Below are 106,601 nucleotides of genomic sequence, written 5' to 3'. Positions count from 1 at the left end.
TTCTAAAAAAAATCACGGCTTTAGATATATTTTAGTTGTTATAGACACGTATTCAAAATATATTTGGGTTGAGTCACTGAAAAATAAGTCCGGTGAAAATTGTACAAAAGCCATGTCTAATATATTGAAAAAAGCTAATCCAAAATTGTTACAGACAGATAATGGCACAGAATTTTATAATATTCAATTTCAAAATTTAATGAAAAAATATAAAATTAAACATTTTAGTTCATACAGTGTTATCAAGTGTTCAATTTGTGAACGTGTTATACAAACCCTTAAAAATAATATATATAGACATTTCACTGCAACAGGTACATGGAATTGGTATGATAAAATATCAAAAATTATACAAAACTATAATAATACAAAACATAGAACAATCAAATGTACACCCAATGATGCTCGGTTGGACGCAAACAAAATTAAATTTAATACCCATATAAATGATAAAACATTATATAAACCGAAATTTAAAGTTAATGATAAAGTAAGAATATCTAAGTATAAACATGCATTTAGTAAAGGATACACCCCAAATTGGACAACGGAAATATTTACAATTTCAAAAGTCTTACAGACAAACCCAGTAACTTATCGACTAAAAGATGGAACAGGCAATAAAATCTTAGGTGGTTTTTACGAACAGGAAATTAAGTTAACGGATTATCCAGACACTTTCCTCGTTGAACGTATCATAAAAAAAGTTGGGAATAAAATGTTTGTCAAATGGTTAGGCTTTGATTCGAGCCAAAATTCATGGATAACATCATCAGATATTTTAAAATAAAGATATTTTATATGTTATACTTTTTAGTTTTTATAATAAAAAATATAAAAGTTTTTTATCAAGGCAAATTAATTATTTACATAGGTTATCTCCTGAAATAAAAAAAGATTGATTATTGTATACAAAAAAGTTTTATTTATAAAAAAACAATAATTTATTATACTAATAGGTCTTGTAATATCATATCAGACATTGTGTTAAAATGAAATTGCAATATTTCATGTAAAAATGATGTGTCATCGTTTTGTAGATGCGAATAATAACTAAAGTCATAGTTTTGAATATATTGGTTTGTAAATTCATTCCTCTGGCAAGTGATGGGAAGACCGCGGACATCGTTTTTAATCAGTTCGTAAGCTGTGTCAAATGTAACCTGATAACTTGACAAACGTTTCTGTTTTTCTACAATATACAAATCGATCAAATTTTGTATTTGCTTGAGACGGGCGAAGTCAATGTTCGTCAAACTAATGTAATTGTCGTTTATATGCAAGGTAATTAAACTATGTTTAACATTGGTTGAATATGAAAAGTTATCTGTTATTTTTACACGTCTACATCTGATATGTAAATTATTCATAATTGAATTGTAATTAGATTCAGACATAAGTGTAAACCATTCTTCCAAACTTAATGTAATAATTTTCTTTGAAAGTTTACACTCCAATAGCAAAATAATAGAAATCTGATTATTAATTAATAACCCCACTGTAATATTTTTCTTGCTAAAAGCACGGATGTCAAAAGTAGACTTACAGACAATTATTGGTGAATCCATTGTTAAATAATTTTGTTAATTTTTTTATAAGTTAAAAATATTTTGACCACTATAAGCATAAATATAAAGTGAAATATAACTGCTAGAAGTCCTACGTTGAACTGTGAGTTTTTATCGTTTGTAAACATATTATATACTAAAATCATGGATAAAAAATACAAAAAATGTAAAAAAAATATATATTATAAGCAAAAACACATGATTTAACAAATGGTGTCGTCCGGATCGGTTTCACAATTACAAATAACATCGGTTTTACAATAATTACTTAAGACTTTTTGTATATACTGATTTCCCTTCATTAATAATAGAAATACACATTTTGGTGAATAACGAGTATGTTCTATAAAACAATCGTCAAAAATTTCAAAATTATGTAGAATTATCCCACACCAGTGACATTGAACTGCATCCCCGATGTTTAGATACTGGAAACCACACTGGGCCAATTTATATTTGTTCTGGCCCGTATTTGATGGGTATGTTTGAAATGATCTTAGCCTTGATGAAAATGCGGTGAATTCTGGATAAGCCGGTGTTGAATTGAATCGTATTTGACTAACCAATGACCGGATATCATTTGTACATTTTTGGAAATTCATTTTTTTTTAAAAAATTAAAGAAACGACGAGGAAATTAGAAACTACAAAACACAACTTGGTAAAACAGCTAATCGCAAGCAACTGAATATATTTAAAAATTATTAATAATTTGTTTACCAAATTTTGATAAAAAATACAGTGCAACCAACAAAAGTAAAATTTAAGTTTCTCCGGAAAAACAGTCTGTGAATGAACAAATACATCAATGAAAATTTAATTCACATGTTCTCCTGGTACACCATAGTCTGCTTTAAGCAAAAAGCGATATCTAGCAGTGATGAAAAAATTAAACAGTATAAACTGGGATAGAAAGCAGCCAAAAATCTGTTCATCCAAGGGGGAAAGTCGTGGATAACCGTTTTTAAATCACCCTGGAACAGTAAAAAACTGGGGTAGTAAGCACCCACAAATCTGATCGTTCAAGGGGGAAAGTCGTGGATAACCGTTTTTAAATCTCCCTGTAATTGTAAAAACTGGGATAGAACCTACATATACTACCTACTCGAGTTAAATGAGCTCATTAGCCTGAGATTCTGTATTGTTGAGTTACAAATTGTAATATGTTGTTTACGCCGACTGACGAGTTTTGAAGGGCTATAAAAAACTAACAGTAAAACTTGGAGAAAAAATTTTTTTTATTAAAATTAGTATTTAATCCCATTTTTAAAAATTATTGTTTGAAAATTAAATCTCCAAGATGGTGGCCGTTAGCATCAATACATTGTTGTAGACGATCTCTGAAGCGATAACAGAATGATTATTTTCGTAATACGCACGCGCGACGAAACCACGATGTACACCTGTCCAGACCATGAATACGACTAAAAATGGCATTGCCTTACAGTTCAAAATATACCACTAATTAAGGCCTGCTCTTATCTTATCTCAGGCTACCCATTTTTTCTATTTTAAGAACTTATTTAGCCTTATTTAACTTATTTAAAGTTATAAAACATGCATCCCATGCACTTATAATGTTGGCCCACTGTACATTTATTTTATCAATCGTACTTCCATCTAACATAAATAATTCTGCTAAAGGAGTAAGCGGTTCTTTTATATACTGCAATGCATTTTTAATTGAAATTATATTTACTTTTTCTAATACATCAATGTTCTTTGGCACCCGTTGTTGCAACTGCATTAATAGGACTTGTAAAAACTTCAGGCACCTTTGTTTTAATTGTTGTTTACTATCTTCAGAGGATTTACTTGATAGTAATATCTGTTCAAACTCATAAACAAAATAAACATTGTTCATAGTATAACTATCCAAATTTGCTGTCAATGGATTGAGACGACATTGTGGGTTAATAAATCGTTTTGCTATTGACCGCACCATATTAGTTAAATATGTGAGTTATTTGCTTGGATCGGCTGTATTTGACTCGAAAGATTTATTGACTTTCTGAATTTCTTCCAGAATAGGATATAAAAATTTTAAATATGCAAAGTTGTTAGTATCACAGTACATTGCATGAAGAGTATCAGCCATATAACATTTTTCACTTTGCTTGGCAATTCCAAATAAAGTTTTAAGTTCAACCCATTGCTTTAGAATACGACTTACTGCTGTTTCTATTGATAACCATCTAGTAGCACATGCTTTGACTATCTTTAATGGATCATGGCCATCATTAATTGCTTTGAACAAATTTTTGTACTCAGCTTGTCTTAAAGTAGAATGCGAAAACCAATTATAGGTCTCTCTAATTAAATAATCTATATTTCTTGGTAAGGTTTCAGTTGCTGCAGCTGATACTGCTAATTGCAGCGAATGGCATATGCATGGGATATGTATTAATGATGGTATTTCTTCTTTCAATTTTACATAAACACCATTATTAATGCCTACCATAACTGAAGCATTGTCCGTACCAATCCCACACAAATTTTTAATATCCAAACCTTTACTTTGTAGTGTCGTTTTTACAGCATTAATCAAGGCTTCTGCATCGCAAGACTCCATTTCTACTAATGATAAATACGTTGAAGTCACCTGTCTTATATCTGTATCAAAATACATAATTGTTATTCCCAAAAACTTAAGCACACTTATATCAGTTGACTCGTCAATTAAAATACTAAATGGTCCATTGTTGATTTTATTTTTTAATTCATTTTGAAAATGGGGGGCTAATACATTGCAAATTATACCCGTGCATTTAGTTCTGTGTAATTTCATCGAATCAGCGGCTTCAGATGATTTAAAACAATTTTTGCACGATTCTCCTAAATGATCACATGATAATACTGAGCTATGTGCTGCTATGAATAAGCATATTGCACCTTCTGCCTGAGCCGTCTTGGTGGTAATTGGTTTAATGAATGTTGTTAATGCCCTCGATGCGGAAAAGTTTTTGGTAGTTTCTAAATGCTTTTTAGTTTTTAAATGCTGATTTAAATCATACTTTTTTGTTCGAATATCACACTTACAAAATCTACACCTTACCTTAGTATTGTCATTCTCCAGTTCAACTATCCATTCTTTAAAATTTTTATCTTTCATCCATTCTTCACGGAACTTTTGTGCATATTGTGGTGCCATATTTTCAAATATTTTTTAACAAAAATATATTAAGACGGTAAGTCGGTATTCAGTAGATGCGAAAACAAAGTGCATATTATAGGTACCTACGCTTACTGTCATAGATAGCAATAATTATTGTTGTTATTATTATAATTATATAGAATTATCAATACAATTGTACCTCCTCTAAACTCAACCTAACTTTTAGGTGCTTGGGGACGTCGAGATGGAAAAAAGGGAGGACGTGGAGGTCGTCGGCGTCCCAGTGGAGGGCGTGGAGTACGTGGAAGTCGTTGGCGTCCCAGTGGATATAGGGGATGATGTGGAAGGAGTGGAGGTGGTGGAGGACGTGGAATTTGTTGAGGTCCAGATGGACGGAGGGGATGACGTGGAAGTGGTAGAAGTCCAGATGGACGGAGGGGATGACGTGGAAGTGGTAGAAGTGCAGATGGCCGAAGTGCAAGCGGAACTGGAGTTTTTGGACATGCTCGACGAGTTGCAGCCAGACGTCGACGAAGAGGTCAGTAAATATATCTTACTTATAAAAAAACCATAAATAAAACTTATCATTTAAATTACCACTTGCCGTGGGTGAACAACCCCGAGGGCGTGCGCAAATAATTGACAGGCCGGCAGGCGTGACACACCCGCTACCAGAGCAGCACAACGCGGGCGCGTTAAACAGAATCTGCACACAGTGTAACGCCCGCCACTTCGAAGGCGAGGTTGTGGGCCGGGGTGCCAATATGCACTTCTCCACTTGCTGTAACAACGGTCAAGTGACCGCTGCAGGACAACACGCGTTGTTGTCCGCCCCTTTTTTACTAATGAGTTTGTTGATTGGAGATTCACAGGATGGTCGTAGATTCCGAGACGACATTCGCCGGTACAACAACGCCCTGGCATTCGCTGCGTTTAGCTGTGGCACAGACGACAGGCGTTTGCGAGGGCGTGGACCGCGAACGATGTGTATCCAAGGCCAAACTTATCAGAGGATAAATAATGACGTGGCCGTTGACCGAGTAGATGCCAACTACTGTCAGTTGTATTTCCTCGAGTCCGCAGAGGCCAACGCCCGCCGCGTTGGGATGGTTCTGCAGAGAAATCATCGTGAACTGTCCGTAGTTGTGATGGGACTATTGGACGGTTTTCTGCGGGACGTAAATCCGTACGCAATGGCTTTTAAGAAAGATATAAATGTATTGTATTTATTGACATTAGGAATATGAATTGCCCCTTAGAGTAAATTTCTTTTACGGATACCTTTCTCAAAGTAGACAGAAAAAACAAAAAAAATTACACACTGTAACCAATAAACTAACTATGTTAACTGTCAAACTAGATATTACGTTGATATTAGACAGTCTCACAGCTACCAATATACTGCAGTTATTACTTAATGTTCATTCAAAATAGTATACAAAGCAAAACATTTTCTTACCTTTATTATATGTATTTTATGTGTTTATTATAATTTTACTCTGCTACCAACAGAGTTTTATATGTACTTATGAATGATACAGGTAACATTTAAATATAACTTAGGGCTGGGACGTCGAGATATGCACGTCCATAAAGAGTGTCATGTATATCTACAAGTATATATACAAGGGACACGACCGTGTGACGATGGAAGTTCAGGACCAGGATGAGATTAATACCAACTCTATAAATTATAGATTAAATTGTATACTTATATAAATTAATTCATAACATTCACTAGACGTCCACTATGATTATATTTAGTTACTCGAGTTGACATTAACAATTTGATTTCACGACATTTATTTATCAAAACATCATAATATATCAGTCACATTTATTGTATGGCAAACGTTTACACACCGTTCAACGGTTGTAGGGATTCTTCGTCATATGCACATTGTAATGCAATGCTATGTGTCTACAGAACAAAAAATAAATTACATTTACTTGAATTATATAATAATAATAATACCAATCACAACACCAGACGGTATCATCTATAGAGCCATTGTTAGTTATCTTTTCAATATTAATTTTCAGTTACGTAAACTCAAGATATGTCAGCCCACCAGAAGGCATCTGGCGGTTGTTTTCGTACAAATTGCACGGCAAAAGTCACACGGTCGTCAGACTTCCTGTCCACCTGGAGGGTCGTCAGAACGTGTACTTTGCGCCGGGCCAAGCAGAAGAACGGCTACAGAACCAAGCTGTGCGTAGTACGAAACTCACGCAGTTCTTCGCGCTCAACACAACAGACGTGAATGCTCGAGAAAGGAAATCAAGAAAAAAGTTTATAATATAATAATAATAATACCGGTGTACATACATTAATTTCCTCATCATCTGAATTTTGATCGCTTGTGTTGACCATTATTAATTTCTGTTTTTTTGGTTTAGCTTTCATAGTGATTTTTGGTTTTTTATGCATTTGCACATTTTTTCGATATGAATAATGATCCTAAATTTAAATGATTATGTTTTAAACTTATTGTTAATAAATGGTGTTAAATTAAAGTATATTAATTATATATTATAATTATTATAATAATGTACTTACATTGATTTCTTCATCGGCTGAATTTTGTACACTCATGTCGGACATTATTACTATGCACTCGTATTGTTTAAAATTAACTGATGAAATTCACATTCGGTCTCTTTATTTTATATAAACTAATAACTATGATATATAGTAATAGTCATGTCAATGTCTGTCACACACGGTGTTGGTTATAAATAAAAACTGATATACGCATTGTTTTTAACGATCAACAAATTTATTAAAAGATATTTGACATTGACAACATACCAGTATAAAATTGTATATTTTATTTGCTTACCATATGCGGTATTGCCTAAAAATCGTTTGATGTATCCATCACTTATACGCACTGCCCTATTTTTATTTTTAGTATTTTGTACATCAATGATTATAATTGAAATTTGACCCGCATTTTTATTTTTACTATTTCGTAGTCAATGATTATAGTAAAAATAGTGCAGTGTGAATAAGTGATGGATATATCAAACGATTTTTGGCATACAGTTTATAATCTGCTTTTCCATGTTACTTATAAATAGGGGGGTTCATTAGATAAATAATAATAATACATTGGAGTGTCAGATACTCAGATATAATATAAGCCATAACGCCGTGTCCATAGTAAATCCGAAATGCGTCCGGCGCGTCCGTTTTCGCATCGCACTCAACGCACATTATTGCGGCAAACGCATGCATGTCCAACGTGAATTTGCGTCCGATGCGTCCGATGATTACGATATCAAGAGTATTCTCGATGTACTAGAACGTGGTTGAACGCGTAGGAGTGCACTTGTGTTTTTTTCATAATGTCTACACATAATATGCAAAAAAATATTATGCTCGCAGAGAGTATAGGTGTAAAATATTATTTATACAAAAAATACATAAAAAAAAAAAAAATATATATATTCTATTTTGAAAAATTGCAAAATGTTTGGTGAATTTCATCATTTGTATAGAGAATTACGTGACAATGAAAATTTGTTTTACGCATACACGAGAATGTCTACAACAACTTTTGATTATATTGTTGAAAGTATAAAACCTGAGTTAAATGTCAAATCGACCAATTTCCGAGATCCAATTAGTGTGGAAGAAAGACTACTTGTGACATTGCGGTAAGTAAAAACACAAATACATAATATTATAATTTTATAATAATAACAAACTTGTAAAATATTTATTGTAAAAATAAAACAGAATATAAATTATAGTCGGTACAATATGTAACTACTCCTGTTGAGACTCATGACTATAATTACCTACCTATATATTAAAATTTAAATTAAAATATAAACCTTTTTGAAACAAAATAATAAATGAAAAAGAAAATTACTTAAATAGAACAAACCTAAAATTAATTTTTAAAGTAACATTATTTATTATTTTATTATGTTGAATTAAATATAATTATTTGAATTATGAATGTTGTTCAAACCAAATGCACGAGGTGTTGAATTTTGTGGTGTTTCTCTTTGAGTATCATCGATATGTGTGGTATTGTAAGTTGGCATATTGTATGTTGGCGTATCGTATGTTGGTTGTCCTTGTGTTAGTGATAATTCATTTATTATTACACTTTGAATCTGATTCCTTAAACGTAGCTTTTGTATAGGAAGTATGGATGGCGAGATTTAAAAAATAACATATCTTCATCGTCAATATGAGTAGTCGTATTGGACTGTAGTAAAGCATTTAACTTTTCGGTTTCAATCTTTAGTAATTTATCTTCAAAAGCTTTACTATCATTTTTTTTCTTTTAATAGAACGAACATTTTCAGAATTACTTGTACTTTCTGAAATTTGATTAGTACAATTAGAATTTCCAGATTGAGATACAGATGACAAATTTTCAATACCAATGACGTCAATAGGACTTGAAGTGTATTCTTGACTATCGTTAAAATAATCATTTTTATTGTTTTCTAATGCCTCTAAATTTTCCTCTGTGTATTCATTTTCACTTTCATCATCAGAAATATTATTGTCTGTTTTCCGTGGTGTTGTCGTATCGTTTAGAAAGAGCATTAAATTGAAATATTCCACTTTCCCGTGTATACTCCAGCACCCTCCTGAGATTCCTGAACGACTTTTAGTTACTTTTTTTTTTCCTTTAAAAAAGTATCTCTCAAACTTCTCCATTTTTTTTTTACTTCTTCAACTGTAAAAAAATACAAATCTTAATCTACTAAATAATTTGTAAATTTTCAACTTGATAAATTTCGTCAAAATTCAAACTTTAAATGTTTATAAAAAAAATTGTGCTAATGTATTTTTAATATTTTTCAACTACTATTGCAACAGTATATCAGGAGCCTTGTATTAAATGTTCACGCTTTTTGGCCCAACAAATAAAATTTTATCAATATTTAGAAAAAATAGAAATTTGAAATTTTCCGTAAACAGCTCAAAACGAGTCAAAATAATTTAAAAATTCTAGCAAGTTTAGGAATTGATACATGATAAATCGAGTGAATTTTCCCGATCTCTCGGTGGGCTAGTCCGACCCTGAAAAGTGAAAACGACACATTTTGCATTACAATTACTAATTATTGTATTATTCTTAACAGGTACTTAGCAACAGGATTAGCTTTTAGGCAGCTAGAACTAACATTTAGAATATCTAAATCAGGAGTAGCAAAAATGGTCATTGAGATGTGCAAACTTGTGAGAATCTGGTAGTTTGTGAGACTACCAAAAACCACCCACGACCAAAGGGGAAAGGTCGTCGTGACCTATGAGCCGCACTGCGTGATGACCCGAGGGTCAAGTCGGTGGAGCTTATAGGCTTTGTTACAAGTTAAAAGCTGAATGCCGAGGATTTATTTGGGGAAACATAGTTAAGTTAAATAATAATATGGGAGTTTTTGGTAATCATGTGGATTTATTTTACATGGTTATGTTAAATAATAATAAGTTTTGACATTAGGTATAATGAAAATGTCGGCATTAAGGTATATTATTATAATACGGGTTGGCACATGGCAATTATAACAATTTTGACATATTTTGCTCGGCCCACTGGAGGCGGCACTCCATGTTGTTCATGGTGTGCTCTCACAGGGTTACCGGGAAAATGCTATAAAAAAAAGGGGGGACAGGGTGGAAAAATTATATTACGACGGTTGACTGCGCGGTGGTGACGTTGACTGGATCAGCCGGGCCCGTAGTCAGGACCCTCGTGGTGTACTTAGCCCATCATGCTGGTGATCATGTCGGACGGCGTAACGTGGACACGTGGTTGACGTAGACAAATGTGAATCAAGGGTCAGAACGACCGAGCGTGGCGGGATTGCTTGACGGAATCGGCGACGTTGGACACACCGCGGCAGCTGCGGTATCTGTTCGTCACTATACTGGTGTTCTGCGAGCCCTCAAACCCGCTGGCGTTGTACGAGGCGAACGAAGCAAACATGATGGAGGACTTCAACCGCCGTCTACAAGACGTCGACCGCGCGAGGGCCGCGTGTCTGGCGGCCATCGAGGATCTACTTCGTGTACACCGGAAATCGCCGGGCGACTACGGTCTGCCCCACGCCGATCCCCCGTCTACTGGAACCGCTGCAGGACGACGCGCTGTTCCGGGCAATAGACGCGGCGGCACGGTGGGCCCCACAAGTAGACGCCTTGAACGCCGAACAGCGAACGGTGTACGACCGCGTGATGGCGGCCGTCGACGACCAACGCGAGGTGGCGAAAACTTTCTTCGTCGACGGACCCGGGGGTACCGGAAAAACGACGCGGTACGGATGCCTGATATGGGCGCTTCGGCACCGACCTCCGCAGCAGGAGGTGTTGTGCGTGGCGTTCACCGGTATCGCCGCGTCGCTCATGGACGGCGGCATGACCGTACACTCGACGTTCGGACTGCCTTTCGGCACGCTGACCGAAGACTCGACGTCCAGCGTCACCATGCAGTCCGAGCGAGCGCAGAAGATACGCAACGCGGCGCTCATCGTCTGGGACGAAGCCCCAATGTCGCCGGGACTGCAACTGACGGTGGTGGACCGCCTGCTCAGGGACGTCATGGCATCGGAATTACCGTTCGGCGGTAAAACCACGCTGTTCGCCGGCGACTTCAGGCAGATATTGCCCGTGATCCGGAGAGGGACGAGAGCCGAGATCGTCATGTCGTCGATCAAGGAAAACGGTCTTTGGCGCGTCATGGAGCGCTTCAATCTGGTCCAGAACATGCGCGCGGACCACGACGCGGACTTTGCGACTTGGTTGCTTGAGCTCGGCAACGGCCGACTGCCCGCGGTCGACGGCGTTCCGAACACCGTGCAAATCCCGCGGCAAATGGTATGCGACGTTGATGATTTGATCGATTTCGTGTACCCGCAGCAAATGTCGTTTGCCAACGTCGACGAATTCGCTCGGAGAATCGTTGTGTGTCCCACCAACGAAGACTGTAGAGGTGTCAACAGGGACGTGCTGGAGCGGTGAGGACGACCTGCCTATCTTACTGCGGCGCCTTCAATTCCCGGTGAGATTGTCGTTCGCCATGACTATCAACAAGTCGCAGGGTCAGACGTTCGCCAGGGTAGGTTTGCTACTCACGTCGCCCCCGTTCACTCACGGGCAGCTGTACGTAGCGTTTTCGAGGGTGAGAAACGCACAGTCCGTGAGAGTTGGCATGTACGCCGATGATAGCGGGAGATTCTTCACCAAGAACATTGTGTACAGGGAAGTTCTGTAATGCATTGTGTTGACAATGGTAAGTGTAAGTCTAGCGGACGCTCGATAATCAAGGTTGGGTGACGCTCAATGATCAAGTCTAGGTGACGCTCAATGACAAAGTCTAGGTGACGCTCAATGATCAAGTCTAGGTGATGTGGAGAGAAAGTTTGACAACCTCCACGTGGTCTCTCTGGATGCGAATACTCAAAGGTGTATTCGTAACTAATGTCAAACGGTTTGATAGGATTTTATAATATTGTACAGTCACACATACATTTGTCAATAATTAATTTACGCTATATCAATAATTATTTATTTATACCTACTTCAAAATACATGGTCAATGTAATGAAATGTAAAAAAATTTATAGTGCATATTTGTAAGTGATGTCTGTTATGAAGTCCAAACAAATCATGAAATTAAGCACCGAAGTAATGTGACTATATTATGTTTGATTATTGATAAATTATATAGTACACTACATACAAATCATAACACGACTTCTTGTCATACTATCACTACAAGATGAATATAATTTATAATGAATATGGTTGTAAGGAATTTAATATTGTTAATTTAACTTTATCTAATATTTTATGTATACATAGGTCCCCTAGCTCGAATAGCAATACCTGATCTATTATGATTAAATTATGTCCTGAATAGAATTCCCGGCCTGTCTATCTAACATTCTAATCACTGATAAATCTTTGAACGACACTTATTATCGGAGATGCGAACAATAATATAATTATCCTTCATAGTCTTTCATCTGTTTATTTCGCAAAAAAAAAATAGGAGACTGCTGCAGGATTTGTCAAAATATCAGTAAAGCTTATTAAAATAATTTTACCTCAGATTGTTAAAGTAATAGAATTTAATAGATTCCTTCAAAAGAATGTCCGAAATGTAGTGTATACTTAATGTAAATTTAAAATCGCAGTGTCAGCTTTACTGTACAACAAAAACTATGATTCTATTTGATGGTGTTGATATGAATGTGCAATAAATATAGTGAATATAAGTGAACAATTTGAGACAGCTGTGTAAATTTAATTAATAAAACATTTTGTTTGTAGGAAATAATTATTAACTAACCCGCTGGTATGGTTTGCATCCTGTGTTGCGGGTTGATTGGATTCGTATCGTAGATGACCAGATTAATGTCTCTTGGCGGACGACCCCCTCCACCTACGAACACGGCCGCAACTTCGTTTGCGGTATAGTCCAGTCAATAGGGGGTTTTCCCTTGCAAAAAATACTAAAGTTTTGAAACTTTGCAAAAAGTTTCGTCTTGGGGCCCTGATTGACCAAAAAAAATGCGCCATCCCTCCGAGGTCCGCAACCGTCCGCCATCTTGGATTTTAGGTGAAATTTTTCACTTTTTTACGGTTTTCTTACAATATCTCTAAATTTTTGAATTCTATGATAAAAATAGCTTATACGTAAATTGAAGATCGTAAAATTTTTGACAAGAAAAGATTTATACACTTTTAGCGTAAGAGTAATAGATAAGCGACAAAGTCTATCCGTCCGTCATAGAATGAGGCGCCGCGCGCTATTATAATGACATGTACCTATTTAGTATACACGTATTTTGCAAATGGGTCGAATGTAGAATATATGTATATTATATATATATATATATATATATGTTTAGTTTCGTGTTATTATATTGTAAGTAGTATTGCTGAAATATATTATTATTAATAACTTTCCTCATTTGGTATTTTGTATAACATTGGTATAACCTTTTATACTTTTTATATTCATTCTTCTCTGTAGATATTGTCTGCAGTTCTTATATTAATCTTTTGTAAATACTGAATAGTATACATTTGTATCATAAACTACATTTTTTTTCGAAGACTATAGGATAAATAAAGTGACATGATTTTAAAATATTATTAAATGTATTATTTTGTTTTTTAAAACATTAGGTACCTACTGAACAATAGAGTAAAACAAAAAAAAACATAGCTACATGATAAATATTTACAGATTATAAAATTGTATTTCTTCTTTTTCCCCTGTTGTTTCCTCTTCATAATCATACATTTTCCACTGAAACTGAAAAAAATAAGTTATTATATACCTATATATGCAGTTTTCTAATTTTAATTATATTTACTTTTTTTTCGGTTTGTTGTTGTGACGTCTTCTTGATCTGAATAGGAATCGCTAAACTGGTCATCTGGTTGAATTTCGATGCGAGAATTTGAGCATGATTCACCGTAGCATGTTTTACATGCAACTGAGCACTTCATCCTTTGTTTCCGACAGCCACACGCCGATCCACAGTTTTTCAAACAACCACAAGAAATATTTTCCAAAATACTTTTTGGCGCTGGTTCATAATTTGTAAAAACTGGTTGTAATCCGTCACTTGTTGATTTCCATCCCCAATGTTCTGCATTAATCTCACGTCCGTACCATGTCTTCACCTGGTGAAATGTTCGGAATAAATGCTGTTTTAAGCTTTCCTGTGTAGGAGGAAGTCCAGCTAAATTAAATTTTGTTTTTGAAGCATTTCGGACAAAAGAAGTATAACGGTAGTTATTGATGGAATGTTCTTCATCGGGTGCTCCATAAAGTTTTAAAACATAATGTTCACCCGATTTTAAAATTTCGTCTTGTGATGAATATGGATTATTAAAAATGGATATGACTTGTTGAAGGTCCGGATATTTTTCTAATAATTTAAAAGTTTTAATTTTTCCAACATTAAAAAAACACGAAACAGTGTCGCAACCACTTATCGCGTGTAAAAATAAAATAGATTGTTTAATTCCATTTATTTTTTGAGCTTCTTGAGTGAAGTAAATATGTTTTTCATTATTTCCTTTCCCAGGTTTTAAAAATATAATATTTTTTTCTTCAGGAGTAAGAGCAATCAATAAAACTAGTAAGTCTATGTCTTCTCCAACTACAATGACATCAGGCTCATTTTTTGCTTTTAAAATCGCCTCATTTACTATCATTGTGTCGGCATCATCGGCTGCTTGTAAAACGGTGTAACCATTATTCTCCAAGTATTTAGATAACATTTTAATGAATCTACTTTTATTTTGTTGATTTGATAAAAATGAACTTTGAGCAATTGTCAAAACCATATTTTCGTCGAATAAAATATCTGCCGAAGTATTTCTTATACGTCGATGACGTTCTGCATTTTTTGTACTTCGTGAACTTTCATTGTACCCATCAAATACGATTGATACTTTTTTTCCAAAATGTTTTTCAATATAAAATACATATAATTGGCAAATTTTTTCAAAAGTTTGATTTATTTGCCAAATTACTCGATGTAAGAGAAAACCTCCATCTACAACATACGTTTTGAAGTTTAATTCAACATTTGTATTCTCCGTTGGTTCTATGTAATCGTATAACACAGATTTTTTAGTTTTTCGCATACCACCTTCAAAAAATAACGAAAGAGGGTATGGAGATAATTCATAATTAAAACACGTTTTAAGTTCTTCATCATTTTGTTTCATAATTGAAATTCTTTGGAACAATAACAGGGGGTCTATTGGTATTAATTCATCTCTTATTTTCACGGAAGATGTCATAATCCCTAGAGGCAATACTCTACTGCTCCTCTTAAGCGTCACGGATCCATATGTGCGTCCAATCATCTTTTTCATTTCGATTAAGCCTATTTCGTTGGCTTTATAACAATTTACTCGTTTGTCTCCTACAATACCAGTAGCTATTGAAATAATATTATTTACTGTCGGAAAAGGTGGATGAGACGAGAACCATTCAAGTAGCTTTTTCAAATCACTTTCATCTCTTGAAATACGTGAGGGCCGCGCGTCAACATGTTGTTCGGAATTGGCCATATACACACCACAATATTTCTCCAAGGTTTCACATACATCATGAGCCGATGGTAAGCCTTGAACCCATTTTGTCAAGGTGCTATCAGTTATTCCTCGGCCATGCGTCAAACCTCCAATTGTTTTCATTGATCGCATTAATGTTTGTTCAATAGTCATATCCGTACAATTTCCACACCAAAATTGATTTGTCCGCCTTATTGTAAAATTGCTTTGGTTTAAAAATGTTAGTATACCTTTTCGTTTTACTATAACGCCATTACCCTCGGTAAACCCTTTGTCACAAATAAAACACGTATTTAACGACATGACGAACAACACAAAAAACACGAATCATACACTGTTTAATTTTTAATAAATGCGTGGTTACGGTACTAATAACACAGACAACGTATCGGACGGTGTGACAGTCACTAACTAAATGTAAAAATGTCTAGACAGTAGACACTTAACAGTATAGTGACCATACACCGCCGTGTACGGTGTACCTACCCTCCGTAAAAACCGGTCATTATTGCCAAGGCTATACATTCCTCGCGCCAGATGGGGATAGCGTCCCTTGCAGCTGCTCACCGGAATAACACACGAGACTAAACATATATTCGTATATATACAGAGTGACCCACGGAGATCTGACATTATTTTATTTGTCAGAATGTCATATATCTGTGGGACACTCTGTAAATACGCATATATTCTACGTTTCTTGATCCATTTGCAAAATACGTGTATACTATATAGGTACACGTCATTATAATAGCGCGCGGCGCCTCATTCTATGACGGGCGGATAGACTTTGTCGCTTATCTATTACTCTTACGCTAAAAGTGTATAAATCTTTTCTTGTCAAAAATGTTACGATCTTCAATTTACGTATAAGCTATTTTTATCATAGAATTAATAAATTTAGAGATATTGTAAGAAAACCGTAAAAAAGTGAAAAATTTCACCTAAAATCCAAGATGGCGGACGGTTGCGGACCTCGGAGGGATGGCGCATTTTTTTTGGTCAATCAGGGCCCTAAGACGAAACTTTTTGCAAAGTTTCAAAACTTTAGTATTTTTTGCAAGGCAACGCGTTTTTTGGAGCCCTATTGACTGGACTAGTAGGCAGGTTGTTTCGCCCGTCGTCCCGGGCCGCATCTCGGACAAAATGCATCGTCACTGCCCTAGGTCGCACACCTGCAGGATCGGCGTCGGCTAGGTCTCTTTCTGCCAGCCACACCTCACGTATGTTCCTGGAACAAATATAGACATGTATATTTTTATACTTAGACAGACTCCATGTAGAAATCATAAAAAAATCATTCAGTGCATTTAACTCTATAATTGTACAATTAACATAATACATGATAATAAATATATATATTATAAATGTGTGTGAAGTGTAGTAAGCTTAGAAGACCACATAGGTTAGGTAATAACAATAGAACCTATACTTCATATAAAATATAAAAACGTCCCAGCCCTAAGTTATATTTAAATGTTACCTGTATCATTCATAAGTACATATAAAACTCTGTTGGTAGCAGAGTAAAATTATAATAAACACATAAAATACATATAATAAAGGTAAGAAAATGTTTTGCTTTGTATACTATTTTGAATGAACATTAAGTAATAACTGCAGTATATTGGTAGCTGTGAGACTGTCTAATATCAACGTAATATCTAGTTTGACAGTTAACATAGTTAGTTTATTGGTTACAGTGTGTAATTTTTTTTGTTTTTTCTGTCTTCTTTGAGAAAGGTATCCGTAAAAGAAATTTACTCTAAGGGGCAATTCATATTCCTAATGTCAATAAATACAATACATTTATATCTTACTTAAAAGCCATTGCGTACGGATTTACGTCCCGCAGAAAACCGTCCAATAGTCCCATCACAACTACGGACAGTTCACGATGATTTCTCTGCAGAACCATCCCAACGCGGCGGGCGTTGGCCTCTGCGGACTCGAGGAAATACAACTGACAGTAGTTGGCATCTACTCGGTCAACGGCCACGTCATTATTTATCCTCTGATAAGTTTGGCCTTGGATACACATCGTTCGCGGTCCACGCCCTCGCAAACGCCTGTCGTCTGTGCCACAGCTAAACGCAGCGAATGCCAGGGCGTTGTTGTACCGGCGAATGTCGTCTCGGAATCTACGACCATCCTGTGAATCTCCAATCAACAAACTCATTAGTAAAAAAGGGGCGGACAACAACGCGTGTTGTCCTGCAGCGGTCACTTGACCGTTGTTACAGCAAGTGGAAAAGTGCATATTGGCACCCCGGCCCACAACCTCGCCTTCGAAGTGGCGGGCGTTACACTGTGTGCAGATTCTGTTTAACGCGCCCGCGTTGTGCTGCTCTGGTAGCGGGTGTGTCACGCCTGCCGGCCTGTCAATTATTGGCGCACGCCCTCGGGGTTGTTCACCCACGGCAAGTGGTCGGAACTGGTAAATCTAATTGGGTTGCAACAAACCCCAGGGAAATGAAAATATTTTTGGGCATTCATTTACTCATGGGAGTGTATGATCTACCTCAAATACGCATGTATTGGGAACAGAAATCTAGAATAAATATTGTGGCTGATAATTTGTCAAGAAATAGATTTTTTGAATTGCGTACAAATTTTCATGTCATAGATAACAATACAGTTCCAACAAACAACAAGAATCGTTTCATAAATGTAAGGCCACTTTATAATGTTTTGAGAAAAAGATGTAATAAATTACCTGATGAAAAAAATGTATGTGTTGACGAGCAAATGGTGCCATTCAAAGGTTAACTTAGTGTCAAACAATATATGCGTAGAAAACCAAATACCTGGGGAATTAAATTGTATCTTCTATTCGGTGAGAGTGGTCTAGTGTATGATTTTTTACTACTACTGAACTAAGTGAAATGATTCAAAAAAAGTTTGTTTTAGTTGGTGCTGTAATTTTAAAACTCACTATGCTATTAAAAAAAATAACGTCACTTCTTATTCATGGATAACTTATTTTCATCATTCAACATACTTCATGCACTACAACATTTTTGCATCTATGCTGCAGGAACAATACGGGTTAATAGATTTGTGAAACCACCAGTGATAATGATTTGAAAACATGGGTCGACGAACAGCATTTGAAGTGAGCTCTGATATGCCTGACAGTAATATTGGATTATCCAAATGGTATGACATTAAAGCTGTTGTATTAGGTTCAAATTTTATCACATCTAGGATTCCTGATGAAGTGAAAAGGTATGACAAAAAAGAAAAAACTTATCATTACAATAAATAGACAAGAAATAGTAAAAATATACAATCAATCAATGGGAGGGGTTGATAAACATGACCAATTGGTAAGTTTTTTTAGAACATTTATCAAGACTAAGAAGTGGACGATGAGAATGGTCAATCATGCTTTTGACATGGCTACTGTTAATAGCTGGTGATTTGTGGGAAGGTTTACGCTTTTGAGTGCTGCAAGTCTCACATCAGTAACAATGCGGGAACAGCAATTATCGCACTCACGAACCGCTACCAATGTTTAAAGCTTGGCTCATTTACGTCTAACCATGCGTCAGCCGTCAAAGTTACCTATGGAAAAGACAGAAACGACTACATCGTACTAGTCTCAACATACTTTAAATACAGCACGCCTACCACGGCTCATATTGAACGACTGGAGCAGATCCTCGCGAAAGAGAGCTGTAGAACGGTGATCTGCGCTGACACCAATGGCCACTCGAAACGGTAGCACTCGTTAAAGCGTAACCTTCGTGGCAGAATAACTGAGCGTTTCATCGACAAGTACGATTTAAAAGTGCATAATAACCCAGGGCACCTAAGTACCTTCCACCGTCAGGATGGGCGGTCCTCTAACATCGATGTTACTCTGTCGTCGCCAGACATTGGCAATCTAAAAGCGAGTGGACAGTGGCTGATGAAACCGATAGTGACCACAGAGTCATCAGTTTCTGTATTACGGTAAAAAATCCGCCGAAAAGAGATCAAGCTAGTCCCCGTTATAACGTTCAGTCGGCTAACTGGGACCAGTTCAAAACCTCTCTGCTAGGAGAGGTTGGCCGCATATCGGAGGACTGCATTAACTCTACGGCCAAGGACATTAGTCGAGCGATTATTGCGGCGGCAGAAAAGTCAATGAATAAAAAGAAACCAGCTGGTCCCATGGGCAGATGCCCCTGGTGGTCTCTGGTCCTAACCACGCTCCGGCAAAATCTAATCCGTCAAAGGAGAAATGGCCTAAGAACGTCAAACAGGCCAGCATATAATTAGCTACGCAACGAGTTTCTTAGTGAAACGCGCAAACATAAGTCAGCGGCGTGGAAATGCTTTGCTGATAACCTGAACTCCAACCCATGGAGTAAAGCCTTCTCTTGGGCTAAGAGAGGGAATGTCAACCGTACTATGCCCAGCACGCTGAAAAAGTCGGACGGGTCCTCGACCCTTGACTGTCGCGAAACGGCTGATCTAATATTAGACACTTTCGTGCCCTCGGACCCCTACCAGGAAAACGTAATGATACAAGGTCCCATTGAGTTCCAGGATGAACTCCTCCCGGAACAGATCAAAAACGCAATATGGAAAATGAGAACGACCAGCGCCCCCGGTGCTGATGGTATCACCGCGGGTATGCTGAGGAAAGCCTGGCCAGTTATCAAAGATATAACTACTCAGCTTTTCCGACGCTGTTTGCAGGAGGGTACATTCCCTGAGTGCTGGAAGACAGCCAAACTGATTATTATTCCTAAGCCCGACAAAGAAGACCTTGGCGAGGTAAAGTCCTACCGCCCGATTAGCCTCCTTCCTGTATTAGGAAAGGCGCTTGAATCAGTCATAATAGTTAGACTGACAAACGAAACCAAACTGGATGATAACAGCCAGCAACACTGGTTCACTACTGGTAGATCTATAATCAGTGCACTAGAAAACCTCTATGACTGGGTCGATGCATCCAGAGCCAGACATATTTTCGGCGTATTCCTGGACATCTAAGGTGCATTCGACAATGTGAAATGGTCGCCGCTGATGGCACAATTAAGTCAACTCGGTGCTACAGTTGGCACATCAAGGATAGTTAATTCCTACCTTAGTTGCAGATATGCCGAGTTCGATCTGGAAGGAACTAGTTACAGAAGGATGCTTGAGCGTGGCTGTCCACAAGGGTCCCAACTTGGTTCTACCTTGTGGAAGGTAGCCATGAGACCCCTATATAAGGCCATTAGAAAATCGAAAACAACCAAACTAATTACTTATGCCGATGACGTTCTCCTCATGGTTGGCGCAGCTAGGCCGCAAACAGCTTTCCGCCGAATAGAGAAAGAACTCGATATTCTTAAAACTTGGGCCGCTGAATTCAAGTTGGAGTTCTCGGCAAGCAAAACCCAACTCCTGTCCATCAAAGGAGGACTAAAGCCCAATTATGATATTGGCTTCGGCACGGCGGCGGAAGTCCCTAGGATTCCATCAACCACTACGGCGAAATACCTAGGCGTGACATTGGATCCTAGACGGAGTTTTTGGGATCATGTCGTCTCCGTCAGTGAGAAATCGTCACAAATGTACAAACGTCTGAGGGCGTTATACTCGGCGAACTGGGGGATGGGACGCCCAGCCGCCAGAACAATTTACAGAGGCGTGTTTCTGCCTCGTGTAGCCTACGCGGCAGAAACCTGGTCAGAAGGGACCAAACTCGAAAAAAGTAAAAAGAAATTACTTTCTGCGCAAAGGGCGCCATTACTTGCCATGACGAGCGCGTACGAAACGGCATCGACCAACTGCCTCGCAGTAGTGGCTGGCACCCTGCCGCTGGACCTAGAGATCGGGTTCCAAGCACTGAAGCGTGACAGCGCTCGGCTGAAGATTACACAGGACGAATTCGCTATAAAATCTGAAGCTCTGATAGCCGAATGGCAGATAAGATACGAGACATCAGAAAAGGGAAGCTGGACCCAGAAAATAATACCATCGGTTAGGCATAGGTGCAGCCTGCCGATGGTGCTCGACCATTGGACCACGCAATTCCTTACCGGCCACGGGGATTTCAGGGCCAAGCTACATGGCTTCACGCTCGCTCCTGATCCCATATGCGAGTGCGACCGGATGCCGGAAACAGTGAACCACGTACTTCGATTCGGCCCGAAGACGAAACCGGCCCGAATAAAACTTAAGAGGGCACTCAGACAGGAAGGAATTGGATGGCCTCCAGCAGATGGAGCATTCCTACACTCAAAGAAAACCTACGAAGCGCTGGCCACCTTCGCAAAAGAAGCGCTGACGAATAGGACGGATCGTTGACGGTAGTCAAATGTAAGGACTTAGTGACCTTACGGGCCAGAGCGCAGCCCCGTCAGGAGACGGAAGGCACAGACTCGGGGTGTTCCCGATGAGCACGTATGGCGCAAGTGGCAGAAACGGGGGGACACGCTCGAGCGCGTTCTGGCTCGGGACGTGCTCATACGTCAGGGACGAGGAGTTCGGCCCTGCTGCGGGGGTCGTACAGAATTCCGCATCAGTACTCCCTGCTTGTCGTACGAGGCGACTAAAAGGGAAACAGGCGGAAGTGGGCCGGCGCCCGGGGCGCGGACGCACCGAAACCTTCGGGGATTAGGGCGTTGTGAAGTTCTGACCGCGACCTCATGAAGAGCGGGTCGGTCACTGGGCTTAGCCACCTGTTGACGCCTCTGGGAGGCGTAGCTGGGTCCACCGTGAGCCCGTGGTACACGGCCCTCATCTTGGGAGGATTATAAGCCGAGGCTAGCCACCGACGAAGCTTCGTCCGAGCATCCCACCAATGATGTGCCTTACCTAACGGGAGGCGAGAATGGTACTTCGGGATGTGAGGGAGCCCCTCGGTGCTGAGAGATTAACACCGAGCCCTCACACGTCGGTCGCGGCGGACACTGCCCCGACCGACGGCGGATTGGTTTCGGAGTGGCAGTTTGCAGGAGCATACTATGTGGTAATAGACCGCACGCTTGGTCAGGGGAAAGTTGCCGAGTGACGGAGCCAGGCGGACCCGTACGACGACAGTTGGCCGGGAAAGCACGGCCTCTCCTTAGCGCCCACCCAGCTTATCGTTGGAGCTATATGCAGCGAAGGTTGTCCGTGACCATAAACGGAAAGCAATGTGGATAAATTGCGGCCTCACCAAGGTGGCCTGGGCCTGCCGGAGAAGCCCTCCGTGCGGGTCCGGTGCTCGTGGTCCTTAGACGACGTGCTGCCGTCAGAATCCGGCGGTCCTCTGGCCATGCACCGTGTGGGGAGGGCCCGTCGGTTGGCGGTCGCATGCCTCTACGGCCCTTGACTAGCACCCCGTGCTAATATAAGGTCCGTAGTTGTAGTCGGATGACTGGCCGCAAGGCCCGTCGGATGACGACAAACCCGGGAGCTTCGTGTTAATAGCTGGTTAGAGTATAAAATGGATTATGAACATTTAAATTTGGATAAAAAAAAGAAAAATGGATTTACTGCACTTCAAGGAGCATTTAGCTGAAACCTTAATTTTAGTAGGAAAAACATGTGTAAAAAAAAGAGGGAGACCGAGCAATAGTTTATCTTCATCAACATCATCGGTTTCAATAAACCAAACTAAACCGTCTCAAAAGTTAACTAGGCTAATTGATCAGACCTTTTGAAGAAGTAAGATTTGATCACATTGATCATTTACCTACACATGATGTTTGTAAATATCCTATACGATGCAAATTTGAAGGATGCAAGCTCCGGAGTCCTGTGAAATGTACAAAATGCAACGTTCATCTATGTTTCAATAAAAGGAATGAATGTTTCAGATTATATCATACCAAAGCAATTTCCTAATTTCCTAAAAATTTGTTATAATATATAAACAGTTTTATTTTTATAAATTGTACTAGATAAAGGTTAATGTTTACTTTTTTTTTGTTATATGTATAAGACTACTGTTACTTATTAATTATTATTATTATTACTTGATTTTTGTTTTATTTTGTTAACTGTATAAGACTACTGTTGTTATTTTTTATTATTATTACAATATACTATTTTCTTAAATAATATACTAATATATTATAATAATGTATTATTAATATTGTTGTGTATTTTGATTTATGTCAGTAAAAAAATATTTTTATGAAGGTTACACAAAACAAATAAATTATTATATTTATTTATATCACAAAACTGTTCATAATAAGAGCTTTTAGAAATCAACTATCTGACTCCCTTAACACCCAGTGAATTTTCATAACAATTATAGTTGTCTGGTGTACCGGATAAGTATCCTTTAAACGAGTTTGTGATTCCAAGAGCACGTGTGCTATCTACTTCTATCCCATTGATTTCCAATCGTATTTGCTCAAAGAGGTAAGAGTAACCGTTATTAGATAGTTTCACCACAGAATAAGACAATCAGAATGGACACTGATTAAAAAAAAATACAAGGAATATAGGACAATAACTAAATCAATGCCGCCATGTTTTTGGAGGACTAATCAGTGTGACCTCTAATGAGGAAAAAAACTATGTTGCATCATTCCTTAATAAATTAATTGAAAATTGTCTTATTCTGTGATGCTAATTTTGCGCATGAAATAAATGGAATAGGTTTTACAAAATTTTATTGAAACACAATAATGTCATTAAATAGTATTTATTACACGTCATACAATTACAAATAAAAAAAAATAAAAGGTACCTATAAAATAAATAATTCAAGAGGATGTGATACCCGTAAAACTTTAATCTAAATTATAAGTGAGAAAGGATATCTAGTTTTCTATGCTTTCTAGGTGTGATAGTAAATCTTTATTAATTTTTTTGATTGCATGAAAAATTCTTAAACGGAGGTAAAGGTTGTTAAGAAAATCAAGATTAAAATTAGAACAAGGATGAGTAAATGGTACATTATTTATCAAATTGTTTAATTTCATTCCTACATTTTTTTCTATAGCCAGTGTACAACCGGTTATTTTAAATTATAATTTAGACTTCTTATCATAAAACATAAGACATGTTTTGCAGGTTCATATGTTTTTTGATCATATGAATTATTAAACCCAATAATACAATCTTTCGACAAATTATAAAAGAGATAAGTTTTTATGGCCATTTCATCAACACAAAGCATGAAGTCCTTTGCATCATCTTTAAGATTTTTCATCTTTAGTTCAATCGAATTGAATATAATGTCATTCAACCCAGGCATAATGTCAATTTTCTCTGTGACTCTTCGTAAAGTTCGTGGGCTAGGCAATTGCAAAATATTTTTTAAGAACCTATATGCCATGGGCCCAAAGAAATATATAGTAAGGGCTAATTGTTTTAGTTGATTGGAGTAACGAAATCCTTGAGGCTGTCTAGAAGCCATTCTACAATAACTTTTAACAATCATTGAAAGATTAGGCGGTAAATGTATATCACATACTTCGTAAAAATGATCTTTGGATGTCAATATTTGTGAAAATTTGTTGGACATTAGGCTGACATTTTCCTCCAATATTCTGCATTTTTTTTCAAGTTCATTCACCTTAGTTTTTAATTGACGTTTTCTTGGTGTGTTGACAGATAACAGCTGGGTGGTTTGGGTTCGAGTATTAGATGTTGATAAAGTAGTACTTACAGAAGTTGAACTAGACATTGATGATGCCATACCTATAAATAAATTTAATTATTTAATCTATGTGGTATCACCCGTATTAGACAATACGCGGTAAACCAACTATCGCCTTACCCTCGTATTCTCTAGTTAATGACACTCTCTAAAGTTAATTAGAATGGTACTGTTAACTCGTTGAGGTAAGATGGTAGGCGCTTGTCAATTCTTAGTTCGTTCCTATCTAGTTGAAATGACTCAAAGATTACATATACCTTGGCACTATTCAGTTTAATAAAACTTCATTGACACATAGTACGTATATCCCGGGGCTGTTCCTATAAAAGGTAAGAACGTAAGAATGACTAAAATAATGTTTAACTCGGGTTTTCAGGTCGGAAACACTTTTATTGTATTTAAAACAAACATAAATAAAACACTTAGCAAATTCAGATCGCCTAGCCCGTACTACGATCGGCGTTTCACACGCACGTCGTAGCCACGTCCTCGCCGAATCACTCAGCGACAACGGGGGCCGTGCCTGCGCGTACGGCGGTGTTATATAGAAATTATTATTGTCGCCTCGGCACATTATTGCTTCGCTGGCCTGACCTATGTCAATAATTTACAATTTGAAATATTCCCACCTATATTACATATATATAAAATAATATTATTTTGACGACTGTCTGCAATACACGACATCTATAACAATAATATATATTATTTAAAATAAATATATAACAATAATTTAATTTAACTTAATATCCAATACATAGGTACTAAAAGCTGGGTAAGTTTATGGTTATATGGTATCCCCTGAATGACAAATGTGTCCCAAGTTTTATGATGTGTTTTTAGTTTGAATTGTAGAAGTAACAAACATTGATCACCTTATATTTTTTATTTACTAGTATCATCATTATTTAAAGTACCTATAAAAGTGAAAATATTAATTCACAATTATGATTAATATACCCTAAATTAAATAATAACCTAACATTACATTTGCACATAAAGTATACTTTCTATCCAGATTAATATTCAAGTTAAATAATAGTAACTAAAAAGTAACAAAATATAATATAAAACCAACATACGGGTTGAATTGTCTGATATATTTGATTTTGATGGTGTGCTTGAATATCTTGGTTCATCAAGAGAAATATCATCTTCATTGGATACTTCAACGCTATCAACTAAGGGCTGGTCAATTTTTTCTTCAGTACTATCTAAATATATAATACAATTTAATAAATTTATGAATTATGATGAATGACAATCAAACATTTTAAATTAACTCACCAAACTCTGTAGGTGTTGCTGTTGGTAATAATCTTGTCTTTTCAGGATTACAGAATGAACTAGCAACAAAATGTTTACTACATACCCGATAACTTTTATAAATATAATCTTCCGACTGGCCGCAAAGATCATATAATTTACAATTTTTCAACCACTGGTTACAACTACAATAATTGTAAAATATAATTAACATTGACTTGAAAACTTTTACACTAAAAAAATATTAATTATACATACCGGGATATACCTTTTGGAAACCTATGTAATTGACAGTCGCTTTGTTTAGTCTTCCTTTTAGAGTTAACACAATTTTTAACAGCGCACACAAGCACCATTGTTTAAGGTAATTGAATATAACAAAATAATACAATCAAAACACTAAAATTGGGACTCGGAAAATCGAAACAGTCAGAAAAAAACGAATAACGAATCAATTTCGAATGTTATCATTGTTGTCTTATTCTGCGTGTTATCATGCAGAAAACACGTTGTTATCACAGAATAAAACAATGAACGTGATTTGATTATAGTGGTGATAACAATTTGTCCTCCAAAAAGATGGTGGCCGAGTGTCCAAGGGCTGGTTTCACTTTGTAGCATCAGCATTCAGCAATTACCCCTTTCAAAAAAATAAAACTTTCATGTAGATATGGATAGACGTCCGTTTGCTAGATTGATATACGTATTTCATCATTATTATTAAATGATGTTGTATACGGCGTGTATGAATGATATTCAATTTTCGTAATTTTAGAATCCGTCTCGTACTATGAAGTTATAACCAAAATATCACTTTCAGGCGTTCTGCTTTAATTGATAACCCAGAGCTTGCAACATTTTTTTATTCTTCACTGTCAATTATTTTATTTTATTTGATGTCACTGGTAGCACTTTAGTCTTATGACTAGTTGTAGTGATCCGAATGAGTGGGCTTATATTGAATTTTAATCCCATCTCAAGATCCGTAACGTTTAATATGTAACACAATTGTCAATGTCTCACCAAAATTATCAATCAGATTATGATCTTGATCAACTAACTGAACGGTTATCGTATCAATATTTGTTATATTCAATTTGTAATATATTAAATTTGGTGGTGACTGTACTACTTTCGATCCTGACGTTTCACTAGGGAAAAACTCATAAATCGAATGACTTTGAAGATGGTTGTTGAATGATCCTTGGGCTATATTGCACATTACTTTTATAGAATTAATTGTGTTTAAATTCACAGCTTTTTCCGATCTATGAGTAGATATGAGTCTTTCATACTATGGCTTGTATTCTCGTTTTTCAAAACCCAATACAGGTGCTATGCTATGTAAAATCTCAAAGTGTAGTATTCCATTACATTTTATATTTGATCTGAAATCGTTAGGATCAACCGAAATGTCAAATGTTAACTGAGTTTTGTATTTTTCATTATAAATATTTATTTATTCCTTAACGCGATTAATTTCATAACATCACTCTTCCAGTTTAAAAGATCACCACATACGATCATTATTATTATTATTATGGTCAACTACTTGTATAGCGAATGTATTATTATCATTGTTGATATTCGGGAATGAATTAAATGTCTGCAAACATAACAAAGCAATTTCTGAGTCTTCGTAAAGGTTTATAGACGGAAAATAATTTGCAGATAATATGGTTTTGTTCCCGGTTAAACTTAAAGTAACTGACTCGTACATCCTGATATCTAAGATATAAATTTAATAATGAGACTCGTAACGTTTAATATGCAGAACAACTGTCAATGTCTATGACTATTAACAGATGCTATACTGTTTGGAACCTAACTTTAGTCTTCCATTGCATTTAATGCATGTTCTAAAATCGACGTGATCAATAGATACGTTGAATGTTAGCTGTGTTCGCCATTCATTATTGAAGTGAAATAACTCTTTCTTAATTTTGTTGTTAATATCTTCAATTTTATAACATCCTTCTTCCAAAATAAATATGAACGTTTTTAGTTTATGTGCATGATTTAATGGCGGAATTACTTTAATTTCCAGTCGGCTATTAGTTGAATTTATGTTTGGAAAAAAAAACGTGTTTTCAAACATAATAAAGCTATTTCCGAATACTCGTAAGCGTTTAGAGTAGAAAAATAATTCGTGGGTAATAAAGTTGTATTTCCAGTCAAACTTAATGTAACAGATTCATACATTGTACAAATTCAAGGCATAAATGACCACAGTTAAACGTATTGAAATCTTGATAGTTAGAATATTTGTATACTATTTTGAACTGACTGAAATAATGTAATTCAATTGGTGGTAGTAAATCACCAAAGCTATCAAAATATACAACTTTGTCCTTATTTTTATAAAACGCTACCCAATGACTTCCGTCGCCTGAAGATATATCCAAGTTTAATATACCACATTCAATCGTATGCGGTTTTTTAGGTAAGTTATCACGTGAAAAGACTCCATGGAAATGATTGATTTTCAACTTTCCAACACATTTTATAATATCTTGAGACGAAAGCGGTCTGTCAGGTAGCGTGATCATCAGTTTTTTTACTTACTTACTTTTACTTTTTTTCTTTTTGAATTTTGAACCGCACTATACACACTAGCACCTCCAGACATCAAACTACCAAGTGCTGACAATCCCGCAAATATAGATATTGAGGGAATTACACCTCCTGGCTGTCTCGGTGCTAAAATCAGCCTTTTACCACCATTCTTTTTTTCTTCGCTGCTAGTATACCATTTGTTTGTATAGCACGTTTCCGTTTACAGCCCATATCTATTTTTCTTTTAGCTTTCATTGCCTTTGTTACTGCGTCCGCAACTAATTTCTCTTTTCTAGGTGTATCTTTTGCAATAAATATTTCCAATTATACATGTATAAATTCTGAAACATTGTACAAACCAAGATTTAAAGTTAACGATAAAGTACGAATATCTAAGTATAAACATATATTTAGTAAAGGATATACACCAAATTGGACAACGGAAATATTTACAGTTTCAAAAGTTTTACAGACTAATCCAGTAACTTATCAACTAAAGGATGATTCAGGCAGTATAATTTTAGGTGGTTTTTATGAACAGGAAATGTTGAAAAACTGATTTTTAAAACACCTTTATCATTGAACGTATTGTAAAAAAAGTTGGGAATAAAATGTTTGTTAAATGGTTAGGTTTTGATTCAAGTCAAAATTCATAGGTAACATCATCAGATATTTTAAAATAATGTTTTTTTTATGTATAATATTTTTTTTTTAATAAAAAATCAGTTTTTTTTTATTAAGTCGAATTAATTATTTCACATGTTCTTCTGATCCTAATTAGCTTGTTTTGAAAACTTAATGTTTCCACAATCAATAAAAACAAAAAGCGTCATCTAGTGGTAAATTTATCAATGAAAATAATAATACTGCTGTATTTTGTTCCGCTAATAACGCGGACCATTAAGTTTATAGTGACCATAAGCTAAAGTATTTATCCCGTCATCCATTATATAACGTTTATCATCGTTTGAACTTAGAACAAGTTTGTTCATTGTTTTCGAATGAACAACATGTTTATTTGATTGGATAAAATTCATTTTTCTACGAGTTTGTTCATCCTTAAGAGTTGTATGGTTTATAAAAGCGTTTAGTATATTCATATAATTGTTAAATTGCATGGTATTTTTAATTATATTATATTTGTTTACACCTTTTGCTTTTTTTCAGCGCCATATACAGTTTTATAAGCATATAATTTCGGTCTTAATGAAATTAATTCTTTAATTATAATTCCCATCATTTCATCCTTAAAAAACCATGGCTGATTTTTATGAATGTCACTAAAACAACTATGGTCCTTAGAATAATAAGATGTGTCAAAATATGGTAATAAACTATTTTTTAAATCGTCAAAAAAAAAATTTTTATTTGGATAGCATATATCAGGGAATCAGTATCCGAATATAAAGAACTAATTTTAGTACTATACCTTTTCTTCATCACATTATAATGGAAGTCATACATACATTTTTTCGAAACGTCTAAAATTGCCTTGTCGAATTTAATTGTTTCCTTATGCTGATGAATGGCCATGAGATTCTTAGAATATATAGTTCTGTCTTTAAAACTAGTTTTCACCATCAATTTCCTTGCTTTTTGTTCTGAAGAAACTAGTTTTATAGAAGGTCTTGCTCAAACATTCTCCATACATTTACCAAAAACGCTATTAATTAACAACTTCCAGAAATCCTTCTCAAACTCGTTTTTAGCTTGTACTCTCATAGATTTATATAATTTTATGTATGATGCAATCCATTTACTTTGATACAAATGGATAGCTCGATGAATTTTTACTACTTTAAGACCGTGAGAAATAGCTTGTTTTAAATTTTTGTAATGTACATGTTCACACACAGAGTCGCGGCGAAGATAACGCACACCACTGCCTTCCCGTCCACCTCACGCTTATCGTACCTTATTTTTATATTTGACTGTAATTAAAATTATCATTATTATTAGTACGCCCTTTTCTAATTGTATAATTATTATTTATCCGTCTATCGGCGATTGCACTTTTGCGGTTTCGGGTTTCTGTCACAGAACACGGCACCGGTAACTCTCCAGTCCGTCACAGAACACGAGACCGGCTGAAATAATCACCGATAGACAGCATTTAAAAGGCCGCACGACCAACGCCAATGCACCAGTCTTTTACCTGATCTGTAGCAAGACCCACCCGGGCAGACTTGCGCATTTCAGGTAGAAACCTCCACACCCGAATCTATCGGACGGTATTTATATCGGTCAATAGTACAATAGTCAGAGTATTCCGGCATTGCACTGATCATATATCTGCCGCAGTTCACGGGGCAATAGTCGGAGTATTCTGGCATTTCACCGACTGTCATACCGTTCGGTAGATTCCAAATCCCCCGTCGTGCGCACTTTTACTTCGTACCCCGATCGTCAGTAAAAACCAGTGTCTTTTTATTTTTGTTAATAAAGTATAGAATTCGTCAGAAGACAAATCTCGTAGTGTTCTTTCGTTCTATAACTAATTGCTACAAATCTTTCCAAAACTCTACATATTTACTGGTCCTTCGAGCCGGGTGAGAAAAGACAAACCGTGACCTTGTCATATTGTCCATCAACATCCACAACAGAAAAGTCACTCAAGTCACTATCATAGCGATATCATCAGCGATTCTTGACTACTGATGTCATTTTAACTATTGAAGTTAAACGCTACACAAACCATGACGCTTCCCGCCTCCGCTGGATACGTTGAATCAAAGGCCCGTGTAATCCGAGCTATAGACAGAATCACTGCAATGGTTACCGCGGCCGGTGAGCTTAAGGCTGATTCAAAAAATATTGCAAAACGGGCAAAAATTGAGCAGATGCTTCGAGAACTCAACAATATCCGTTGGAAGGTTGAAGAGGACATCCAGTACATGGAAAACGGGGTCAGTCTAGGGAAAGCTCCAACTTATGTCGTAGATACGTCCAGTAGCCGTCAACTCTCTGCCACTTTCGACAATCTGTACTACGATTTTGCTGCCTTTGCAGATGTGCAGAAAATCTCACTAACACCTATCCTGGATCAATCTCTCTCAGAAACCTTAAACCAAACCATCAATAATGTATCAACTAACATATCCCATTACCAACTGCCAAAACGATCGTTTCCGATCTTCTCTGGCATCATGACTGAGTGGCAAGGATACTATATAAAGTTTATATTATAAACCATCTCCCGTTAACGTCCGCAAATTACCACAGTGCGTGGGAAATATTTAGAGCTCGATACGGGAACAAGAGGGACTTGGCAAGAATCCACATTCATGCTCTTCTCGCCCCACACAAAGTTCTATCTACTGATGCCTGCTCAATCAAATCATTGATCAATGCGATCCTTGAACACACCGCAGCATTAGACAATCTGCGCCTCACGACTCGTCAGTAGAGCCCATTGTTTGAGCAATATCTTGACTATGAACTTAGGGCTCGTTGGGAACTGATCCTTGGTGACAGGCACCAACCGCAGTTGACTAAGTTCGTCGAATTTCTACGTTGTCACGTGCGGGCAGCCGAAGCACGAGCAGGACACTACACTACGGTCAGTCCAGGTTCAGCTGACTCATCAAGAGTCAAATCTAAACCATCGCCGTCAAGAGGAGCGCGTCCAACAGTGTCATCTAAAGTTCTCGTGGCAACCACCAAATCCACGTCGAGCCCAACCACTCGCTGCCCACTATGTAAGGAAGCCCATTCAGTTCGAAAGTGCGCAGTCTTCGAGAGCCATAACCCAAGCGAACGATTCCAAACGGCAAAGAAGCTTCAGTTATGCATCAATTGTTTGGGATCTGGACATACGTCGTCGGCATGTCCATCAAGGAATACCAAGCATGTAAGAAACAGCATCATACACTTCTGCACTTCCCGGATGATGTAACCACGGGTGAACATGTTATTTCAGCAGCTACGATGTTCACTGTCACTCAAAGAACTCAGCCAATCCTACTGTGAACATAACTCATCAGTGTCGCATCAGTCGACCATCAGAAACATACTCTACGAGCACTACTGGATACGGAATCTCAGGTCAGTTTTACTACGAAGCAGTGTGCAGATCACCTATCTTTGACCCGCCGACGTTGTACCACAAAAATCAGCGTGTTCTTAGGCACACCGGTTAACGTGGTGTCCGGCATGACCACAATCACAATGTCACCAGTAAACTAATCTGAACCATCCATTCCTCTCGATGTTCTTAGTGTACCGAAGATCACAGATGTCACACCTCAAGAAACTATTCAAGCAACCTCGTGGCCTCACATAAATCAACTGGATCTGGCAGATCCAACCTTCCACACTCCAGGACAAGTTGATATCCTGCTCGGCGCAGACGTCGCACCAGGTATATTCACCGGTGACCGCATTGCTGGTCATCGACATCATCCAACAGCCTTTGGCACTGTATTTGATGGGGTTTGATGGGACCAGCTGCTGTAATGACACCCAAGTCAGTCACGTCAATGTTAGTCACCTCTGAGTCGACACTTGAACAGTCCCTGTCAAAATTCTGGGAGTTGGAGGAGCCACCCCATATACACAATTTGAGCCCAGATGAAATCCACGCAGAAAGAATATTCACATGCTCGGTGAAACGTCTGGCCTCTGGTCGATTTAGCATTGCACTACCATTGAAACATCCTCGCCCAATCCTCGGAGATTCTCGGAGCATGGCTCAAACGCGATTTCGGTACTTGGAACGCCGATTGTCGCAAAATGAAGAGCTTTCCCAACAATATAAGGAGTTCATGAGAGACAACCTTGTGAGTCAACATATGGAGGTAGTCCCGACGAATCAAATAATGACTCCATATTGCTACTACATCCCACACCACTGCATCATGCGTCCCGAGAGTAAGACAACTAAACTCCGAGTCGTCTTTGATGTATCTGCTGTGACCACCACGGGACAATCACTCAATACCAACTTGTACACAGGTCGCAAGCTTCAACAGGACTTACCACGTATTCTGATCCGTGCCCGAGTACACCAGGTTCTGTTTACAGCTGACATCAAGCAAATGTATAGACAAATTGAAATTCATTCTGAAGACCGTGATTATTTACGGATTCTTTGGCGATTTGAACCTGATGAACCAATAACAGAATACCGTCTCTGTACAGTAACATATGGTACCTCTTCTGCTCCACATCAAGCATTGCGAACCTTACAACACCTAGCGAAGATCGAGGCGACAACATTCCCCATCGCTGCTCAGATCCTCATGCAAGACACATTTGTGGATGATATACTCACGGGGGCCGATTCTCCAGAAGCAGTTTTAGTGCAACAATCACAATTAATTGCTCTATGCAAACAAGGCCAATTTCAACTTTGGAAATGGGCCAGCAACTCTCCCGTGATCCTTCAGGCTGTATCGGACAATGAGCGCTCCATGTCGACTGATGTACTATTCGACGATGAGCTGGAGGCTGGGCTGAAAATCCTCGGGATGCAATGGAATCCAAAACAAGATAATTTCTCTTACAGCTTTCAGTGTAGCACCCGAGTCTTCTGCCGAGGACACATCGATTTACTCACTTGCTAATTGACGACACCCACCGTCAACACAAGCACCCAGGAGCTACGACACTGCAATCCATCATCCAGCAACATTATTGGATTGTAGCTAGTCGCCAAGTTATTAAAACTCGTTTACGTCACTGTATTGCCCGTTATCGAATTCGTCCTCGAGGAGTCCAGCCTGTAATGGGAAATTTGCCAAAATTCCGTTTACAGCAAGTAAAGCCATTCACCGCAGTCGGGGTCGACTACGCTGGTCCAATCCTGTTAAAACCGTCAACAACACGCATAACTGTACCATGCCAGGCATACATATGCCTCTTCGTCTGCATGTCAACAAAGGCGCTACATCTTGAACTCGCCTCAGACTTGTCCACTGAGACTTTTCTGATGGCTTTTAGTCGTTTTATTTCACGCCGAGGCCCAATCCAAAAGATGCACAGTGACTGTGGAACCAACTTTGTAGGTGCCTCCAAGTTGTTTGAAACAGTTGATAAATTCACGCAATCCACTGAACACCAGGAAAAGTGTAGGAGTTTTCTGACAGCGCGGAACATCTGCTGGCACTTCAATCCACCATCCACACCTCACTTCGGAGGTCTTTGGGAGGCTGGAGTGAAGTCAACAAAAACATTGATTCACAGAACTATCGGTCTCCATCGACTCAAGTACGAAGAACTCAGTACCATTTTAACTCGGATCGAAGCCACACTAAATTCACGGCCGTTGAGTGCACTCAGTCCTGATCCATTGGACTTCGATGCACTGACGCCCAGTCATTTCCTTACACTGATGCCCAGCACTGCAAACGTCGATCCGAGCTTGGATAACATACCAACGTCACATTATAAACGCTGGAAACTAATTTTGGAGCTACACAACTACTTTTGGAAACGTTGGAAAAACGAATATCTACAGACTCTCGGGTTTCGGGTTTCTGTCACAGAACACGGCACCGGTAACTCACCAGTCCGTCACAGAACACGAGACCGGCTGAAATAATCACCGATAGACAGCATTTAAAAGACCGCACGACCAACGCCAATGCACCAGTCTTTTACCTGATCTGTAGCAAGACCCACCCGGGCAGACTTGCGCATTTCAGGTAGAAACCTCCACACCCGAATCTATCGGACGGTATTTATATCGGTCAATAGTACAATAGTCAGAGTATTCCGGCATTGCACTGATCATATATCTGCCGCAGTTCACGGGGCAATAGTCGGAGTATTCTGGCATTTCACCGACTGTCATACCGTTCGGTAGATTCCAAATCCCCCGTCGTGCGCACTTTTACTTCGTACCCCGATCGTCAGTAAAAACCAGTGTCTTTTTATTTTTGTTAATAAAGTATAGAATTCGTCAGTATGACATACAGATCTCGTAGCGTTCTTTCGTTCTATAACTAATTGCTACAAATCATTCCAAAACTCTACAGTACAATATAGGTTTATTCGGTGATAAAGTAGTTACCAATTTCTCAACTTTTGAATTTGGTGGACATTCGTTAAACGGTAAAAACGGGAAATCGTTATAATTTTTATGTAGATGTTTAGGATACTCAATATCAACTTCTAATATATATTCGACTTCAGAATCATCAGCAATATTGGTTACATCTATGTTGAGATCGTCATCCCATTCAATATCTTTAAAAGGTAATTCTGTTAACATAGACTTCCAATACAAATTCACACAGTCGAGATATGTAATCTATGTAATCGGTTCATACGAATTATAGTCCAATCCTTCGATATTTTGTATGTTTGCCTTAACATATCTTTTGGTTGATTGCCATATACCACCCCTAATTGATTTCTCAAAGAAAAGTAATATGTTATACTCTTTTAACATTGATAATTTAACCTTGGTTTACTTCAGCATACAGTCAAAAGCAAACCCGGGAGCAGTCATATAATGAGCAGGATCTAGTTCGAGAGTAGATAAACATAAGTCTCTAAAATTTTTGAACACGTCAGCTAGTATGCTATACTCCGGCCCACGAGAGAAGTAACCCGCTACGCGCACATGCAGACTGACGGCAGCGACCGTTCCGAGGCCTCTATTCCCCCACTTTGTGTTATTCAGTGTCGGGCTGTAGCGTGCATACAGCGCGAAACAAGCGCTATACAGAGTGATTATAATATGATATTGTCATTCATAATATTATCGTATAGCGAAACAAATCTAAATTAAAATTTATTTTTATTTTTTAAATATTCAATCGTTTACAAAATTGTACATGATAGTATAAAAACATGTAAAATTAAAAGTATAATATAAGTACATATGTATAATATAACGTGATATTTCACATTTTTTAAAAGTAATTTAGGTATGTTACTATTAATCATATAATTTACATTCGTATAAAAAACAAAAATATATACATTATATTTAGTAAATAAATACAAAAAAAAAAAATTTAAGTGACTTTTATAAATAATATATTTTACAAAAATTACCCGTCAGAAAAATCAGAAGAAGTGTCACCAGTTATTGTCATAATATGTGATTCTTCATTTTCCAACATAATTTCTGTGATTAAGTCGATTTCATACAATTTGTCTTCTTCTTTGATAGTATGACGATCGAAATTGGCCCACATGTCAGAAGTCACTTTCTGGACACCTTCAATCAGCAATTTTTTAACATAATTTAGGTTAAATGTTGTATTTTTTTGCTTAACATGATTCTTTACTACAGACCACGCAAGTTCTATTGGATTAAGTTCACAATGGTAAGGTGGCAAACGTAATACATGTCGATTTGTTTTCAAAGCTTCTTCGACAATTACATATTTATTGTGAAGAGGTTTAATTTCGTTTACCTTATCAAGCAATTGAAATTTCAACATCGGTTTATCGAAAACAATATCTTTAGACTTCAACCAATTTATTATGTCGTCTTTTTTCCAAGCCGTTGTAGGAACCAGGTCTTTTTTGACAGAATGGTACGGTGCATTGTCCATGACTATTATTGCATTTTCTTTTAATCGGGGCAGAACTCCACAAAACCATTCTTAAAACGTTTCGCCATTCATTTCGTCGTGGTAGTCTGCTGTGTTTTTTTCTACTCAAAACACAATAGACCACCCTCGACGAAACCATCTGCTGAACCGATATGGACAACTGTTAAACGTATGCCATTACCTGTTGGATTTTTGGGGCCTGTAGACAGTCTTTTCAGGAATGCATCCCTATGAGATTTTACCGAAGTATCAATCCAAACTTTACTGCTACACTCCCCTTCTAATACCGTTTTTCTTATTTTCCCTTTTTATTATGTAAAGTGTTACATACGGGCTGCCGGCTACCCAGATGATGGTAAATTTAAATAAATGGTTGAAGACAATTTCAATAATGAATAAAATAATAGTTCCACCTTCGGTGGTTAACCTTTTTTAATATTATATTTATATATCCAAAAAAATCTGCCTATTGCTGTATACCCTTTTTTAAAGTCAGGTTGTTGGATAATTACTTACTTGGAATGTCCCATTAGCAAGAAATCGCAATGTTATTAATATTTGTATTGATAATAGAATATCATAATTTCTTCTTGTGTCATCTTGAATATTTTCCGCGATCAAATGCATCAATTCACAAAACATAATTTTGGAAAGACTAAAATAGCTTATTTATTAGGTATCTAACTCATAGATATTAGTTTTATATAGGTAGGTACCGAAATCTGTGACTGAATTCTATATCATCACAATAAATCAGTGGATCAGATCTATTTCAAAACACCCTTGGTTTTGGTAAATCAATACATTTAAGTTGAATTCATCTTCACTCTCTTTAATAAAACATTTAATAATATGTTATCATTTTAACGAGTTGTGGGACATGTGTTTTGAATGAGGTCATCAATGTGGAACAGATGTGGTTTCCGGTGGTCGTTTATGCCGTGTTGTAGTAGGGGCAACCACACTAATCTACATACGCTATTAGACTCCGTACGTAGCAGAAAGTTTTATGTATACAGGTTTTAGGTATGAAATTATATGAACACACTGATTTGTTTCTTGACGTGGTTGCGTCGAGAGTCGTATATTTTAACATAGTACATAATGTGAGCGTACGCAGTACGAATAATGATGGTTAGAGACCGGATTCTCGTGCAATTGCAACTTTTTTTCCTTTGCTTTAAAACATATAAAAACAAATTATAAATCCGAATCATGAGAAGTAGATTAATTTAAACGTAGTTTTATTTTGCACGAAATTGCAGGTTTTGCACTTTTTATTCTAAATTGCATAATTTTCATTTTCATTGCATGAAATTGCATATTCTGCATTTTTAAAATTAAACTAGATAATATTTCAGTTTTCAACTATACAAAAGGAAAAAGTGAACTCAAGCTGATAATATATTCTTAAATCAAACAGAAAAAACCAATTTCATATTGATTTGTGCCAGGCTTTAGTAGGAGTAAATATACCATTTTTCAAACTGCAGTCCCTACCGTTTAGATCCTTTTTACAAAAATATACCAATAAAAGTATACCTGACGAGAGCACACTCAGAAAAAAAAGTATCTGCAAGTTTGTTTCGACTCGACTATGGTTAAAATTCGCCAAAAAATTGGAGAACATTATATATACATCATGGTCGATGAGAGCACTGATGCTATCACTCTCTGTCCTATCACTTCTGTTGAAGTAGAACGAACATTTTCCAAATTAAAAGACATATTGAGTGATAGAAGGCACAATTTTTCTGCTAACAGTTTTGAAATGTATAACATTGTAAATTTTAACTCAATAAAAAAATAAATTTTTTGATGTATGTTTAAAAATAAAAATGTTTTAAAATATGTATGTATAATAGTTAGAATTAAAATTAAATAGTTTAACTCTGTTGTTATGTTTTTTTTTACACAATGTGTATATTCTTATCAATATTTTAATTATTTTTTACATTTTTTATTTTTTAATAATTAATTGCTAATACTGTAATAGAGTAAAAAACTGGATAAATAAAGTATAATTTAAGGGTTTAAATCAATGTACTTTGAATGTTTACAAAATGTTTTTAAGTATTAAGCAATTTTAGGCCAAAAATACATTTTTGCACTATTTAGGCACTTAATTGCATGTTTTTGCAATTTTTAAGTTATTAACTGCACATTTTTTTGATTTTTACTGCATGAAAATCCGGTCTCTAATTATGGTAAATGGTCGAGCGGTCGTTTGAATGGTGCGGATCGACGGAATCAGGGGTTGCTCATTGCACGCGCTGTCGAGAAGCATTAAGCTTCGTCGAAAGACGAGAACGTCATCGTGACATGAGTTCGGTCGGTTGGAGCGAGCAGAGGTGCGCGATGACCATACAAGGGAAAACATGGTGTCGGGCGTAGACGTGTGGCGGACGTAACGTGTGGCTCGGTCAAGGGCGGTGAGCAAAGAGAACGAGTGTTTGGCGGCCAACGGCGACTTAGCTGTTACCGTCGCGAATTGTAGCGGGGACGAGATCATCGGTTACGGACAAGGAACATAAATATAGAAATCACAGAGGTCGTGTACAAAGATAATAAATAACGAATATAAAATAAATCAAGAACGAATACATTATAAAAAGTCCGCTGTGCGGAATGGTAACGAAAAGGCGGGAGCAAAGTGTTGATACCAACCCTGTTTCACACAGAGTCTAAAATTTTGCAATCCGATAACGGGTGATTAACTAACAAACCAACTAAAATTGAACGAGCTCTTAAATATTTAAATAATGTTTATGCAACGAAATTTGTTTAGCGAGTACTTAAAACGGCTATCGGTTAAACATTTAATAATCTTTTGTGCAACCAGGCATTAATGAGATTAATTGAACAATAAATTCAACTTTATACCTTAATTGGATATTACAATTGGCATTACTCGATAAATAATTATATAAATCATATAATATTGAGTAAAAATCTGTTTTTAAAATGTGTTTTATTCTTGTAAAATTTAATTTAAGTGTGAATCGTTAACGATGGAGTCTCCAGCACTGACGTAGAATAGACTCATGGTGTTAGCAAAACCCGCGTTTTGTTTAGAGCAACTCATGTGCAAGACCAAATTTCCCTGATGCAATATTCCTTTTCTCTTTCCAAAATCCATCGCAAACCTTGTACGGTTTTCGATTTCCTTTGACCAAATGTTTTCTATTGGATCTGTAACATATTATGCATGAGGCATGACGTTGTCTGATGTATGATTAACATATTGATTCATGCAAAAATATTTTAGTTTGAATCACAAATTGTGTATAGTAATTTATATTAATAATATTATTTCTTTTTTTTTTGATAATCGTATTCTATTCCAAATAGGAAATTTGGTGAATGGATTTTAGTAATGAAAATATACATTGGTTCTCAGTAATGGATAGTTGAATGATGACATTGTGTCACATAGCTGAACGGACTTGACGTATAGTAAAACGTATTATTATTATTTTTATCGATATTTACCAATGTACTGCAAAGCTATGACATTACGCCACACTGATAGCTTTCTCGCGGACTTTCCGTGCCTGACGATCGCCAATACGGGACATCTTGGCCTGTACCTAGCGATGAACTGAGCTGACAGCCCGGACGTGGTGATCACAATAATTGCGGCTGCATGACATTTAAACGATACCTCAACGCACCCTATGCTAACCGCATGGGCAGGATCGACTTTTGGTTTGGACTGAAAGCACAGCATAATATAATATAAATATATAATCCGTCGATGTATCATGGTGTTTCCCATATTTTTAAGGTATCGTAATATAAGATACGTACACAAAACCAATAATTTATTTCGTTTATTGTTAGCGGTTATTTTTTAAGACGTCTGAAAAACGTTCTTTCATAAATTATAAGTCAAAATAGCGTTTAAATAGTTGCGTATTTTGTATTAATATGATATTATTATTATGGCTATGGCATCATGCACATCGTAGTGATTATCATAATAACCTATATATTATAATTTAGCGTTCTAGTATAGGTTAGAATTTAATCATTTTAGATTCTGAGCAAAGCGAGGAAGCTAGTGGTTTTACAATAGTGTTTATTTATTTTTATCATGTTTACAAAATTTCTACCAGGAGGACCGATTTCGCTAATTCTTTTTTTGTTGTGTTCGTAATTATCAGGACAAGATTCTTATGAAAGAACATTTTAGGAAAATCCACCAGAAAAGTAAGAAATAAGGATGTCAAAAATACAACAGTATTGCAATCTGTCCAGAAAAAAATAAACTAAATAATAACAAATGTATTGTTTCAGATTAAAATAATAATAGTGTATTATATATTGGTTAATCGAGCATGTTTGTTGATTTGTATTATTATTTTTCCTTAATAAATATATATATATACTAGCTGATCCCGCTGGCACTTCGTTGCCCGTTAAATGTACCAATTCTATAAGACTCAAACTTTGTTCAATTCGTTATTTAATATTCGGTGTATGGTGTATGGTGTTCACAATTTATCCTAACTTTTCTGTTGCCCGGAATAAAAATTCTGATTCGCAGCAGTATTTAACAGGTAGGCAATCTACCTGCGGTAGATCGCGAACCCCGTGCTGTTTGTACGTAAGTGTATGATTTAACTCTAAAGTTTGTCATTTTTACTTAATTCCACCCACGGAGGATTAATATAATCAATTAATACAAAAGCCTAACGCAACCGTACCAAAATCCGACGAATAAAAAAAAAAACAAATTTAACACTTTTTAAATTAGTCTATCTTCTTCCCAGAGGTCTAATCTACACACAACCATTAATTTGTATCTATACTATAGTCGGTTTCACAGCACTAGGCACCCGATCGAAGCGCGACCCGTGGACTAAAATTGCAATTACATTGTTTCCCAAATGCGCGCCAATTTATAATCTTGTTTATTTTTTTTAATAATTTTTTTTTTTTAATGATATAGAAAACATTTTTTTTTACAGTTTATTAGAATACATATATAATTTTTAAGTAGATTAAATATAATTTGTGTACACTTAAGTATTTTTTTTATACAATAAATCAAAATAATTAAAATAATTACAGTCATGTTTAATAAGAAAAATTAAGATCCTTCGCTGTCGCTCTCGCTATCACTGCTTTCATCAGGATTGATCGTCATTATTATTGGTGTCAAAATTTCGTCTCTTAATCCTTCTTTGATGAAATCCTCCTCTTGCAGGTTATGGCAGTGATCGGTACATTTTTTCCAGTTTTCAACTGTTACTGAGTCCAATGCGTCATTTAACAATTTTTCGACATCGGCAAATTTAAAAGTTGTATTATTTTTAGCGACTTCCCCTTTTACCTGTCCCCATATTAACTCGATGGGATTGTATTGGCAATGGTATGGCGGCAAACGTACAACTTCATGGCTCATTTAAAGTGCAATTTCATCGAGTTTATATTTTTTTTCTTTGGGTTTTAAAGACTTTACAATTTCGTGTAATTCACTGAGTGTTTGTAATGGAGAAAAATCTACTCCATTTTCTCTGAGCCATTGTTGAACACTTGATTTTATGGCATTAGACTTTGGGTAATCGACAGAAAGAACCGAATGGTAAGATGCGTTATCCATAACAATTACACAAGGTTCCTCCAAATTGTTGAGCATATCAATAAACCATTTTTTAAAAATAGTGGAGTTCATTTGTGTGTGGTAATCTGGATGTGTAGCACTCGATTTGCAGCGTAATACTAATTTTGAACGATTTACAAAACCAAATTTACTTGATCCAGCATGGCAAATAAGTAATCGAGCTCCTTTCCCAGTCGGTACCTTTAATCCTTCAGTATTTTGATCATTTTGCCAAATTTGACCACGTGTATGATTTTGGTTGACCCAAGTTTCATCCAAGTAAACTACAGGTCGAGTGTCATTACTTTGACGAAGGTTGCACATTTTACGTAAAAATTTTACACGCATAGCTACAATATCATTTCGTTCCATGAGAAATCGTCTGCCGTCATTACATTTTTTATATTTAAATTAATATTAATATTAATTTAATTTTTTTATATTTATATTGACGTCTGGTAAATGTATAGGGAAGAGTAGAATCTGACAGGGTCAAATCAATTCTAGACAATAAAAAACGCTGACCAGTTATAGATTCCTAGTCTAAAGAATGATCGTACATATTTCGTACAATAAATCTTGTGCCATTCATTATATTGGAGATGACATTTAAATTTCTCAAGAGTTTTACAATAGTACCTATCTTTAGTACCAAACTGTGCGGAGGTAAACCACTTAAATGTAAACTATCTGTAGGAAACAAAAAAACGTGACATTATTTTGACACGGTATTTAAATTTAAATACGTTTTTTCTGGCCATGACAACATATTGACAATTGAATTATTTATTTCATCACAATGTTCATTTTTAGGTGCAAGAATACCAAATTGTGAAAAAAATAGACACATTTTCTAAATTATTAAATATTTCCAAATACGTTTTTTATTATATCATTTGATAATAACGATGGTTTTATTTCAATGGAATATTCGTCCGAATCAGGATTTATTAGTAGATATTCGCCAATTCCAATTTGTAACAAACATTTGGAAAATTCAATTTAATTTTATTTACTCGCATGTTTCTAAATAGCTTAAGAATTTTAAAATGTGGCCAAATCGGAGAATATTTTATACAGTTTTATATTGTAAGCTGTCTATAGCCATGTGGGACAACTGGTAAAACTTGTCTAAAATCTCTTCCCAAGACAATAACTTTCCCACCAAAGAAATCGTCGTTTTCCATTATATCTTTTAATAATCGATTAACAACCATTAACGCATACGCATTTGCAATAGGAGCTTCGTCCCAAATAACAAGTTTTGATTTTCGAATAGTTGATGCCTCTTTGCTATTATTCTTCAATGATGAAACTGAAGTATCTGTCAATATCAAAGGTAATTTAAATCGACTATGTACTGTGCGACCTCCGGGTAACAACATTGCTGCTATTCCAGTCCAAGCAACCGGAATTACATCATAACCCATTTCTATACAATTCTTAATAAGGCATTTATAGACGAATGTTTTCCTTGTACCACCAGATCCATCAATAAAATATGCGTTAGGAACTCTTGTATTTTCAAGGCTCACACATTTCATAATATGGCTTATAATATCACATTGTTCTTGATGTGCGCTATCAATTAAATCATGTTGAATAGATAATGATAATTTATCTTGTTGATTTGATTCGCTATCTATAATAGCAGCATCATATTGTGGTAAGCCAATTGATTTCAATGACTGACCATGCAATTTTAATGTTACTGAAATATCTGATACAGTTTTTTTCATAAACAATAGTGGCATTTGAAACTTGTATAAAGTCTCCACTCAATGCGTGTTTAAATGTTTCCCATAAAATGTTACTGTTATAAGGTTTCTGAAAAAAAATATATATATGCAAACATTTGTCGAATTTGTTTTGGCATTTGAAAAATGGAAACTTCACTTAAACAACGATACCACTCTGAATCATCTAATAGCAAATTTCGATTTTTAGCTGCCTCTCTAAAGGTAGGAAATATTATACCATTATATGTTCTAATGTTTTCGAATGATTTAGCACCAATAACGTGGAGTAGAAGTAATCTTAGACAGGCCTTATTCTAAAGCGCAGTTGGGCTTATTTTGCGTATTAGGAAAAGCTAGATGCGAACTTGATAATCAATTTTTACGTAATTGATTTAAGTTAATTTATTGTTATATTAATAATATAAGACAAGCACATATGCCATGAGAGTCTAACAAAAACCGTCATAGAAGGCGACGTTGAAGGCCATATAGGAAGAGGAAGACCAAGGATGGAGTATATGAAGCAATTAATGAGTGACATGGGGAAGAATAGTTATAAAAAACTAAAGGAATTGAGTAATGATAGGGAAGCATGGAGAACTGCAGCAAACCAATCTAAGGATTGAAGACTAAAAAAAAAAAAAAAAGACAAGCAAAATAGTAGTTCTGTAGTAACAAAGTAGAAACTTTGGCTATATTGATAACAATGGTAATATCAGAAATGTATTTGACGGTTTGGGTAAGGATTTAGATTTAGCTGATCTAATTATGGAGTATACAGATTTAATGGAACATAATAGATTAGAAGAGTTACGACAAATGCCATTGCCTAAAATATTGCAATATTTATCTGGGTCCAACGAGTTTAAAAATATTAGTATTTTACTTGCTCGTGTAATAGCTGCAAAAAACCTCACAGCGCTGACGTTGAACGATTAATAAGTTCAAGGCAATATTCTTAAATCAATAAATCATCAATGTGTGCATGTTGAAAAAAAAAATGAATATCTTTTTATTCATTTTATCATTCCTGCTCTTCAAAATTGGGACCCAAGATCAGCAATACAAATATGAAATATGGTTAAACCAAAATGAACGCCGCATTAAATACACACCCAAAGCCAAAGAACAAGAATGGTTTAGTGGGATATTCATGGAAGCAACAAAAAGAAAATCTGAAGAGCAAACTGAACAAAAATTAAAAAAAGAAATTTTTAATATTGTGTTATGTATATAAATATTATGAAAAAAGTAAAGAGTTAATTAAAATAAAATATTTTAAACGTGGATGTTTATTTTGTTTCTTCGTAATAGGTTAAGTTTTAAATTATTCCACCTTAAAGCTAAAAATGTTATCATTTTTAACTATAATTTGATATTATATTTAGAGATTATTATAGTTTTATTTTTATAGGCTTATTTAAAAAAAAAATGCGCAATTGATAAAAATCCGTAGAATAAGCCCTGATCTTAGATAATACCGTTCACCATCAGAAGGCGAACATGGTACATTGACTGGCTGATATTCAACTAATTTTTTCCATTGCTTACCATTCCAAACATAGGCGTTTTGGGATAACTATATGGACTTTTAATCTCTTTATTTTTATTTAAATTTAACCATCCTATGAATGTAGTGCTTTTAAACTCTGCGTGCATTAAAGCTTCTACTACATTATCATTGGTAAAATACACTTGTTGTGCATCGGGTAAATGTATGAATCGTACTACAGAATGTGATTATGCATACTGTATTAAAATATTCTTTAAGCTGCTTCACATGATCCAACGTATCTAGTATTTAATTAAGTCGACACTTCATCATAATTCACTGATTTTTGGTGGACAGTTACTTGGAGATTAGCACAGTCATAACCTTTATAAATATAATTATGTAAGTATTTAACACTATGGACACTTGCACGAATTTCAACATTAATATGAGCTTCAAAATACTTTGATAGAAAGGGTATATATGGGACAACGTATCTATTATCAATATCAATACATTGTCCGTTAACTGTTTTACCTACCTAATGTTCGGCCATTATTTCTTCTCATATACACAGGATATCCATTGTAGTTTTATCTTGATACAATTAAAAACTGTTTAAGAAATTTTTTTTTACACTTGCTATTGTCCATGCATACATTATTTAAATTTAGGCTCCCACAAGGTCCATGTATATTATGCTTTTTTACTAAATTATACAATGTACTATCATGATTTGGATCAGGAATTTCTGCGGACACAAATCTATCAATATCCTGAACATCTCTAAACTTACAATGATCCTCATGGCCTACTAACAAATGAACGTGAGGTAATCCTCTTTTTATGAAATTCTATTGTATAAATGTAAGTTTTCGCATCACCAAATATTTTTTTTGTTTTTATTATTTTTAATAAGTGTTCAATTTTTGCATGAAATACACGAACAACAATATCGGGTCTGTTATTTGCAGTTTCATATGAATGAATACTTGTAATAATCTCTGGCCACGAAGCATTACAGGTAAATGTAATGAACAAATCTGGTTTACTGAATTTTCTTACTATTGCAATGGCATCTTGATAATTCTGTACCATATTTCGAGAACTTCCAATAAACGAAGAAGGCAATATGACCAATTTTCCCACTCTAACATTGGTTTCGTTTGCCATTGCTCGTAAAGCGTCTGCTAAGCCAGAATATGTGTCTACTCTTAATTTTGATTGCTGACTTCTAATATATTTCAATCTATCACCTTCAATACGACAATAATAATCAGCGATCAGTTGTTGAGTCAGTTTACCTGAGCTCAGTACTCATTTCATTGCATGGAAATATTGCATCATATGGCAGTTTTACGTTTAACATTATATTGCATATTTATATGCCAGTCTGGTTCTTCGTACGGTCATATTAAAGTGTAAGACATAGGGTCACAGTGCATACTGTCGTATCAATTCTTTGTATATCTCCTTTTTTTGGATAAACTGATATATGTTTATGTGAAGGAGGTGCGCTATCTGAAGATTCAAATACTGCTGTGATTTCAGAAACAGTTGAGCCGTTGTACCTAGGGATATCTTCTCTAGGTTTATGATAAAATCGCATAACCATATTAATAGTAGTTGAACCATTGATTAAATATACATAGATAGCCCAAGTCAATGGGCATAATAGAAACTAGTAAATTAATAGCGCAATGTGTCAATAGAGAGCGTGTAGTGTCACGATTTAACAATTTAATTATTATCACACAAATAAAGTAGAAACGACAGTCCAAAGTCCACTGTTGTCTGTTGATTCGTAGAAATCCCAGTTCGAGTAAAAATAATTTACGATAAGATATTATAATCTCAAATCGTTATTATATTATTTTATTTACCTATTACATTATTTTTTCTTATTTGATATTTCTTACAATTTATTTTTTGTTCATAAAATTGCAACTCAAGACAATTAAATCATTGCACATAAGATGATATTTGCAACGCGCACTGTTTGTTTTCTCTCTCTGGCTCATGCAAAAAATAGATAAAACGTACTTACGTAGAAACATTTTAGATTTTGAGCGGATTGATAAATATATTGATTTTACAATGATGTGTTTTTTTGGAATCCACGAACAAAAGTCTGGTAAAAAAAGACCCGCGAAAAAAAGTCCGATCTAATAAAAGTCCGGTTTATTTATTATGGGTTTAGTTTATCGTTTGTTGGCGACTTTATTAAGTTGGGGCACCTATAAGTTGTAACCTACTGTACCTACAGCAGAGCGACATCCACTTACCAGCTTTTTTTTTTATGTTTTTCAATAAGATTATTGAAAAATTACCCATTACAAAAACGATACAGTATAATATAATTGAGGGTACAACATCGATTGGTCTAAGTATTGTCTCAAAAATAGTGTCTAATTACACAATAAATGTAGCATTATAAAATTGGTTTTATTACTTTAATATTAGTATACATAAATTTATAACATACATATTCTATATATTGAGTAATTTTCTTTGAATTTCTTAAAAATTTGTACGCCGACGGTGATTTATAAAACAGACTTAGTGCGAATTGTTGTTCTTTTTGTGACCATGGTTTTGTTGACATATTATGACGTGATATTTGCATTCCAACAAATGTTTTTGAATCTTGAGAAGGAAATTTTAATAAATTCATGAAGTGTACAGATTTATTATGTTTATTTTGCATTTTTGAAGAAATTAGATTTTTTTTTAATTTGCATATTGTTACTCTTTTTGACATTAACAGATTTTTTTGACGAGCAACTAATTTCTTTAACTTATTTAAAACATTAATATTAGAGCTGGAAAATAATTTTTTTGGTTTTATCCCAGGTTCTATCGTAGATGGGAAATCAATAATTTTGTGTAATAGAGTGCTGGTTTTTGGTGTTATATCAGGAGTATTGGCATTTGAAGCTGAAGACGGTAAATAATGAGACGTAGTAGGTGTTAAAAAATGAATTGTTTCATTAGGGCTGAGTGTCATTGTTGTTGGAGAATAATTTGTTGGTGATAATACTTTTCTTTTTGAGGCAACAGCACATGGACTTAACAGATAAGAATTAGTTTTTTTGTATGTTTTGGTTGGTGTAGTAACGTGTAAACGGTTATCTTCTACTATAGAGAATATCTGGGGTACTGAGGACTTTTTTAAGCGTTGTTTACTCGAACTTGTAAAATCATTTTGCACAAAATGATGATGACAAATTCTCATTTTGTACAAATCTGCTACATCCAGATGTAATAAATTTATATTTCCTAAAAACAAAATGTAAAGTTTAAGTAAAAAAAAAATGTCTAGATCTAGAATTTATGAACTTAACCCGTCAATGGTATCGCCATGTTTTGTATCATGGTTGGTATCGTGTTAGATTTGCGCTAACATTATTATTTTTTCGGTCCTGTGAATTATTTAACAAACTTAAAAGGGCAAAACAAAAATCAAAATACTTATCTAGTCATATCCTACAAATATGTGATTGTTAATAGCAATTTTCATTCAAATCTTCTATGCAAATATTAAAAACAAATAATTTTTGATAGAAAAAAAAAAATATTTTTAAAATTACAAAAAAAATATACTTAAGTCAGAATCGGCTTCGGTACTATCAGAATCATTTAATATGTGATCATCCTCACATTTTAAAAATGTTTGTCTATTTTGTAAAAGAAATCAAATGAAAAAAATTATGACACGGTTACTATCGTGTGAGCGGGACGCTAACAAAATCGGTACTGCAAAAATTGAATGGGGCATAATATCCACAAATAGATGTTTTTGTACTGATTTTGTTGTTATTTTAGTATAATATTATTTCAATAAGAGGTACATGGAGTTTCAAAACAATCTATTTTAAATTGAACAAGTGATTCCTAATTTAAGTTTGATGTTAGCGGAACGCTAACACCGATACTGATGACGGGTTAAGATGTTTAAGATTAAAATTGTATATTTAATCAATGGTTTAAGAACTAGAAGAAATAAATAAATAAATACTTAATAGCTACTTTAAATATTCTTACCGCAGTTCGATATCCACTGTCTTGATGTATTTACATCTTTGGGGAAATGAAAGAGTTTTAGACCTACCTCAGATCGCGCACTTTTACCACAGTTGACATACGCACATTTCAATCCACAAGGACGTGACATATTGAAAAATGAAAATCGCAATTATTCAAATATTTCTGTTGCTACTTGCTAATAATGCTATTCGCGACAACAATAACATTGATTTAAATTTTTATATATTATTAATGATAACATTAATAACTGATAGCTATTCAAACCTATATATCATTTTTTCAATTATCTTGGTAAAACAACATTTTCATGGCAGAATAAATTATGATCAGCGCAACCTATTGGCATGGCTCCCACACTACTAGATTTCTGGCTCCCATTTCACTTTATCAAGCGTTAACAAATTTTACTGTTACTTGGGCTATCTATGTATATTTAATCAATGGTTGAACTCTCACCATGAACCGTAAGTTCATTCATTTATTTGTAAGATTTAGCATATGGATTTATGTTAGATAATACATTGTGTAATTCATGGGTTCTCAACCTTTTGAGGTCCACGCCCCCTTTCAAACTATTTTATATGTTCACGCCTCCCCCTCACTATTATAATATTGATATATGTATAACATTTATATGTCAACTATACTTTAATGTTGGTAATTGGATTAATATGAATACAACTTCAATGACATTTTTTTAATATTAAATGAATTTATTTGCACAAAAAAAAAATATTATTATAATTTAAAATTAATTTTAACTATTATTAAATATACAATTAATGAGAGGGTTGGCCCTGTTTATTTTTAATCAATTTTTTTATGTTTGGCGACATCTGTGATAATACGCATCTCAAATCACTCTCCACGTCCAATCGTGCTCGATATTTCGATTTTATATAAGCAAGCGCCGAAAAGCCAGACTCGCAGAGGTAGGTGGAAGAAAACTGAACCAATAACTTCGCAGCTTCATTGGCAACTTCCGGATAAATAGAGAGATAACACAGCCAAAAATCTTCAACAGTCTTATTTTTAAAGTCTTCTTTTGCTTGTGAATCATTCTTAAGGTCGATGGTTTGCTCTTGAAGATAATCTGGAAGTATGTCCACATCAATTTTGAATGGATCTAATCGCGTCGAGTGGCGGTTTTTCTAACCGTAATAATTGTTATACGATAAAATCGTAATAATCGCTCGGTGTATAATGTATATCTACTGATCGACCGCGGAGGCGACAAAACACACCTGCAAGGCACGGCGTAGAAAACGGCAACGTTTTCATTTTTCGTGTTTTTTTTTCAACATTTTCACGCCCCCCCTGAAATTTTGTCACGCCTCCCTAGGGGGGCGCGCCCCCCAGGTTGAGAACCACTGGTGTAATTTATCAAGTATATAACTTTTTAGTAATATATTTTGTGATTTATTTAATCTAACTGTATTTGCTTCAGCAAAGTCTAAAATATATAATTTACCATACGATGGATTTTGGCCAGAGCTAGGATAAAGGGAGCTAATACGATGTTATATATCACCATGTATTTTAAAACAATAAGGCCCGTACCCCGATGGTAATGTTATGTGCAGTGTTGAGCCCAGATAAATAGTTTGTCATCTAGATAAAGATAAAGATAATAGACCAAAAATCTATCTAGATAAAGATAAAAATAAGCCCTACTAAAATTATCTATTTATTAGATAAAAGATAATCAGAATTTATCTAGATAAAAAGCAGATAAATTTTTAAAAACAATATTTTTAAATTTAAATTGTTTAAGATTAATAACTAATAAGATGCATCAATCTTATCATGTAAAGAACATTTTGAATTTGTTTAAGGTACACTTTTTAACAAATTAATATATTACGTTTTATAGTTTTTTATTTGAGTTGTAACAATTCATTGCTCAAAGCAATAACAATACAATTAATATAATATAATGATAAAATAATAATAATAATATGCTTTTTAGTACTTTAGTACTTCACTCCAATCGAAATTGGAAACATAAACATATGGATACATTAGCTTATTATGCACAATGCAGGTATAAATAATTTCAGATATAAATTAAACATATTTAAATGAAGTACCTAATTAATCTACACAAAGTAGGTAGTAAGTAGTAACCATCAAGGTATTTGTCTTTAAACATTTAAAAGTTAAAATAATATTTAAAAAATATACCTAAATATGACTAAGAAAATTTCCAGTAGAATTAACCTGGCCTTGTATGGGTTTCAAACAATTAACACATTTCGCAATTAATTTTTTGCCATCATTGGATATGATACTGTAGAATTCGCCATTAAATAAATAATTTGGTTTTACATTTATTTGATTAGCTTCTGTTGGTAAAACTTCATCTTCCACTTCTGAGTCAGGATCGTCAATAGCTTTTTCCACACACAATGTTGAATTATTTTTTGTTTTTTATGAAACATTGTTGTCTGTTGAAGACGTAGCCACCAAAAAACGTTTCATATTTATATTTTATGAAATGATGACCAATACAAAAAATATAAATGATCAGCTATTATTTTATATTTCACACTTCGCCGCAATAACTAACTGATAATTAAAAACAAACTACACTAAATGTTCCGCTTGGAGCAGCATGTGTTGTACACTTGAACCCATGTAATGTTACGTAATCCAGGGATTTATTTTCAACGAAATAATTATTTTTAGTCATTTATAATTTCTAGGGAGTTTAGACTTTCCACGTTTCGACCTGACATCATTTAATTTATTTTAATTACCCACATATCTGCCAGCATTTGGAATTTCGTGGTACGAACTACGAATGTGTCTTTATAGTATAGACTATTGACTATAGAGTAAAAATAATATACCATAGACCATATTCCTATAAACTATTAACTAGTGGACAGCGCGTAGAGAGAGGTCAGGGGTAGGTACGACATAGGTAGAGTGAGTGAGAAAAGAATCAAAGTAGTAATATATATGTATACAGTTCGTTATGCGGGCTTGGTACGGGCTCCTTCACTAGGTACTTTATATTGTTATTTCTTTCTCAGTTATATGGTTATGTAGGTACTTAAATGATCATCTAGTAATAATAATAATAATAATTAATTAACAGAAATTGTTATCGTCCGATCGTCGTCGATCACAAACGCGACGACACAAACTAAAATAGTAAATATTACCAGAAACCTAAATATAGGTAATAATAAAAATAACGAAAATAATTTCTAAAACATAAAAAAACATATCTAGATAAATTACAGTAGATGACTGGAGTTTTCATCTAAGATAGATAAATAGATAACATTTAGATTTTTATCTAGATAAGATAATAGATAATTAATATATTTATCTAGATAAGTCTCAACACTGGTTATGTGAGAACCAAAAGAGACAAATGACATCACACTATTATATTGACGTATATATTCTCTAAAATGTTTAAACTCAAAATTTTCACTAATAAACAAATCAAATATTTCATTAAGCAAACGGCACTCCGGTAAAGATATTTTGCGATTAGGTACCACAACACAAACTGAAATGCCCTCTAGTCGTTTTTTCACACTCAAAGTGCAACGAATGACAATGCTCGCATTTAAATGTTAAATTACCCAAATTATAGGGAGTAACGTGAACTATATTATGTGATAAACGCATTTATAAAATAACTTATACAATAATACTCTCTGATTCTGGTTTTCTTTACGTTTTTTTCTTTCACGTCTTCCAGTTAAAGAATGTGTTTTACGCTTACTATTAGTGTTTGCATTTATTTCTTTAGGTAGGATAAATTAATTTTGAATATTCATAATATTACTATGTAATATGTATATTATATGTCCTGCGTCACCATGGTCAGAAAAAAATAAATTACACATCATAGTACCTGAACCATAATCTATAAATGCATTAAGATCATTAGATCTATACACACGAAATGAATGACTTGAATAAAGTCAACTAATGCATTCAAGTTTGATGTGACCAGCATACTCGCATCTATGCTCATCAAATGTTCGTAATCATTAGAATTATAAATAGGTAATCTATCACCAATGACAAATTCTTTATACACATCCCAATTATTTATCACCAAGTTAACTACTCTTAATCGAATATTTCGATGTTCTTTTTGCGTGCCGAATATTAAATATGACACGGAACGAAATAAACAATTTACATCGCCTGGTATGGGAATTAATTGATATTCCATTTTAAATAATATAATAAATTAAATTAAAATTAAAATAAAACTTAGTGTTCTCTGCTGTACGCGAAAAGACGAAGTATTTTTGTTTGGGTTTTTCGCGATTCAGACGATGACACTACGACGATAACACAACAGTGCACAATGCCATAATGTAAATTATAATAAATATACATCGCCGCCGACGACGACGGCAGTACTGCAGCAGACATAGGAGTAGTGGGGGTTATTCCGGCGGCAGCCGTAGTCGTCGTTTGACAATACGGCAAACTTTATACTTCTAATAATTATTTTGGACTTTTCTCTTTTGATGGCTCATTTACACACCGAGTACTTTCGTTAGAAAAAAAATCATGAAAATCGGTCCGGTAGAACTTCAGATATAACTGTCATAAGAAATCGCCTCACGTTTTAATAATATATAAAGATAAAGATATAAAGATAAAGATAACAATATACAATATCCAAACTGACAAAATGTCGCCTTCCAGAATCGTTTTTCTTATACAATGATATTATATTATTGAATTTAAGTTTAATACAATCTATTATAGAGCGATATCCAGTTACCCGCTTTTTATAAATTATTTTATCAGAGTATGTTATTAAATTTTAAACCCATATAAAAATGTGTCTCCAGTAAAAAAATATTGTTTATTGTTTTGAGCGTGTACACAACTATATGATAAGTAATTCAATTAAATTAATAAAACTGTGATTTTCGTTTTTGTACCTTTTTGTTGAGTTCCGTGAATAACTGTTGTTCCCATATGGTTGCTTCACCCTGACGGCATAGTGAAGACGCGTACTGAATGCAATGCGTTTTGTTTTCACTGCGCATCGTTACGTCCAGATATATGCAGTCGGTTCCATCCATTACGGTATTTATGAGATCATTTACTTCGGCATTTGTAGGTACCGTACTTACTTCCATGGAATTGAGATATTCCCCATAAGTGATGGTCGGTTTTCCAGCCTTTTCATTATAACGGTTAAGGAAATAAATCGCTGTATTAATGTATTATATTTTAACTTTTTATTTTAAATTTGTTGTTAACAAAACTAATAAAAGATCTATGTTATTTTTATTTAAAGAAAATGTCTTAAGAGGACATCACGCCCGCATGTGTTGTTTCCGTCTTACAAAAGTACGACATGGACAAAACGCGTTTACTCAGTCTGATTAGAACTCGCTCAATTTTGGTTTAAGAATAAAACACATATTACAAAAATTAAAATATGACAATATTTTGGCGGGAAAGACCGTGTGTTTTTAAATAAAATTAAATTCTGTAAAGTTAAAGGTCATTTAAAATGTCGATATAAACGATATAATGAACATTGTATTGGGAAAAATGGAATAAACGCACTGTCTTGCCCTAAGTATTTTTACTCTAGATCCAAAATTGAGCGAGTTCTACTCAGACTTTGTAAACACGTTTTATCTATGTCGTACGTGTGAAGACAACACATGCGGGTGTGATGTCCTCTTAATTATAAATAATAACTACTTAATAAGTAGTATTTTTTAGGTATGAAAAAAGCACAGTCGATGTACTGAAAACTCACTAAGTTGCATTTAGATAAGACAATCTTCTGTGCCAGAAATATCTTGTCATGACCAACCTCCATTGACAAGTTCGGTCGATTCAGAAACACACCGTCCACGACCGGTAAGAAATCATCGATGTTCTCCAGTCCGACAGTGTTATCAATTTTGGAGAACAGACTAATTTCCCCACCTCGTTCTCTGTCTTTAAAAATAAAAATACATGTGGAACTCCACGGGAGAAATGTTCCACCGTCGAGAACCGTGCAAGGGCGGGGGGTCATATAGTGAAGGGGGGGTGGTGGTGGCAAGCGGTGAGGCACGTACATCGAGACATGAGGTTTTTGGTTGGGGAGACACTGGAAAAAATAGCTAGAATGTTCAAAAACTAAAAACAAACTGAAATATTATATTAAAAAAATTAAAACGTTACAACTTCCTTTAAATGATAATTTAATATAACAACAAATGTACACATTAATTTTCGTATGAGTAGTTAATAATTTCAAAATTTTCAAAATTACATAATCAAATCATCAGCCATGGCCCATGAGGACAAATTACAATATAAAACAATAAATATTAAGAAACACTTACGACGCACCTATCACGATAGCGTGACAATGCGACGGCGAAATTGATAATAAATATTGAGTACTGAGGTAATTACGAACGGCGAGACGTGTCTCATAGCGTACATAGTAAACCCCACTCACATTGGCATTCCCCCTGTACCCTCGCGCCAATAATTGCGAGAATATTGCGATAATATTAGATATAATACCATATTTAGAATGATACGTATGACCGTATAACGGCCGTATCGCGAACATCGAATCTATTTTAAGAATTATATAACTGTACAACGAAAAACCGATTTTAACAAATATCGAAACATATATCTATAATTTAAAATAAAATTCACATTTGTAAATATTTCATAAACAAAATAATGGGAGCGCGCGTAAAATAGCCAAAAATATTTCAGCCGACCCGTATTTTGGCCGAAAATAATTGATTGGACATGTATATTGGCAGAACCGTATTTTAGCCGACAAATATTTCAGCCGACAGTATTTTATCCGACTAATATTACCGCCGACCGTATTTTAGCTGACAGTATTTTATCCGACAAATAATACCGCCGACCGTATTTTGGCCGACAATTGTTCTATGTTATCACTTACGGGCAACCGCATACCTGAACCATGGTTCAATTTTGATGGTTATATTTTTTAAACAAAATTAATTATTGTTAACAAATAGTATGACGTCATTACGTCACATCGTCTCTTGGTAAGACTGACGGTTCAAGTCATAGGTAATATAAGAATGGATAGGACATGCCTATACCAGTTCCATATGGGGCCGGGGGCTTTTTTGGGGAAGAGAGAACGTGAAGAGAGAAAGACGATATGGGGCTTTTTAAGGTTATGTGCAAAACATAAGCGCAAATAGGGGGGGTCTAGGGGTGCTTAGCCCCCCTAAGAATTGCTATAGCCCCCCCAAAAACAAATGATTTTACTATATAATACACATTATAAATTACAATGTAATTTCGAAAGAAATATCACTTTTTGCGCGTAACGAATGATTTGAAAAATGATAATCGAATTTCGATTAATGCTTTGAGAACCACGTGATCACGCTAATCTAAAGAATAGTTGGTGGGAAATGTGCAGCACTGATGTCTGATAAGAAACGGTCGGCAGACCTTCACATACTATATTATATCTCAATATCTCATGCACAACGCACACTCATGACTAGAGACCGGATTCTCGTGCAATTGCAACTTTTTTTCCTTTGCTTTAAAACATATAAAAACAAATTATAAATCCGAATCATGAGAAGTAGATTAATTTAAACGTAGTTTTATTTTGCACGAAATTGCACGTTTTGCACTTTTTATTCTAAATTGCATGATTTTGATTTTCATTGCATGAAATTGCATATTCTGCATTTTTAAAATTAAACTAGATAATATTTCAGTTTTCAACTATACAAAAGGAAAAAGTGAACTCAAGCTGATAATATATTCTTAAATCAAACAGCAAAAACCAATTTCATATTGATTTGTGCCAGGCTTTAGTAGGAGTAAATATACCATTTTTCAAACTGCAGTCCCTACCGTTTAGATCCTTTTTACAAAAATATACCAATAAAAGTATACCTGACGAGAGCACACTCAGAAAAAAAAGTATCTGCAAGTTTGTTTCGACTCGACTATGGTTAAAATTCGCCAAAAAATTGGAGAACATTATATATACATCATGGTCGATGAGAGCACTGATGCTATCACTCTCTGTCCTATCACTTCTGTTGAAGTAGAACGAACATTTTCCAAATTAAAAGACATATTGAGTGATAGAAGGCACAATTTTTCTGCTAACAGTTTTGAAATGTATAACATTGTAAATTTTAACTCAATAAAAAAATAAATTTTTTGATGTATGTTTAAAAATAAAAATGTTTTAAAATATGTATGTATAATAGTTAGAATTAAAATTAAATAGTTTAACTCTGTTGTTATGTTTTTTTTACACAATGTGTATATTCTTATCAATATTTTAATTATTTTTTACATTTTTTATTTTTTAATAATTAATTGCTAATACTGTAATAGAGTAAAAAACTGGATAAATAAAGTATAATTTAAGGGTTTAAATCAATGTACTTTGAATGTTTACAAAATGTTTTTAAGTATTAAGCAATTTTAGGCCAAAAATACATTTTTGCACTATTTAGGCACTTAATTGCATGTTTTTGCAATTTTTAAGTTATTAACTGCACATTTTTTTGATTTTTACTGCATGAAAATTCGGTCTCTACTCATGACACATGGTTTTAATTCGTAACGTTTTGGTTTGATTGTTTATTTTTTTCGTTGATCGATATTTATATTTTCTATAATAAATTCATGATTAAATATCCACTCGATCGTCCGTTGAGAATATACAATATTACCATGAACAATGCTAAAATGTACAACATTTTTAATATGAAATGCAAATCTACTAAAAAAGCTGAATGTGATGATATTGATGACGAAGTCAAGGTAGATGAACCTGCAGAACAAATTAAATGCGATGTTATTGATGTTAATATTTTGTTGGATCTTGGAACTTTAGAATCAGGACCTGTAAGACCAATATTAAAGGTAGGTATTTAAAATTCTTATACATACATTTTTATTATATAATAATTAGTAATATATTTATATATTATAATAAATTGTGTGACGTGTAACATGTTCCTATATTATACTGGTTTACCTAAGTAAACAAGTTTTTCCCAACTTGTTTAAAGTTGTTCAAATAGCAATTACATTGCCTGTAAGTTCAGCCACTTCTGAGAGGTCATTTTCCACAATGCGAAGAATAAACACCTACTTAAGATCTACTATGTTCCAAAACCAGTTTAGCAATTTAGGCATACTTGAAATTGAAAAAGATATTGTTGTTGACGTGGAAGAGATTCTAAATACTTTTAGTAAAACCGAAAGGAGAATTAAATTATTGTAATGAGGCTTACTATAAGAATAATAAAAAAATTGATGTCAAAAAAATACCAATGTGTTAATATAATATTAGATGATTAAGTGAATTTTAATTTAGATGGTATATAATATATATATATATATATATGTACCTATATATGTTTATGTTTATTTGTAGTTCATGTTGCTGCAGCAAGGTAATTTTTTTTAGTGGTTTTGTAATAATTTAAAAGCATCATAAGAGTATTCAGTATCCTGAACTCAGCTACGGCTTCAGCCCCCCCAGATTTCAAACACTATTTGCGCCTATGGTGCAAAACTATTTTATTAAATAATAATGATAACATGATGGTCAGTTATATTTAGATATTTGTCAGTTTGTATTTTGATTGTTGTGCCACTTGTGCCTGGAAAATTAGTCTAAACTTTTAAACTTTGTTAAATATTTAAAATATTATACATGGACGTTTGCTTTTGTCATCTGCGCGTCAACGGTGATCAATGGTAATCAATGGTTTAATAGTCCATTCAACAAAATGTTTGTCAATATCTAATAAAACATGTTTGCCAGAGTGTGTAAACTAGAAAATGTGAGGGAATTAAAATATCTTGGTTTAATTCTTTGCTATAGACTCAAATGGGATAGCCATATACATTTTTTAAGTACTACTTTGTGAAAATTCTTCTTCATATTTAAAGAAGTTAAATATATATTTTATAATGCGCAAAAAAGAATTATTTATTTATCCTTGGTATAATCTATTTATACTTATGGTATTTAAATTTGGGGAGGAACATTCAATAATCATCTATCCACATTAATAGTAACTATAAACTGCATAATTAAATATCTACTTAATTTATAATTAATAAAAGTACCACATTAATTTATAAAGAACTAAAAGTATATGACTTTAGGTATATTTTTAATTTTTATACTTTAGTGGAACTTTAGAAAAATAAACATTTAATTATCCACTCAGATCATGATCATAGTACAAGATACAAACAAAATATAAATATTCGTTTACCTATTTTTAAAGTTTTTGGTCAAATGAGTGTTTTGTAATATAATGGTCTTAAATTATATATTCTAATAAAATTGTATTGATAAGAATTGCTCCCCCAACACAAACTCTGCTTATAGGGGGTGCTGCAATCTAATTTATACTACATTTTTCTATACAATGTATCACTGTTTATTTTACAAAATATATATTTTATTATTATCACTTATAAATGTGTAATGTAGAATTGGGTTGGAATAAAGATGTTCAGCTCGACAAGTGAATGAATAAGTAAACATAATTATATGATGCTTGCATATTTGTGTTGTTAATTTACAATTATATTGGTATTAAAAACTAAAATTCTATTTCTGTCTTAAGGCGTAAAAAAGTAGAAAATACATCATTTTCATAGGAAAATGAAATATTATCGAAACAGAAACAAATATTAAAACATCCAAAACCAGTGTAACTGATCAAGCAGAAATATATTTAATTCAAAAAGAAATTGAAGATTTAAAAAAGAAGATTCCTTCCTAAAAAATCATCCTTTTGGTTACCATTCCCTTGAATCTAATAACATATTGTTTGAATTCTTCTATTAGTACTTAAATCTTAAAGTACTTAAATTAAGTATTAGTACTTAAATCTATGTTTTATATAATTATTCTGTTTTATATAGTAGGATTGATTTATGTTCAAAAATTAATTTTAGTTACTTTTATAGCTGGAAAGTTGAAAAATTCTGTCTTAAAGACCAAATTCTCATGATTTTAATACAATTAAGATTGAGCTAATAGCCCATGTCACCGAAGCTACAAAAAGATCAATAAAAAAAAAAAAAAAATTAAGATTGAATTTAGCTTAGCCAGATTTAAAACTAGTGAATCCATTGTTGGTAGTACTAGTTTAACATTAATTAGTGTTCTTCATGACATTTTGTATGTCAACTTAAACCAAAATTATTGCTTGCCAGAAGGTTTCAATAATTTTAAAAATTGTAGAATAACATTAGACTACTGAAGTTTCATACAATATTCCTAAACCACTACTGGACCAAAAATTGACGGAAATACGTTCATCTATTATATAAAAATAACTCCAGAACACACGAACCGATTTCCACGGTTTTGCATTCGTTGGAAAGGTCTTGGGCTCCGTGAGGTTTATAGCAAAGAAAATTCTGGAAAATTCAGGAAAAATTCAACAGAAAAGTGGGGAAATCGTTTTTCACATACAGCGCCATCTATTATACATAGCATGTACTTCAAACCAATAGCAACGGTGCGTGATAAAGTGTTTGACAGATAGTCATTATTCTCTGCTCAGTTAATTTCATTTAAGCTCAGTGTAAATTATGTGGATCGTGCATTTGAAGTTAAATTCAACACTCTGTCCATAGTCCAAAATGCCTAGAGAACGACGTGCGAACATCGGCCGCCGCACAAGACATGCAAGCAAGCAACAAGTCTATTCAAGGAACTTAAGAGAAGAAAGACAAAATATAATAAGAGAAAATGACCGATTGAGACATCGCGTGAGCACACGAAGATCATTGGCATCATACAATCGCTTGGCATTCCAATATGATCCCACTGCGAACTACAGTGATGATGAAAATTTGGATATTGGACGAATGACGACTATATGCCGATATTGCAATGCGTTAAAGTTCAAAAGAGAAACGGTTGGATTGTGCTGCGCAAGTGGAAAAGTCAAACTGGATCCATTACTTACACCACCACAGCCACTGAAAACATTGTTTGATGGAAGTGATCCCGATTCCAGCCATTTTCTTCAACACATCCTTGAATACAATAACTGCTTTCGCATGACTTCCTTTGGAGCTAATATCATTCGAGAAGGCGGCTTCATGCCGACTTGCAAGGTAAAAGATACAACACACATAACCAACACATAATTGCAACACATAACAACTTCATATACACCACACACTACACCATCACACGATTTACAATGTATTCATGAACAAATTTTAATGATTATTTGCAATTACAGATACAAGGTCAAATATATCATTTGCATGGTTCAATGGTGCCAACCACACCAGATGAACCGCATCAATTTCTGCAAATATATTTTATTTCGTCGATGGTGGATCAGCTGAACGTGCGGTGCAATATACAGGGAGCACAACAGTTAAAGAGACGAATTATTGAACAGTTGCAAGCATTTTTTCACGCTAATAATGCTGTGGTTAATATGTTCAAAACAGCATTGGAACGAATGCCATCGGATACGCACAAATTTGTCATAAGAGCGGATTGTACTCCAACAGGTGAACATGTGCGAAGATTCAATGCACCCACCGTTAATGATGTTGCTGCAATTATTGTTGGCGATCCAACTAAATCACGAGACATTGTCGTTCAGCGAAGAAGCAATATCATGCATCGTGTAAACGAGACACATCGTTTGTACGATGCGTTACAATATCCAATCATTTATTGGCAAGGGCAAGACGGATACGACATCACGTTGAAGATGGTCGATCCAATTACAGGTACAATATTCACACACTAATTATTTCCATTATTACTTTTATTGGTTTCCATTAACAATTCATTTAATTTTGCATTTTCAGGAGTATCAACGAATAATAAAAATCTAAGCGCAATGAATTACTATGCGTATCGTATGATGATTCGTACACATGAGGAGAATGTCATTCTGAAGTGCGGTCGGCTATTCCAGCAATTCGCTGTCGACATGTATGTCAAAGTCGAGACCGAACGTTTAGCGTTCATCAGATTCAATCAGCCAAAGCTACGATCTGAGGACTATATACACTTGCGTGATGCTATTCATTCAGATGGTGATGTTCAGAATATTGGACGACTGACGGTTCTCCCATCAACTTATATCGGAAGCCCACGCCACATGCACGAATACGCTCAAGACGCTATGACGTACGTGCGAAATTATGGAACTCCGGATTTATTTATTACGGTCACATGCAATCCGAAGTGGACGGAAATTGAACGCGAGTTGGAACCGGGTCAAAAACCGCAAGATCGCCATGACATAATCGCCAGAGTATTTCAGCAAAAACTCAAGGTTATGATGGATGTGCTTACTAAGTATCGAGTTTTTGGTGACACACGTTGTTATATGTACTCGGTGGAATGGCAGAAGCGTGGACTACCGCATGCTCATATCCTAATTTGGTTGCTGAACAAATTACATTCAAATGAAGTGGATGACATCATATCAGCTGAAATTCCTGATCCAGTCACTGATCCCCGTCTACACGACATTGTGACGACACAGATGGTGCATGGACCGTGCGGTGCATTAAATCCATTATCGCCTTGCATGGCTGATGGAAAGTGCACAAAACGATATCCGCGACCGTTAGTTGCTGAAACAGTCACAGGGAACGATGGATATCCAGTTTATCGTCGGCGTTCAAAAGAAGATAACGGTCAAAGTTAAAGTTCAAAATCAAGAGATTGAGATCGGAAATGAATTCATTGTACCATATTGCCCGCTGCTATCACGAATTTTCGAAACACATGTAAACGTTGAGAGTTGTCATTCGGCCAAATCAATCAAATATTTGTGCAAGTACGTCACAAAAGGCAGCGACATGGCTGTGTTTGGTATTGCGTCGGAAAATGTGAATGACGAAATCAGCAACTTCCAAATGGGCAGATACGTCAGTACTAATGAAGCACTGTGGCGATTATTGTCATTTCAAATTCATGAAAGATATCCCACAGTTGTACATTTAGCAGTGCATTTGGAAAATGGCCAAAGAGTTTACTTCACTGAGGCTAATGCGGCACAACGAGCTGAGAGACCACCATCGACAACATTGACTAGCTTCTTTGCAATGTGTGAAGCAGATCCATTCGCAGCGACGCTGATGTACGTTGAAATGCCCAAGTATTACACTTGGAATCAATCAACAAAGAAATTCCAACGTCGCAAACAAGGAACCCCAGTTCCAGACTGGCCACAGGTGTTTTCAACTGATGCACTAGGTCGTATGTACACTGTTCATCCTAGAAACGATGAATGTTTTTATTTGCGACTGCTGTTAGTAAATGTACGTGGACCGAAATCATTTGCGCATTTGAAAACTGTGAATGGCCACCAATGCCAAACATATCGAGAAGCATGTCAACTATTGGGTTTGCTGGAGAACGATTCTCATTGGGATTTAACACTTGCAGATTCAGTTGTTTCATCAAATGCGTACCAAATACGAACGCTGTTCGCAATTATCATCACCACATGTTTTCCTTCACAACCAATTCAGTTATGGAACAAATACAAAGACGCCATATGTGAAGATATCTTGCATCGCTTGCGTATTCAAACGAATAATCCTGACATCCAAATAACCGATGAAATCTACAATGAAGGATTGATTCTGATTGAGGATCAATGCTTGACTATTGCAAACAAGCTACTGATTGAAGTAGGAATGATTGCGCCAAATCGATCGATGCACGATGCATTCAACCAAGAATTAAATCGAGAGCTGCAATACAATGTTGATACATTGCAGGAATTCGTTAGAAATAATGTTCCGTTGCTGAATGAACAGCAAAAACAAGTATACAAAACATTAATGCAAGCGGTGGACAATAATACTGGTGGTCTATTCTTCCTGGATGCACCTGGAGGAACAGGGAAAACATTTGTCATTTCATTGATTTTGGCCACTATTCGATCAAGATGTGACATAGCTTTGGCGTTAGCATCATCTGGAATTGCGGCGACTCTTCTAGATGGCGGTCGTACTGCACATTCTGCGCTTAAGTTGCCACTCAATTTAAACACAATTGATACTCCAACGTGCAATATTTCCCGATCCAGTGCAATGGGAAAATTGTTAATGCAATGCAAGCTCATTGTTTGGGATGAGTGCACAATGGCACATAAGAAATCACTTGAAGCACTTAACTTCACACTGAAGGATCTTCGGAGAAATAACAACATCTTTGGCGGCTTGATGATATTGTTGGCAGGCGATTTCAGGCAGACGTTGCCAGTAGTTCCCCGTGGAACGCCTGCAGATGAATTGAATGCTTGCCTAAAGGCATCACCTTTATGGAATAACGTAAAAACATTATCGCTAACCACTAATATGAGAGTTCAACTTCAAAATGATCAAAGTGCTGCACAATTTTCCAAACAATTGTTAGATCTTGGAAATGGAAAAGTCCCAGTTGATGCGACATCTGGATTAATTACTCTTACCAACGACTTTTGCCGATTTGTAGACACTCAATTAGTTCTTATTGAAAATGTTTTCCCAAACATTAGTGAGAATTATAAGAATTATGCTTGGTTAAGTCAACGAGCAATTCTTGCAGCAAAGAATAATGATGTCCACGCACTGAATTTCACCATTCAATCAAAAATTGCTGGCGATTTGGTGACATACAAATCCGTTGATTCAATAACAAATCCCGATGATGTAGTAAATTATCCAACGGAGTTTTTGAACTCTCTGGAGATACCAGGATTTCCACCACATAACTTGCAACTGAAAGTTGGTACAGTTATTTTGATACTGCGTAATTTGAATCCACCGCGACTTTGCAACGGTACTCGACTTTCGGTAAAGAGACTTATGCCGAATTTAATTGAGGCAACCATTATTAACGGAAAGTACGCAGGTGAAAATGTATGTATTCCTCGAATACCAATGATTCCGACTGATCTTCCGTTTGACTTCAAACGATTGCAATTCCCAGTTCGCCTTGCGTTCGCAATGACAATTAATAAGTCGCAAGGCCAATCGCTTAGTGTTTGCGGGATAAATTTGGAAAATCATTGTTTTTCACATGGACAGTTATACGTTGCGTGTTCACGAGTTGGGAAACCATCCGCTTTGTTTGTGTTAACGTCAGACCAAAAAACAAAAAATGTGGTTTACCAAAGAGCACTACAATGAAACAATTAAATAACACTTCATTTTAGTAGGTAATTGAAATGAATTTATTACTGTTGTGAAATGAAATAAATATTTTCCTTTTCAAATATATAACAAAAAAAATTTTTTTTCTTTATCTTTAAATCACCAAACGAAATGTTACATAAAACGAATCTGGTGGCGGAACGGAGTTCGCCGGGTCTGCTAGTATAAACATAAAAATACATTGAAAGGACTTATTGAAGTGGCTCCTAAACACTTATTACTTATATTAGTAAATTGTATCCTGGGTCTACTTCACCTTCATTCTCAAAAGTTTCAAAAACTTATATAAATACATACATATATTATTAGTATCAATTGTAAATTCATCAGAATATATAAGCAGTGTAAAACTTAAAAATTGCATTAACTTGCCTAAATTCCATATATATATTATGTATAAGGTACATAGTTACATAAGACACAAACACAAGTAATGTATAAATTATAAAACTAAGATTTTATATATGTATTAATACAAATTCTATAGCTGAACTTAAAAATATAAATATAATATATATATATATTTGGCTTGAGTTTTTTTACTAATTACCTGAAGTGAATAAAGCTATATTGGCGTCATGTTTTCACGTAGCATATAAACTCTGAGAATAAAGATGTGGAAAAGAAACAAATTCAAGACTTGTGAATAAATACTGTTGGAAAGTTTTTTATGGAAACCACTGTTATAGATTCAGTTGAAGCAGATGAATAGGATTTTTTTGTATTTTCATCTCAAAAACAAACAAAAACTGATACTAAAGCAAATTTAGAAGTTATACAATTTTTGAATGATAAAAATAAATTAGTAGGTATTTATTCTCAATTTTAAATAACAATATTACAATGAAAAACTATTTGTAAAGTGTAATACAAATCTCTATTCCTCTCTTCCAATGGAAAGGTTATTTTTATTTGCAGGGTTAATTCATTGTCCTACTAGAAGAAATTGATCTGACCACAATTTTGAAAAATAGTAGAAAATAATTGATACAAAATTACAATTAAATTTAATGTTTTTAAATTGTATTAGCATAATATATAAATACCATTGACTTTGTTAATACTTTAATATTACTACCTATGTTTGATGCGCCTATTTTATAAGGAGAATGAATGTTAGACAACTGACAAATGTTTTATAATCATGTTTATCTATTATTATTTTTACTGTGATTATATAGATTATATAGATATGCTGTATGCTTAATACATTAAATTACTTTATTAAAATTGTAATTTTTAAAAACAAATTAATATTAAATATTACAGTATTGTTATGAAAACTTTTAAAATGTGTTAATTATAATAAATGACTAAATACAAACATATATTATGTATCAATGTTAACTTTAAATGTAACTTTTATCCATTTACACAACATTGATCTATGATGTATCTAGTATTGTGTAACTAGTTATACATTTTTAGAGTTACAATAAATCGAGTAACTTGTCTAACCCTGCTTACAAGCAGCGGTGTGTAATATAAAAAAAATTGGTGTTGCTCAAATAATTTTAGGTGACCTACACCTCATAATACTGTTATACCAACCTATTTTTTCATAAATTTTCATAAATATTTCAATACCCTCCCATCCATATTTAGGGTGTTGCCCGAGCAACACTTGGACCCTATGTTACATGCCACTGCTTTCAAGTTTATAATGTACTTACATTATGTGAGTTTATTGTGCTATTACTGCAAAATTTTTGAAAAAAAATGGTTTTTATAGAAAATTATCATGCTTGACTTCGGTGCTTAAAGTTTGTTTTGTCCTTAGGTTAGCGAAAAACAAGACACAATATCAATAATATAAAAAAACAGGTAACTAATTTGTATTTTATTTTTATGACAGAAAGATGAAAAACAATAGATAAAAATTATTAGATGATAAAAGTTGTATTAATACTATTACTTGCATATTAGGTAATTATCATTAAGTCTTAACAGCTTTTGAGATTTTTTTTGTAATTCAATAGCATTTAGCCACATAGTACTGTACTGTTGTCTATTTATATAAGTGTATATTGCTGTTTTTACACCTTTCTTCTACAACAAAAATGAATGCACCGATGATTAATGGTAACATCATTGAATCATTCAATTAAAAAATAATATAATTAATTTTTAGGACTTACATACATGTTGGCTTAGGTATTGTTGAACACGATCATGACTACAATGTTGAACATGGTATGTACTAAGTAGTATTGAATGAAATATATTTAGTTAGTAATCTATTTACTGTTGTGCACTAGTCAAATAGTGTAAAAATTATAAAAAACAAATCAGTATGCATTATCAATCATTATTTTATTATTATAACGTAAATCGATAGGTTTATAAGAATAAAATATTAAAACCTATAAAATAATAGGTAAATTCACTCTAATATATATATTTGAGCTAACAACACAAAATTAGATGTATATTTCGAAGTACTAGTTCCTTTAATTTGGCACATTTACCCCTTTAATAATTGAGTTAATAAACTTTTGAAAACTGGGAACTGGTCTAGGGACGCTTCTGCTTCGATCATTGAAGGTTTCATAACGATAGGATTTATATTGAATGATTTAGGTTTTCGTATGAAAGTGAAAAACCTATCTAAAAACCTAATTCCTTCAATAAAAGTGCTCGTTATGAAATCTTCAAGGATCGAAGCAGAAGTGTACCTAGATCATTTGCCAGCCAGTATAAGTTTTTTTTATTTTAACTATTAAGTAGGTAAAATACGTGTTCAAAAATTTGAATTATTAAAAAAAAAAATTGGCGAGCAATTTTGTTATGCTAATTTCTCAAACTTAAATACGAGACACGGGTTTTTTGAGAACATAAATTTGATTTCGAGGACCCTCGACTCTGGGAGTACGTTTTAGAAGAGCCTAAACCGAAACGTTTTAAATTATAATATTATCTTATGTGAACGTCATCTACAACTTAAAAATGATTTATTGAACTTTTAAAACTATTACATATTTATATACGTTTGTTCGCATTTGGCAATTACGCCAGCAGCATACAACATTCTATGCCAGTAGTTTTCCTAGAAATAGTAACCTATTCATATAATCACATCTCCTACTAGGAGAACGAGAAATGGTGAAATCTAAAGTTTATCGATAGAGAATTTTATGGAGATTTCATTTAAATGGTCGGTGTAACGAGTTTTCCAGTAGTTAAATAGATAGCTTTCAAAAAGCATAAAAAACAATAATTGAGGTTATGTTCAGTTCAAATGTAAATAATAATAATTATTCGTTTTTAAGTAGGTTTTGTATAATATATTCATTGTTCACTATCGTGTGCAGTATACAAGTTACAAATTTAAACAGTTCACCTCAAATGTTCGTAAGTCGTACATAGTTTTTGGCTACTAACCTGCTTGCGTATCATGTAAATTTTATGTTACACAACAATGTATTATTTCTAGGTAAAATGTATATACAAAGAATTAAAACCATTGCAAAAACCAAGTTTAATTTAATATGCTATTTACAAGCTACATCAATCACATTCAAACCTTCATAACTGAAATCATGTAAGATCTGTATATAGTATTACAATTTCTATAATGTATGACTTATTGGTTATGTTACATCTGAAACAACTAAATACATTAGAACAATAATTATTTATCTTACAATGTTACAGTCAGATGTGGATTTAACACCTGCCTTTGGTAATTGTTTAGGGCAGTTTTCATAGGCGGTGCTTAATTTATTTCTTAAATAATTATTAAATATTAAATTAATATTTTTGTATTTGTATGTTGGACACGCTGTTATTTAATTTTTAAATATTCTTTTTGCGGAAAATGTATGTCTCTCTGTTATCAAAATCTGTAATTCTGTTCGGCCACAACCGTAATATAAAATATAATTATTACCAAATAATATAATAATTATCAACTATAATTTCTTATCACGAATATTTGTCGGCTAAAATACTGTCAGCTGTAATATTTGTCGGCTAAAATACTGTTGGATTTAATGTTTTCGGCTAAAATATAGCCCCTCCAAAATAATTATTTAGCCGTCCCGTGCTCTAATTTCTAAGTGGAGAGACGTTGTCTCTTTGTCTCCTATAATAAATACCATTTTATTTATAAATAATATAATCATAATAATATTGTGACAATTGTACGCAAAGTGTACAAATAAAGACGGTACCAATTATACAAATCTATACACATAATTATTGGCTTGTCAAATACAATTTAATTAATGGTTCTAGGACCTAGAATCTAGGTCACTATGTACGGTCTAGTTAAAATGTTTATTTCAGAACCCTGAAACTTTGTACTATTATAATATACATATAGCATATATTGTCAATACTAAATATAAGTTATATACCTAGTAGTAAGTATAAAATATAATGCAAATTAAATTGTTTTAAAATATAGCATATTAACAAGTCAAAATAGTCAAAGTTGTTTTAATTCACTGTTCAGATAATAGTCCCTCAGGGGATGTACTACTTTGTGCTACGGTTTTGGAGTACCCGGGGCGCCGAGCCCTGAACTGACCTTAATTGGTTCGTTCAGTCTGATCCTCCAGGTTGGGGGTTAAACGCAGGGTTAACAAACCTGCCTAGTAAAATAACCTTGTTATGAAAACAACTACACCTAAGCCTCGGACAAGATTACATGGATTGAAGACTGGTTTTTGGAAACGGAATGCTGATTTAAGATTGCGACATGGAATATGGCAAGCTTGTATAAAACAGGTGCAAGCCAAAATTTAGCTGATGTCTTTAGCACCTACGATATTAAAGTAGCAGCCATACAAGAAATAAGATGGTTGGAAGTAGGGTAACTAACGATTGGAGAGTACACAATTTTTTTCTCTGGAATGGAGAATACGCATCACTTCGGTAGCGGTTTTGCAGTTCATAGGACATTAGTACCGTACATAAAAGAGTTAAATCCAGTATCCGAACGGATATCAATATTAAGTAACAGAAATGACAATGGTCAAAGATTGATATCGTTTGAAACATCAAATGGAATGACTGTTAGTAGTACTACGTTCCAACGTAAAAATATTCACAAAGCCACGTGGAGGTCACCGGATGATGAAACCCTGAACAAAATTGACCACGTTCTCATACAGACCAGATACCGTAGAACCATTTACGATGTAAGAAGCCATAGAGGCGCCGATTGTGACACGGATCACTACTTAGTGATTTCAAAACTTAGATCAAAGTTAAAAAGTCATCCAAAATTAAAACAAGGCAAAAGGGCTAAAATTAATTAGTTACTCAAAGAGGAAATCGCGAGGAAAAATTATGAGAACGAAGTCATGAAGAATCTTAAAGAGAATAATGTACAAATGAACGTACATATGGATTGGGAAAAAGTAAGTAATGCTGTCAAAAAAGCAGCAGCCACTAGTATTGGTGAGCTGAAAAGGTCAAGAAATACTTGGTATAATGATGTTTGTAGGATTGCTGTTGGCAAACGCCGTAAAGCGAGAGATGACTTTATTAAGAACAACACTGAAATGACCAAAGAAATTTTTATACAAAAACGTAAAATCTGCAAAAGTACCCTTTAAAGGGAAAAAAGAAAATTCTTTAACAACATACTACAAACCGCAGAGAATGACCATACACGGGGGAAAACTAGAAACTTTTTTAAAGTCATTAAACAGTATAAGCAATTCAACCCTATATGGAATGCAATCAGAGACCAAGACGGACAAATGTTAATGGAGTTGAGAGATGGAAAAGATACTTTGAAAAATTACTAAATGGTAGGGTGCCAGCTCAGCCTGTAGTACATATCGAATATGAAAGAGCCTTATGTAGAGGATGTTAGTCTAGAAGAAGTAAAAATTGCAATAACTAGCCTGAAAAATTGGAAATGACGGGTACCGATGATATTCCAGCAGAACTCATAAAAGAGAAGGAGAGGAGGAGCTACATGTAGTAATCTACAGATTGTGCCAGCTAATATGGATGGAAGAACGAGTACCGGATAGCTGGAATGAGGAAATCATCATACACCATTGCACAAAAAAGGAGACAAGACAAAATGTGACAATTATAGAGTGATATCGCTCTTGAACTCTGCATACAAGATCTTCTCTAGAATACTACTAAATCGCATTGTCCCTTTTGCGGAGAATTGTTTAGGTGAATACCAATGTGGTTTCCGGAAAGGCCGTTCAACCACAAAACAATTATCCATAATATGCAAAATAATTGAAAAGAGGTATGATTATCGGCAGAATATGTGGCAACTATTCATAGATTTTAAAAAAGCCTATGACAGTATCCATAGAGAGTCTCTGAAACATTATGTACGAGTTTGGTTTCCCAAAAAAATTAATAGCACTAACTAAAATATGTATGGAAAACACGAAATACAGAGTAAGAACACAACATGTAACATCAGGAACCTTTACAGTAGAAACTGGACTAAAACAGGGGATGCCCTGTCCCCAGTACTTTTCAATCTTGCCCTAGAGAAGGTAATAAGGATACTAAAGGACAATGAAGGTGGCTTACTAATCAGCCAGAATAAGATACAGCTTCTCGGTTTTGCTGACGATTTAGATATAATAGGTGATTCGCTTGCAAACACAGCTAACGCAGCCAAAGTGTTAGAAGAAGCAGCGAAGAAAATAGGCCTTGAAATAAACACTGAGAAAATAAAGATAATGGAACTAATCGAGAGTGGGGAGGACCCCAGTGTGACGCAGAATTTAGCCTATGAAAAAGTTAGTGATTTTAAATATCTGTGAGAAAAGAAAAAGTACAAAGAATCGGTCAAAGGAATTAAGTGTTCGGATAAATAAAGCTCAAAAAACGTTCTACACTCTGACAAAATTTTTTACATCCAAAATGTTATCTAGGAAAACGAAAACAAGACTGTATGCGGCTATTATAAAACCGACTATCACGTATGATTGCGAAGCTTGGAAGACGACTAAACAAACAGGAAGAAACCTAAGGACTTTTGAGCACAGAGTATGGAGGAAAATATGTGGACCTGTCATTGATGAAACAACGAGGAATTGGCGAAGGAGGTACAACAGAGAGCTGTACGATATGTTGGAACTAACAGCAGTAACAAGCTTCATTAAGGGCCAAATAATTCAATGGTTAGGTCACATAGTGAGAAGACGAGAGAATGAAGTAGTTAGAGCAGCTTTGGAATGGAAACCACATGGTAAAAGACCTAGAGGTAAACCTAGGAAAAGATGGATTGATGTGGTAGAGGAAGACTTAAAAAATCATTGGAGTTGAGGATTGGAGAGAGACAACCCAAAATAGAGATAGGTGACAAAGTGTAATAATGGCAGCAAAAACCCTTAGAGAGTAAAAATGCCAGGAGAAGAAATTTAGATAATAGCCTAATACTTGGTGCCACAGGAAGACCTGACAAATTAAAAAAAGGATCCTATTTAAACGGTTGACAAAATTTGTTAAAATGATATGATTAGTAAATAATTTAAGACATATACACATGTTAGCGAATTCCCAACAATAATATATTGAAAAAATTTATTACGTTCCAAATTAATTTAATCAAAAAAATATTGATATTTAAAAAAATTCTAAAAAATAAAGTACTTGACTTAGATAAATATTTTTTCCATCAAATTTGTTCTTATAATTAGATTCACAAATTGGCTATTTTGAATTTAACAAAAAAAATTTTAATCAAAATTTAAATTTTAGATTCTGAGCGGAGCGAGGGATCTGGTGATTTTACAATAGTGATTATTTACTTATTTATTTTTTTTATCCTGTATACCGAATTTCTACCAGAAAGAGTGCTTCAATTTCAACATATAGTATTTTATCTTTTAGCAAATTGGATCAAGATGGTACTTTAGAGAGGTCATTTTTTGATTTTCTCAAAAGTTATCAGCTAATGCCAAGGGAAAAACCACTGATAAATTACAAAAAACGGTTAAAAATGGGATTTTAATTTCTAACGCTTTGTTTATTACCATAGAAACGAATAAAAATAAAAATAACGATTTTAATTATGTTGTTGTTATTTTAATATTAATTCAACTTACAGGCTTTAATAAAATATCCAGACTGACAAACCGTCTCGGCTCAGAATTGTTTTTCGTATACAATGATATGATATGATATGATATTGAATTCAAATTTAATACAATCCCTTATACAGTGACATATGTAACCTACTGTACAACAAAGCAACATCCACTTACCCCCTTTTTTTATTTTCACTATTAAAAAATAAAAACAATTTTTTTATACTATACGTGTAATGCAAGTGAATATAATTTGTAAATAATAGAAAATAAATAAATATTGATTAGAGCAAAAATTCTTTTATCTGTCAGGTCTTCTTGTTAAACCCTGTATAATATGTATAAATTAATTTTGTTCCCGGAACTTGTTGACCTAAAAATATTGAAATTATCAAAACTATCAAATAATCAAATATTATTATAAATAATAATTGTATTATTTTATCAATAATGATGTTAAAAAGTAAATTAAAAATATGTACTCACAATATAAACAAATAGGTCAAAATGACAAATTAAAATTACTATCGATAGGTAATAACTAATAAACCACGATTCCCTCCTATTTGGAATAGGTACCTATATAAGATACTTGGATCAACCAAATAATATTTAAACTTAATATCATACTTGGTCATGACTTCAGTTCTGTATAAATTATATAGTATATTCTTTATGTATAATGTATATTGTACGGGCCGGGAACGAACAATAATAGTCCGCGACGCCCGGTCACCAAAATACTTCGCGCGTTATAGCTTATGCACGATACACCGCTACTCACCAACCGACATGTGTTTGTGTGTGATGTATGTATAGCGACTCAAAGGAAGTGGACGGGGTCGCCGAGCAAGACCAGAGAGTGCTAGGGTATGCGGATGTGTGAGTGTGTGTATGAGTGATGCTTAAATTAATAATAAGAAATAATATTAGTTCACATTATATTCAGTTCACAACAAAATATAAAATAATACACAGTAACGCTTAGCGCACACAAAAATAGTATTATAATAAAAAGTAATAACAGTAGAGACTTATAGGCCTGTTCGATTGTTTCGATTAATCGACTGTAGCATCGATTATTATTTTTAAAAGTATTCATCACCGATTAATCGTCGCATTACCGATTACCTAATCAAAAACATCGATTAATCGAATTATCAATTAACTGAAACGAATGTACATTTTTAACGAACACGGTATCAAGTATAACCGTGGTCGCCAAGGTAAAAATATTATACCATACTCTTTGACTATCAACATTATAATAAATGATAATACAGTCTATAGTTGTTATAGTTAGGTTAGGTAAGTATACTGAAACTGATTTCCAGTATTCGTGTTATTAAGCAGTGAGCACATGTTTTAGCGTCCGACTGCCGTTTCATCTTTAGTTTTTACTTAGCAGCTTGGCTTGAATTTAAAGCTTAGTCATCAAAATGAGTCAAGTGTGGTACGTTTTTAAAAAGTCTGAATGTGGTTCAAAGAGTGAAGTGTGAAATCTGTCTCAAAAGCTTGTCGAACTCTGGTACGAATACCACAAATCTCTGGAATCACTTGAAATCGGTTCATAAATATAAATATCACGAACTAGATAGATTAAAAAGAGGTACAGAAGACATAGATGATGATTTAGAAACCAGCCTAGATAGGTAAGTTCCAACTTTTAATTTCAAACATAATCATTAATAATTATCTGCTACAAAACTGATTGTTAACAGGGGCGAGACCGTTTTTGACCAAAAACGTACCCTTCCCTTTTCGGCCAATTCACTTTTCGACCAAATTTAAAAAAACGAATTGTATATTATTATGTTATTCTTTTTATAAAATATTAAACACACTGATATATTACATATCATAAAAATAATGTTAATATATAGGTATATGTTAATATATATATTCAGGTATTCTTATGTTTTAAATATTATATCTTATACTTTTAGCAATTTTCAAAATTATAATGATTGCCATAATTTTACAAAAATTATATACCAATTATTTTAATTTACATATCATATTACATAACTTTTTGTTTTGGTCGAAAAGTGAATCGGCCGAAAAGTACGTCTTTGGTCGAAAACAGCGATGCCCGTTAACAGTACGTCAGTGGTCAGTACCTACCTACTTGTATTTTTAAAATAATTACCTGTTTTTAAAGATGAATTTATTACAACATTTTTGGTTTTTAGTATTTATATTGACATTTTATGTTTTAATTTAAATTTTTAGTTCAACCATTACTCACGACCTATCAATGATAACATCAGTAATATTCAAAATGAATCAAGTGATACTCAAACAAGTCTAACAGATGAACAAACTTCAACTGCAAGTAGTAAAATAGTAAAACGTGGTCATGTCCAGCAAACTCCCATAACTGCATTCACCTTCAAATCTATGCCAAAATGTACAAAATTGAAAGTAGATAAAGCTCTAGCATATTTTATATCATAAGATATGATTCCATATAGTATTGTAGAAAAAGAAGGATTTAAATTGTTTACAAAAGCGTTAAATCCGAGTTATCAATTACCAAGCAGAAGTACTCTGACTAATAAAAGAATTCCAGATTTATTTGAAGAGACAAAGCTAAAGATTTAACAAATATTGTCAGAAGTTCCATTTTTATCAATAACTACAGATTGTTGGACTTCTGTTGCCAATAAACCATTCATAGCTATCACTTGCCACTTTTTGGACAAATATTTTAACCTTGGTAAATATTCAATTAAAACGTCTCTAGTATTTAAAATAATGTTATTTAAGTTATTTTTTTTTTATACTTTCAGATATTGTTTGTCTGGGATGTGAAGAGCTTAGTGAAAGTCACACGGGGGAAAATATCGCAGATGTTTTAAAAGTTATTTTGATGGAATACAATTTTAAATTTGACAAAGGAATCTCTATTAGTGCTGCTACAACGGACTCTGGAGCGAACATCATTAAAGCTATTAACAGTTTAATGGTACCTCTGTGCCTTGTTTTGGTCATAGCTTCAACACTTCGGTCCAAAAAGTTTTTTCTCTACAAGAAATAAAACCTATCATAGAAAAAGTGAAAAAAATACAAAACATATTTGCTTATAGCTGTATGGCTGCCGAAGAATTGGGTATCGAACAAGAAAGGTATGGATTCAAGTTAACTAAATTTCCCTCTTTTTCAAAGACAAGATGGTGGTCTATGCTAGATGTTTTGGATGTGGTTATATCTCAAAAACTTCCGCTTTCATAATTTCTGAGAACCCACAAAAAAGGTGTGCATAAAGAAAAAATGCTAACAGAAGATGAAATGAAAATAATAAAAATTATCTTGTTAGTATTGAAACCAATACGGGTAATATCTGATAATTTATCTGCAGAATCTTATGTAACAGCATCTGCAATTCTTCCTGTAATAAAAAATGTTGGAAAATAAAATGCAATATCAAGAGTTACAAACTGACAATGATATGAGTCATGATAATTATTTTGACCCCCTGTTAAAAAATCTATTTTCCAAAACAATTATTGATGTACTTCATACTTGGTATAACAATTCAATAATATTGCAATTTTGTACTGCTTTGGATCCAAGATTCAAATTAGAACAGTTTAATTTTGATAATGCAGAAGAAACTTTATTCAAAGATACATTACAAGTAGAATGTCTACGAAACTGGAAATATTGGCAATCTAAATCTGATTCAGCATCATCTAGTTCTAGTACAATGGTACATCAAAATAAAAAAACTTAAAAACTATCACTTTCCGCTATTTTCAACTCTGAATTTGGCTCAGAAACAGTTAATATGGTAAGAATATTTTAAACAATTAGAATATTTAATATTATTACACTAATACAGTAATACACTAATACATATATAGATATTATTGTTAAAAGTACTAATTATTATTGTTTTGTCTATTTACTGTAGGAACAATAATTACAAGATTCAAATTCTACACCTGTAGTGTACATTTCAAAAGAAATTAGTTCTTATTTTCAACTTCCTAAAATTTCATATGAACAAGATCCAATAAAGTGGTGGTCATTAAATAATAGTATGTTTCCTATTCTTGCAGTGACTGCTAAAAAGTTATTAAGTGTACAAGCTACCAGAGTAGCATCAGAAAGGGTCTTTAGTCGTGCTGGGAATATAATAACAGATACTAGGGCATCATTGAGCGATGATCATTGTAGTCAACTTATATTTTTGTCAATGAACAAAAAATATGTGAGCAATCCACTTTAAATGTTCCTTTTAAATTATGATTTAAATATTTTATATATTATATTTTATAATATTTTATAATATTTTATATTATTTTATTTTTTTTACTTTTACCAAAATAAGTGTTGTTTTTAATTTTAATTTTGTTTTTTTTTTTTTAAAATATAGTATTAAAAGAAAGTAATTTCTTATGTGTACTTAAAAGAAAACAAGTTTCTTTTAAATTTTTTTAAATGATTATTTAAATATTGTACAAAAGTTACTATTGTTTTGTTTTGTTTTTATTTTTTATTTTTTTTTTTTTTTTAAAAAATAGTATTTAAAAGAAATCTATTTCTTATGTGTAATTGAAAAAACAAGTTTCTCTTTAATTTTTTTAAATGATTATTTAAATATTGTACAAAAGTTACTATTGCAGTCTGAATTACCAAAAAAGAATGTTTTGTTTTGTTTTTAATTTTAATTTTGTTTTTTAAAAAGGAATATAGTATTTAAAAGAAAGTTATTTTTATGTGTAATTGAAAAAAACAAGTTTTTTAAAGTTTTTAAATGATTATTAAATTTAAATATTATTACATCTATTTATGAGATATGTGAACGATACAATGACATATTTCATATGGAAGGGGATATTTTAACTTTTACAACCGCGGGTACACACTCTATTAAATTAAAGCAGGACCAACCACCCATATATCGTAGACCTTATAGATTATGCACAACCTTATGCACAACAAAACGAAATAAACTCGCAAATTAAAAAAATGGAAGAAAATGGAATTATTGAGAATTCTAGGAGTCCCTGGAATTCCCCTTTGCTGTTAGTACAAAAGAAAATGGATAATTCAGGCAAACAAAAATTCAGAGTAGTGGTAGATTTTAGGGCACTTAATGAGGTTACCATAAATGAATTTCGCCCTTTGCCAAATATTACAGAAATACTAGATCAGCTAGGAAACAGCCAGTTATTCAGTAGTCTCGACCTTTCTTCGGGCTTTTATCAAGTGAAAATGGACAAAGGCTCACGGGAGTTAACAGCCTTTTCGACTAACCAAGGTCACTGGCATTTTAAACGAATGATTCAGGGAATGAAGACGAGTCCTGGGACTTTCCAAAGAATTATGAATTCAGCCTTAGCCGGTTTAATAGGAATTAAATGCTTAGTATATTTAGACGACATAATCGTATACGGGAAAAATTTGTATGATCATAACGAAAAGCTAATAGACGTTTTCGAGCGATTAAAAACTAACAATTTGAAATTACAACCAGACAAGTGTAATTTCTTAAAAAGAGAATGTATATACTTAGGTCATGTCATTACGAAAGACGGGATAAAACCAGATGAGCGTAAATTAAAAGCAGTAGTAGAATTCCCAGAACCAACAACAGTAAAAAACATAAAGTCGTTTTTAGAATTAAGCGGTTATTACAGGAAGTTCATAAATTCGTATAGCGCAATAGGAAAACCATTAACTAATCTTTTAAAAAAGGACACTAAATTCGTATGGAGTAACGAGTGTCAAAAATCATTCGATACCTTGAAAACAGCGTTATGCTCCGAACCAGTTCTTAAATATCCTGATTTTACAAAGACCTTCTTATTAACTACAGACGCGAGCAACAAGGCGCTCGGAGCCATGTTATCTCAAGGTGAAATAGGAAAAGATTTGCCAATTTGTTATGCATCACGCACATTAAATAAAAGTGAAAGCAATTATTCAACAACTGAATTAGAATGTCTTGCAATAATTTTTGGGGTTAAGCAATTTAGACCATACCTATATGGTAGGAAGTTTATAATAATTAGTGATCATCGTCCACTAATATGGCTCTTTATTCTAAAAAATCCATTATCAAAACTAGCTCGATGGAGAATACAGTTAGCAGAGTACGAATATGAAATACGCTACAAAGCCGGAGTACTTAATTCTAATGTAGACGCGCTTACGCGAATGTATTCAATTCAGGAAATAAAAAATGAAACATATGAACAATTTCTCGAAAAAATAGAAACACAACTTGTTACGAATAATAATGTGAAAGAAACTATAGGTACACTAATAGTATCACCAAAAGAATATAATATAGTTTCAGAAAATGCAAGGCAGTATAACTTTAGAACAGGAACAAATTACCAATTAAAAAAACAATTTGGAAACGGTGCGATGTTACCGCTCAGTAAAGTAATAGGGGACACGCCTTATTACAAACTGGAAAATAGATTCATAATATTCCTAGTAACAAAAAATATAGATCGGCAGAAAACAACTTACGAAAACATGTATATATCATTAGTAAATTTGAAACTACTTTGCGAAGAAAACGAATTAAAAAAACTAGCTATGAATAAATTAGGCGAACATGACGATTTAGAATGGGAAAAAATAAGGTCAATGATACGATACATATTTCGTAGAACAGGTATAGAAATCATTATATGTGCAGGTATAGAATATACTGAGGAAGGAAAAGCGATTATTTTAAAACAATTTCATGATTCAAAACTGAATAGTCTTGTTCATAGTATTATAATACTTATTCATTATTTAAATAATTATTTTTTCTTATCGAATTAAAAAAAAAAAAAAAAAATAGTGAGGATACAACTATCAATAAGCAGCCAACAAATGTATTTTTTGAATCGTCCACAACTGGAGCTGCAGATGGATCACTTCCAGGACCATCATTTGAAGTATACAATACTCCAATGTATGATGATTTATTTTGTGAGCAATCAACAAATATTATTGCTGATTCTCCTACATTAGAACCAGATGATAAATCTCTTCCAGGACTATCGATTGAAATAACTAATCCTCCTGAGTATGTAATTTTTACTATGAAATCTGTTTTAACAAATACTGATTTATAATTTATATTAATAATTATAGAACAACAACAGAAGTATGTTCTTTGGGTCATCGAATAGTGGACATATTCTACGTATTTGAACAAATTAAAAAATGTATCCACGAAGGGGGTTTTGGATGTACTTTCATGGATATGGAGTTTGTACGTGAAATACGTTTTGGTCTACGGTCGCAATTTCAATTCACATGTAAAATGTGTAAAGTTAACATGAAAATTGAGTCTGAAAAAAAGGTCCCAGAGACATATTTGCCTATAAATTTAGCCGCAATCAGTGGTTCAATATCTATCGGAATAGGATATTCACAACTCGATGAAATATTAGCTTCCACCGATATTCCATGTATGAGCAGCAGTACATTTTTATCTGGTCAAGAAGAAATCGGTGACAAAATTCATTGTATTGCCCAAGAAGCAATGAGATTAGCCGGTGAAGAAGAAAGGCGATTAGCGATCGAAGCAAATGAATTAGATATAGATGGTATACCTATGTGCACAGTTGTAGATGACGGTCAGTGGTCCAAACGTAGCTACAAAACTAAGTATGATGCTTTGTCCGGCGTGGTAAATACAATAACTGTACAGTTATACCTACTTATAAAAATAACTAAAAAGTAATTTATTTTAAAGTAATTACCTACTATTGTGTTTTTAAAATTTTCAGGCTACAATAATTGGATATAAAACCAAAAAAATCTTATTTATTGGTATAAGAAACAGATATTGTTTAATTTGTCAGAGATCGAAAAATGCAAAAAAGTCTGCAGTTCCAAAACACACTTGTTTTTTAAATTGGAACAATGCTTCAACAGCGATGGAGGCTGATGCTGTTGCCGAAGGGTTCAAACGAAGCATTGAATTACATGGCTTAAAATTTAATAAACTAATTGGTATTTTATTAAGAACTATTTGAAAGTGACAATAATTAATACAATTATAAATATTATTTTTTACAGGTGATGGTGACTCTAGTGTCAGCAAAAGATTGTTGGAAATGAGACCGTATGGTCCTAATTTCCATATTGAAAAAATTGAATGTAGAAACCATTTATTAAGAAATTATGGTACAAAACTGGCTGCTATTGTAAAAAATAGTAAATTCCCAATACCATTGCGAAACCATATTTCAAGTAATGCAAAGCGATTTAGATCTGCTATCACTAAAGCCATAGACTATCGGAGTAAGTTGATTAGTCAAACGAAACATCAAAAAGTCTCCGGTGAGTAATAACAATATTGATTTATATTCTTATATTTGTATAAGTTAAACGATACAGCCGATAAAAGGAAATTTTAATTGCATCAAAATATAAACTCGTCTCATACTAACACATATTTTGATGTAAAATCGAAAAATAAATGGGTCGCTCTGTTATATGTTAGGTTTGAATGAGCAACGAGCAATGATCACGCCACTGGATTTAAAATTTTAAAATGTACCTTGTCACTGTTATGAAAGTGTTAAAATGTTATTCAATGATTGTAGGTATAATATGAAAATCGATTGTTAGTGGAGAAAAAACGGAGGTGTCTGTCTCTTTTTTTAAGGCTATTTTATAATTTATTTTTATTATTATTGTTATACGGCAAACATTATTATACAGGATAATTCACCAGTGTTCCAAAAAAATTATTCACTAAACAATTTAAATTAAAAAAAGAATTTTTTTTTCTATTTTGAATAACAGAAGTTTTTATATTCATTTCATTATAAAAAAATATAGATGTGTAAGCATGCCTGATGCATGGTGAACAACACATTTACCTTGTATAACTGTATATATATACTATATTATAATAATTATTATCCAATTGGCTACCTGAAACTTTAAATTGAAGATAAAAGCATTTTTTCTGCTCCAAAAAGTGATGATAATCACAAAAGTAAATAAATAAAACAATATAAAAGTAATTATTGTAAAAACTGCAATATTGCTTAGCTTAGAATCTAAAAAATAAAATGTCATGTTTGAAGTACATTATAAAAATAATAATACACATATTACTCGTACCTACTCCATATGTTACATTATCTATATTCCTAAGTGATAATTTGTGTTTTACTATAGTATATTAATATATGTTTTAATGTATATTTAATTTTACTCTATATAGGATTACGTAAAGATATTACAAATAGATTTTGCCATATCATGGGTAGTTATAAGCATTGTGAAAAATATTTTTGTAATGGAAACAAATCAAATGAACTTGATTTGTTAGATGACGCGGAAAAATGTGGCCTAGTAAGAGAAATAAATCAAATAGTTGGACGACTAGTTATGCACACTGAAAGTTTATTGTTGAACGTGGACAATAATGTGTGTGAACAGTTCAACAGTATTATAAATAAACACTTGTGTGGAAAACGGATCAATTTTTCATTACGAAATTCGTATAATACAAGAATTGAGTCTGCTGTTGTATCATATAATACTTCAGGTCAATTTTTACGTTCATTACACAAACATGCAGTCAATGAAATTAGTCCTGGTAATTTAGTAAAATATACCTATATGTTATAAAAACTAGTTAAATATTATGCCAATATTGTTATAATTTATAGGTCATGAAGGAAAGAAATTTTTAAAATCCAGAGAAAAGAAAGCAGCAGCACTTAAAAAAAGAAGGCAGTTGTTTCCTAAGAAAAAATTGTTTTTGAAAAAATCGCGCGGTGCAGATGAACATTACGGCTTAGCTGAACCTCTTCTAGATGAATATTCTTTACATGACATCGAAGAAAAAAAAACATATTTTTTGCATTCAATCACATTGAATGACAATGCAAGGCAACAGTTGGAGTTAGAAACAAGAGAACAAGCAGCATGTCAAAAATGGCATATTGAACGAAAAAACCGTCTTACTGCTTCTAACTTTGGCCGAATTTGTAAACGAAGATCAACAACCTCATGTAAGTCTTTGGTTTATGATTTGCTGTACAGATATTTTTCTTCAGCCGCAACTGAATATGGAAAAACAATGGAATCAATCACCATACAATGTTTGGAAACTAAATTAGGCCAAAAAGTTTCTTCTTGCGGTCTAATAGTTGATCAATCTATTCCATACTTTGCTGCTTCACCAGGTGAGACATAGTCTATATAACCTTTATATATTTAATATAATACAAATACATTTAATTATAGACATAATATAAAATATCAAAATATTTTTACATGGTTTCTTGTCGTTACAAAACAAAATGTAAATACTTATATATATATATAATATATATATTTATAATTATTTAATTATTTTTATTTATTCTTTATCCTTATATTTTTTTTTTAATTTTTACTTTTTTGAATGAAAACATACAGTTTTAGTTTCATATTTTAAAGCTGAATATTTTTCTTAGTATTTCGGTACTTAAAAATCGAATTTAGGACAAAATTGGCATATGAAATTTAATGATGAAATTTAATATTTACGAGGAATAAATGTATAACGAACAGGAATTATACCATCTTAATTACTGGCAAGTTTTGTCAAAGTTATTTTTACTATTTACGATGTGCAAACAGGTAGTTAACAATATTGGATATCAAAAAGTAACAATAAGTTGAATTTAGTTTAGATTATGTCAAAAAAATTTCTCGTAAATATTATATTTCATCGTTAAATTTCATATGCCAATTTTGTAATTAGAAAAAAACTTTTTATACATAAATTGTTCAGAAAAAAATAATCTATCCGAATATGTAAAAAAAATGATGTTTTCATTTAAAAAAAAGTAAGTTGTATCGCGCATGTGCGTAGGAACAGTTAAAAATTTGAAATTTATCTGAAAATGTGTATTTAAGTACTATCTGTCATTCAGTGAGAACACAATTTTAATATAAGATCATTAAACTGAAATATTTAGTGGTACCTCTTAGCGTAAACCACTGTATATTTTTAAAAATTTTATTTTATAACTACCTACCTACTTGAAACCATGTAAAAGATATTTTTTAAATAATGAATGTTTCATATGTTAAATATAACAGTAGGATACAGTATAGTATATATTTTATACATTTAGACATGTATTTACAATTTTAATTAATAGATGGACTGATTGGAGATGACTGTCTGGTCGAAATTAAATGTCCTTATTCTGCTAAAGATCATACAACCATCATTGATGCTATAAATGACAAAAAAGTAAGATATATATACATATACAATATATATATAATATATATTTATATCAATAAAAAATGTATCTAGATGATTTATTTAGATTAGTACAAAAATAATCTAAGATGAACGTTTAGATACCTTGTAACTATTTATCTAGATATTAGATAAGATAAAAGATGAACAAATAATTATCTAGATATTCATCTAGATAAGTCCAAACACTGCCTATATGTATATTAAAATCTTACATTTTTCAGATAAAATTTCTTAAAATTAATAAAAAATCAAATGAACCAGAATTAAAGATAACTCATGATTATTATTATCAAATTCAAGGGCAATTGCATATAAGCAAAAAAATGTATTGTTATTTTGTTGTATTTTCTGACAATTGGATACACATTGAAAAAATTGTATATAACGATGAATTTTGGCAAAACGAAATGTGCACTAAGTTAACAAGGTCGGTATTCAAAATATTATTATTAAAAAAAAAATTGTAATAATAATAAAACTATTTTTATAATATGATTACAAATAAAATACTATCTACATGATTATTGAATATATTATTTTAAGACAAAATACCTACCTATAAAAAAAATTATATAAACTAGGAAATTTTCTAATAATATTTAAATAATAAATAATTGATTTTAGGTTTTATCTAGACTGTGTGTTACCGGAAATAGTAATACCTCAATATGGCAAACGACTTCAAATTCAAGACATAAAAGACCCACAAGAAAAGATTGTTGAATGATTATTACCTTTATGATAACTGATGAGTTATGGCTATATTATAGTATATTACTATTATATTATTATATTATTATATATTAATATTAATATATCTATTATTAGTATTATTATAATTATATAGGTATACTATACTCTAATTAGTATATTTATAGTATAATATAATACTATATTTATATTTATATACAGTATATTAGGCCAAAATATTGAATATTTATAATGTAATATATCATTTGAATTATTTTTTTTAATTAGACTATCGTTTTATAATATAATAAAAGCAAAAAAATAAAATAAAAATTATAACATAAATATTTTTATAATTTTTTTTTTTATAAATGTTTAAAGTTAGAATTATTTTTAAATGTTTTGTTTTTGCATAAGTAGAATTGAAAATTTTAATAATGATTAAATAATAATATATGAATAATTCCCCATATCCTTCATTTAATAGATATTGTGTACAATACTCAACTTCTTATATTATTATATGTTTAAAAATAAAATAAGTAAATACATCAATACATAATATTATCTAGTATTCAAAATTATTTAAAACGTTAGGTACCTAATAGGTTATACGTATAATGTATATACAATATACCTATATGAGATTAAACTATCGTACGAGGTACGATAAGTACTTCAGGTCACCTATAAGTTATTACTTAAACGATGCAATAAATTTACTAAAAAATCTATTTAATCGTAAATCGTAATGAATTTATTATTTTACATGTACCTATTTCAAAAAGTAATTAGGTTATAATTAATATAAATCGAGTTATGTTGTATATAATGGAGTTAGGTTTGTACGCACTACGCTTTGTTTATTAGTCAAAATATTTCATCAAATAAGACTACAACATAAGCTTTAATTAATAAATAGATTGCGAATTGTGTGTTAGAGCAAGCGCGCCGCGCGACAGTACATGGGAAAAACAATAGTAATAAGTAATACAATTTACGCACGCAAGTAGGTACGTAATAGCAGGCTGTCTACTGCATTGACATTTGACGCGAAACGCTCAAAACGGCCGCTCGTGAAATAATAATGTACCTCTCCCGCGATTACGACGCACGGACCCAGTCGCGTAGACGATGGGCGTTGCATACATTTCACTTTTACCACGACGGCCTCTTAAGACAAGGCCATTGCAATCACGCTTGTTTGAAAAGTTGTGCGAGGAGATGGGAAATTCTCATAGATCACTTCTTTTACACACTGAGGTACGTTGGCTGTCAAGAGGGAAAGTATTAACACGACTTGTGGAACTCCGTGAAGAAGTTGCATTGTTTCCAAAAGAAAAAACTGATTTGGCACAATTTTTGTACAATGAAGAATTTATTCTGAAGCTCACGTATTTAGCTGATATATTTTCGAAACTTAACGAACTAAATTTATATTTACAAGGAACACAAGGAGCCGATATTTTTGCGGTTCATGACAAAATTAAAGGTTTTATGAAAAAACTTACTTTATGGCAAAGCAACATTGAAAAGCAAAATTATGATTGATTTGAAACATTTCAAACTTTCATAACTGAAAATGATATAAAAGTAGCTGATGACATAATTAGCCATATCAGTTTGCATTTAATTTCGTTGAAAGATAATTTTAATTTTTACTTTCTTGAAGAAATGAAAAAATATGAACAAAATAGCTGGGTTGTGAATCCGTTTCAGAAATCTATATCCACTGGGATATCGACAAAAGCCGACGAAGAACTCATAGATTTATCAGAAAATTCATCTTTAAAACTTCAATTTAGCCGCAATAATGTGATTCAGTTTTGGCTGTCGTCTCAACAAATATTTCCAATTCTTTCAACTGAAGCTATAAAAATACTACTCCCTTTCTCATCTTCATACATGTGTGAAGTTGGATTTTCGGCAACGGTGGACATCAAAAACAAACATCGAAACAAGCTAAAATTATCGAACTCCTTACGTTTGAAAATAACTAAAATTGACGTCGATGCCATTGCTGTTATTAACCATAATAGAAAACAAGCACACACTTCGCATACACCTCATTATTAAAAGTACATTTGTAAAAATATATTAATGTACTATATAAAATTAACCTATAGAATACTAAATACCTAATAAAAATGTATACATATTTATATAATACAAATTTTGTTTTTTATTACCTACTTTTTAAAAAGTGAAACAATGTGGGTCGCGAAAAATTTTTCGGGGGAAATTTGGGTCGCAGTACTAAAAGATTGAGAAGCACTGCACTAGTCCTTTTAGGCCACAGGGCAATCAATCCTGTTGAACGTGCTCATAGGACCTTAGCTGAGTACTTACGACATTATGTAGACAAGAATTTAAATAATTGGGATCATTTATTACCCTTTGCATTTTTTGTATATAATTCGACAGTACATTCATCTACTAACTTCCAGCCATACGCACTAGTTTACGGACGCACATTGGAGGTACCGATCAAATTAAAAACCGAGCCAGAACCACGATACAATTACGACGATTACTTATTTGATTTAAAGGAAAACATGCAAGTGTCACATAAGATAGCTAGAGAACAATTAGAAAAAACAAAATAAAAAGTAAGGAAAGGTACGATAGGAACGAAAGTCCACAAGAAATACATGTTAAGGATTTAGTACTCCTAAAGGATAATAATCATAGAACAAAACTCGATCCATTATGGTTAGGGCCATACGAAGTCATAGCAATAGTGGGAAATGAAAATGTAGTTATACAGCGTGGGCGGCGTAGCATCACTGTTCATAGAAACAATGTTAAAAAATATTATAATGATGCACAATCCGATTAAAATATATATATATATAGTTATTTATATTTAATTAACGTGTAAATTATTAATTTGATTTTAAGAATAAAACTAAATAGGAAGCGTAATACAAGTAATGTAGAACTAAACATTTTTTTTAATTCTTTAAGCAAAAAAAAAAAATATAAATTATAGATAAATTTTAATTTTAGAGACAGACAAAGGGAATTCATTTTGGAACTTGAAATCGCACTCCAACAAGAATTACATGAAACATATACTATAGGGCCGGAGAACACACCGAGGTGTTTTATAGGTCATATCAATACTGCAAATAATAACGTTGAAGAACCTTTCACAACTCTCGAAATAACTAAAATAATAAAAATTATTACTAATATCATGTATGATTTGTCACCAAATTCAGTGACGTCATTAGATACATTATGTAAACGACTAACAAATTATATGAAACTTTTATACGATCCAAGGGATATACTAGATTGTGATAGGTGGTTTTAAAAAAAAATATACATATAAGATAATAAAATAAGGTAGTTAGTTTAATATAAATATAATTTTATACTTTTAGATTGGTGATGATGATTGGTTGTCTAGTCAAATCTGACGAAATAAATACATCAGAACAGTTTAAATAAATATACGCCTTATGGAAATGGCAAGGGATTATATTACGAAAATTTAGGACCTACTAGGATTATAGGGGCTGAATATAAACTTGTAACATATTTTTCGTTAAAGGAGTACAATACAAAATATGTACCGATCAAAAACATATCGATTTATGCGGGAAATACCAGATAGTAATAACGGATTTATATAGCGAAATAAGTAAACAAAAAGAACGTATGTATTTGTCATTAGGAAGTGGTATGGATCAATTCGATAATAAGCAACGGAAAAGAAGGGGGCTAGTAAACATAATAGGTAACGCTATGTACACGTTATTTGGCGTATGCGATGATAAATGCACTAAGAAAACACGGGAAGCTATAAAGCAAACAGAAGAATCGGGGGCTAATATACTACACATAATGAAGGCTCAAACAACAGTAGTAAAAACAATAGTAAAAAATATAGGAAATACGTTAGATCAAACCGAATAATTATATAGAAACATTTCTACTAAGGAACAACAATTATACGTAAGAATGTTACAAATACAAACTAGAACTGACGATTCGTAGTTCTAGGATTGATATATTGAAAAATGAATAGTCATGATTAGTAATTATTTTGTAATTTCTAAATAATGTAAATAATACATTTCTAGTCAGTGTTATAAAATAATAATAAAATAAGTCCAAATATATAGAAATAAATAACTTAAATAATACATTTCTAGTCAGTGAGTACGTCATTTTAAAGAAGGGTTTTTAAAAGAAATAGTTTTAATGTATTGTAAAGGGGTTATAGTTTTATTTTTTAAGTTGTTTATTTGTTTATTAATAAATTTCTGTTGTTTCAAATACTTTTCTCTGTGTTTTACTAGTATTAAATTATGACTTGACGTTATTTTTATGTATACATTTGTATTGTTTAAGAATATTTAGAAATTGATAAATATTTGGATGCGATGTGTAGAAAAAAAGAGTTAATACATTTTGAATGAAAGCTATCTCAAGCGTTTGTAGTACGCTGCATACCACTGTTCATTTCAGCCCACATTTTAGGTGAAAAATGTGTACTTTTGTAAAAAACTCCAACGCTTGACATCATTGGCCGACATTTTGTGAATACGATATTTAAACTTATCAATAATACGGATTTCTTTAATTTTTTCCTTCAAATGGTATTCATTTTGAATTTCCAATATAAACTATAAAGTATCTCTTGAGTTTTAGGCGCTTGACGTACTAAATCACCACGTGGTCGTAAATCGATGAGAGTATTAGCCTTAAGATAAAATGTTCGTAAACTCATAAAGTAGTAAAAACCAATTCGAATTTAAATGGACGGACTTTGTGAGAAACGTGTCAAGTAACTTTTTGGTTATTTTTATATTATATATCAAAATTGTAGGAAATTTTACGCTGCATCGATTGGTAACACTGTTTTTAACATACGGTGACTTGTTATTGTGTTATATTTGTGTGCGAAACGTGTCAACTCAATAACAGTTAAATGATTTTGTGAGAAAAATGTCAAGTCAAAAATAATTAAACGATTTAGTGAGAAACAAGTCAAGTCACTGAATTATAATACTATTAATAATATTATTTATAGTTTTTTTTGTACAGCTTATATTATAATATTGATGGAACCTATAGGTAGGTATTTTAATAGTATAAAAATGTCAAAAAGAACTCAACAATTATTAAAGTTGGCTTGTAACAGTAAGTACCTACTTAAATAAAAAATTATTATTTTAAACGTTGTTACTTATTACATTCAGTTACCATTATAAAAAATTCAATATTTTGTATCAACTTCTCTACAGATGCCATTGAGCCTAGTGCAGCATACACTAAGCCATCCTACTGTAGAAATTTGACCAAACTTTTTCATAAGACTACATGTGAAAAATATAATGATCAATATAATATGGATTATGTAAGAGTAAGTGAACATTAATTTCATACTCATAATAGGTTAACTAGAGATTTATATTGTTATCAACCTATCAACGCATTTATTGCAGTAGGTATAATATTGCAGTATATCATTAAATGGTAGTTATTATTCAGTAATAATTAGTAATCATATTTTAATTTCAAAACATTAATACTTGACCCGAGTATTGAAATTTGAAATACAATAAATTATTATATTGAGTTCTAGTATTACCTATACATAGTAAGTTATTATAATTTTTAGGTATTATACTATGATTATAATACTTACCTACATTACTAAAATTAAAATAGTTACATATCTTAATTTATTATAGATATCTAACTTTAATTATATTGTAGTTATTAATATTTACTATTTAATATTAAATATACATGCAACATTTTAATTAAGTTGCATATTTTAAACACTTATGTACTAAACTAAAAATAAAAAAAATCTTTTAGATCAGAAATTTAATATTATATTCTTTGTACATATTATTCATTATTTAGTTAAAATTGTAAAGAATTTGCAATTTAATGTACCTGTGTAGTATGTTAATATTTTGATTCTTGTTTCTTAGCAATGGGTCAATGAATCTCAACCATCATATGGAACACAAATTGGCAATATAACTTTGGATGATACCAATTATGTGATTGAAATTTCCAATGATGATTACAATATTTTGGATAATGCTAATTATGTAAATGAAATTTCCAACGATGATCTTAATATTGTGAAAAATATAAATTATGAAGCTGTTTTGCCTATAGAACAGGTAATTTATTTTGCAAGCATATACATATAGGTTATTATAAGATTAATTAACTTTTTTTTTTCAAATAGAATAATGTTCATGAATTTGAAGAAAGTGTTATTTTGGGCACACCCCAGCTATTAGAAGGAAGCAAACCGATGCCATTTTATGAACATAATATTTTGGAATATGTTAATGATGTAGTAGTAATGCCTGTAGAGCAGGTATTTTGTTTTGCATGAATAGTGCATAATATAGTTAGTGATATTTATAAAATTAATTAATTATGTATATTTTTTAATAGAATAATGATGATGCATTTGAAAGAAGTGTTATTTTGGGCTCACTATCCATACTATCAGCGGAAAATGATCAGTTACAACTTACAAATACAAATAAAAGAAAGGCAAGAGTGAGTAATAAAGGTGATACCAGAAAGTTTAGAAAAAGTCAAAGTGAAAAAAAAAATAAAGGTATGAAGTACACAAATTATAGAAAAAAAACTATCAAAGCTAGAAAATCTGAACCTTTAGGTAATTGTAGAAATAATTGTAAGTCTAAAGTTGAAGATAATTTGCGTGAACAGTTATTTGAACTTTATTGGTCAATGGGAAATTATAGTAGGCGAACTGCTTATATTTCAAAATTAATTGTATGTTCGGACAAAGTTAGTAGCAGAAAAAGAAGGGATACTCCTGAGAAACAAAAGCCAAAAGAAAAGACTTACAAATATTATATCCCCAAGAATGGCAACCTAATTATTGTTTGTAAATTATGCTTCATGAAAATATTTGGTGAAACTCGCTCATTTTTGAGAAATGTTTGTATAAACATGTTGAGTTCACCAGCACATCGTTGTTCTCCTGATAAAAGAGGACGAAATACACCAGGAAATAAACGGTCTAATGATGACATAAAAATATTAATTGATCATCTAAACAAACTTCCCTCCTATGAAAGTCATTATTGTAGGAAGGAAACATCAAAAAAGTATTTGCCGAGCCATTATACTTTAAAGCTAGCATATGATATGTATGAAAAAAGTGTAGAAAATCCAGTGTGTATGACAATATATGCACAATATTTTAAAAATTCAGGACTGAAAGTAAAAAATCCTAAAAAGGACACCTGTGCAAAATGTGACAAATACAAAATACAACTAACTGATAATAATAATTCATCTGAACAAACAAATAAGTTGATTGAAGAGAAAATAAAACACCAGGATGAAGCTGAATTCGCTTATCAATCTAAAAGAAACGACATTTCAGATATGTCTACAGATAAATGTGTAATATCCTTTGATTTACAGCAATGTCTCCCAACACCTTCCTTAGAAAGTTCTGTAGCTTTTTACAAAAGGCAATTGTGGACTTACAATCTTACTGTCCACAATTGCACTACTTCCCAAGCATCTTGTTACATTTGGTATGAAACAATTGCAAAACGTGGGGCTAATGAAATAGGTTCATGCTTATTCCATTACCTTAATAATCTCTCTAAAAATATAACGAATGTTATCATGTATAGTGATTGTTGCCCTGGGCAAAATAGAAATTCTATAATGATTGCTATGTGCTTATATTTTTTAAATCAACAAGACACTATTAAAATAATAGACCATAAATTTATGGTGCCTGGCCACACCAGGATGGAATGTGATGGAGATCATGGAAAGATAGAAAAAGCCAAAAAAACATTTTCCTCGTCTATAAACCACCCACAAGACTGGATTAATTTAATAAATTTTGCCGGAAAAAATAAATTTTCTGTAATTCCAATGACCCAAGACAATTTTTTCAACTTTGATAGCTTATTTAAAAAAAAAGTATATCAGATGAAAAAGAAAAATGAGGATAAAGATGCATTTGTTTTTCAAGATCTAAAATGGCTACGATACACTAATGAAAACAAAGGGATTGTTCAATACAAAACATCATTGGATCCAAATGCACCATTTTTGAAGTTAAACTTATCAAAAAACAAATAAGTACCCATGGACATACCAATAGCATATACAAATCCGTTGGGTATAACTGAAGAAAAGAAAAAAGATCTTATGTCAATGTTAATTTTTATTCCTGAAGTGTATCATGAATTCTATAAAAATCTGAAAACAAATAAAAACTTGACTGATCCACTTGTATCAGAAGAAGAAGGTGACTAATATAATAACTCATTGTTATAATGCTTTTAATATTTTTATTTAATAATTTATACATGTTATGTTTATACTTTATACCTACTACCTAGGTACTAAAAAGTTATATTGTTTTTTTTTTTAAATTATATTCAAGATTTATGGAATATACTTATTTATTTTTTGTTTTTATAATGTATTTGATATTAATATTCAATTGCTTAATGCTTAAATGTTTATTTTAATTAAAGGTGAATTTTTATTTTGATGATTGTTATTTTTTTATTTTACTTTATTTATATTATAAGAGCCATAAACATTTTACAATGATATTTTTCCATATTAGAATATTCAGTTGCCTCATACTATTTCAATTACCTAATAATGTTATGTTGACATGAAAATATTGCAATGTACATTCTATGTGGGGTATCAAATACTAAGTTATATTTTCTGTAAGTATCATACATTAGTACCTACATATGTATATTCAATATTGTAATTTATGAAGTACCCTACACTTACCAACTACCTATTGCAGTATATTAATATACTGTTAACTAGTGCTTACACCTATACATTTTTTCATTGATTTTCTTACAAAGGTAATATTCTGGAGAACTGTTCTTTTCAAAGTTGTTAATTAACTAAGTAGGTACCTAGTTTATAAAAAAAAGTATTTCATAGAACTTATTAACACCAAATTGAGTATAATAAAAGAAAAACTTCTCTGTAAAAGGTTAATACCTAATAATATAAAACTTAACATGTTATCATAGCACAGACTTCTATAAAACCAAATCAGTAGTGGTGTTATTAATGTCAAGTCATTTGTGCAAAAGGTGTCAAGTCAAATATTGTTTGTGTCATTAATGTCAAGTCACTAAAAAAAGATTTAAAATGATTTAAGATTTAAAGTTGAATGATAATCTGAAAATAAATATGTCTATGTGACAGAAATAACTATCCTAAAAAATTAAAAACAAAAATAAACGAATATAAACGTTTTTTTCTTCTCCTGAAAAAATAGAATTTTTGACTTGAAACGTTTCTCACAACGTCCGTCCATTAATATATTTGCTGCACACTATATGGTTCATATGCGACAAATATTTTACTCATAAGAGGGGCCCACCGACTTCCAGCAAACAAAATTAATTGTACACCTTTTTATAATACATTGGGAAAACCAAATAGATTTGGATTTTAGTTGGATATGTTGGTGGGTTATAAAGTAAGAGTTTTCCATGAAAACGGTGGCCTTGATATCAACTTTGCCGATTACAAAATCTAATTGCCGTTATAATTTTACTATCGTCGTAATATATTACTATTGACGTTATTGTACTGCGTAGTTACGTAATATACGTCAATCGTATTTATCTATTGATTGCCATTTGTTTATTATTATAAATAATTTAAAATGTCAAAAAAATAATTAAGTGGTTAAATTAAGAGAAAATTAAAGAATAAACGTCACGAAGAAACAAAAAAAACTACACGGTAGTTAAGAACTGGGTTATCTAGGTACTAGGTACTAGCGTACAATCGAAATGTTTGTGAAAACTGATTAGCTGAAATCAAATTTGACTTAAGACATTAAACTTAAAAACATTTAATTTGATATATAAGTGTAATAATCAAAAATTTCCTTTTAATGATTATATTTACTGGAATAAATATTAAACATTAATTAAACGCATTGAAATAGTGTAGTGTTCTTGCATATTAAATAATCAAATTTTTAACAGTACAATTTTATTCTATGATCCAACTATAGTTGGCTATAGGCACTCATATATTATAAGCAACTAATTACATACGACATTAATTTAAAAAATATATTATGCATACATTTTATTTTAGCAAATAAGATGAAAAAAATAGAGAAGTTCAATTTGGGGACCAAAATTGTAAATTGTACTGGGCCCATAAAGTGGTCTAAAGGACGTTTCAATCAAATAGCAGACAAACAACGTTTAGATCACACAATCAACGAATATAACGAATATTTGATTCATACAAATATAAATCAAAGATTTGTAACAAATACCAAGGTATCAAACTATAATTATTTTTACACAATTGTATAGGTACCTACATATAAAAAATGTCTTAATTTCTATAACAAATACAAATTGAATTAAAAAAAACCTCAAATTCGTCGACCTTTTATTATTTTATCAACTCGTTATAAATTATGATATTCGGTGATTAGAAAAATAGCTTGGTTTAAATATACTTACTTTTTAATTTGTATCTGTACATATTATGTGGAAGCTAGATGAATAAGCTAAGCCCCCCAAGCCCCGACATAATTGCGTCTATGCAGATTTTCATCAATTTTATTTAACTGACAATAATAAATGGTAACATTGCACAGAAAATCATACGTAATCATGTTGTATTTGGGGTCATGTTGACAATCCATTGTTTGATCAAAATCGTATGGAATCGTGTTTCCAAAAAGGTAAAACGTACGGAATACCGGGCACGGGAAAGTACAGAGTTTGACAAGTGTGGGTATCAGACTAAAAACATTAAGCAGGTGAAATATTGGGATGGAAATGCATGTAATTTCAATACAAGAAAAAAGAGAAAAAAACACCGTTCGTCGCAGTGATGTCATTCTTGACTTACCGACAAACTTGCGGACGTGGTCGAAAAACACTGAATTTCTGACGCCTGGCACCAAGATCACGTCCACTTTAAGCTGAATCCCTGTGCGAATTTTTTCCTCGTCTAGTTTAGAAAGTGCAATCGAGCCAATCGGTATCTTCGGTATGTGCACTGTTTTTTCGGAACCCAAAAATTCTCCTCGCTTTATCACGCAATACACCTCATCCTCGTCTGCGCGGAAAGAAAAATAATGTAGTTTTTTCTAACGCCACCGTCACAAGAACATTTCATAGTTAATGTTTCTTGTTCGTCCTTATAATAATAAAATAACATGTATATTACGTGTTTACCCACTCTGATTACAGCAAGTTCGATTTTGCCGTAGTCCAAGTAGATCCGATCGTTAGTTTTGAGCCGAAAAATCATATCACTGTTCACATAAATACGGTCCTCCGTACACTTAAATTTGTACTCAACGTCGTTGGTGACATAAACATGAGCATTCGTCGATAATTCAATCAAACGTTGTATGGGCTGGTCAAGTAAAAATAAGTCTTTTATTGAATTATTAGACACGTGATAATAATAAATCGTTTTAGAAATAACATTCTTTATGATTTCACTTTCACAACTTGTATTATATGTATTCATTATTCAGCCAAACTATTAAAACGTGCTACCAAATAACCATTATTTATTTATTATTATTTTATAATATCAATATTTATCACTGTTGTAAGGAATAGGCTTCCAGTCTTTATGCAAGATCCTCCAAGATCGAGTACTAAAGTCATTGAATACGGTACTTGATTGTTGTTTTTAAGGCTGTAATTAAAAACCCCTTGGCGAATTTCGAAGACCATTTTTTGACTCTGTTCAAATGATAAACCGTTAAAATCAAATATTACCATAGATGCACCCCTTTCACAAAACTCTTCAATTAATCCTTTAGTCACGTTATGCACTGAAATAATAGTATAAAAATAAATATTTATTGACATAGAAGCGTAGGTAATTAATTTGTGTTTATATATTTATACGAACGGACGCCACAAGCTATAGTGGTTAATGTATTTTGTGATGAATTTGATTCAATTTTTAAATTGCTTAAATGGTCAAGATAGTTATGCTCAAAAGAATCTTTTATTTGCATTTCATTGTCATGACAAGTTTCCTATACATATTTGATTTTCTTATAACAACAATAACACATAATATAATTTACTAATAAATTACAGTGATGTTCTTACCCAGGGGAACACAACACATGGTTCTTCACTTATAGGTACATTTGAAGAGTTCATACTACGTTTCAATATATTCCCAGAATTGCTTATGATAAAAAATAAACTTTAAATTAATTTAATATAAAACGATTAAAATCAACAGTGATGGAATCAACCAAAAGTTTGTTTGACAAACGTTACCTTAGAAACCTTTTGATGTTCATAAGACACACTTAATAATACAAAATAAATTAAATTACTTGAATATTAAGAATCTTGAAAGTAAATTATTATTTATAGAATTATAAGTTATACGACTAATATTATATTATAATAACTTAATAATACAAAATAAATTAAATTACTTGAATATTAAGAATCTTGAAAGTAAATTATTATTTATAGAATTATAAGTTATACGACTAATATTATATTATAAATTTAATTCAAAAGTCCTAAATAAGCTCTCCCAATAACTTTAAACATTTAACTCGCTGTATAAAATAAAAAAATATAATTAGGTATATAAATCAAATTTATTTAACATTAAAATGTAAAAGCTTACCTCCCTTGAAGAATGTCACTTTTTTGTAGCATGAATCTAATAGGAGAAGTTATATAAATACAATATACTTCATCAGTATCGCTATTTTCCACTTGGTGATGTTTGTTTGTAGCATCTGGAAAGACTCCATTAAAATACAGTCTAGTCGCGATAACTCGAAAAACTTGACAACTCGATTTTTTTTTTATTCCCCTTGAAATTCTCATAACACTCAATGTATTATAAGTCTTGTTGACTCGAATATAAAATTGTAATGAATAGCTTAGTCGAAGTATATGATTTATATCTGTGATGTATGGGTATTTCGTAATAATTTGTTTTATCTACTTTAAGATAAAATGAGTAGATATAGAAACTGATTATTAGCGCATTCACAATAACAGTAAGTATGTATGTATGCTTAATAATGTTATTGACAGTGTTGTGACGATCGTGTCGATCGTGCTACAATCGATGAAAATGTTGAAGTCACTGGACTATTAACTGATAACGAAATCATGAGTATCAATATATCAAACAGTGATTCCGAAAATGATGAGCCTGAAAGAACTTTAGATATGATAACGGCGAACCAAGCAATATCATCACTACACACTGTTAGGCAGTTTATTGAATCCGTCGCAGGTGTGGATGCTTCTATATTCGAAGCCATAGGAAAATTAGAAGATTTTGTCAATAAACAGCCGAAAACCCAAAAATGAATTACAAATATTTTTCTACTGTATCTAATAAATAATACATATGTACATATACTTATAATCTATTTTAGTTATGTTATACAACATTTATTTACATAGGTATATATTTATCATACATTTTTATAATTTTTATATTTTATTATATTTCATTACATAACTCGAAGTTTTGATTTAATTTTGATAAATTCGAGTTATATATCTCGAATAATACGTATCTAGAAGTGTATTTTTATCCCCCTTCAACTTCGAATTATCGCGACTCGACTGTAATTTTATTGCTTAGCCTTTGTTCTTTTAATAACTCTATGTTTTTTGCTATTCGTCGTTATTTATCGTATTTATCATTAATTTGTGTTATATAATGTATACATGGTAATACACGTCTTTATACATGATTTGGTAAAAAAAAAATTATAACTATCTAAGAAAACAAAACTGCTTTACATATCTTTTTTGATTCCATAAGAATACAGAAGAATACAGAAGACTGATCAATCATCAATAAACAATAATTTTTCAAAAAAAAAAACTGCAATTTGTATTTTGTATCTTATTTGTTAACAGAAGCAGAACCACGTTAAAATTATTTGTTTTAAATGTTTATATGTTATCAAAATTGATTTGAACACAATCACAATATTTGGCGGCATAACGCAACAGTCATGACTACAGTTTTAGAATCGTTTTGTGACCGTAGTTTTAATCTTTTGATAATTATAGATAAATATTTATTATCAATGTTTTAATCATAATTTCTAATAATTAGAGAAAACAAAATGTCAAATGGTACCTATGTTACAAGCTCATACACATAATATAAAATTAATTATTAAAAATTCAAATCATAATATTTTTTATGAACTGCACAACATTTAAATAAGAATACACATTTTAATTTAAAACTGCACATTTTATGCACAACTGTACATTAGCGCAAGCTTTGTATTATACTATATTATATCATTCAAAAAAAATTATATTACGGTAATAATAGAATATTAATGATAATATAAATAATATTTTGTTTTAAATCACGATAATATATTATGTGTAATTCAACTTAACTACAAAAACTAGTCCATAATGTACCGTAATAGTTTATTTTGTTATCGCGACATAATAGTATGTGCGTGTACTTCAAGTTTGATTTCTGACGCACGATTAGTACCGATTAACTACTACGTCCGTTGTCATAATATTACACTCGATTTGTTCATTTTAAAATTTAAAATTACAAATTTTTCAATATGGACATTGAAGCGTCAGGTATGTACTTTAATATGCAATAATTATTGTTAACATAATATATGTACATTATATATATAATATATATTTTAAGAAATATTATTTTTGTTGAACAAATATATTAAATATCAACTTAAACTAGAGTTATAAAAAAAGTTCTATCGAGTTCCACTGTTTTTTTTGACATATTTAAAATAATATCTCATAACAAGTATACAAATGTAAAATATACTTTCCCCTTTTTTGAAATTTAGCGCATTCTTTTTAGGTAATCGTGACAATTCCGCTGATAAGGAAATTAAAATAAAGAGAAGAGAACTATTTATACTATTACAAAATGAACAGTTTTTTAATTTTTCATCGTATAAGTGTAATGAACATTTATTGCACTATATAATACACAAGTTTGGTGATACTGAACTAAATAATTGTACTAAGCAAATAAAATGTGTAATTAAAGTATTTGTCATGAAGCTTTTTAAAAAATGGCGTGCTTGTAACTATATGTACGATCGTTTTAATACCAAGCATATGAGATGGATTGATGATAACTTGAAACTCCCTGAGGTACAGCTATCACAGCTTTCGTTATCAGCACCCAAACGTCCACAGAAAAATAGGCGAGGCAGACCAAAAAAAACTTTTGAAGAGAGTTCTCAACGCAGTAAGCAAAGTCAAATTAATTTTATTTTATCGAAACATAGTTCAGAACAAGTATGTTTAGCTGCAGGATCAAGTTTGGTAAAATCAAGGAGGAGAACTGCAGCCCAAGTTTTAAAATTAGCCATCGATACTACACCCACTAGACTAAAAAAAATGAAATTGGTGAATGATATATCATCTTCTATTACTATAAGACCATACAGCCCTGAAGAAGCCTTAGGTCTTGTGGTTGATCTTAGATTAACAAAAGAAGATTATATTACGATGCGACTTGGAGCAAAAGAAAGAGGTGCTGACATTTATCCCTCATATCATGTGATACAAGATGCAAAGAGGAAATGTTATCCTGTAAATATTAAGATATCTGAAAACGAAGCTGTGGTATCACTGAAAGATCTTTTTAATTTTTATACATACTACACAACGTCTGGTACAAGTGCAGGCCAATGTAATTCTCCAGAACATGTCGGATGACAGTAATACTATTGAAGTTCATTATAAATGGGGAATAGATTGCAGCGGTGGACATAGTATTTATAAACAAAATTTTGCAAATAATTCAGAATATGCGGATTCAAACATAATTTTATGTACAATTGTTCCACTACAAACAACATAAAAATATTTTGGAAAAATAGAGCACCGTCATCGACAAGGTATTTTCGACCAATTGGATTCAAAATTAAAAAAGAAAATGTTAAAAATGTGAAAGAAGTGTATAACGAAGTACAATCACAAATATCACTATTTAAACCCACAGTAATTATCCTAGGCGCTAAAGAAATAAAATTTAAACATATTCCTTGTACAATGCTGGATGGAAAGACTGTCAACATTTTGACTGAGACTTTAAGTTGCCAAACATGTAACATTTGTAATGCTACTCCTAAAGATTTAAACGATTTAGAAAAATCAAAGAACAGAGTCTATCATAAAGACACCTTCAAATAATATGGTATTTCTATACTACATGCACATCTTAGATGTTATGAATATTTACTTCATAAATTATATAAATTTGAATTACAACAGTGGCAAGCAAGAGGGGAATATGCAAAAGAAAAAGTAAAAATAACATAACGACTAAATTTTACAAAGAAATGGGTCTTGTTGTTGATCAACCAAAACAAGGTGGAGGTAATAGTAATGACAGTAACACGGCCCGAACATTTTTTAAAAATCCTTCACTTGTTTCTCGAATAACTGGAATTGATAAAAAATTAATAGAAAGATTTTCAAATATACTTTGTGTTATTTCTTGTGGGCACTATATCAAAGAAGAAATATTTAAAAATGATTGCTTTGAAACAGCACAAATGGCTATTTCACTTTATGGTTGGTATAAAATGAGTGCAACTGTTCACAAACTATTAGTTCATGGAGCTGATATTATAAAATCGTTACCGTTGCCAGTAGGGCAACTGTCAGAATATGTAATTGAAAGTGCCCATAAAGAATACAAAACATTAAGACAATATCACTCGAGAAAAACTTCTAGAATCAATACAAATACTGACATATTTAACTGGATGCTGATATCCTCGGACCCTGTCGTAACAAACACTCGAAAAAACCTAAAAAGAACCAAACAAAATTTAATGAAGTTGTATTAGGTATGGTCAGATTGCCTTCATTTTGTGTTGGTGATGATGATGATGATGATTATGGCTCAGATTTTAAAGAAAATGTTTCTTTTTATATATTCAAGATAGGAATCTAATTTTTATTCATAAATTCGTTTCACGTCAATCTGATTCCAAATAAACGAATTTATTTTTGCTTTTTTTGGCTTTTTTATTGCTTTTTTCAGTTATTCTAAAAACATGTTCAAGCTGTTAAACGACACGAAAATGAAAAGTCTGCATTACTTCAACCATTTTTACAACAGTTTAGTGGTCAGTCAGATTTTAATGCCGATTTTGTTCAACATTGGTAGCTGCAAATATTCCTATGAATAAACTAAATAATAAACATTTTCGTGAATTTTTAACAAAATGTTGCAAAAAAAACTATTTCTGATGAGTCGACATCAAGTAAAGGATATTTTATTTCATGCTATGAAAATACATTGGCAAAAATTCGTGATACAATAACATATCAAAAAATATGGGTGTCTATTGATAAGACTACGGACTCTGTACGTCGTAATGTTGCAAAATAGTGGGCACATTACAACCACAAAATCCAAGTAATATGTTCGTTATTCACACAGAATACTTGGAGAAAGTGAATCATAGTACAATATTCCAACTATTTGATAAAGCTATGCATATTTTGTGGGGAAATGGTGTAAAACGTAACGATGTTTTGCTATTTGTCTCAGATGCGGCGCCTTATATGAAAAAAGCTGGTGATTGTATAAAAGCGCTTTACCCAAAACTCATACATGTGACTTGCTTGGCACATGCATTACACAATGTTTGTGAAGAAGTACGTGCACACTACCAAGATGTAGATCAGTTGATTGGAGGAATGAAAAAAACGTTTTTAAAATGTCCCAAACGTACAGCAATCTTTAATGAGAAATGCCCAATCCACCAAGACCAATAACGACCAGATGGGGTACATGGATAAAAGCTGTCCAGTATTATTGCAAATATTTTAATGAATTAAAAAGTGTAATTGAAGACTTCGAAGAAGAATCTCAATGTGTTAAAGTAGTGAAACAACTATTTCAAAATGTATCACTTCAATCAAATATTGTGTATATTTCAACCGGGATTTCTACCAGATATTATTACAACATTAGAGGGAAAAGGTAACTTTTAACAAAGTATTTAAACAATTTAACATCATAATACTAAATTATATGTATAATTTTAGGCGAATCGTTGACAACATGTATAAATATTGTCTTAGATGCAGAAAAAAAGTTAAATGAAGCTCATGGAGATATTGCAACTGCTATTTCTGGTAAGCCAAATCGTGTTCTTTTGAAAAACAAAGGCTGGAAACAATTACTGGACATTAATACTATACTGTGTGGCGTTTCATCAGACGAAATTCATTATCATGGGTTTGATTTAAACGAAACCTCTTGCATGAAGTGACGCGGCTACGACGGTGGTGGTAGGTGGTCCGCGGAGAGCCGGTCGTTGATGGGGTAGAATGGGTGGTTTTCGAAACGAATATGACAACACAATTTTGATAAACACTGATTTGTATTTATTAACGTATATAATTATACGGAATATTTGTACACGAAACGATATTGACAATAACAAAGAAACGAGAACCACTAACGGCGACTTTATGAAAAATATGTAGGTTGTGGTCGTTGCGTGTGTTTTTTGACTAGTGACTAGTCTACGACGGCCGGTACTCGTTCTACGCGACTCGCCTTCCCGTCCCACCTTGTGCCTTTGTGGCGTGGTGGGGGAGTTGGCGTTGTCGCGCTGTAGCCCGTAGTGGCGGTTGACGAAAAATGTAGACTGGTCGCTGCGGTACCTGTACTTTGTACTGGTGGCCGCTGCGTACCGTGTCATACTCCCCCGCCAAACCGTCACTCGGGGTACACTTGTACCGGTGTCTGTGTGCTATTATGGGACGGGGTGGCTTGTACTACCTCTGGCTTTCGCTTGAGGTAGACTTGCCCGCGCTCGTGTGTGTTACTGGGGGTGTTTTGGGGACCCTACCGGAGTGTAAAACGAGTGAGTGTCGTCCAACTCCGGCATCCCCTCGAACGCCACCAGCCAATCTGCCTCGGTTATGTCCACCGTGGCCTCTGATTGGTCTGGCGACTCCTGGCTGGTGGGCTGTCCCGGCTCCTCGGACTTGCCGTCCTTGGATGCCGGTTTGTCCACCTCCATCGGTGTTGGGTTGGCCGGAGGCGTGCCGGCTGCTTCCGGGTCTGAGGTTGGCGCGGGTTGCTTGGCAAGCCGACGTTGTTGGCTTGCCTCGCTTTCCCTGGCCTTCCTCTTTTCCTTCAGCGAGCTGGAATTTCGGGCGGTTCCGTGCCTGCTGCGCCTCCGTCCTCACCCTTCCCGTTGGGCCGGGGAGTACCCCCGTTTGCCTGGGTACCGGTGCCGGCTCCGCAGGTGTTACGGGGGCAGGTGTCGTTGCTGGGGGTGGTGGCCTTGTCAGGGACGGTGTGTGGCTGCCGGGTGTTGATGTTGATGGTGGTCGGTGTGGCCGCAACCTCCGCTGGATGTCCGTCGTACGGTCCGCCCAGCCCCGGTTGTAGATGGCCGCCCGCACTGGGTCCTGCAGGAGTTGGCGGGTAGTCATCCTCGCGACCTGGGCGGCTGTTCGCGGCTCATCCTGGCCACCGGATACCAGCCCCAGCCGTTGTATTAGCTCGGCAACCTGCTGCCACTTCTCCTGCTGTTGGCCGGTCATGTTGTCTGTAAATGATTATTATTACAGACAATTGTTTATTTAATGTTGGCCTATCGGTGCCCGTTTTAAGCATGACACATGTATTTTCCGCGGTGGTTGTTGGTCGGTTTGGAAGACTCCTTTCCCGACCTGTTTCGCCAGTCTTACTGGTCCCCACCACTTTGGTGCGAAACCGGCGTGAAAATCTTTGTGTGCCTTAGATAAGTGGTGTGCCTTGTAGTAGACTACGTCGCCCTTGCCGAACT

The 106,601-nt window shown here is 33.1% G+C and overlaps 7 protein-coding genes and 1 pseudogene across 7 annotated transcripts; 6 read left to right on the top strand and 2 right to left on the bottom strand.

Annotated features, from left to right (window-relative positions):
* The first annotated feature begins 10,890 nt into the window (after positions 1-10,890).
* Positions 10,891-11,673, top strand: LOC132944557 (ATP-dependent DNA helicase pif1-like). The gene has a single exon (XM_061013990.1). The coding sequence runs from the start codon at positions 10,891-10,893 to the stop codon at positions 11,671-11,673; it is 783 nt and encodes a 260-aa protein (XP_060869973.1).
* A 6,186-nt stretch (positions 11,674-17,859) lies between these two features.
* LOC132944547 (piggyBac transposable element-derived protein 3-like) lies at positions 17,860-19,072 on the top strand (annotated as a pseudogene).
* Positions 19,073-33,600: 14,528 nt separating this feature from the next.
* Positions 33,601-34,728, top strand: LOC132944535 (uncharacterized). Its single transcript, XM_061013939.1, has one exon. The coding sequence runs from the start codon at positions 33,601-33,603 to the stop codon at positions 34,726-34,728; it is 1,128 nt and encodes a 375-aa protein (XP_060869922.1).
* A 161-nt stretch (positions 34,729-34,889) lies between these two features.
* On the top strand, positions 34,890-35,705 carry LOC132944529 (uncharacterized). The gene has a single exon (XM_061013927.1). The coding sequence runs from the start codon at positions 34,890-34,892 to the stop codon at positions 35,703-35,705; it is 816 nt and encodes a 271-aa protein (XP_060869910.1).
* A 1,459-nt stretch (positions 35,706-37,164) lies between these two features.
* Positions 37,165-37,674, bottom strand: LOC132944522 (uncharacterized). Its single transcript, XM_061013914.1, has one exon. It carries the CDS (start codon positions 37,672-37,674, stop codon positions 37,165-37,167), a length of 510 nt encoding a protein of 169 aa, XP_060869897.1.
* Positions 37,675-40,611: 2,937 nt separating this feature from the next.
* On the bottom strand, positions 40,612-98,925 carry LOC132935682 (pyruvate kinase-like). Its single transcript, XM_061002302.1, has 9 exons — positions 98,872-98,925; positions 98,666-98,795; positions 98,353-98,585; positions 97,972-98,155; positions 97,643-97,852; positions 56,328-56,512; positions 55,492-55,734; positions 41,167-41,389; positions 40,612-40,866 (listed from the first exon to the last, which is right to left on the bottom strand). The coding sequence occupies exons 1-9, from the start codon at positions 98,923-98,925 to the stop codon at positions 40,661-40,663; spliced, it is 1,668 nt and encodes a 555-aa protein (XP_060858285.1). The 3' UTR covers positions 40,612-40,660.
* LOC132936258 (uncharacterized) lies at positions 61,936-64,269 on the top strand. Its single transcript, XM_061002949.1, has 3 exons — positions 61,936-62,701; positions 62,833-63,337; positions 63,419-64,269. Exons 1-3 carry the CDS (start codon positions 62,222-62,224, stop codon positions 64,267-64,269), a joined length of 1,836 nt encoding a protein of 611 aa, XP_060858932.1. The 5' UTR covers positions 61,936-62,221.
* LOC132936248 (uncharacterized) lies at positions 81,623-86,777 on the top strand. The gene is made up of 9 exons (XM_061002940.1): positions 81,623-81,832; positions 81,901-82,441; positions 82,542-82,767; positions 82,834-83,097; positions 83,993-84,370; positions 84,444-84,962; positions 85,929-86,023; positions 86,260-86,465; positions 86,663-86,777. Exons 1-9 carry the CDS (start codon positions 81,717-81,719, stop codon positions 86,763-86,765), a joined length of 2,448 nt encoding a protein of 815 aa, XP_060858923.1. The 5' UTR covers positions 81,623-81,716; the 3' UTR covers positions 86,766-86,777.
* Positions 98,926-106,601: the final 7,676 nt, after the last annotated feature.

Source organism: Metopolophium dirhodum, chromosome 1, assembly GCF_019925205.1.
Source record: "Metopolophium dirhodum isolate CAU chromosome 1, ASM1992520v1, whole genome shotgun sequence".
Taxonomy (NCBI): Eukaryota; Metazoa; Arthropoda; class Insecta; order Hemiptera; family Aphididae; genus Metopolophium; species Metopolophium dirhodum.
Note: the sequence above shows the minus strand (reverse complement) of the source record. Positions and strands in the feature narration are given on the sequence as shown.

Bases quoted from the DNA above. Each gene is read 5' to 3' on its own strand.
- LOC132944522 (XM_061013914.1), bottom strand. From the start codon at position 37,674: ATGGACAATGCACCGTACCATTCTGTCAAAAAAGACCTGGTTCCTACA.
- LOC132936248 (XM_061002940.1), top strand. From the start codon at position 81,717: ATGTATGATGATTTATTTTGTGAGCAATCAACAAATATTATTGCTGAT. The intron at 84,371-84,443 runs GTAATTTAGTAA...TATAATTTATAG, and splicing joins AGTCAATGAAATTAGTCCTG to GTCATGAAGGAAAGAAATTT. The intron at 86,024-86,259 runs GTAAGATATATA...TACATTTTTCAG, and splicing joins ATGCTATAAATGACAAAAAA to ATAAAATTTCTTAAAATTAA.
- LOC132944557 (XM_061013990.1), top strand. From the start codon at position 10,891: ATGGCGGCCGTCGACGACCAACGCGAGGTGGCGAAAACTTTCTTCGTC.
- LOC132944529 (XM_061013927.1), top strand. From the start codon at position 34,890: ATGGGAAATTTGCCAAAATTCCGTTTACAGCAAGTAAAGCCATTCACC.
- LOC132944535 (XM_061013939.1), top strand. From the start codon at position 33,601: ATGGGACCAGCTGCTGTAATGACACCCAAGTCAGTCACGTCAATGTTA.
- LOC132936258 (XM_061002949.1), top strand. From the start codon at position 62,222: ATGCCTAGAGAACGACGTGCGAACATCGGCCGCCGCACAAGACATGCA. The intron at 62,702-62,832 runs GTAAAAGATACA...TTGCAATTACAG, and splicing joins GCTTCATGCCGACTTGCAAG to ATACAAGGTCAAATATATCA. The intron at 63,338-63,418 runs GTACAATATTCA...TTGCATTTTCAG, and splicing joins GATGGTCGATCCAATTACAG to GAGTATCAACGAATAATAAA.
- LOC132935682 (XM_061002302.1), bottom strand. From the start codon at position 98,925: ATGAACTCTTCAAATGTACCTATAAGTGAAGAACCATGTGTTGTGTTC. The intron at 98,156-98,352 runs GTGATAAATATT...TTACTTGACCAG, and splicing joins GAAGCCTATTCCTTACAACA to CCCATACAACGTTTGATTGA. The intron at 97,853-97,971 runs GTAAACACGTAA...CTTTCCGCGCAG, and splicing joins ACTTGCTGTAATCAGAGTGG to ACGAGGATGAGGTGTATTGC.